Source organism: Lottia gigantea (genome assembly GCF_000327385.1).
Source record: "Lottia gigantea unplaced genomic scaffold LOTGIsca_3, whole genome shotgun sequence".
Classification (NCBI taxonomy): domain Eukaryota; kingdom Metazoa; phylum Mollusca; class Gastropoda; family Lottiidae; genus Lottia; species Lottia gigantea.
The window spans coordinates 1,524,338-1,668,516 of NW_008708986.1; the positions used below are offsets into that span (position 1 = coordinate 1,524,338).

At 32.4% G+C, this 144,179-nt stretch overlaps 12 protein-coding genes across 12 annotated transcripts; 6 read left to right on the forward strand and 6 right to left on the reverse strand.

Annotated features, from left to right (window-relative positions):
* Positions 1 to 8,030: 8,030 nt before the first annotated feature.
* On the forward strand, positions 8,031 to 10,674 carry LOTGIDRAFT_153194 (hypothetical protein; the record flags this gene model as incomplete). Its single annotated transcript, XM_009057116.1, has 2 exons — positions 8,031 to 8,630; positions 10,594 to 10,674. 2 exons carry the CDS (start codon positions 8,031 to 8,033, stop codon positions 10,672 to 10,674), a joined length of 681 nt encoding a protein of 226 aa, XP_009055364.1.
* A 12,231-nt stretch (positions 10,675 to 22,905) lies between these two features.
* LOTGIDRAFT_57277 (hypothetical protein) lies at positions 22,906 to 24,072 on the forward strand (the record flags this gene model as incomplete). Its single annotated transcript, XM_009057012.1, has 3 exons — positions 22,906 to 23,035; positions 23,368 to 23,493; positions 23,999 to 24,072. Coding segments are annotated over 3 exons (330 nt in total), but the record flags the coding sequence as incomplete, so codon positions are not given.
* A 4,160-nt stretch (positions 24,073 to 28,232) lies between these two features.
* On the forward strand, positions 28,233 to 29,027 carry LOTGIDRAFT_104577 (hypothetical protein; the record flags this gene model as incomplete). The annotated part of the gene is made up of 3 exons (XM_009057117.1): positions 28,233 to 28,342; positions 28,550 to 28,658; positions 28,944 to 29,027. The coding sequence occupies 3 exons, from the start codon at positions 28,233 to 28,235 to the stop codon at positions 29,025 to 29,027; spliced, it is 303 nt and encodes a 100-aa protein (XP_009055365.1).
* Positions 29,028 to 30,914: 1,887 nt separating this feature from the next.
* On the reverse strand, positions 30,915 to 34,269 carry LOTGIDRAFT_203077 (hypothetical protein). The gene is made up of 9 exons (XM_009057118.1): positions 34,184 to 34,269; positions 33,831 to 33,968; positions 33,207 to 33,353; positions 32,861 to 32,964; positions 32,569 to 32,620; positions 32,169 to 32,306; positions 31,686 to 31,798; positions 31,462 to 31,561; positions 30,915 to 31,310 (listed from the first exon to the last, which is right to left on the reverse strand). The coding sequence occupies exons 1-9, from the start codon at positions 34,241 to 34,243 to the stop codon at positions 31,251 to 31,253; spliced, it is 912 nt and encodes a 303-aa protein (XP_009055366.1). The 5' UTR covers positions 34,244 to 34,269; the 3' UTR covers positions 30,915 to 31,250.
* A 9,568-nt stretch (positions 34,270 to 43,837) lies between these two features.
* Positions 43,838 to 46,963, forward strand: LOTGIDRAFT_209276 (hypothetical protein; the record flags this gene model as incomplete). The annotated part of the gene is made up of 2 exons (XM_009057119.1): positions 43,838 to 45,044; positions 45,233 to 46,963. 2 exons carry the CDS (start codon positions 43,838 to 43,840, stop codon positions 45,658 to 45,660), a joined length of 1,635 nt encoding a protein of 544 aa, XP_009055367.1. The 3' UTR covers positions 45,661 to 46,963.
* A 2,262-nt stretch (positions 46,964 to 49,225) lies between these two features.
* LOTGIDRAFT_104920 (hypothetical protein) lies at positions 49,226 to 56,211 on the reverse strand (the record flags this gene model as incomplete). Its single annotated transcript, XM_009057120.1, has 9 exons — positions 49,226 to 49,777; positions 50,186 to 50,292; positions 50,684 to 50,797; positions 53,546 to 53,699; positions 54,358 to 54,483; positions 54,781 to 54,929; positions 55,089 to 55,244; positions 55,456 to 55,563; positions 56,025 to 56,211. The coding sequence occupies 9 exons, from the start codon at positions 56,209 to 56,211 to the stop codon at positions 49,226 to 49,228; spliced, it is 1,653 nt and encodes a 550-aa protein (XP_009055368.1).
* Positions 56,212 to 67,048: 10,837 nt separating this feature from the next.
* LOTGIDRAFT_104627 (hypothetical protein) lies at positions 67,049 to 71,513 on the reverse strand (the record flags this gene model as incomplete). Its single annotated transcript, XM_009057121.1, has 9 exons — positions 67,049 to 67,567; positions 67,802 to 67,908; positions 68,289 to 68,396; positions 68,862 to 69,015; positions 69,273 to 69,398; positions 69,675 to 69,823; positions 70,116 to 70,271; positions 70,618 to 70,725; positions 71,336 to 71,513. The coding sequence occupies 9 exons, from the start codon at positions 71,511 to 71,513 to the stop codon at positions 67,049 to 67,051; spliced, it is 1,605 nt and encodes a 534-aa protein (XP_009055369.1).
* Positions 71,514 to 77,335: 5,822 nt separating this feature from the next.
* On the reverse strand, positions 77,336 to 82,337 carry LOTGIDRAFT_228523 (hypothetical protein). Its single transcript, XM_009057122.1, has 12 exons — positions 82,222 to 82,337; positions 81,636 to 81,774; positions 81,337 to 81,405; positions 80,884 to 80,960; positions 80,687 to 80,737; positions 80,427 to 80,485; positions 80,186 to 80,305; positions 79,947 to 80,027; positions 79,615 to 79,753; positions 78,850 to 78,932; positions 78,025 to 78,121; positions 77,336 to 77,525 (listed from the first exon to the last, which is right to left on the reverse strand). The coding sequence occupies exons 1-12, from the start codon at positions 82,312 to 82,314 to the stop codon at positions 77,343 to 77,345; spliced, it is 1,191 nt and encodes a 396-aa protein (XP_009055370.1). The 5' UTR covers positions 82,315 to 82,337; the 3' UTR covers positions 77,336 to 77,342.
* A 339-nt stretch (positions 82,338 to 82,676) lies between these two features.
* Positions 82,677 to 88,312, forward strand: LOTGIDRAFT_205637 (hypothetical protein). Its single transcript, XM_009057123.1, has 9 exons — positions 82,677 to 82,833; positions 83,053 to 83,212; positions 83,511 to 83,620; positions 83,952 to 84,013; positions 84,231 to 84,318; positions 84,692 to 84,764; positions 85,097 to 85,205; positions 85,617 to 87,294; positions 87,351 to 88,312. The coding sequence occupies exons 1-8, from the start codon at positions 82,715 to 82,717 to the stop codon at positions 85,691 to 85,693; spliced, it is 798 nt and encodes a 265-aa protein (XP_009055371.1). The 5' UTR covers positions 82,677 to 82,714; the 3' UTR covers positions 85,694 to 87,294; positions 87,351 to 88,312.
* Positions 88,313 to 102,529: 14,217 nt separating this feature from the next.
* On the reverse strand, positions 102,530 to 103,498 carry LOTGIDRAFT_94766 (hypothetical protein; the record flags this gene model as incomplete). The annotated part of the gene is made up of 1 exon (XM_009057124.1): positions 102,530 to 103,498. A coding segment is annotated over one exon (969 nt), but the record flags the coding sequence as incomplete, so codon positions are not given.
* Positions 103,499 to 115,701: 12,203 nt separating this feature from the next.
* LOTGIDRAFT_153204 (hypothetical protein) lies at positions 115,702 to 120,406 on the reverse strand (the record flags this gene model as incomplete). The annotated part of the gene is made up of 3 exons (XM_009057125.1): positions 115,702 to 115,882; positions 116,182 to 116,326; positions 120,295 to 120,406. 3 exons carry the CDS (start codon positions 120,404 to 120,406, stop codon positions 115,702 to 115,704), a joined length of 438 nt encoding a protein of 145 aa, XP_009055373.1.
* Positions 120,407 to 138,026: 17,620 nt separating this feature from the next.
* LOTGIDRAFT_153205 (hypothetical protein) lies at positions 138,027 to 138,575 on the forward strand (the record flags this gene model as incomplete). The annotated part of the gene is made up of 1 exon (XM_009057126.1): positions 138,027 to 138,575. The coding sequence occupies one exon, from the start codon at positions 138,027 to 138,029 to the stop codon at positions 138,573 to 138,575; it is 549 nt and encodes a 182-aa protein (XP_009055374.1).
* Positions 138,576 to 144,179: the final 5,604 nt, after the last annotated feature.

Here is a 144,179-nt window from a genome sequence, read left to right on the forward strand (position 1 = left end):
TTACTAGGTGGTAAACGTCCTACACCACTGTTACTGTTGATACTACTGGGTTGAAACGCTGAATGAGTCAGACTGGCTTGGTTGTTAGATACATTACTGTTATTGTTGTTGTTGGAGGGAGGTTGTTTGTCTCCTGAACCTGGTCAAAATAAACAAATAAACATTAGGTACAGGAATATTGTAATCTAAATGTTTGATATACCAGATTATAAATTACAGTTAATTGAAAAACTTTTCAGAAGTCAAATTCAACTGTATTTCAATATTTCTTATAATCAACCTAGATCTTATAAGCTGACCTATGCTGCAAACCTATAAACTTCAATATTGCTCTTTTGATGGACAAATATCTGTTTTCTACTAGCACTGGTGTACCATATATCTTTTCTGAACTCATTTCAGTATTAATAACAGATGACAATATAATGAGGGTATAGAGAGGAGAGTACCTGTACCTGTATTGCTAGTAGAACTAGTAGAGACTGTAGTGGTGGTGTATCTAGCAGTATTATTAGTATTACTACTACCAGGAGTTTTATTTTCATCATCTTTATCTTTATCATCTTCATGACTACCTTTAGGTTGTTCTTTTAATGTTATGAAGGAGGCTGTAGCTACCTTGGCATAGCACGGATTTAAACAACGACGATGACTGAAAGTGTAATGAACATTAAAGATTTCCATGATCTACACAATTAAGTTATCATAATCAAAATTCAAAAAAAATAAATTATGTTATTTCAAAAATTATTATTAAAAATAGACTTATGTCTAAATGGGTTGTCAAAATAAAGTTATTATTATAAAGTTAATATTATTACCAAATTGAGATTGGTTATCATAGTTTAATGTTGGTAAGTTATGTGCTGAAGGAAATTGAAGAGGTCAAAGAGATTAATTGGAGAAAATTTAACTTTAACATTTAATCTTTAATGAAAATTGATAATCGATAATCAAAATAATAAATTCCTAGCGAAGATAATCAATTATTTCAATTATTTTACCACCTATAGTGCATATATTTCTTTTCATTTGATCTAGATTCTAAATAAATTATGCTTGTTTTTACAGGAGTTATACCAAGAATGAAATATCATAGTTGATTAAGTTTTTAACTGTAAAATATTTGATATAGGAGAATTGTATCAGTTGCCATGACTACTCAGACGTGGTAACCTTCTTGTTCTCCAAACTGAAGTGACAATTAAGGATAACTACAAAATCTGTTGGGCAACTTCACTACCAAGGTCCACAGAAGTTTAACTTATCCTTCATACCTGTATTAGAGATAACAACTTGGGATTGTTATGCTTAATCTGAATCTATTAAATAATATTTATATAGTTTTAGTAAAGACAAACATGAAGCAAATGACTATAAATTTCTAGGCATGTTACTCACATACAAGCCTGTTTCATTTTACAACTTCCTCCAAACTTTGGTTTGTCCCTGAAACAGTAACATAAATATATATCACTATCACTCAAAGTTTAAAAACAATATATATATATACAACACAGTGAAGTTTTAAGTCTAATTAAATTATTGAAAGACTAATACATCATCTACTTACATATATAGTTATTAAATATTCATATTCATACTTCTAATTAATCACTGAAATCCTCATTCTTGTTAAACAGAGTTAAATCTTCCAGAAGTATCCTTTGATACCTCAACTGAAAGCTATACACACACACAAAGACTAGGAAACCCTTTCAAATCACTAGAAATGATTACTTACAGACAATAGGTACATTTACCACAATCATCAGCTATACATCCAGTACAAACTTTACATCTTATTTTACGTCTTTTACCAACTTGACCAGAATTCCGAACTAGTTTAGCTGTTTCTATTCTCTTGGCCAACATTCTAGAAAACAATATTTTTCAACATTAATCTATAATGTATACCACTAATATACAAATACTATAAGTGTAGTTGGTCAGCTAATTAGGGTGCTCAGACTTTTGATATCATTAGCTTACCTTCTGTGGAAAAGTGATGCTGAACCACGAAAAAAATCTAAAAATATGCAAATCTAAGTTTATAAGGTCGTTTGATGCTCAGGAAAACTTTACCATGAATATGAGATAACAACCTCAAGTACTCAATCTTTTTAAGTATTAAGTTAGGAAAGTGGTACCATGACAATAAAATGTCATTACTCACTTATCAATTGGTTTCTTTTTAAAAACAGTCAATTCACTTGGTTGTTCTTCTTCAGATGGTAATACTGGAATTTCTTCATCTGATAACTCTAGTGGTAGAATTACAATAGACATAGTTGAATTATGAAGAACAATACAGTGGACTTTAATGAAGGGCAGAATTGGAACAGACAGAACCTGTTCAAACTCTCCAATTGACACCCATGACTCAGCTGTGGTAATAGAAAATTTGTTAAGTCTTTTCTGCAGTATTTGATTAAATGTTTGTATGATTGTATGAGCAAGTAGTTTTTGTATGCTTGTTTGCATAGACACATGCTGCGCCTTTTCATTGTCAAACACATGGTATAATATCATATTGGCTTTTATTTTGGTCAAAGATCATTTATGCTACAAGTCTGATGGTATAGGAGGGTTACCTTTAGCTTTCTTTTCTTCTTCTTTATATATTTTCTGTTTCTCAGTATTTGGTAAAGCACTAAGACTTGGACCTTCAGCTTTCTCTGGGAATCGAGCAATATCTTTTCTAACAACCATAGCAGCTCTACGACAGACATGTTTAATTCTAGGACCATGACCAAGTACTGCTTTATCTATTGGTGGAGAATCCTCTTCTGCTTTAGCTTCAGGTGAAACTTCTCCTTAAATACAAAAATAGACATATAGCATCTTATCTCTTACACCTGATTAGGTTAATGTAGACGGACAAAGCCATCCAGTGTTGAATAAGGGAAATTTCGTCAAGACAGCAGCATTAACCTACTATCTTTTCAAGTTACATGTGTCAAGGGATCTTTAATATGTAGAGCTTTTAGCACTGGGGATTTAATTGTCTCATATGAAAGACTGGACACTATTTCCATGTCAGCATCTCTGAAAATATTTTAACAAAATCTTATAGGCATTTTTTGTCAGCCTGCAGGAAAATGCAAGCCTTTAAAAGGAGGTCACATGTTTTTATTGCTTTCTCCAGAAACCTGTCTTGTCCTTTTGAAAAACATATGGTTCAACTGGACATTCAAGGACATCATACTTTCACAACACAATGAGTTCAATCATCACAACCACAATACTTCCTTCAAAACTGTTCATATGACATCCCAAGTGTCCTCCTCATTGCAACTATCTGTAGTCTTTCAGTCATTCTTCTAGTACTTACCAGGAAGGTTCTCTTTAGACTTGCTAGCTGATTTGGGGTTTTTTTCAGGGCTTTTAGTTTTAGGTGATTTAAGTCCTTTGTCAGGTGATATACTAGATGTCTCTGTGGATGGATTTAAAAATATTGTTGATGGTGATGTCACGGTGAAGCCAGGTGATTTTGGTGTTGATTTGATCTTTTCATTTATATCTTTAATATCCATACATTTCATCAATCGGCATGATTTACAAAATCTCTTCTTTTCAAAATTTATCTTACATTTACCTACACAAAAGAAAAAAAAACCAACATGATCATATTTAAATTCTCTCTCTTTCTATTAGATCAAGGAATTAGGAATATCATGTAGAGATGTTTCATCAAACTTGCATCTCAGAACTAGTATCTTCCTTTTGATTTTTTCAAACTATGTTTGATAGGCATAAACATTGAACATGATACCAAAATGTCATATTTGGCTTATTTTTTAATTCACAAATTCCTGGGAATGGTTCCAAGAGATTTAATATAATTGTCCCTAGGAACACAGCAAGCTTTAGTCACTGCTTTGCAGTACTGTGAAAAGATAAAATTAAATTTTCAAGATTAACAAGAAAATTAAAATAGCAAAATATAAAGAAAGACTAAAAAGCTTGATATACCTTTAAATTTACAGATATAATCATCAGGCTTGACATGTTGACGTTTAATATGAATACGTAGAAATTTATCACAAAATTGACAGAATGGTACACCTAGCTTATCACTGGGTAGAACTTGTTTATCACCACATACAGCACACTGACCCTTACGAAACTTTCTCTTCTTTATACTAACAGTCATCTTCTCACCACTTCCCATACCTTTAATAATATAAGCATAGAAAATGAAAATATCTAAAAGCAGACTGGAAAAAAACAACAGCAAAGACTAATTTTAAGACTAATAATGCTAAAAAGGCTACAGATAGCGGAAATTCAAAGCAAATATTTTGACAAGTTTGACATTTTAAAATCTAACAATGGAAATACATGTATCTGCAATTTACACAATTTTTGGTTCCAAAAAGTTATACTTACCAAAACTGGTACCTCCAGGTGACAGGGTTCCTCTTTGTGGACTGATTGGAGAATCAAATGGATGTCTCATACCAGCTAAGGGAGATAACTGTAGTCTGGGTGAGATCTGAGACATTTCTGAAGACTCATCATGTTTAGTGTGTTTTGCTTCACGTTTCATTTTGGCTTTCAGTGACCTTGCCAGAGCTGCCTTTGATTGATTTAAAGCTTGCCTGTTTAGCTGTAGTTTGGCTTTCTGAAGAATAATGTTACTGGTTTTAGCTGACAAATCCTGTCCTTTTCCATCAGGTCGTATTCGATTCAGCTTCATTGGTCCAGCTCGATTAAACACACCTAGTTTGGCAGGAGCTAAAGGATTTTTCGTGGAGGAAAACAAAGAGTGTGATGAAGCTCCTGTTGAGGAGGAGGCAGTTGAAGAACTATCAGTACCTTCTTCATCTGGTGTCAACAAACTAGAAGCATTGAATTGCTTCAATCTCAGTTTTATGCTAGGTTTCCGATGTCTCTTTCCTTCTATGACTAATGGCATGTCTAAAAGACCCTTATGTGGGAGTAAATTTGCTCCTTCTAATGCTTTGAGACCACCTTCAGTGCTATTGGAGGGAGGTGGACTAAAATTAGAAATGGCTGCAGCTGTGTCATGATCAACAATAGAGGTAAAATCAGCTGGGAGACTTCTACGCTGTCTAAAAGCATTGATAGACTGCCAGTCATCTGAATCATCTTCTACAAAACGTTTGTTTGGTTTTATCACCCTGGATGAACGTGAACTTTTAGACGGTAAAACAAACCTGGGTTTCGGTTTCGGAGAATTATCAGTGTCCACGGATAGTAAACATAACTTGGATTGAGGAATAAGACCTTTCTTTGCTTTCGCCAAAAGTTTTTTAGCTCTATCTTTTTCACTTTGTTTAGAAGAAAGTTTATTTGTGACAAGAGTTTGTCTAAGTGCACTTGGAGGACTTTGGACGTCATATTTTTTGGGTCTACCTCTACCACGCCCTGGAACTGGGTCAGTATTTGCCCTATACACTAATGAATTGGGAGGTCGCCCAGGTCCTCTCTTTCTTTCAGCACTTTGTGAATCTCTCGATAATGTTAGTTTAAGTTTAATCGGTGTGGTTGGTGATTTCACTCTCACTGGGGATTTTATAGAATGTTTAAGTTTTTTGGGACTAACTTGTAATCTTTTCAAATCTTTCACTTTGGTAATAGTTGAGGCTAAGGATCCCTTTCCTAAACCCTTTTTAATCACATCTGCATAAGACTTATGTACCACTGTCTTTTTACGGCCTCTAGTCCTTTCTGATGTAGGCAGATCATCCAATGAATGTTTGGTTGATGTTAGCCTTGTATTAATGGATGCATTATGACTACCACTGTATCTACTGACAGGGCTAGTTGCTGGTTCTAAGCTTTGTTGACGTTTTAACTCTTCTTTAATAGCTCTTGATAGCTTCTGATTTGATTTCAAAACATCCCGATGTGTAAACCCTTCAAATTCTTCATCCTGGAATAAAAAAAGGATCAAGTAATGACTGTCAATTTTTCCACATTAAACGTTAGTTTTAAGTTGTTCATGAACTAAATGGGGCAAAATCAGCATCAAAGCTTAGTTTATGAAAATTAGATGCCTAAGAAAATGTTTTAAAACCTAATTATCACCATTTAATATTCTTAACATGAAAACAAAATTTTGTTTGAAATTTTATTTGGTAGAAAATTCAGTGATTTGAATTTTTTTGCGATTTCAATTGGAGAAAATAGTCTTTGCAATTAGAATGTGAGAAGATCAAACAGAATTCTGCAAAGAACAAGTTCATGCAACATTGGGTTGATTACAAGGATTTCCAAATGACCAGAGGAAGAAGCGACGATAATCTTGGCTAAATTCATTAGATATGTAAATTATTTAGATTAAAATGAAATGAACAGAGTTTTACGGTTTTCTCTTCCGCACCTAATTGGGCTAACAAAGGGCAACGCCATGCAGTGTGCAATGAAGGTAATTTTGACAGGACATGAGTTTAAACCTACTCATTTTAGATTTCCAACTATCAAGGATCTTTAAATCATTATGAGTAATCCTAGAATCAAAGAATACTGGTATGATAGATATTATGATTTAATATAAAGTTCAAATTGGAATGTTCATGTTACTGGCCTTCAGTCTAATTTTCAAAATATATCATTAAGGATGTAATTTTTTTTTTAAGGTCAATGCTTAACACTTATATCTTTTTGAATACAAAACATATGCTTATACAGGTATTTCAAAGCTAAATAGTTTTGTTGATTTTAATCTATGTCCAGGTTTTTAAAGTAAGGACTACAAAGCATCACATTTAACAAGCAACTTCAAATCTATGTTTTCATCATACTTGAATTTGATCCAATTTCAAAGAAGAAAATGTTATTTAATTATGACATCTTTACAATTTTTGAAGTTTTACGACATTTCAGTGGCAGAGAGATAGTGACAACACAAGGAATGTGAATCAGTGTACCCGAGGAACTAAGAGAAGAGATAAATAATGAAAAACGTAGAGCAGTTACAGAGAATTTTGCTAAAATATGAATTGTACAAATTGCGATGTCGGCCATTTTGTTTCGATACAGAGTCAGTGGACAATTTACCTCATCAGATTCGCCACAGAGCTCTCTAAAATAGCGTAAACCTCTGTGGATATTGGCTACAAGAGCTAAGGTTGGATCTGTGGCATTTCTGGCATCGTCTAAGCCATATCTGATTCCTAAACGATCAAATCTGTATCCTGGACGGCCTGGAAAGCGAAGCCGCGCCATGTTGCTGTTACCGATTCAACCAAAATGGCCACCAGCGCGTGATGTCAACCATAAAATCGTCTGTTTAGTCGTATATTCATACCCAGTTTTTAGTTTTTAAGATGTCTGCTCATAGTTCATAAGCAATATTCAAAATGAATGTATGATTTGGGAAATATCATTCTAAAATAAAGCTGAAATTGGCAAAATTATGACAGATGACCTTATTATGCTCGATTGGGGCCAAAATAGAGCCAATAGGCGTGCTATTAATACCCGCCAAATATAATGACAGTTGCTTGTCAATCATGTTTTCTGAATTAAACATAATTAATATTTAATGATTCGTCACAAATATTATTTCAAATGAACAATGGATTAATTTTGTGGCTATCTGCAACGCAAGAGCAAGAAATTTTACGATTTTTTAATTGTTTATATTGTTTTTCGAATCGTTGTGGCTTTGTTTTGATTTTTCGTTCCCACAATGCCGTATTTGTATTAACCCTCGTGCTTCTGTTATGATAGGTTTAGTTGAGTTGTGACAGTGGACAGTGATGATGGGTTAAGATGGCCAAAAGGGGATTACCAAAACCCCATAATAGTAAATTTATTGAGTTTTTCGAGGATTATAAAATATGGAAACCGGTTAAATTTTAACAAGGAGTTTGTTGTTAAATTGTTCTACCTAATTGCTTTGCCCGTAGTCTAGGCTACGTACTATAGCCATAGGCTTTAAATTAAGGAAATCTTGGAATAACAGAAGTTCCTTAAATTGTGTTTAATTCTAGAAATGTATTAAATATACTGATATGATTTACGAGGAATGACAGTGACCGATATATTGGATAAATATGAATTCAGTATTACAAATGGATCTTGACAAAACATTCGGATCGTCTCCTTCAAATGTAACTCTTCCTATATCGGCCCGACCAGAGTGTGAGGGGCAGGCTACAAAACCTAAACTTTACTTGTACACAAATTTTGGAAAAATGCAATCACCTAAAAGTGCAAATAGTACAAGTCACTCATTAAACGACGTGTCGAAATCGACAATCTGTAGGTCATTAGGAAGTAGTGGAGTATTGAATTCACCCTATTCTATGACAAACAATACCTTAAATATCTCGGCCGTCACACCTGATCCTAGCCGACTTTCTAGTCAACTGGATAATCTATTGTCAGATAGTGAAGTGAAAAGCTGTACCCCCGGGCCAGATGAAGGATTAGAGGATACCAGTGATCCCCGTCTCTGCCCTAGGGTACTTGTTGATGTTAATCTGCCCATTCAAAGACCCAAAGGATCAAACTGTTTGACGGCGGCAAGTGCAGTGAATAATTATTTGAGCACTCGGACTTCGACACCATTACATTCAAATTCAGGGATTAACTGTGAGAGAAGTGGTAAAAAGACCAGATTTAAAGAAGGGAGATGGAGAAATGCTAAGGAGGTAATTTCAATCAATTTATTTCCATTATTTATAAACGTCCGATGTTATGAAAGGGATTTATATTTGACCCGATGTCCCTTTAAATTGGCCTTTTCAACCGTCTTAACTAAGTGGAACTAGCAATTGCTAGTAATAGATTTTAAGAATTTTACACGAGAAATGCATATAGAATATTGGAATATTAGAATATTAAGGTGTCACAAATAATAATAACTTCATACAAGCTCTAATAGGCTATATGGCCGAAATCGAAGAAGAAAGCACTCTATAGTCGTGGAAAATAGTACTTCTTTAAAGAAGTTTAGCCTACGATGTGCATTTGGGACACATAGGTAAATCACACCACAAGTTTGTACCCTGGGTAACGTCTACTGTCTATCGTGTTCAATCAGCATGATAGCTTATCATGTATCACCACCCTTCACATTCATGCAACACATATTTCACCCAGCTTGACCACTGTCCAGTTCATTCTCTTTTGTCCGAAGAAGTCGGTAATTATTGTTTCGAAGTTGGACAATGTCATCGTGACTGTACAGTAATGGTTTCTTTTAATCTGACAATTCAGAACTCTAACGAATCTTGTAAGGTTGATAACAACAAGCTGTTTTTTTTTTTGCTCATCTATATGGCTACCTCGTAAACGAGTGCTCTACTTTATAAATACGTTTCAATTGAAAGGTTTGAGTTTTGAAGAAAACGTTTTTTGGTCAGCTAGGATTTCATGTAGATAACCCCAAGACAGATCTTGTAAATTAACCCTTTTGTACGTTCTAAAATGATTAAGGCATTAATAGTCTTGAAATTCCAGAAGACCTGAACAACAACATGCACATTCAGAAAATTTGCTTAAAAATGACTTAGTAACGCTTTTTTGCTCTGGTCTTTCTCATTCTCTTAAACTATGAACGGAGTTTTCGGATTATTCCAGCCCCGTGTATCAAATACTGTCAGAAGCAGAAGGAAGTTCTGAATAATTCATCATGTATCAGTTGAGATAATAAATTCTAGGGTTAAATTACAAACTTGATATCTAGAAAACAACAGACGATACTAAAGTTTCAGCAGGATGCAGACGTCTTGTATAATTTACAGGATATCGTATGGTCAAGCAAACTGGTTAAGCCCACGTGTGTGTGGTCAGTATAACCTCATCCATTCTGACCACAAAAACGATCAAAATATCGAGTACAAGATTGGTACAACAATAGTTCATTATGTACAGAAATCTGCTTTAATAATTCCCATTTCGACCAGGGGGTTATTGTGCAGCTTACTGCTTGCTTGGTAGCTGGACGTGATTATATAAATCAGCGAGGTTTGTTAAGTTTGAAATTGCAAGAATATGCTATTGTTAAGCCAACCACTGAGGAACAATTGGACGTTGATTTATGATATGTATTTTCATGCACACAAAATTTGAAGAATATTAATACACTGCTTTACTCTATTCTTAAAATATTGCAGATAGAAGACCATATTGCACAAACATAATGATATCATCGAAAGGCCACGTGATATTGTTGAGATCAAATACATTTAATAATTTTTTTGAAGTTTATAACAATCATTATGAAAACGTATGATGTATAATTGTATTATGTATTTCACCTTTACTCAAAGCAAAGTAACATGTGTTAAACGTGTTCTACGATGCATCAACTTTTCTTTATAAAATTATATTTACAATGACACGCCAAATGGGTCAGGTCACATCGATATACTTTCAAAATTATTTCCTTGTTTTGTCAATAACACTGATAGTTTCCTTAGCATTAACAAAGTCACTGTTTCTGCCAGAGATCATGCCACTTCGTTTTTCCTGCACCACAACCATCATCAAAATTAATAACCGAACGTAAAACAAGGTTCTTTTAACTTATAATCAATGGTTTTTGAGGTAGCAATAAAATTTAAATCTCTCCTAAACACAGGAATTAGTATAAATAAACTCATTTTACAGGAAACCTATAAAAGTTTAATTTGGGTTCAAATTGGTACGTTCGAGTGCACCTTAAATGAAATAGGAGAATTTCCTTATTGATAAATATTGGTCATAAACTACGCTTCAACGACATGGTACATCATCTGATTATTTTTCTGTACCATGTACACATTTTGTACCCTTTTTAACGGCCCTGTATTTTTAATATAGAATTTTCAATGAAGGAAGTTTAAAGGGTTAAAACATCAAACACAATCTGCAGAATTCATCTTTATAGAAAAATATGATTAATATGATTGATATCTCGAATGATTGAATGGTCAAGCGAACGCTCTGCATGGCCCCATTGTTTCTTCAGATCGCATTGATGATCTCGTCGTGATATAGATATTTTCCTTTTGGTTTTTAATAATTTCTGTTTTGCCGATGTAAAATGAAAACAAATAGAATTGATATCCTTATTGTTCACTTTGGATAAACGTGCAGTTATACTATTATTCAAAACCCAGCTGTTGAGATTTTAATGTTACCAGCCTGCCTGTGTCAGAAATAAAAGCTAAGTTTAAGCATTTCAGTCAAATTCAGAGGCCGTTATATTGACTTTACAGCGACCTGCGACCAAAACTTATTGAAATGGTCTATGGTTATCAGATAAAGAACAAAGGCTAATAAAAGACCATCAAAAGGTGTACTCGAGTACATAAATCTTACTAAGTCAATTTGATAAGCCGGGCTAAATTAATTAAATTGTAAGTAAATACAGACACATGTAAGGTCTCGAAGTGGCTGACCAATTTAACATGACGTGGAACATATGTCGGCTCTTTGGTAGATCAAAGGCAGAGTGTTATCGGGAGGGAATTAACTAATAACATCCCCCAGACTTATGTTACTGTGCATGTTATCATTCTGTCAGGCGTTATCTATCGGGGGATGTTTTTCACTAAACAGCGTTGAGGACCTACAGCATAGTACACGGAGTGAAAGTGATCCCTCGAGAAAAACCTTGTCATCTGTCAAATTCAACTACATATTTCAAATAATTCACCCTACACCTACAAGGCAATAACTCTTGTATTTTCAATGATAAATCGAATCTTTAAAGGAATGACCAATTGTAATTGCGTGTTTTCGTTGCCAGTCCGACACCTCTGATGCAATTCTGATAACAAGTTGTCTGTTATAGGACATCGGCTACAACAGAAAACTGTGTTAGTTGGACGTAACGAAGGTTTAAAATTGATGTTGTCTTAAGTCAGAGCACATATTCGCTTTAATTGAGTCGATATTTATGAGTACAATATTTACCAATTATCAAGTTGGTGTAAAAGAATGTTACCTATCTTCATCAATACAAGCCGTCAATTATCAAACCTGGACTATAATTAACATGGTTTGTCTGAATTAGATAAGGTTCATTACCAGGTTAATATGGGCTGTAAAGTACAGGTACATTACCAATTAAGTTTCAATACGAGCACATCTTACTCTGTGCAGAAACCTGTAAATTGATCATTAGGGTTTTTATGAGAACGTCCCAAGGCGTTTAAATTGCTTATTTTACTCTCATAGTTTGAGAGTTATTGCCCTTGTAAATGATAAACATGGTACATGGTTTTTGTAGTTAGGTCTTTGTGACTGAAATTTTACAACTCATAAATGATCTTCCGGAACATTTTTTAATGCTGTATTAAGTAACGCCTATTTAATGTAGCTCTTCTTTTGTCTTTAGCTGGGAAACTTTTTGACCATTTATGGCGTAAAACTCAACTTCTTTTATCATGTGGGTCAAGTTGCTTCCAAATAACCGAAAATCTTCCATAGCATCTTCTCAAAGAGTATATTTGCTGTTGTCGCCTGAGGGAAAACGTAACCATATTCTTATATCCTGTCCTTGATCATTTCGTACATTCCAAATATTAAAACAGGTTCTCGTCGCCAAAATTTAGGTGAAAACACTTCTATTTGTGAAGGATAAGGAAAGACATTTATCATTTGGTATTTTGAAGATCTGGTTCAAAACAACCATTGTGTTTTATAACAATGAACAATTAGGTCTTTATTACCTCAAGTACCATTGTTTCAAGATGGCTAAAATGTTTACTAGGAGTTTACTCTTTATTTACACATAAACAAACACATACTTCATCGCCTCATCAAGTGCTGGAAAGATGTGGAAATCCCAGATTTACCCTCTTGATAAAACAAATCTTAACATGTTTTCGCTCAAGTCTTGGTGGTTAGTTTGTACCCTGGGGGAAATGCGTAACACGTAGTCAAAACGTGTTTACATCGCATGCCTTATTTGGAATTGCTATTTGTGGATTTTCAAACTGGGAGACAGACGTCACTTGAGTTCTGTGATTATCATAGATAATGTGTCTACTTGAGGTGTCGGTTGATTATTTGCTTTCCCTCTAATAACTTGAATGGTCATTTGATATGTAGTTATTAATGATGATGGCCCAGTTTCCAATGACCACTTCGGACTTTTTAGATCAGATAAGTAAGCTAAACAAATTAAATTTCCTTTCTTCGTTATCAATGAAATATATACGCCTGAAACTACAGTTTGGAATTTCAGAAGGTTTCATCTTCAGAACAAATAGTAGCAAACATAATAAATACTTTAATTGCTTCACTTCACACAATGAGATACCGGTTCGTTCTTAATGAATATTTTAGTTTCACCTATATACCATAATGTCCCGATGACAATATCGCAGAAAAAAAAAAATAATTCGTTTTTTTTTTAACATGAATTCATGATGCCAAGATGCCAATCTGCTAGCTAGCTGGATACCATAACAGCTATCCTTAAGATAGTTATTCAGTACTGTTTGGTATAGATACATCAATAATTAACCACGTATTAACTATTTCGGTGGTAACCTTTTAGCTGCCAACAATTTTCTATGAACGATGTATATTTTATGTAAATCACATCAATTTTGACCACTATTAAATATAATGTTCTCATTGTTTGGTCAGTACTGGAATATCAACTGTGAAACAGTATACTCCGTACCCCGGGGGTCAACAGCTGTAGCCGGCCTCAAGTTATTTTTAATATCAAGGTTTTGACTGCAAGATATTTATAAAGATAAATTCCCCCTAATAAAAATATTGATTTATTCCTTTCTGTTTCTTATAGATAAAATCTTGTTAAAATAAGGAACTCTGTGGAGGCGTTACAGTCTCAAGCCTCTCATAAAAAGTATAAAAGGGTTTATCCAAGAAAATTTTCGAAAAATTGAATTTCTTTGATGCGTTCTGACGCATAAATTTTGGCTAAAACGTACAAAAATCATAGTTTTCAATGTGTTAAAAAAAAATTGGAGTAGAATTTGGGGGTGCAAAACATTTTTAGGGGGCAAATCCTGTACCTCCATTGGTGCTGCCACTGTCTGGCCAACAGAAAAGAGGCAAAATTTTTTTTTAGCTATGTTACTGATCCAAGTTGTGTTGAGTTGAAAAACTCTATCGCATAGTGATATTAATTGTGAAGGATGAGCACAAAAATCATTTTACTTACGATTTAACAACCCACGTTATAATTGTCTAGGGTGTGATTTTGATATTAAAGTGTTACCTTGATGAAATGAAGTAATTGTGTAGGTATATAAACCAACTCGAACAGTATCAATTATAACCTTGCTGTGAAATTCACCACCTTTCTCTCTGGTCTCAACTTAATAATGAAGTTTACTGTGACTTTTTAGAAATCACGTTCAGTATTAACCTCTAACCTCAATCTGTAGCCTTCCACAGTTCAATAAGCATTCAGATAACTGGTGTGTCCACTTGATAATTCCTATTACCAGTTTGCACAATTATGCTTTCAGATGAACAAGGAGTCCAATTATGAAATTAGATTAGCCTACCAATGAATATAAATATCATCTGATCCTATTTTAGTGATAAATATTTTGACAACAAGGGCAAAAGGGGTACAAAATCGGTACTTCTATCGACATTTTATTAATGAATTCAAGGATGATGCCACATATTTCTTTTGTATCGATTAAATCTCTAACAGATGAATTGCAATGACATAGATGCAAATCAAACTTCATTAAAACACCAAGACCCTTGATCCCTAGCGTAACAGGTCTTCATCTGATCTTGTAATTTGAACATCTCGATTTCTCGCTTTACTGAACATGAGCATATAAATGTTCATTATTTCTGATTGTCAATTGAAATCGGATTAAATGTGGCTGTCTAGGATGAAAATCTCACTTGATTTATGTTTTATCGTGTGAAAGGATCTTTTCAAATTAGACATCCTGTAGCTTAATAGTCATGTCCCGTCTACAACCGTGAGATATAGCCCTGTATACCGGACATCACTTGACCATAGTGACCAGTCATCTCACGCTGGGCAATTTCTTCTCTCCAAACCACAATTAATCATTAATTGACACCCGAACCCCAGTCAATCGAGAAAGATAAGCTCAGTTTACTAGGTTTTGTTGTCAGAGAAAATTAATTGTAGCTTACATGGTGAAGTTTGTCGTATCAAGTTTACCGGGTAGCTATATGTACAGTATTTTATCTTAATATCTATTTGGTGTGATTTGGGGGATCATTTTCCTTTAGATCTTGTATATGAATTATTTTTCAAACAATAATTTTTTTTGCAAATATTACCCCCGTTATGAATGAACTGCAGATAAGAGATGGCGAAAGCATATGGTGAAACCCCCCATATTGGACTGTAATCCATTATGACCACAGACTATATAGTTAGAGTAAGATAATGGCAGTTTCTATGTTTTCTTGAATGTTTTACTAAAAGGATCAACACAAGCAAATCCCATGTCTCTAGGAAGCAATGATTTTTTTGCTATGGCATTCCATCTTCAACGTCACAAAGTGGCAAATCGGGACAAAAAAATGTCCCATACCTTTCTTCTACCATGATACACCCTGAATGTAATTTTCCTTCTACAAAAAAATGCATAGATCTGACTATCAAAGAATTCCTTCTTCAAATCGTGAGAATTGCTTAAATTTCTAATAATCAAGAGATGAAAACAATATAATTCTATAGTCACCCACGGTGGTCCTAGCGATATCCTATATCACTCACAGAACTTCAATCAAAGACTTTCGTCCACAACATTAAAGAGAAACGGTTGGATAAACTTTATAGCTATATTTTAAATTAAACAAAACTGGACACAATATGCTCAAACGATTTTCACAGTTTACAATTGGTGGGAAAAAGTTTTGATTGTCAAAACGAATTTCATTTGATGTAGTTCACTGTATTTTTTAACGTTGTTCGGCCAAATCTCACAGGTAATAAGGACTCGTTTATTATTGTCCGGATTAACCAAACAGGTCTATATACTTTGATATACTTCATAGTATACTGATACCAATGACGAATTCCCACCACTAACTATAAAGGGATCCTGTAATTCGTAGAGTTGATGAATCTATTATTTCCAACTTTGTAGTTTAAATAAAATATGACGCAGTGGTTCGATTGAACACCAATATCAAACTTGCTGGAATCCTTGAAGAATTTTGTCTCAATTTGAAATTGGGAAGTGACATTAACGATGAGACAGCGATTCACGATCGCTTCCTTCGTGCTTCTCACCTTTAAAACACGGATCTTCTCTCCGTGTACAGGTTCAGTCTTTACCTACGAGTGATTGTTTCTACCAATGCCTTCGTGACACAATCTGCTGAAGAAGGACAAAAACGTCGTTAGCTATTTGATTATCCCGGTCGTTTAAAACGTTGTCTGCTCCAATAAATTCATTTTGATGAAATTTAAAAGTTTACTTTAAAGTTACAATGATGATACATTATTTTGATTTATTGGTTACTAGATCTAAATTAAGGGTAATAAGTATTAAACTATTTGATATTTGTTAAAGCCTCGGGAAACTAAATAATATATCATAATTATATTTTAAAACTTGTCTTCAATCACATTTAATTTCATTTTAGAATGCCACCTCTTTGTTGCATTTTACATATCGTCAGCCTGCTGGGATAATTACCTATCTCCTTATTTTTTTTTTTTTTTTGCCCAAATCAGAGAATCTGAGAGCATCGGGATTATCCACGACAAATAATATATGGTGAAGAGAATGAGAACAACTTCTGGTTTGAGTTCACTTGAGCTCACCGGCGACTGGAAAATCACAAATGTTATTTTATACAGTTGCTCATGTTCTGTCTTTTTAGCAAAACCTGTGGTCATAGACCTGAACGGTCTGAAAAAGCGACCATGTTATAGTTGTAGGTTTTCAACCTAAACGCCTCAATACATTCTCAAGAGTGACACACATTCTTGTTAATTCAATTGATCGTTTTACTTGAATATTACGCATCTATATGTTATAATGTAATCAATAATAACAACTTTATATAGGATATCCGTATGTTCTGAAGTGTACAACCAGTAGTTTACTCACTGTAATAATATGATATTTGTCTGGTATATTGTGTTGACATGGATATATCTTCACCAGAATTTGTAGCATTTAATTTCAGTCTGCATTCTTTATTGGAATCGTCAGTTCCAGCTCACACAGTAGGTGTATAAATCACTTTTTGTGGCAATAGTATGTCATATAATTTTAGTACGCCCGATAAGGATAATAAAATCATATTAGTCTGATTAAAACGCAACTTAAAAAACTGCATTTTCATTCCATTCGATTGTAGTAATGACCTTCCAGAAAAAAGCAGAAATTGCAACCCGATTGTTTTAGAAATTTAAATTTGAAAACACATTCTTCGACTGACAGATTGCATGACCAACGCTTTGTGGTTTTTGGTCTTTTGAGTGGCTCATTGTGAAACCACAGGTAGTCAAGTCCATGTAAATTACCTAAGAAATGTCACCTTTATTCGCTGGACAATGTCTGATATTGACCACTTGGTAGAGAAGACGTGATGTTACCATGCCTCTCACAGATCAAACTTGAAGCGTGGTTTTGTTGATAAATCATGATTGAAAATAACTTCTAACAAAACTTGTGGTTTCAGGTTTCTATTTTCTCACGAGGGGAGGTGAAGAGATCCCTTTATCGTCAATTTGTTATGTAGATGGTGTGATGCTATTAATTATCCATTAAAATATGGAAACCCTTTCTGTGTCGTTGACATTCACCGCGATTCCTGTTCAACAGTCTGTCGTAAATCTACGACTAATTAAATATCCCATTAATGGATCAACCAACATGTTATTTCCAGGTTACCAATTGCTGTGGTCCTTAAATTACAGTTCCGCAAAAACTACTTCCGGTGGTTCTGACTGGTCTTCATATTCGAAAAACAGGACATAGCCTAAAACAGAATAATTGGAACATTAGTGATTATGTTCAGCACTGATAATTTTCTTCCACTTTGTAGTTGTCTCTTCTCTATTTGTTGTTTATTGACACATTTTAGCGTTGCAATAAATTGATACATTGACCACTGTGACATGCAGTAAACATCCGTGGATTTCGTTTAATGTGTAAACCTTGCAGTGTTTGGTTGTTGTGCCCAACAGACTTGTATTAGGCTCACACTTTGTTAGCTTTGGTCGTAGTTTGTTGATGCAAGCCAGATTTGAGTGGACACGTTATCTCTCTCAATGGAATTCCTTGGGGTATGATCGTTTGTCCACTCTAACCAATTTTACCGATGCCTGTCAAACGTATGCATTCGAAATCGCTAAGAACCAAAGTACTTGGTAATCAATTTAATATTATTCCACTAGTTATAATGAAAAAGTTAACCTGAGGGTTCCAATGTTGACTGAGCTATACTTAAATAGTTACGAGATATTAACGGTTGGCAAATCTGGCTCACCAAACTATGACGGCCTGTTCAAGTATTGACAAACTCAGATTGGTCAGAGGAATGTGGTTATTGTTAAATGATTACATTGTGTAGCATATTTACTGATTTTTATATCTGGCTCTGTGTTTTATGGATTTAAACAGATTATATTGACTATTACAGCTGCAACTATGGATATTATGTATTTGGTTTGTATGCTGATTTCATCGATTGTAGTATATTCATTACCCAGTAAAAAATCAAGAAACGTGGTCTTCTATAGATATAACACATTGTCATTGGTTCTCATATTATCTACAAATTCCAGATAGCCTACTTTATGTCATATTCATGTATTGTGTTGCAGCTTTGTGTTATATATAGCTTAATGAAATTAAAATTTCGATTTGTTGTAAACAAATTGCCAGGTGTAGCTCCATATTTGAAAGTGGTACACGTGTCTAGAATCATAGGTTAATGAAACGTTTTCAACCAGCTGGCTTATAAAAGGTATAAGGTTTACTAAGCCAGGCATGTTTCTATATTTTTATCTTCATTCGAGCACGTTTCTGTTTTTATTTTTTGTCTCAATTTGCGAGTTGTGATCAATTATGATAAAGATCACCACAGTCTAGCTATAAACTCAGCAGGTAAAAAGATCTGATCTAGTTATCAGGTAGTATAAACAATATACTGACAGTCATGACACCGACAGCTGACACTGGTCTTTAATATTAGATAGACCCTATAGCATGATAATCACCATTTACTTAAAGCGGCATTTTTCGTCAAAAGAGAGAAATCAATTTTCAATCTTATCTCATGGAATCGTACATTGTTCAACTGACAACTAACTGTGAGTTAAATGAAAAATATCAGAACAATTGGTTACAGAAGAATCAATGAAAAAGATGGAAGATATGGGCTGTTTTTCAGTAACTAAGACCTAACATGTCAAGGAACCAGTGGCGTAAATATTTCAGGCAGACTCAATTTTCTGTGGTCAGAATTAATCTTTATCATTAATCACTGTCAGTCACTATTCAAATTCCTACCCAGGGGAATCTCTTTAATGGTCCTGTACCTACGTGATCTAAACAGTGGCTCTCTATCAGTCATCATCACCCCTATCTCTAATAATATCACACTGTTTTAACACTGGTCAACTGGTCACTTACAGTTCTATTTGATCTATTGTCCAGCTTCAAAGTTGTGAGAAGAAACGATTCAGACACACTGGTGCTTTTGTTTCTTTGTACTGTCCAGTTTCACCTGGGAAAAGTGTCAGACTCTAACAAAAGCGTCTGATATCCTAACGTGGTGTATTCTAGTCTTGCATTTAAGGTACCACTGAGCTACATTTTAATTCTGATAAACTAAAGTAATCCAGGATTTAAAACTCCCTTTTATTGCACATTTTTGCATATGACTTGCAACTAGTGACTATGAAAATAGAGGACATCAGTAACAAAAATTGAAATCACCATCAACGCAGTCATCTGATTTCGATTTTCTTTTGATTGAAAATTAAATTGCATAAACAGGATTCTTTTCAAATTTTACTTGTTCAACTTGTAATAGCAAATTGGCACAGTGGGATATCAGTGCAACAATGTCATGTCGTATCTCAACCTGACCGAGAGAAATTTAAAGGTATACCTTCAGGTTTTTCTAATTTTCTCAAACAATAAATTAGCAGCATTTAAATTCAAGTTATGCGTTTGCTATCGTTTGCCCAGAGCCTTATTTGGTAGGATAACTTCAAAAAGCTGGTAACTTGTGGATGGAATTAAACTTCAATCCTATACGTACGCCTTGCAATGACTGGTTATATTTCGGACACGCATTCTGACCATCAATAAGATTTAGTAAGACAGTTATAACAATAGGCTTTTCTATTGTTAATACATGAATAACTTTCTGAGTCTAATTTGTATGATCATTAACTAGAGTTGTCCAGGTTTAGTGACGTCACGAAAGGACAGGTGTTAGCCATGTACACGATAAACAAATTTGAATTGCTTTTGTAATAGTGTGTTCCATTGAACAATATCACGGATAAGAATTGTCTGGCGGTTTCTGACCGGCCTATCTAAATATAAAATTGTTTCATTTCCTGCCTTGAAGCATCCTGACTCAAAGTTTCAAAACGTCTTTTAATTTCTTTCTCAGCAGTGGGTAAAATGTGAGCTCACCTTGTTTTTTGAACAAAGTAGATTATGATATTGAAAAAAAAAATCGACTTTTAGGATAGATGAACTATTGGCTACTTGGCAAGGTATTTAGCAATAGAAAAAGTTATGGAAACCTTTAATTTCATATAACTGTCGCATGTATAAGTTTTGAATGGCATAAAAACATAAAAGTATAACAGATGTGAATCGAGAGATATTCAAATATCAACGTGAATAAAACAATAAAATATTTTCTAAACAAACGTGAACTAAGTTCATTGATGTTCTTCCATTTACAAGCTGTGACATGTTGGTAAGTTTGGACGATCTGACATTCAAATTCTGAACCGGATATTATTTTCCAACGACCTATCGATTGATTTGACAAATGGATGACTCTATTTGTACCTGCCTGTCATAACGATATAACAATATTTAAATGTACTGGAATATTTGTGTTTCGTTGAATTGTGAAAAATAATGTGTTTGCTGATAGTTATTGATTTTGTATTTTTATTGCAGACAAGATAGGAAGATATTGGAATTCGCCATTTTGGATAATAAATTTACACTCGGGTGTAAGTTTTGACTGTGTTGGTAAATTTTTCCCAATTGATCTTAAAAAATTCAAAAGAATTTTGTTGTTGAAACGTGGTGAGAATGTTTAAGTGTCTCAAATATTTCAATCGATACCATGAATAAGGATGTTTGTATTCAAATTGATTATGAATTCACCATGATTTCATCACGATGACGTTCTGAATGTGTCGTCTGCTAGTAAAATTGTGAAAGCGATTCATGTAACAGTTGTTGTTTGAACAATGGGTACATTATTTGCCTTTTTTGCCATCAAGCGCTGATTTTGTTTCAAAGGACTGGATATTTATTGACTTTGTCAACAATATAATACGCTCGGCTTATCCTTGACAAATAAACAAATCTTAACTGAGACAATATGCTGTAGATTGCTACTGTTATCTTCAAGTCATCCTCTTCAGTTTTCTTCTGTCTGATCAAAGACACCCAGCTGTGCAGGGAAATTATGTAATCTATAATTAGATTTTGGACACATTTGGTTTAAATTTCAAGCTAACCAGAAACTGCTATTTTTCATCTGGTCTTGATATTTGCTATGGAATTTAGGTCAGTGCTCAAGTTGACCTATATTTGGACCAATTCAACCAGATCTGATATTGTGTCCATTGTCATTTTTAGATAGGACTAAATTGAAACATTTTGGTTGACTTGATCATGGCCTAATATTGTATTAAGGTTCAATATAGCTGGCGTGACTGTAGCTTTAAAGTATATAAATATGCCTAAACTGTATACTGTTGATATAAGCCTATTATGATCTAATATTATACAGTAGCCATATAAATGGTTGGTTATATTGACAGATATATTACTATGTAAACATTGTAAACTTTATAATATTCACATACTTACCCTTGGGGATATATCATATTAATAAGTGGTTATTGATAATAAAGTGTAAATAAGTATTGTTATAGAATTAAATACATAGTATATATTTGTGCACACTATGCATCTGTGATATTGTAGACATTGTAAATTGTATTATTTTCATTTGTTCTCTAGAAAATTTTGTGTTTATTATTCCTATTTATAATAACAATACAGGACACTAATTATTCTCAAGGATATATCATAAAAAGAACATTACACAATATCCTTTAAACAAAACTGACAAAATCAGGAAATTATGTGTGAACAGCTTTCCTGGACATTTCAAGATCTTATCATGGATTACTCTTATTAGTTATGTGGATAATGTAAGACCAGTGGAAAAATAGTTTCCAAGTTTCCAATGATATTAGTCTATGCACTAGTCAAAAAAAAATAATACATCACGATATCCCAACTTAAAATCTAAGGGCTGCTCATTTATAAATTGTGTTCAAGTATTCTGAAAGGATGAATGTGTCTGGATCGTCAGCCAGTTCTATCAAAAGTCCTGAACCAACTGAAGGTTCTCCTGCTTGGATAGAGTGGCAAGTAAGTAGTAGAAAATGAGTAATGTTGTATTGTCTATCTGTAATAGTGTGGTTATGCATATTTGGAGGTCTGACACATTTCTCTTGGTATTCATATGTAAATTTTCAAAATAATCCAAGCTAGGATTTGACCCTTGCCTTTCGATTGCTGGCACATATTCTTGCCCTATAATATGTTATAGAGTAACAGACTTAAGAAAAATGTTGATATTGATGATTATTTTTTTTTTTTAGCTAATCTGTAAGAATTTCTTAAATTGAAAAAAAACATAATTTTCATCGTAAATAAGTCCTGTTTTGCTATCCATAGATTACTGAATTATAATTTTGTTTAATTTCAGCAACAATTAGATGCATATAAAGCTTGGGTAAACTCTCAGTTGCGGAAAAGACCAGACAGTACACCTATAAATGATTTGAGAACAGATCTTCGAGATGGACAGATCCTGGCTACACTTATTGAGATTGTGGGTATGTACATATTATTATCTCTAATTCCTTATTGTCTTCATAACATAGAGGAAGGAGCAATTTTTCCTGATATATCACAAAATACACATACCACACAGTCTGTTCCAATGACAAAAGATGCAAAACCTTTGGCTGAATTGTTGTAAATGTGTCAGCAATATTTCTTCTTTCTTCTAATGTTCAGCTGAGTTAGATCAACAAGATACTGACAAGACAATTGACTGCAGAGGAGAACAGTGATTCCTTGCCTTCTGTCATTGGTATCTGGCCGTTCATCAAATTTGTTTTTTGAATAACAAATTAGGACTGATGTAGCCTATATCTATTTATAGGCAATGAAAAGCTGTGTAATATTTCAACCAATCCTGATACCAGAGAAGACATGATACATAATATAGATACAGTTCTACAGTTTGTAGAGAAAAATAAAATCAGAGTGCATGAAATGACAGCTCAAGGTAGGGCTTTATGTAACTTCATAAAGAAGAGCCACCAAAGTTTTGAATCTGAAAGAAGAGTAGTGTTACACAATACTGCTTAAAACAGCTAGCAAAAGCTATACATAAGTTGAGACCTAGATTCACAAATTGAGCTTTGCTTTTTAAATGAGATCTTTGGAGATTTTTTTTTCTTGGATGCAATTATGATGAACTGCAGAATTTTACAGAGCATAGGGCCTACAAGTACTAAGATACTCCTTTGGAAAGTTGAAAACTGAGGTAGCAATGGCTGAATTGCAGTCAAATATGGAGGTCAATAAATCTCTGAATTCAAGTATATTAAGATTTGAAGCAAGTAATACTGTTTGATTGGCATTAAAAACTAGATAGGACTCCATATTTGATAATACAATCTGTGTGGTTAAGGGGAGGTAATATTGCATCAAGGGAGGTAATTAGTATTTTCATGCCCACATTTTTGATAATATTGATAGGCTACTAAACTGATTATTAATTTTTTCAGATATTATTGATGGTAATTTAAAATGTATAATGAGATTAATACTGGCTCTAGCAGCCCATTATAAACCTTCTAGTGTTAAACATTCTTCATATCACCATATAAGATCACCATCCTGTATAGCCCAGGTAGGTTTATATTACCATATAAGATCACCATCCTTTATAGCCTAGGTAGGTTCATATCACCATCCTTTATAGCCCAGTTAGTCTCATATCACCATATAAGATCACCATCCTTTATAGCCTAGGTAGGTTCATATCACCATCCTTTATAGCCCAGTTAGTCTCATATCACCATATAAGATCACCATCCTTTATAGCCTAGGTAGGTTCATATCACCATATACGATCACCATCCTTTACAGCCCGGGTAGGTTCATATCACATTATCAGATCACCATCCTGTATAGCCCAGGTAGGTTCCAATCACCATATAAGATCACCATTCTGTACAGCCCGGGTAGGTTCATATCACCACATAAGATCACGATATTGGATCACCATCCTGTATAGCCCAGGTAGGTTTATATCACCATATTAGATCACCATCCTGTATAGCCCAAGTAGGTTTATATCATCATATTAGATCACCATCCTGTACAGCCCAGGTAGGTTCATATCACAATATTAGATCACCATCCTGTATAGCCCAGGTAGGTTTATATCACCATATTAGATCACCATCCTGTATAGCCCAGGTAGGTTTATATCATCATATTAGATCACCATCCTGTACAGCCCAGGTAGGTTCATATCACAATATTAGATCACCATCCTGTATAGCCCAGGTAGGTTTATATCACCATATAAGATCACCATCGTGTACAGCCCAGGTAAGTTCATATCACCATATTACATAACCACCCTATATAGCTCAGGTAATCCATAATTTTCAGTAGATTAACTTTTTTTCTTGGCAAAAAAAGTTTATGATTCATCCTCTGGCATGGTATGGTTCTTGAGGAACAGCAAGATTTTTCAATAAATTTAACTTGTGTATTATATTGTATTATAGGATGCTGCTGTAGCTTTATCAGAAGCTAGAAGAAATGCAGCTAGAGCTGGTCATAGACACAGACGTACCAGAGAGTCCGCTGTAGCTGACAGACGACATGGTCACAGGTACAGTTAATATTCACGATGAACATGATCAGAAAATCTGCATTCAGATAAAGATGCAAGGAGATGTTTTGAAGCATTTCACTAACTAAACACAGTGTAGGTCCTTGGAGAGACCTTGCAGCATTCTGAATTTTTTTTTGTTATTAAAGGGAAGTAATATTGTGTCAAGGGAGATAATTTCAGTTTCTTTTTTCCCTAGTTAAAATAATCTTACACTAGTGAATTAATATTTTTTTCAATGATTTGCATTACAGGTATCAAGACAGTAGTTCTGAACAGTTTTCTGATTCTGATCATAGTGAAAGAAGTCATCCTGGAAGACCAAGAAGAGATTTAAGACATTATGATGCCAGTGGTAGTCGAGGGTATAACAATAGACTCAGTCCGAGATGTTATAATACACCAGTAAGAGAGGGCAGTTATACTGACCATTTACCACGCAGTAAATCATTATCTATAGATCATATACATGGTGAGTTATTGCCCTTGTTTTGAATGAATGCAAAACTTTAAAGTAATTGAGGGAAATTTTTGGTAGAAATTTTGATTGGGTAATCTGAAATTTAATAGTGTTTTCAAAATGTAACTGCACTTTTTCTTCTTCTAACAGCTAAAGATAGTGGTGCAGAATTAGAAGATGCTGCCAGTGTTGTTGATAAAACACAGTATGATGAGTTGTTGCAGGAATATACAGAACTAGGTCATTCCATGCAGGAAACAAAAACCGAGTTAATCATGCTACAAGAATTGGTGAGTTAGTCGTTGTTGGCTTTTATGCTTCTTTTTCTTTATTCAGTATCAGTGTGTTTTTCTTCAGACATCACCAGCAGACCATTTCAAATCTCCTTTTGAGCAAGATTGTTGGACATCAAGTTTAGTTTGCACAAAGACTTTTAGTAAAATAAAATTTACATTGTAAGTGATGATTTTGGAGGAGGGCTGACATTGAGAAAAGCTACACTATTGCATAAACTTATTGAAATAGCATATGATTTTTATCTGCATCGATTTATTACAGTTATTAAGAGGTGAAGATCCTGAAGGTTCAGAAGATGCAACAGTAAGTTTAACATTTTTTCATGATTTAAAACTTTTCATTTATTTAAAGAATTGATTGATATTGATTATAAATTGATTATGTTATTGTAGAACAGTAGTCAATGACATCAAGATAATAAAATATGAAAACTAGTCTCTGGAATGTTATTCACAGAGTCTACCAGATTAAAGGTTTTTATTATTTATTTTCAGGCTGGTTTAATAAGACAGTTACATCTTAAAGATAAATGTATAACATCTTTAAAGGTAGATACTAATCTTTTACTTATTCTTAAGTTGTAAGTTGGAGCTATGCTGATTGTCTTAGCAAGATTCTGCATGACAATACTCATTTACCCATCCATTTCTGGCATGAAAAAACTTGAGCACTATGCTGGTAACCAGAAAAAAATTTTCTCTTATTGCATACTGAATATTATTAAGTTTAAAGCACTAGAAAATTGTAGTCTACCATCTTATAGTTGCCTAAGACACAAGACTTCTCTGATGGAGTACTTTTTTCTTATTGATATAGCTCATGACATTATACCTGAATATAACATAAAGTAATATTTACTTTTCATAGCATGATATAGTGAAACTACAAGATGAGATAACACAACAAATACATGAAAAAGAGAAGATAACATCAGCTTTAAAATCTGAAATAAGAGATTTACATGATCAGATGCAAATAGTTGGTGCAACAGGGGTGAGTTCTTGTAATTAATCAGTGGTTGATATGACAAAATCATGGTTTTCTCAATGCTTTATCTCGTACTTTGAATTTTGTTCTTTTTGTTGCATATTTCATAATTAATTATTTATTTATCTATTAAATTCTTAAAGCCGAAAATAGAGCTGGATGTATAGATTCCTACTTGAAGAAATATAGTGTCCGTCTTGAATTGTAGAAAGACTGTGTCTATGATCTTGTATGATTGTTTTATCATTATATTTTACATTATAGGCCAGTTTATCAGCAAGGGTAGCCTCCCAAGATAAAAGAATGGCTAGATTAGAAGGTAAAATATTTCAAGCTAATCCTGAAGATGGTTCTCATAGTATTAAACCAGAATATCAGGTTTGTGGATTCTTTTTTTTTCAAGATCCTAGTCCTCAGAAACAGAAGAAGTTTGAACATTTATAGACTGTATAATTGCAAATATAATGCACATTTATAAAGGTAACCATTCTCTTCTCTGTATTAGAATTATATCCAAGCTGACACAAGTGAGCTTACGCAATAGTCAAGTATATTTCATGGCAACTTATAAATTTTTTACAGAGTTCAGCAAGTGAACTACACATAGTGAGGGATTCGTTACAGAGTTTACGCCACCATTTTGAGCAGACGTCACCTCACAATCACACTATAGATACTCTAGAACAGAGTATAGCATTATTAATAGAAAAACTACATACTACCGAATCATCATCACCTTATAGTAGTAGTCATACACTTCTTTCTTCCCGGGTATGTTCTTTTTTTTTTCTTTTTATAAAAACTTGATAAGACTGTTTTGGAACTATTCGACTAGTACATCTGTGTCAATTTGAATATTAAGGATAGATGTCTTATTCCGAATCACAATGTAACTGGACATTACCATGACAAACATCACAAAACATCAAGAACAGTATGATTCCCTCTTTTGCAGTCTTTCACAGAATCATCTCCTAAAAAGTTGAATTATGATTCTGCTCCTGAACGCCAGTTATCTTCCAGTGTTACACCTACAGGTAATATTTATTTTTTCTTCAGGTGTCAGGCTTGGTCTTTTTCTGTCAGTCAAGTCTGAATTTAGCTCCAATATGTTTCACTGAATAAATACTTGTTGATTAGGTTGTTCAACATTTTGGAACCAGCAGAGGACCAAAAGATTTAAATTTGCTTGGCTAGATAGAACAATTAATGGTGGTCAGGAACAAATGGTGAATGGCAGTGAATTTTGGTGACTTGATAATCTATCCTCATTATTCATATTTATTGTTAAAAGTTGTATTCCTTGTAAGAAGAATTGTTGTTTCCTACTTCGAAGGCACATGTTCCTTTTTATTATACAGGTTATAGAATGAATAAACCTAATAAAATCAACAATACACAACCACCAGAACCATCAACTAATGTTTTATATTTTACTGATACATCAGTTACACCTAAAATGTGTAAAATATCTAAAATGTAAGTAATATCTGAAAAATTGTGCCTTAAAATAATGGGCCATAAGATCTGAGTATAACCATACATTGTTCTCAATGATTCATTTGAAATACAGGCTTCAGTCATGATATGGTATTTAGGATGGGCAACTGTAAAAACCCAGCCCTTTATAAAGATGCAGAACATCACTTCAACCCTTGTTATTAATTGTCTTCCTTTGTATATTAGGCTAGGTGAAATTAAATTACGTGATTTTAAGAAATTATTTGATAGACCATCAATGTATAGATATCATTTTAAAGCTTTAGATCCAGAATATGGTACTGTTAAAGAAGAGGTAAGGGTGATATTTAAATAGAACGTCTAACATAACCATGGTTACACTCCCTGCAGATAGTTTGAGATAACGATTCCTGGTTTTAAAACTTATTTTCGCTGGTCTGTCTAGAAAATTAGGATGTAAAACTCCACTTCACATTTGTCAAAGCAGCTCTATGGAACAGTTAGTAATAATTTCTTGTATGTCTTTTTTGCCTTTTGCTACATACCTTATAGCTCCATAGATGTGAAAGTCATTCCCAGATGCCCTTTTTGTTTACCATATTTTTTTCTATAATTGCAGATGGCTAATGATGATGATATTGTACCAGGCTGGGAAGGTAAAATAGTGGCATGGGTAGAGGCTGATTTACAAACAGAATGTTAAACCTATACATTGTGTGCTACAGGGTTCAAAACTTTATGCATTTACTTTAAGACTATTGTGTTAAATCTCTTTGTTTGAACAAAGTTGTATGTTCAGATATTTGTTCAAATGTGATTGTGAATGTGCAAAAATTGACAACTGATCTATTGCTGCTGAAGGCATCAACTGTGTGTATACAATTTATTATGTATCTGAAAACCTTGTGATATAAACAAATAATAGTGAAAGAGACACTAAAAAGAGAAAACTCCTAAAAACCTTTGGCTAGCGAAAAGGCTAGATGTGTTAGTGAAATACTGTAGTTATGTTTTTATGCTTTTCAAATAAGTGTATTGCTACTAAATTCTGGGATATTTGAAAACATTCTTGACAGTCATGGAAGGAATAAATGGTCACTTAGTCATAATATTTGTATCTGTATACTCAATACATGTATTTAGTCAATGTCTTTGATTTAAAATTAATATTTATACTGGATACCCTGTGAAAAATGATTAGATACAAGATATAATAATTTTGATGCTTACAGCCATGTATTTACATCATTCTGTCATTTCTGGCTTACATTTTTTTAATTGTTATTATTTTGCCACTTACAAACTGAATATATCCAGAAACACAAAGTCAATCTATTATCACTGTTTTAAAGCTGATATTGCGATTCACATTAATCACCCATAGCTAGTAGCATGTTACCCATCACATTTACTGTTACATAATTCATTTGAATATGCCCATTTTCCTATTAATAATCAAATCTATTTGGCTCTATAAAATGGTTTATTTTAGTCTATCTTATATGTTATGTGGCCTTATATCATTCAGTATTATTCAATTTATAGCATTTATGCATTTATATCGATAGCTCACTGCTGTTAACTTGTCTTGTGTATACAATATGGTAACCTTACTGTATATCTATACTTATTACTTCTGTTACTGTATTTTCTTAATCTTAAAAGAATATTATAAATTTTTGTGCGCTGGTGGGTACACTCAAAAATGAAAAAGAGCAGTCTTTTCTGTATAAAGTGGGCAGATTACACAGTGTAATTCAATCATTAAAAGTCCACTTTGATATGCACTAAACTTTACAATAGTCAATTTGAAAAATTCCATTTTAATATCATTCCACATATCTACCTCCTTTACTCTTCAGCTTAAATATGCACTGCTTATAACTTGTAATTCTGAATATATTTCAACACGCTTTTTTGATGTTTCAGAGATCTCAATAAGGTTATTTGCTATAAGTGTGAAACCATTTGATATTACAATCTAAGTACTGAGCAAGATATATATGTGCTTATTTTAAAATATTATATGTCATTAATATATACATATAATATTAAAATAGGAAACCAACTGTCTCTGTTATTATGTATTTTGTGAGATCTGATATTCAGTTTTTGTTATGAATATTATTTATTTTACTGTATTGCTTACCAAAATAAAATTTTATTTTGAAATCACCATTCTACATTTGCTAGGTTTACTTAGATTTTTTCACTTAGCTTTTTTAATATAAGATCTATGATATTTATGGACTGCAGACTTATGAGAATATAACCCACAACCACCATTGATATCAAAAATAGCTAAAAAAAACAGACACCTTAAAAATTGATACACCAGGTCATTTAATGGAATTGGGCTCTGTTAGGTGATAGGGGTTGAAGGTATCAGTATTTTTCTTACCTTGAGGAGGATTCAAACCCCTAGCAGACGACAATCTAACTTGCAATCCAACCCTCTATTCATCTTCCTCTGTCATGATATAACCCTGCCATGATTTAAATTGCATGGTCAGGTATCTTTAACTAGTGTTTATGTAAAGTTCAATATATGTCATTAGTGAAATTGTCTACCAAAAGTCAAACTCATATTAAATACATAAATAAATTTTTTATCAAGTGCAAAATCAACAAGTGTGAGATATAATAAATTATATACAATAAATTTGTACAAGTAAAATCATAACAAGCTTAAAGTAACAAACACTGCAGAAAACACTAAAAATATGCACAATAACATAGTAAGCAAGTGTCTCAAGCAGATATAAATTCTTTTGATGCTGTAAATGCATAGTCATATGTTTATTTTTAACAGCCTTATAGCCATCTGTATCACTTTTTAGCATTAAAATCCAATGTTCTTTTATTATTAAACACAATATTTAGATAAATATATTGTTTTTAAATTAGTATATCGTAAAAATCGATATTACTCAGTCCATTTGGGATCAAACACAATAGGATACAAGTTTCCATCCATTTTCTCACCCTACAAATTTTAAAGAATATTTCAATATTTATGGGCAACAATTTCCAAATATGGTGTAAAAGGGAAATACTTTGAAATATAAAATTCTGCATGTAACTATTTAAGTTAAAACTCTTTCAGTCAATACAAATATGACAAGAAATAGCTTTACCTTGGGTATAAGACTTCCTTTCAATAGTTCTTCATCAGTATTAGATACAACACCATCCGCAAAATAATTCAACACTGCAGCTCTTCTAGGCCTTTCTGATCTGAAATATTTGGGTTATTTCATGACTTAAAATTTTAAACTTTGGAAAATGCAAACAAATTTGCTTACGCATTTTTTTCTAACAAGAATATATTACTGAAAACTTTTTGTAATTCAATATGTACCTGTTACCATAGGAACCATGAACAGCCAATGGGTGATGAAAACTGGCTTCTCCTTTTCTTAAACGACCACAAACTGGTTTAAAAGCAACTTTTTCTTCTTCTGTTAAAATTGTCTATAAAATATATTCATGTACCTCATTTATACAGATCTAATACATTTTAAAAATATAGGTACTATAATCAATATAGTAATATAGTTTCTGTTAAAAATTCAGAATTAATGCGACACTATTGCTATATGCCTTAAACTTGTAAGTTATCTTCATATTTGAAATAGAATTGTGTTTTTCATGTCATCAAATACACAATGGATATTCATGGTTCATGTACTTCTAACTTTGTATTCAAATTCACAGTTCTTTAAGATCAGATATTGTTAATATTGTTTAAGTATATTATGGCATGTATACCTATGCTTGTTACAGTTTATGGTCAGTCTATATAGTCCAAAGAAATGATGAAATTGTGTTATTGAACTATTACCTGAATGGATTCCATATCTTTAAAATTAAAATCTGTAACAGGAAGTGGTTTACCACCATCTCTTGTCCAATGATGAGAACCAGGGATATAATGTAGAGCTCCATTCTCTTCTGATTGATCATCTAATGCTATATGAACCTAAAATAGAAAGTGCTTTGACTTCACTATTTATTTTTAGTATTAGCTAACAAATTTTGGTCTTAAGATGGTATTGTTTTCAAAAGGAGATAGAATTCTCATAAGCTTACCACTAAAACTTGGCAACAAGATGTATTTTATTGAATATTCAATATTTTGTCAAGTGAACGTAAGAAAACTATCTCCCTAGACACATTAAAGGGAGATAATTCAAGATACACTAAGAACTAATAAAGGTTTTAAAAGATATAAGTCAACTCACCGTTAAATGTTTCATTGGTTTAGTTCTGGTCCAGTAGGAATAATCTTGATGCCTGGTAAAAAAGCACGATCTAAATTTGCATATCCTTTTAAGTACAAAATGTTTTTCACAAGTAAAGTTGCGACAAAAATAGATTTCATACAATACAGATTGGAGGGCCATTCATATTTCTGACAAATAAGTGCAGTGGCTGAAGCTCTTCATCATTAAAGATTAGATCAGGATTCTGATATTGTACAAATTTTTCCATCCAACAAGGCCAATTAAAAAAAATCCAACAAGATCTACTTACCAAGCCACGCCACCACCAATCTTAGGAGGCTTAGCAAACAGTTGATCATGCCAAAATCTTACTGGAATTAAATGTCCTTGTTCTAAAAGCTGAGAAGCTGGCACCTATCATCAGGAGAGACAAAAATGTATTTATTTGCTGTTTTCTATAGTGCAGGAATTGAGCTTTTATGATAGTGACTTAAATGCAGTTAAGCATTTCTATATTTACAGGAACTAGACTTTTTACAGAAAATTTGAAAGACTCAAACAGAATCCATGCTATACAAAAAGATTGGCAAGATCGGCAATCCTTGTAAATCATGAACAAAATGACTGATGCTATAAAGATAATCTACAATACCTACCACTACACTAGGCATAAAAACAATATCATGAAAGTTTTCAGTGATTCTCCAGTGACCTAAACAATGCATTAATACATTGTCAGGATCACCACTCTGATTACTGTGAAATTCATACAATAAATCTTTCTTAGGTGGTTCTTTATTAGTCTACAAATAACAATATATCAAGTTAAATTACAATTTAAATCTTAATACCCGTTAGATAGAAAGAAAGTTATGTAGTAGTCTAGAACACAGTCTAGATTAATCTTGTATGGAACAAGAAAGATGCTCACAGGATTGATGTCAGAAAGCTGTTGCCAGACCACAGTTTGATTATATTCACCAATTTTGTCTGAATGGAACTTCAAAATGTCAGTCAGTGACAAATAAGTCAAATTTTGAGGATTCTATCCATACAACACATATTGTCTCTTTAAAAACATCAAAAATGTCTCAAATTTCAATGGGGATCGACTGTGGCCAGTTTATTTTGTAAACTGTAAGCATCCAAAGCTTTAAGATTCACTATGCATCATCAATGAGCAGAGTATGCTTCTGACCAAGCTACAATTGAGACTGTCAACTCTGCATATCACGTTCTTTCCAAGGGACTTATATCAGAAAAGGTTAAAAGTCTCCTACCAGAAAGGTGCGATAATCTTCTAGTATTTGATCACATTGTTTTTCTGTTAAAACTTGTTTATTTAATAAATAACCATCTCTCCAAAACTCTTCTATTTCTTTCTCTGATAGTTTAAACTTATTCCATTCTGATTTATCCTGTTTTTAAATTCAACTTTAAATTACAACATTTACTTTTCATGTGTACTGATGAAAAATGAACTACAGAATATAACCACTGATTTACTTAGCTAAAAAATTTCAGTTTCTGAGACTATTTGACTATTGGTCAAAAATAATGGTGCATCTGTCCCTTTAAAGAAATAACAGAAAACCTAAACTGCATAACAAAACATGGCAATAGTGAAATTTACCTTAATAGGTTCAAACAAATTTCCTATTGGTTTGTGGATGGTGCTTAAATCCTCACTCATATTATATAGTGTTAACCCTATTAAACTCACATCTGAACAAGAGATAATAAAAAAGACCTAGATCTAATAAGAGTGATTTGTTATCTTTTCAAGGTTGATATGGTTAGGGGCCTGTACTGTATCTTATCTTGCTGGAAAAAAGATAAAATATGCATGTGGACTCGTGAATCATCAAGTTTTAATTTCAAATACTATGCATTCTGATTAAAGTGCAAATCAGATTGTTTGTTTGTATTTTTTCTGCATGTTAAATACTCACTCAAGCCTCAAGCTATGTGATTTCGTTACAATTGCCTTAAAATATGTGTGAGAATGCACAAATTCAAATTAATTTTTCAAAATTTGTCCTGGAAATCCCTCAATTGAAACTTGCACCCATGGCACTTCTACACTTGAAATCTCAACCCTTGAATGGCAAAAATACAAAAAGCAGTTATAGACAGTTATAATTGCCTATAATATTAACAATATTCAACTGTCTATAAGCTGGTGTAGGCTATAGGGATGGAGACCATTTTGGAAAAATCCCTTTTAAATTCCATGAAAGTGTGGGTTGTCTCAAATAGACTATTGTGGCAAATGACATAACATTGTCATACTTGAAATTTGAAATCTGATGCATTTTTGTAACCAATAAGGATTAAAGGGATTTCAGTGTCACGTGGTGACAAAGTGTCACGTGACCTAAAGTTAGTTGTTTTAGTACAGTAGCCAAGTCGACTTGTGATGCTATTCTTGTTTCATAAAATTTAAATTATCCGCCTTTAAAATTTAAACTAAACGAACATGCACCCAGGGTTTACTTTTGCAGTATGCTAAGTTACAGAGGATAAAACTACTTTGATTTCGGAAATAATCACTAATGGCGACTTCCTGTGGCTGTTCTGTTGTCCTCCCATCCTAAAGCTAATCAATCAATTGGCAATTAACCAATACGTAGAAAATGTTCCAAATTATGAAAAGTTGGAAATACTAAAAGTAAACGTTTAACTTGATATTCTTGGATTATACGAAATAATGGATCATTTCCGAAGTATTTAGTAATTGAATGTTTTAGTGGGGAGGAGAAGGGAAGAGCCAGACGGTGGAGATTGTTTGAAAAATGGGGGATTACACACACGTTAGAATGAAAGATCTGAAAAGCCTGTAGGTATTGTTTTTATGGCTTATCATGCTATTGATTGGTTTTCGTAAGCATCCAAATTGATTTTAGACTGATTAGATCGTAGAGTTTTATTATCGCCTGCTCAGTCTGTAAAATTTTGTGAGGTGTTGTCAAATTGAGAGGCGATCACGCAGGAAAGTTCAATCTGTTTTGTTGAAGTGGACAGCCGAAGGGATACACAGCTTTGTTAAGATATTTTACCGCCAAAGCATACTTCCATCTGTTGGAATATATCAAACGGTATCATTAATTTTTAAAATATGTTTTGTATGTTGAAATGATTTCAAATTTAAAGGCTGTTTTTAGGTATTGTTGATATTCTTTACTTTAGCAATAATAGCAGGCCAATTTCACTCAAATCACTGCTACCCTTTGGTTCAGGATAAAAAGAACAGTAAAAAGTAGCTTCTTGACCAAGTTGATAAGTGATGTTTTTATTAAAATAGATTTTTTGTCAAATATATTGTGTTAAGACTGTATATAGGTATGCTAAATAATTTTGGATTTAAGGAGCCCCCCACCCCCCCATCAGTTTTATATTTACCTTAATAAAGAACAATACTTTTTAATGGTCTAATGGTTTTAGGGATTTTGAAGACTATTAGATACTCTAGCCTGATGGCTTGGCAAGGTTTTGAAAGACATTAATTGTTTATCTAACATATAATTATTTTTAAAAATTCAACAAGACATCACCTTCTTGTTCTACTTATGATTTTAAGTAGGTTTTCTTAACTATTTATGTGTATCGGGAACACTGATAGGCCTATCATCTATTTGCACCATATCAATTTTCAGCCTATGGCTCTTGCAATTTCAGTTTTTTACTTCACTATCACGAAATCTGCTATTGATATATATATATGATTAAGGACCTTTTCAATAGTGACATCATAAATTGCATAGTTTAAGTGGAATTGAAAGAATCACAGACATCTTACAATCCCTTTAAGAAATATCACTATATATATACTTACAACATGATACATTAAAGGGATTGTAAAGCGGTTTTCAGAATTACATATTTGTATTTTATTTTTCAATAAAGTTAAAAAGGATAAAGGTGATTAGTGTATAAATCAAAGTGTTAAAGTTTGTTTTCCATGATATGCTTTGTTGGCAATTGATTTTGCATGACTTGGAGATTTTTGATCCGAATTGAAAAAACAAAATGGTGTTCAAATGCTGACAATGTGAGCAAATTACATTCCAGAACACTGACTATTAATTTAGCCATCCTAGAAGTTGTAATAATTCAATTAGGGAGTAGAAAACAAGTTAATAGCAGGTTGATATTCTGTAATAATTAGATTCCAACACTTCTGGAATTCTTGATGACTTCTCCTCTTCCTATTTCTTCTCATGGTTATAATCTAAAATCCAGTAATTGTTATTGATGATGTTAAAGGGATTGGTTCTCTTAATGATAAAAGCTCACAGAATTAGAGTTTGAAAATAATATTTCTTTTTATCTTCTCTATGATAAAAAGCGGGACAAATCAAGTCAAATGTCTGCTTTTCCTTTAATTCTACTAGAACTAGGCATTTTATGATGTCACTATTGAATCACAAAGCTCATTTTAATTGTGCAATCAGTTTCCGAAGTACGCATAAGAAAACCTCTTTACATTCCCTTCCCTTCTCAAATGCATGTTACAAAGCTGAAAATAATTTGTATGCTTTGCTTTCAGCTTTAATTAGGTATACGCATGGTTTAAACTATATTACAATTCTTGAACCTAGTTTTTTAAAATTAAAAATACATTAAATGAAATAAACTGTTGACTATTTGTAATGATTAATGTTGGAATAATTATTGAGTGTTTTCTGCTTCACTTATTTACAATAGTTATAAACATAGTGGGGGTCTCAAGTTATCTTTATAATTTGTTCCTAGATCAGTATTCCCCTTAACTTTTAACTTTCAAATATTTCTGTAGTTGAGAAAGAGTTGTACAATAATTTGCCTCAGGTGTACTAACATAAAGCAGCTGTTGTTGAATTTTAAACATGTTTTTTAAAGAAAATCATCATCTTTCTTTACAATGTACATAATGACTCCAATATCATTGAAAAAAAGTTTAAGATGTTTGTATAGATTATGATTTCTTTTCTTAGCCTACTATATCATTCATGAAATATACTGAGTTATAAATGGAAATTTATTACAGTCGAGTAACCTAATTTCGTGGAAACCTATTATTCGTGGATTTCCGGGAAAGGATTAATAATTTACATGAGCGACCTTGCGCGACCTCCGCTCCGCATTAGTTTGTTTTAATAAACATGGGTTTTCTCTACAATATCAGCTAGTAGAATGAATCCAGTAGTTTCAAGCAAGGAAAAATGTATTAATGTATACTTTGACAAATACAAAATGGCAGATTTCACTTATTACCAAACGTCCCCATTTTTTATCGGCCGAATTTCCTTATAATCCCAAGCGGTAATCTGAATTCCAAGTGTCGTCTGCTAGAATGTAGTCCAACTAATGAAGTCACGTGATCAACTAGCGGATTCCGTGTCAGCAGAAAATTTCTATGGAATAAAAGTGGACCATATTCTTATGTTGTTTCAGTGACTTTTAGCAATAAATCACTCTACGTATCATATTTTGTCAGTCACTATTTTTTTTTTAAATCGTGGTTCTTTGAAGGAATTGTAACTAGTTATAATGAATTGATATTAAAGATAAATACTTAGAGAAGTTAATTATACCACCCGGTATTCATACAACATGTTTTTCTTTTCAAACATTGTACACGAAAATAGGTGATGCATTCTGCCCCTGTTGACCAGTTGGTTGCTCATGAAATATGGGTCAAAGTGAAGGATTCATAAAGAAAATCGAAATAAACCAATTTTAATTATTTTGTAGAATATCTGAGGAAATATCTAAAATTTTTTAACTTTGACAAAATTCGGTGTTGAATCCTTATATCCAAGAAAATAGGTTACATCACTGTATATGTTTATTTTCATGAGGGACACACATTACTTCTAAATCATCATTCTGACAATTTCTTGTGTCATTTCAACAATGGATTTGGTCAATAATCTCAAGCTCTGTTTGCTGCTCTAAAGGAAATTTAAGTAACATGAATAGTAGGCCTAATGGTAAAGAAAAAATATCATAGATAACAATTTGTAGCATATTGTTGCAGTCATCTGAAGAGATAACTGATATTTATATTATAAAAAAAATGAAAGAATCGTTGAAAAATGTAGGCAATGCCACTATCCCAGCAAGAACTGGACTGGTAGAAAACAAATAAAACGCAAATAAAAATATCAGAATAATTGAATAAAAGAAACAAATAATAATAGTTTTAATTAGATTGTAATATGATATGACATTGTGAAAATAATAAAAAAATTCATATGCTGTACCCAAGTTTCATTCTCTCTTTAGATTAAATGGATTTTCTACTCCTTTGAGCATCTTCTTCAAAACTGTTTTTTCATGTTTTCATTGTCTCTTTCTTGTTCAGTTTTTGATCGAAATTTTGTTGTAAATTTCAGTTAGAAAATAGAAGGTTGAGATGATTAAAGATATTGGAAGTAATAACTGTATGAATAGAAAAGGATAGATAGTTCAATGAAAAGGTATGTCTTGTGTTTATGTTGAGCTTAATGATTCTTACTGAGTTAATTTACAGTGTAAAAAGATATGGAAAACCAGCATTAAGGTGTACATACAACTTAGAGGAATATAGCCATGTAAATATTTCTTTACTGTATAGTGCTCCATTTCAGGTACCCTTATCACTTCTCAGAATTAAATGAATGGTTGGTTCCCATAGTATAATACTAGGATGAACAATGCAAACAATTATCTTGCTTCTAGGGAATTATTTTCATTTAGTAATAATAATGTAGTAATAACAATTTCACTTAGCATTTATTTCTATCAGCTAATAGTGATGATAGTTTGAATTGTCCAAGGTATAGTATATTCAACTAGAACTGAATATCAGATTAGATTTAAAATCTGGAAAGTGATAAGGATAGCTATATTTAGATTATGATTCCTACCATTTTATACTAGACAGTTTTTTGTCTTGTAAGTATGATTTATATTATAAGTGGTTTTGATATAGTATATGTACAGTAATAAAGTTATAGTATTATTTATACAGTCCAGTGAATAGGTCAGTCAATGGCACACTAACTTCAATAAGACTATTGTACTCAGCGATTGCATACTTAGTCAAGTCAATTGTTTGTGTTTTATGAACTACTACTAACAAAGGATTAATTTCTCTTATAAATTGTATAGTATTTTTATGAAGCTATAGGGTTATGGTTGTGAAATGTTTTAATTTGGTTTATATATCGTTACTTGCCAGCTGATCCTAGGTATAAAAGATGGTAGCATTGAATGCTTTCTTGACACTTATGTCTCAAAGTAGTTGTAAGTTACCCCATGGCCCAAATGATTTATCACAATATTTGAATATCTATACCAAATAGACAAACCCATAAGGAGTCAAACCAAAAAACTTAATTTTTCCAGTAATTATCGGAGTGAAAGCTTATCAAAAAGGCTGTGTTGTGCGCATGTTTCACTATTGCTATCATGCTGTATATTTGAATACCATGATTTATTGACTCAGTAAAGACTATTATAGATTGATTGAGTATAGTCAATGCCAATATTTATCATTCAGTAAAAACATACTGTTATTCTTCTCCTGACACACTGTGTGCACAATGTGACTTGTCGTTTATTTGTGACGGAGAAGACAGGCTTAATATCGACTAGCTCAGACTTTATTTTGGTGTTTGTTTTTAGAACAAATAAACCACTTCAAACTGTCGGCTTAAATCAAGGGAGTTGGCTGGGTCGATAAAGATTGAATTTAAACTATTTTCTTAATTTCCAAGTCTGAAAAGAATTTGTACAAATTCAAAATTTAAACATTATTTCATTGAAGCAAAATGGTTATAAGATTTTAACGAACTTTATTTTATTAATTATTCAAAAAAGTATGATAAAAAGCTAGTAAATACAAGCAAGGATAATTTCTTTTAGAAATCCTCTATAATTATTGTTTAGTCACAAGATTATTAAAATATTCACAAACCAAACATGTCCTTTAAAGCCTGAGATGTGATATTTATAGTACAGTAATATAAAGAGTCTTCCTGCTGGTGTAATCTATTAGCATAAAGTATAACAGCTCAGTATAGGAAATTATTTAGTTGAACAATAATTACCACTGAAGACTGTTACCAAAGAAAGTGCTTTTTTACCCGATATTTCACCAATCATGATGTATCATTAGTAAGGTCTTAATGTAGTCATCCATAGCAATCTATTGTAATCGGCAACTTAAAGGGATAGTGATGGGTTTTCTCCTGGATATTTTTATCCACAACAAATAAATACTTTTTTTAAATGGACATCAATGGATTGGACCACTTGAATAATTCACAAATGCAGGATACCATGAAATGAAATGTGGTCATTCATTTTCTGACACTTTACAATGATGCACAGTGTGCAATGATCATTACTCCTGTCTATTTTATTTACAACTCTTAATGGTATAAAAAGGATTTTTATTTTTTTTTTTATCAGTTATAGTGTTTACAACTCACCATCTAAATTTGAGCCTTTAAAACCATGTGTTGCAAGAATTATTCATGATTGAATGTTAACAAGACGACTCATCAATGTAAAATACTCTGTGATATATAGACAAGACAAATATAGGCAAAAAGAGTAAAATTCCAAATTTGAAGTATGTTAAAAGGAATTTTGCTATTTCGTGCATTTCTAGTATTTCTGAGAAGACTATTTACATTTATTCAAGATTAAAATCAACCCCCCAAAATGGCACATCTGTTCCTTCAGGGATGTCATGCCTATCCTGTAGTGCCTTGGGTCTCATCTGTCAGAATTACTAGATAAAATCTTAGGGAATTTCTGTCTTTAATAATTTGCATTAAATATGGGGAACCTTGGTGGAAAAATCTAAAGCTAACCCTTTTCAGATTGAACCATAAACCTACATGAAGATGATTCTCAGTGAGATATTTTGAATATACTAGTAGCTAGTTGTCTCTTTAATCTGATGTCATATGTCCTTATTTCCATTGGGATTAAAACCTACTCTAGTAATTTTACCTGTCACCTGCTGATAGTGGGAAAACAAGAAAGATAACTCTAATGGATGATGAGTCATGCCAGAAATCAATATTTTAACAAGCTTCTTTTCTTACTTGAACTTAATCAATATAGACTACATGTGGTACAATTAACTCTTCAATGTATTATAATTCTTCTACTGTCACATTAGTCATCAAACATCATAGGTTTTAAGCCATGTTTGTCATAATGAAGTAAATAATTGATCTTGTAGACTATGTTAATCAATCTTGTTTCTAGAGATGTGAAAATATGAATTGAGTATGAAATATGTCAAATATATTTTTTCTTGTGCTCTATTGGTTATAGCTTGTTATTTTGTGGATATGGTTATATGAATAGTAATTTTGAGATTAATGCCTTTATATTTGTTATTCAATTTCCAACGATTAGAATCTATGTTGGCAGTCTGTGAATATTGGAATATATTTGATATCATCATTAAATAATGTGATCTAAAATAAACATATTCCAACTTGTTGCTTCCTTTGAGCTTGACTACTTTGTTCATGATCCAGAAATTTTAAAAACATAACTTAAATGAAACAGATGTTAAACACAGTAAACAGTTAAAAGATCATTTTGTAAATCGGCCATAAAGAAATGATTTCTAACTGAAGATATTTATGTCTTGTAAACCTCTTCACAGTATGTACAAATGTGTGTATTTAGTCCAAGTTTTCAAACAAACTGAATTATAAATTCTTATTTAATCAGTGTTAATGGGGTACGAAGGAGTTGTGTTATCTATTATAACCCACTGTGTTTTACATTTGATAAGACAGTGAGGCCTGACTTTGATGAAATGACTCAGTTTCTTCCCAGACACAAACTTCACATACCTTTTCTACCTCCACACCTGTATCATGGTTGAAGAGTTTTAACTTAGCTTGAAATTTGAATTTAAAGTGGCATTAAACAATACTGATGTAATTTCCTGTTAAAGTCTTTAAACTCTTGTTATGCATTTAAAGTGGCATGAAACAGAAATAATTTTTTGCCAATTTGAAAAAACATTTGACCTGAAAACAAAGCTTTTCTTAAATTACTGTGAAAGGGACAGTTGAGTCATGCTTTTGACTAATGACACCTTATTTATCAGAACAGGAATTTTTTTAGCTCCATGTGTGTCCAGAATTATTCGCGTTTGAAAGTTAAAAAGGCGAATATAGGAAATAGGAAGACTATTTACATAGATTAAAGACGAAAGTCAGCCCCCAAAAATAACACATCCGTACCTTTAACTCCAGCTTAATACTTTGAACTTTAATGTTTGAGGTAGCTATTTGTAAAATTGCTTTAATCATAGTCTTACTGGATATTTGATAGGTTTGAATTACAATGACATATTTAAAGAGACTAGTGTAGGTATATTATGAAAATTTTAGTAAATGTAGATTACATTTGTCAAAAGCTTTATTATTTTTTATCTATTATAAGCTCTATTTCATAAAATTTCTGTAAATTTCATTTCCTAATGAACTGTATATATTAGATATAGTTATGGACAGTCTAACTGTCAATTGTAAAAAATGAACATACCACATGTTGAGTACCTTTAAGTGACCAGTAATGTCTTACTAACTGAAATTGATATTTTGGGCGACATGTTGGTGACTTATTGAAGTTATAGTGAAGTTGATTTGCTGTGAAATGGTGCCCTTACATGTTACTTGAATGTTGTCAAGTAATACTTTTCTACCCTTACATAAATCTTGATTGAAGAGTAGTAAGCTAAAGACATGACTTTTGTTATTTGACCTAACGTCATTAGTCAGTCGAGAATATAGATAGAGGTTGAACTACAAGATGTTTGAGTATTTTTATCAAACTTAAATTACTGTTTTCTTTAAACTTGAATTTCTCTGACAACTTAATGAGCTCCAACATTATTTATTTCAACCTACATTTTTTCTTCTTTGAAAATAAATTATGTTGTAAAAAGAAAAAAACACCTTTTTGTTTTAAATAAATGTATGTGTGTGGTTTTAAGGTTTTAAAGATGATGTTGGCATGGAATAATGTAAATATTGGCATGTATTTGAGCCTATTATTTAATTGAATCATTCCAAAATCGGTTGTCAAGTTGCTTTTTTAGTCTGAATTGGGTATGAAAATCAAGAATTCTGTAGGTTTGTAGATTTTACTATTTTTGACAGTTTACATCTGATTGGAATTCTTCAATGCCTGGCTGATTTTTTTCTGATTTGGAAATGTAATTTTAAATTTCATATATATTTCTGTATTTTCAGATAGTAAAGTTTATTAAATAAAAATGGATGGAGGAGAGTCAGTAAGGTCAGGTCGAAGTGAAAGGTCAGAGAGATCACATCGTAGTCATGGCAGTGCGCATCCACGACATCATCGTCAATCGTCTGGACGATCAAGTGGTCATCAAAGTAGACGAGATCGAGAAAGAGATTATAGAGATGATCGTTCAGTAACTATTCAAGCACCAGGACATGGATCAGAGGTGGAAGGTGAGGAGAGAATCCAAGTTCAAGTTATACCACAAGATGATAATTGGGGTGACAATACCACTGCCATTACTGGTAATACAAGCGAGACTGGGTTCTCTATGGAAGATATGCGGAAGTTTGCCAAGGAGATGGATGATGGATATAGTGTAGGATTTGATTGTGCTAGATATGTTGGTACTGCCCTGGCAGCAGTATTAAGTATTTTTGGATTTTTATCACCAATAGCTATGATTGTGTTGCCTAAATTGGGTATTTTTGACTGGAAGAGTGACAATAATAAAGGTGAAGATTCTTTGCAATGTAAACCTGAATGTGAAGGACTTCTTATAAGCTTTGCCTTTAAACTACTTATACTGCTTATAGGAACTTTTGCTCTGTTTTTCCGACAACCTAAGGCAACTATGCCAAGGGTATTTGTATTCCGTGCTGTTGTTTTATTCCTTGTGTTTGTGCTAACTTTTGCCTTCTGGCTGTTTTATGGTGTACGCATTCTAAAAGAAAGACAAACTGAATACTATGCTATCGTACAGTTTGCTGTTTATCTTGTAGATAGCTTACTGTTTATACACTATCTTGCTATAGCATTGTTAGAAATTCGACAGCTACAACCACAGTTTGTTGTCAAGGTAGTTCGTTCACCAGACGGTAAATCACAATGTTACAATCTAGGATTACTCAGTATTCAACGAGCAGCTGTTTGGATTCTAGAACAGTATTACAAAGATTTTGAAGTGTATAATCCATATTTAGAAAATGCGACCAAGAAACCTGCTAAGCTTACTGGCTTTAAAGTTTATGATGTAGATGGACCCAATCAAGCTAATCAACAAGGACGATCCCGAGCTGTATTTGCTGCAGCTGCAAGAAGAAGAGATGCTAGTCATAATGATAGGTTCTATGAAGAGGTTGAGTATGATAGAAGAATCAGAAAGCGGAAAGCCAGATTGATAGTTGCTGCAGAAGAGGCTTTCTCTCATATAAAAAGAATGCAGGAAGAACAAGGTTTGTATATGTTGATAATATTCAAGATATGGTCCTTGAAAAAGATGCAGCAGTCTTATGATTTGATTTGCTTTTCTATAAAGCTTTAAGGTTTAAATTAAGGTTTGGAATATTAAAAAGCTGAAAATGAAATGTTTCCTTAAACTATTCTATTTTAAATATCATATGATTACTTTTGTGTTTTTTAGGACCAGCTATTCCAATGGATCCACAAGAAGCTGCTCAAGCTGTTTTCCCATCAATGGCTAGAGCATTACAAAAATATCTTCGTATCACCCGTCAACAACCCCGATATACCTTTGAATCAGTGTTAAACCATTTGGCTGTATGTATCGGACATGATATTAGTCCTCGTAGTTTTGTAGAGAAATATTTATCACAGGGAGCTGTCATAATGAATGATAAAGACTATAAATCTATACAGAGATGGGTGCTAGTTTGTGATCAGTTGCTGACTCGAGAATGTGAACACGGCACTATTTTTCAACTTCGTCAGGGAGAGGTGTCTTTATTATGTTCCATACGTAAAATACCACATTTCAGTCTTACAGAGGAGGTGATTGATCCTAAAAGTAACAAATTTGTGTTACGTCTGAATTCTGAAACCTCTGTGTAAAATTTTAAGATGTTTTACAACTTTCTACAACTCTGTGTAATACTGTATGTATGTATATAAATGTGCAATTTTTGTTTGCGGTTGTGATTATATGTGATGCAACGATTTAGTCTTTACAGCTGATGGTGTTTTTCTGCTGGAAAATAAGTACAAGACTATTTTATACTGTAGTGCTTATATTTAGGAATATTCTGATAACTTGAATGGTCTCTTTCTGTACAGATATAAGCTAGAGTTCACTGTTCATTAGGTCCACTCATTGAAATATATAAATGAACTCTTCCACTTACACATATTTTGCATGCAATAGTTTGGCATGGTTTGTAGAAGAAGAGATCATTAACCAAAGTCATATTAAGACTGATATGGGCCTCTGCCTCTTTCTGACTCTAAATGTCATCAGAATTTATTCAATATTGGAAATAAGGTGAAAATTTTGTACTAAATATATGTGGTTGTTTATATCTGTGCATTATGTAGCTTTTGTAGCTCCAAGTATATATGATAAAAAAAATTTTGATGTGTATTTTTTTTTCCTAAAGAAGGATGTTTGTTTTAAAAGAATATGATGACTGAGTGTAGATATTGATGTTTTATCATTTTATCAGTGCAAGGGATTAATTTGCAATGACCTCTTGAAGAATATGCATATACAAACTTAATTTGCAATTACAAACTTACTCAATCAAAATGGTATATAGCATTATTTATCAACCAAATTATAATCAAGACCTCAATTTTTCTTTATAATCATTTTCACGTAATACATAGCAGTAGACTAATTCACTTTTATATTCATCCAACTTTTTTAGTCTCATATTCATTTTTCATAATTTGTAAATTTTTGATCAAAATGATGTTTCCAAATATATTTTGTATTCATTTGCACATTTTGAGACCTCAAGACTCAAGTTATGCTGGCTAAAGTCAAACAAATTTAGAGCAACTTGTGGCATAGTTATAATGTTTGCGTCTTAGTATTGTTTGATTTTACAGTCTGATCTGTCTCAAAATTAGTGTCAAATAGTCATATTTGGAGTAATATTGTGTCCTTTTACAAACTGTGTCATCACTGCAATCTGATCAAAATCTAGATAACAATTTCTTCGGGAGTGGTTTAACCTTGGGTTAAAAGCATGAAATCTTTAAATTGCTCTATCTACTATTGAATCAGATTGTCAGAGCTGCTCATTTGTAAAATCACCCTTATATTAACGAGACTGCAAATTGAAAGTGTCATAAATTTTAGTGCTTTAATTTTGTTTTCAACAATTGATGATATTTTTAACTTTTTATTTGATATATTTTCTTATTTCTTGTATATTTCGTACATTATTCCTGAGTGCAGAATGTCAAATTGGGTCAATGTGAACCTTTTATTGCAAGCGTAGTATTAGCTTTACAACTCTTTCTTTAAATATTTTATTTTTGAAATCTTGGATTATGATCTCTTTTAGTGTGGCATAATATTTTTTTTCCTTTCAATTAAGTTCCTGTTTAGTTGAATTTATGAATTGAAATTATGTTTCTTTCATCTTTAAAAAGGGTTGTTTATTCTCTTAAAAATCAGAAGATGTTATTTTATACAGCTGACCAGTGTATAAATCTCAATCAAATTATGTTATAGGTTTTTCTTCATAATTCATAATTATCAGCAGATTTTGAAAAGGTTCAAAACCGTATATATATTTTCATTTCATTTATATGTCTATTCCTGTATTTTTATTTCATTAATATTGATGATCCACTTAAATCTTTTAATGATATAAGAACATATTATGCAAGCCTCAAGTACATACACACAGTCATACCTACAATGTCAAGCTATTCGAACTTTGAACTTATACCTTGACTGCAATGGCCACTATTCTTCTATCATGGAATGCAGCTATTTGATTGGATTGTAGGCTAGCAAGGCCTTAACAGAAAGTCTGAGCTGAATGTTTACAGAATTTTTATCCAGGCTCTTATTGGCTGTATTTTCATTTATAAAATTCCATGATACAAGAAAGGTGACTAATACAGTCAAGGTATAAGTAGGAAGTTACATTGTATAGATGGCATGAAGTATGATTGTGTATGTTTGTGTATCTCTTAATCAACTTCTTTTTTAGAAAAACAACAATTGTTAAGACGAGAAATCAGAATGGTGCAAAAGAGAAACACCCTAAATAAATATAGACTCTTGTACACAATAAATCAACTTTCTTTGAATTCCCAGAATTTTTTTATCTCAAAATACATCATTCAGATGTCATCCTTCTTCATTGTCTCTTGTATATTGAATCTTTTATAATGCATATATGTATATCATTTTGTTAAAAATGATTTCTTATATTGGGCTTTGGATTATTTTAGTTTAATTTTTTATGATTTGTAATAAAGCCAATATTAGAAAGTTATAAATTTGTTATTTTTCTTTATTTTTTAGATTTCTAATCTGACATCTTAAATAAGTTAACAAACATTAGATTTCTGGAAAACTACAGTCAGTTGAAAATTTCAGAAAAGTGTGTATAGTTGGTATAGCAAACATGATAACCATTTTGTTGAATTGCTAGGTTTTAAGTGGGTACAGTACTGGATCTGCAAAGTCTATTTTTATTGTTGAGGTTTTTGATGGGATTTCTATATTTGTTGATAGGAACTCTGAATGAAGACATGCCATATCTGTTTTGAATGCTATAAGTGGATGGCTTCACCTACATAATAATTGCCTGTGCAATCCTTATTTCTCTTACGTGTTTATCCTGTGGGCTCTCTGTGACATGAAAAGATCAAATGATAGTGAAGTATAAAAATTTAAAAAAAAAGCTTTGCTTGCAAGCAGTATAAAAAACACAACAATACATATACAGATAATGCTTATGAATATTATTAAGTAAAATAATTATTAATGCAAAATTATATCATTAGGTTTTGTGTTATTAGCACTCTATTCAAATTAGGCAATCTTATATACTCTATTATGACAAATTATTACATCATGTTAATGAAATTTTGTAACCATTAGGGCCTTAAAACTTATCTGAGAGGGATAATACTATAAATTATGAACTTATATCCATCTTGTCTTGATGGACAATATTATCAGTTATGTCTATTTCAAGAAATTTTGAAAGTTTTATATCCATGATAGACAAATTAACATGTAAATAGACAATGTTATATCCATGAAAGACACCTACTTCGTGTTAACACAATAGATGTTTTATCCATGGACAAAAGTCTATCCATATACCATAATAACTCACAGTTTATTTTCAAGCTCAGGCTCATGTTTCGGGTTCTAATTAACTCATATATAGGAATGAATTTTGGTAATGGTATTTTCAGATTACTATGATTAATATATTTACTACCAATCCAAAAATCAGTACTCCAATTTCATTTTCAATTTTTCCACAGTTTTGTGATGCTTCTATACTTGTCTTATATTGATGAAATTCTTAAAGACGCAATTCATAACCAAATATTACAAATTCCAATTAGACATTAACTGTTAAATCAACCGACCTGTCTTTTCACATAGACACACATTACATAGATTATATCACAGTTAATATTAATATTTCAATTTATTATTCATTTCTATTGACGGTCGAGGTCTGTAGATGGAATCGGTAAAGGTTTCCATGTGGAACATTGGATTCTCCTTGCTCAAATCATATTTAACACTTCCATGTTCTAAAATATTGAATGGATCCATCCAGGTTGGTAAACATCCACATTTAAATATCAGTCTAAATAGATACGACACAAGCACTAAAGTCACGGTAGAGGCTACAAAAGCCAGCACACGGAATGGAAATCCTTGTTCTCCACGCTCGTAATCATACAAAGGATAGTATATAAATGGTGAAAGTCCGAGCGTAGATTCTCCAGCACCTATTCGAAGCACGACGCCTGCTATGAAGGCCATTACAGCACCATAGCCATTCAAGTCAGAGAAAAAAAGAGAACAAGTTAATTGTGGTAGAACTATAACAAATACTATATCAGCAGCTAGAACAAACAGTCCCCATATTGTATCAACATATAGAGATATGGCTGTAGCCCCAGCTCCTATTATAAATATAAATATTCTCTGTATCCATATTAACTCTGTATCACCAGCCTAAAATACAATAAATCATAATGTTTATCATCTGATTATCTTGTCTGTCTAATTTCTATTGGAGAGAGGCAATACAGTGTTTTAAGAAGGAAATCTTGCCAGGACAGTGGTATCAATGAAAAGACACCTTTCTTGTACCTACTGTGTCTTGAACTTTTCCCTGGAGAATGGGAAATGTCATTATTTGTAATTTTATATTTATACCCGTTACTACATCGTTAGTATCTACAGGCAATTAGACATTATCGTCTTGTCTTGTCTTGGCAAAATATCCCTTGTTGCACACTGCATAGCGTTTCTCTTCTACAGTAAACATTTCATCAATGCACAGTCTGCATCACACAGCTCCTTCACTTTTGATGATTTACAAATAAATCTGTTATTCATAAAAATTAAAAGAAATCTTACATTTTTGCGAAGAATAGGTTTATATACATGATGTGTAAACATAGAAGATGAGCCAAGTATAGAACTGTCCATTGATGACATCACAGCACCACATACAGCTCCCAGACCTACAAAAAACACCAATGATCTATAAACTAAATGAAAATGTTTGTTATCTCAACAAAAAAAAACATGTCATCATGTTTTTGCTGCAACTATGATTGAAAGCAGCATCCAAAGATCCTCTCTACCAGCTGATCCTAGATCTAACTTGACAATCAATCATCAATAACCACTAAGCAAGGGTCTGATGTAATACTGAAGGTATGAGTAATATTATCAGTAGAATAAACAATCTTCGACAGACAACAGAGGGGAATTCAATGGCAAAGACTAAGAGTCCCTGTTACACATAAAATATCTTTAATGAATCTCTTTCATTAGATTCAGAATGTTCTAAGTTTTCAAAAAGTCTAACCAAGCTACAGCCCACAACAAAATGTGACATAGAAAAATTACCTATAATAGCTACTGGTGCTGGTGTAAATTCATTAATAACTAATGGTAATATCATACTACTCTGGCTAGTATTGGCTGGATTAATTCCTGATGTTATACTAACATTTCTCCAATCTGAAATATAAAATATAACATAACTAAATAATCCTGATGTTATACTAACATTTCTCCAATCTGAAATATAAAATATAACATAACTAAAAAATCCTGATGTTATACTAACATTTCCCCAATCTGAAATATAAAATATAACATAACTAAATAATTCTGATTTTATACTAATATTTCTCCAATCTGAAATATAAAATATAACATAACTAAATAATCCTGATGTTATACTAACATTTCAACAATCTGAAATATAAAATATAACATAACTAAATAATCTTAATGATATACTAACATTTCTCAAATCTGAAATATAAAATATATCATAACTAAATAATCCTAATGATATACTAACATTTCTCAAATCTGAAATATAAAATATAACATAACTAAATAATCCTGATGTTATACTAACATTTCAACAATCTGAAATATAAAATATAACATAACTAAATAATTCTGATGTTATACTAACATTTCTCCAATCTGAAATATAAAATATAACATAAGTAAATAATCCTGATGTAATACTAACATTTCTCCAATCTGAAATATAAAATATAACATAACTAAATAATCCTGATGTTATACTAACATTTCTCCAATCTGAAATATAAAATATAATATAACTAAATAATCCTGATGTTATACGAACATTTCTCAAATCTGAAATATAAAATATAACATAACTAAATAATCCTGATGTTATACTAACATTTCTCCAATCTGAAATATAAAATATAACAGAACTAAATAATCCTAATGATATACTATCATTTCCTAAATCCAAAATATAATATATATCATAACTAAATAATTCTGATGTTATACTAACATTTCTCAAATCTAAAATATAAAATATAACATAACTAAATAATCCTAATGATATACTAACATTTCTCAAATCTGAAATATAAAATATAACATAACTAAATAATCCTGATGTTATACTAACATTTCTCAAATCTGAAATATAATACATATCATAACTAAATAATTCTGATGTTATACTAACATTTCTCAAATCTGAAATATAAAATATAACATAACTAAATAATTCTGATGTTATACTAACATTTCAACAATCTAAAATATAAAATATAACATAACTAAATAATTCTGATGTTATACTATCATTTCTCCAATCTGAAATATAAAATATAACAGAACTAAATAATCCTAATGATATACTAACATTTCTCAAATCTGAAGTATAAAATATAACATAACTAAATAATCTTCATGATATACTAACATTTCTCAAATCTGAAATATAAAATATATCATAACTAAATAATCCTAATGATATACTAACATTTCTCAAATCTGAAATATAAAATATAACATAACTAAATAATCCTGATTTTATACTAATATTTCTCAAATCCAAAATATAATACATATCATAACTAAATAATCCTAATGATATACTAACATTTCTCAAATCTAAAATATAAAATATAACATAACTAAATAATCTTAATGATATACTAACATTTCTCCAATCTGAAATATAAAATATAACATAACTAAATAATCTTCATGATATACTAACATTTCTCAAATCTGAAATATAAAATATATCATAACTAAATAATCCTAATGATATACTAACATTTCTCAAATCTAAAATATAAAATATAACATAACTAAATAATCCTGATTTTATACTAATATTTCTCAAATCTGAAATATAAAATATAACATAACTAAATAATCCTGATTTTATACTAATATTTCTCAAATCCAAAATATAATACATATCATAACTAAATAATCTTAATGATATACTAACATCACTCAAATCTGAAATATAAAATATATCATAACTAAATAATCCTAATGATATACTAACATTTCTCAAATCTGAAATATAAAATATAACATAACTAAATAATCTTAATGATATACTAACATTTCTCAAATCCAAAATATAATATATATCATAACTAAATAATCCTGATGTTATACTAACATTTCTCAAATCTGAAGTATAAAATATAACATAACTAAATAATCTTAATGATATACTAACATTTCTCAAATCCAAAATATAATACATATCATAACTAAATAATCCTGATGTTTAATACTAACATCACTCAAATCTAAAATCTAAAATATAACATAACTAAAAAATTCTTATGTTATACTAACATTTTCCCAATCTGAAATATAAAATATAACATAACTAAATAATCCTGATGTTATACTAACATTTCTCAAATCTGAAATATAAAATATAACATAACTACATAATCTTAATGATATACTAACATTTCTCAAATCTAAAATATAACATAACTAAATAATCCTGATGTTATACTAACATTACTCAAATCTAAAATATGATACATATCATAACTTAATCATTCTGATGTTTAATACTAACATCACTCAAATCTAAAATCTAAAATATAACATAACTAAAAAATTCTTATGTTATACTAACATTTCCCCAATCTGAAATATAAAATAACTAAATAATCCTGATGTTAAACTAATATTACTCCCATCTAAAACATATTAGATATCATAACTAAATAACATTTCTGAAACATAATATATATCATAACAAAATAACATTTCTGAAACATAATATTAGTTAGTTTGTAGGTTATAAGGAGACTTTGTACCAATTTATTCATGAATTTTGTCTCGTCAAAAGTGACATGTCGCTATGAACTATTGAGGTGCTAAAACCAAGTACATATTGTCAAAATCTTTCATGAAACTTTCCAATAGGATACCTACCAGCACTAGTACTGATGATACCAATTAGAAATGGTGGAACAGCAAACAATAAACTACCGAATCCAGCCAACACTGATAACACTTTAGCTTCCTTAACACTTCTTACAGCTAACACTCTCTGGAAATATGACTGCCAGGGTATGGTTCCCAGAATCTACAAATAGTTAATATAAACATTGAGGTTTATAGAATATTAAGATGAGGCTAGATTAACATAAAAACATATTTCCAGTTTCCTTGTAGTAAATTTTATGGCTGTAAAATGCTCTTTACAAATCTTTTTTGCTCTGTCTCTTACAAATATCTTATGCCACTGTCTACTATCAAATTGTAACTTGTTACTCTTCCATCACCTAAAAATTCTGTGACTGAAACAAAATAAATATTAAAGGGAATATTTTCGGGGGTTGATTTTGGCCTGGAATAATGTAAATAGTCTTAAGAAGTACTTTAAATGTTAGAAAATACCTCAAAATAGTAATTTCTCTATCTATTTCAATATATGTCTTTTCTCTAGTATAGCATAGTCTAAAACTGTTAACTTTTAAATGCAGACAATTTTAGACACATATGGATTAGAATGTTTAAGTTTTGACGGTAGCTGTTACTGATAAGTTTAGCTAAAAAATCCTGTATCTGAGACTTAGTTATAATTGGTCAAACAGATGGCAAACCTGTCCCTTTAAAATACAGCAATTAAAACTATGTACATGTATAAGCTCCTATTCTTCGGTTTCCCCCCGGCCAGTCACTGTGTGAATATGAAAATAAGATAGATGATGTGACCTATTAAGTTAGTAGTAGTAACTTACCATAGCTATAGCTAAATCTACCCAGGCTATAGAAGCCATAGGTTCAATAGATCCTAACCATTGTGATGATGTCTCACCTATATTACCAACTGCATCATTTAACATGGCAAATGGAATAGCTAATATCTACAAATATAAGATGGGACAAACTATCAACTGGTAGTATGCTTGTATGGACCATATATTGAAGAACAGTTATTACTTCTGTTAACAACAATTATATTTCCATTGCACATCTGTGACTGTTATAGTTCCAGAAAAACTTGACTTGGTTATGACACCGTTATTTCAAAAGCCCTTGTAAAGGGCACAGTATTTCAGGAATCACAGGAACCATAGATGCAAGAGACTTAAATGATGTACATAAACATAGGCTAGGAAATCTTTGAATCCCTATAAAAGCAATATCTAAACAATACCTACCAAACCAAGGGCAATAAAAAATAACTGTACTAAATCGGTATAAGCTACTGAGATCATTTGTCCTATCATAGTATATAGTACTGTAACACCAGCTGATACTAATATAGATGTTAATACATCTAACCCAATGATTACACTTATTGTTGTACCTTAAACATAACAAGAACATCTTTGTTTTATTTATTACTGGATAAGAAGAAAAGCCACAGCAAACACATTTTGACAAACAAAACAACAATACAATTCAAAATGGTCTGTTATCAATAATATAATTTTTTTTAGAATTTTAGAAACCAGTAAATAAGTACCTAAGGCATTTAAAATGGATGCTGTCCAAAATAAATCTCCAGTTAAGGTGGCTAAATAAACCAGAAAAGCTGGTAATCGACCAAAATTCTCTAGAATAGGTTGTAACATGGTTATATACTGCCTGTCTCTCATTCTACCAGCATAGATCAATCCTCCTGGAAAAAGATGAACATTTGGTAAGCATTACCGTTCTCTGCCTTCTGGGAGTGATTATTTTTGTGAAAAGTTCATTTTAATACTTTAGTTTCTTAATATTCTTCTAAAAACATTTTACAGTTCTAATCATTCATGTGTGGAAAATACAGTCAAATCAACAATCCTGCATTTTGATCTTGAAAAACCTGTTGATAGATAAGCTATACTGACCGAGTATCAAACCAATACAGATAGCAAATGGTGAGATAGTCCATGCTAAACCATCTTTAGCTATAGATTCACTTGTTCCATTTATAAAACCACCACCTACAGCAGTTGCTGAAATATACAGTATAAATAGGATAGAGTTGTGTACCAAATAAAAGAGATCAATACCAGTGGCTATTTGTGGTTTTAATCTTAGACTTAAATTTTCATACACGGCATCAAAAATATATGATGAAATTTAGACGATCGTCACTCTTAGGGCATGATTGACATTCTTGTGATATTGCCCTGTATATCATGACATCTGTAATGTCTACAGACAAGAATACTAGCACTATTGTTCAAGCTTTTGATTTGCAGGAGAATCATACCTTGGGCACTAATGCAATGGTTAGAAATCAAATCAAATTTTGATCTTATTTCACATTCCATGGCACCTTCCTTGGTAGAATAGCAGAATATGAAGCATTGGCAATGAAGTAATTATAGACATACAATGCAAGTGTATCCAAAATTATTCTCCAGCGATCATGGAAATCATTGATACTGCAACAAAATTTGAAAAAACTTACCTATCATAGTAAAAGTACCAACAATACCATGTAAACTACGACCAGCAACAACTGTCAATTCACTAGTAGTATTGTTTATATTGTCTTTATCTTTATATTTGACAAACCTTGCTGCTAATATACCCACTAATAATATAACTAGATAAAATACCCCAATAGATATTATTCCTGGTATATTTAAATCCATCTTCAGCTACCTTCTGAAATATATACAAAAATTGTCACATAGATAATCCATCTGATTTCTATTTAGCTCTATTATTCCTTATTTCTCCATGCAAATGATTTGAAAGGAATTTCAGATGTTCATACTAATTTGTTTTTGGAGTATGCAGTATTATTTTTTTGTTCGAAGTCTGTGGTTCCTGTATATCCAGATTAGATCAGTGCAAATAGAAGATTTCTGTTTACCAAAATTAGATTAGAAAACTCCATTTGAATACGTTAATTTCATATCAGAATATCATATTGACATACTAGCTAAAACTGTTAAAATATTCAGATAAATATTACTTATGTTTGTGATGATGAAGGATAAAATGAGAACAAGAAAGATATAAAAGGAAAAAATGTCAGGAGACTTTTAGTCTAGGTCAACTGACAACCTAGAAATTGGTGACAATAATTAATGATGACATGCTTATAAATGGGATTGACTAAATTATCCAAAGGAATGAAGGTTTCAACATTAATACTGATAATCCAATTTGATATTACAAAGAGAAGTTTCATTTCATCACGATAGTTACTGTTAGTATGTGGAAATGCATTGTGGCGGAACCACACCCCACTGGTCACCAAGTCCTTCAGAAACATGTAATGCAGTAAAACCTGTATTCAGATTTAATCGTGTATAAAGCACAAAAAGAATAAAAATTACACCCCCTCTCCCCTCAAAAATTTTAAATGCAAGTTACATGCTCCCTAACCTTAGTCAGTATTTTATTGAGATTGACATTTGTTCTTATGGAACATCACATAGTCCTGATAAACTTTTAACTCCATTATGTTTCAGTTTGAGAGTTTAAAAAATTCAATGAATTCTTCATTTATCTCATTACCAATAGTATATTTATACTGTATGTACACAAAATGATAAGAGACAAAATTACATAACTATAAATAATGAAAAATAGCATGTCTTTATGGTAGATTATATATCATTGTAAAAAACAAGTTTTATGCTTAGATTATTTTATTGAAATACATTCATAATGTTTTCAAGTTTTTTCAGTTGAATTGAAAGGAAAGAATAATAGATATTGCGGACCTAAAACTTGTTCAACTAGTTTATAGCCATTTTAAAACCATTATTTCTCCTCGCTTCAATACACAAATAATCAAAATATAGGTAAAAACTAACTTCAAAGTGTCCTTCTTTAAAATATACAAAAACTAGTAACTGATAGATTATTATATCAATTCAAATCATTCTCTATAATTGAAACATATGGTACACAAGGCCACAAACAGTCAGTATATTTCTATACTAGATACTATGCTAGGGTTGTATACAACAATTATAATCATAAAAATATAATTATGATAATAATATCTTCTTAGATTACAATATCATATTTATTATCTTGTTGAAATATATCAGTTACTAAAAAAATTGAATACTGATCAATACCTGATGTATATCACATTGTTTGTCCAATCAATTAATTTAAGATTTCAATATTAATCTCAAAATAGGCATACTTAAAGTCTTCAAAATCATTCAGATCCAACATCTGATTTAAAACAAATTGATTTCTTTAAGGTGCTAAAGATGACATATTCTTCATATCTTGCTGATATTACTGATATTGAAATGATACCATCAGTGATATCCTCATGAGAATGTCATGAAGCAGAAATCTTGCATAAGCCATTATCCTTTACGTTTGTATTCAATTATAGACAAACCATATATTATATTGTAGATATTTGAAATTGAGCTCTATAAGCTATTAGCAAATATTTAGCTGATATTTGTTAATGTGTATTTGAATGAATTAAAACCTATTGATTATGCTATTATAAAGAGGTGGTGTAATATCTAATGTAAGAATAAATACCATGGGTAATAGAATAACAGAGAAAATCAATAACAGAATAGCTATCAGTGTACAGAAAGTGCATATATTCAAATATGATCAAGTTTGAAACATTATGTATATGCTGTGTATTGAAAAGATTTGATACAGACTGATTTACATGACTTTAAATTGAATCATGGACTTGAGCCAACACACTACCCACTGACAGCAAATAAAAAATAGCTTCTTTCAGTGTAGTATACTTAAGAAGCATTATAACATCATGTACATTTAAATTTGACAATATAACATCTTCATGAAGAAATATAACACTCAACACAGCATCAATTTGACAATTTTATTTACATTAATGCAGTTATGGAACATAACATACCGGGTATTTAACCCTTTCAACCCTAAAGGCCACACACATATGCAGTATATTCCTCAGCAGCTGCTAAACCCGCTGTTACATCACACAATGTCATATGCTTTTACTTGGAGTTCATGATATTTGACGTTTTAATTTCATTACACTCAGGGTTCAACGATTTAAGTTTCAATTTGACACATTTTAAACACTCAAATTTATTTTCAATTGATATCATTTTTCACTTTCCATAAAAATTCAAATTTTTTTACAACTCAAAACACATCCAGATATTAGCTCTATATATGTTTTATATAAATACTTGTTAAAAAGATAGTGGACCACAGCCATATACGCCCTTCACGGCATTCGGATGGTAAAAACAAAACATCCATTCTAAGTTTCATTAAAATCGATTGAAAACTAAGAGATTAATAGCACATTCAAGATTTTGGGGCAAGGACAATAACTCTGCTTCTAACAGTCGAAAATAGCTCAAATTCGAACATGATCTTCGTTTTATAAGTATGTATACACATACCGAATTTCATTTGATTTCATCAAAAAATCTAGTTTTTAGAGCGTTTACAAGCAATTGATGTTGATAGAAGCACTTACTGTATAGAGGTTAAAGGGCGATAACTCCTCAAAACTGACGTAATAGGCCTAAATCTTGAAAAAGCCTTAAATTTAATCAGAAGTTTACTTAACTTTTTCAAACCTTTCGATTTAGGTCCAATAACATCCATTTTAAGTTTCATCAAAATCGGTTGAAAACTAAGAGAGTAATAGCATATTCAAGATTTTGGGGCAAGGGCAATAACTCTGCTTCTAACGGTCGAAAATAGCTCAAATTCGAACTTGATCTTCGTTTTATGAATATGTATACACATACCGAATTTCATTTGATTCCATCAAAAAATATACTTTTAAGAGCGTTTACAAGCAAACGAACCGACCCACCGATGGATGGACGGACCGGGGTGCCGACAAAGAGAGATGTGGGTGTATAAAAATCAATAACAAACATAAAATGTCATTTGATATCAATATCACAACAAGTCATCATTAAACATCAAAATCATAGCAAAATTCTCCATCCATCACAACAAGTCATCATTAAATATCAAAATGATGACAAAATTCTCCATCCATCACAACAAATCATCAATTATCATCAAAATCATTTTAAACAATTCTGAATTCCACATCAAAATTAAACTCATCCAATTCCAAATCACAACAAATCCAAAAAAAAGTTTTTATTTAATATCTGAAACTACTCATCATTTTAACAAACACAATTATTTAGTAACCAATTAATCACAAAAAAACAAACAAAACATAATAAAAAGCTAACTTACATGTTAAGTAAGTACCACAATATAGATTGTTAGTTACCTGTTGGCCAGGTCATTGATTGGTACATACAGTCAGAGATGTGTCATAATGAAACTAGAGTATTGAACCATTATAAATAATATATTCTACCTACTCATACAAAATAACTTACAACAATTCTATTCTGACAAATTCCAATATTCTACAGATAAATACACCTGATAGCTTTTACGAATGATTTTAAATGATAAGACCACATACAAGGTTTGATTTAAGTAGAATCACATTGATAGGTTACATGACTCAAGGGGAACAGTTGGCATTTTAGGAGATTGATTTGGGGCTTCTATAGTCTTGAGAAGTACTAAAACGCACAAAAATCACATAATCCCTTCAAATATACCTCAAACTAGAAATTTCACTTTCTATTCCTATATATGTCTTAAAAAACTTTCGAGTCAGATTTTTAACTTTCAAACGTGAATAATTATGGATATACATGGATTTGAAGGCTCAAAGTTTAACGATGAGCTGTGAACACTATTACTGATTATGTAAACCAAATAAATTCCTGTTTCTGGAACTAAGGTATGATTGGTCGAACACATAGTGAAGGTGCTCCTTTAATGTAGCTTTATGTCAGTATCAGGCTTCTTATGAGGGGCCTCATTCTAAAAAAAACTTGGTTTTGGGTTCCAGTCATTTCATTGGTCACTCACTTAAAATGGATTGAAATTTCATAATTATTTTATTTCTTAAAATCAGGATTTTATCATAGTTAAACTTTTTAAAATAAGGCCCTACGTCATTCATTTGCAAATGAATTGAAATAATAGTTCGAGATTTATTTCAGATTTTGATAAAAAAAATTGGTGATTCTTTTTTGCCATTTTTTTTTATCTTATTGCTTATAGGTCAAGAACTAAAATGATTACATATTACACAAAGGGAGGTAATGAGTCTCACATGAAAGACCTGAATCAACCAAAATTGAGCCCATTAATGGTATAAACATCTTCTATCACATGTCAAACATAAGTCAAGTCAAGTTACTTCCTAGTCTATCAAAAAAAAATTAGCATCCTAGTATGATAAGAATATCTAACATTATAAAAGAATGTTAAATAATCTATGAAAGCATCCTTTACCAACACTTCAACTTTATGTAGGCTGATTTGAGATACTTAAAATGTTTGCATACTGATTACAATCTCCTTTTTGAGCAAATACAGTCAGTGTTGTACCACATAAATACATAGGCATATAAATATGTATATTGAACAAGAGCTTTTAAGTAAAGTTTGAGAATGCCAAGAGGATACTAAGCGTGGGAGTAATTCAAGGTTACATGTAGCAGCTTACATGACACACTTTCAAAGGATAGGTCTTGTAGGAGATTGTAAAAATGTTTTAGCATATCAATGTATAAGAAGATATTGCTTCTATTTCCACAATTCTGATTTTTTTTGTCACATGAAGTATATCCAATACACTAACTAAATGGCTGGGAGACTGCTTTTTTCAAATTCATTTTTTTTTCTATTCATGCTAATCGTTAAATTTCAGAACAAAGAATTTTGCTCAACTGCAATTAATATCATTTTGAAGTAAGGTATAATGGACAACCTTGAAAAAGTCATTCAAGTCACAATGAAATAGGCTACTTTGTCAAAAGATATCCTAATTATAGTATAGGCCTATAATAAAACAGTAACTTGGAGTTATAATGTATATAAAACAAGAAGATAAATAAAACAATACAGACTATAGGTATTATCACAAGAATAGATGAAGGAAAACAGGAAAAAAAAATCATAATAAAGGACTGACATGTCAGTTGAATAATAGAACTTGAATAAACTAAAAATTCAAAAAGGCCAACGGGATAACCATAAATAAATGTGAATAAATGGACAAATAATGTAAATGAATATATACAAAAGACTATCAAAAGAAAAAACAGATTTCAAATATGACAGACAAAATGAATGAATGAATGAATAACAAAAGGGTCATAAGTATAGCAATAACAATTTTTATAAAAGAAGAGAATGAATGAATAATTGAAAGGCAATAAGCTGAAAATGTCTATGAGAATTAAAGATTGTTCAAAGAAATTGTTGAATGGTAGAATGAATGAATGAATGCTCAATGAATGAATAAAAATAACAATATACCTATACAAACTATATTTGGTAGATTTGTTTATCATTGAAGTGTGAAATAACAGGTGAATAAATCATAAAATAAATTCTCAAATTTGTTAAGATCATATCTCCAATAAATAAATATCTCTTACTATACTTTTCCAATAAAATAGATGAAAAATATTTTTACAAAATCATGGCAAATAGAGCATGACAATACCATCAATCTTTTTAGATGCATATAAGTTTTAAAAATTAAAAAAGGTCTCTATAAAAAAAGTTTTAATAAAAAAGTTTGGAAACTTTATCAAGTGTGAAAGCAAACTTTCAAACATAATTTCCAAAATTGTTAATAACAAGTATATTTTTACCTACAAATTACATGAGCTCATAAGAAGGTTCAATAACCTATTATTGAGCTCCTTAGCAGTCTCAAGTTTCAAATATGCAAATGTATGTTACATAGATTTTTGACCTAAAGAAATGATTGGAATAGGAAGATTCATTTTCTACATGTAATACAGTGTGCAATGAGAAAAATGTAGCATTAATAATAGCAATAGAATTCATGATAAACATTCAAATTTTCAAATCAGAAAACCGCTGTTGAATGACAAATGAACAAGAAGATAAAACGAAATGAACAAACGGTATTTTGAAGACTTAATTCAAGGGAGCGAAAGTATAAGAGTAAACTGTGAAACAAGTTGAAAAGATGTGTTTGGCTGTAAATGTAAATACTATGTAAACTAGACTAACCTTTGACTGCCAAGTAAATTTAAAGATGAAAGTTGGTGTAAGACAGGGTTCAGCTATTTATCTATAGTTTTTTTTATCATGGTTATGAATAAACTCACTAATAACTTTCTTCAGTTGAGTTCATGGCTATGAATTTTTTCTGAAATATTGAAATTAAAGTTTGACTTATTAATATTTTAGTAATGCATAAATTTTGTATTATCTTTTTGACTGAAATCTGTTGAATTACCTACTTGATCAACAAAAATTAATATTTATTTAAAGGTATATGATTTCAAACTTTAGCAATGAACAAGTATTACAATTATTAACACAGAAACCACCAATCTTTCAAAATTTGTAGGTTTGTTTAATTTCATCTTAAACCATTCAATTGGATACAAAAGCTTCTTACCATTCATATAAAGTACATCCTCTCCAATTTACACAACACTAAGTTTCACAGATTACAAGATGCACAAAAACCACGGTACGATGTCACTTCACGTTATTTTATCCTACAACTGTGCATAAATGACGAAAGAACAAACAAAACACTGTTTACTACTCCAAAGCTCACATATTAATGTCTGTCTAAAAGGGGCATGCCTGAATGATCACCAAGACGTATGTCAACAAATTGAAAAGGTGTAAAGTTGGGTTTTAGAATAATAATGATCCAGTTGTAAAAAGATTGAACTAAGGGCAATAATGTGGGTACTTGACATAGTTATATGTTTATCTTGTTGGAGTATAGTGACATTTCAAATGTTCATCGAAAAAGTGAACTTTCACTTCATTAAAAGTAACATATATCAATGTCACTTTAATGGTGAAAAGTAATTTAAATAAAGTCTAATTAATACTTGGTAAACTGCTGACTCTGTAATATTAATATATAAATTGATTAAAAACAAGAGAATGTTGAGTTTAATTCTATATTTTTACAGTTAAAGAACCTTTTTTAGTTCATTTGATCCTTACAATTTTTGTTCATTTTCATTTTCTTGATCAACTTCCATTAATTATTTCTAATGTTCCAGGGATTCAAACTTGAATTTCAGTATAAACACAACAGTAATTCCGGACAGTTTCAATTTGAAATATAGAGTCTTAAATATTGCACATCCTAATTGCACATATGCCATAGTATATTTGTGCCTTTTCATATTCATCCAATATCTTGCCCATATTCTTAGACATGATCAAAATAAAATCTAAATTATATGGTCTACTTACATGTTTACAAAGCAAATTTACAGAAGGGCATGTGAATTGAGGTGGGATGATAATATATATTGATATTAACATGTGGGAGTTTAAACTTGTTTAAAACAGGTTGCAAAACAGCCTTGATAACAAATGTAAATAGATAGCCAGACAGACATAGGCAGGTCTATCAACAGCATACTTTCATATGGAGTACATTCGTATGTAACAATAACTCAAACAAGCAAAAATATAGTTATATATTATATAATAAAAACCAACAAAATCAATTACATTGATAATTCACAATAAAAAAAAAAAGCTTTTTTGACTATGACACTATGGACTCTTGACTATTAAAGAATCAAGCTATTGATTCTGTTTCTACCTCAGAACTATTGCTGTCCTCTAAAATTAATTAAGATTTGAAGATCTATAGGCAAACAATCAGTGGCAGAGCCAGGTTTATGTCTGAGGGGGGGCGAAATACCTGAGGTTGCCTGAATTTCTAACCATGTTATGATATTTTTGCCCGAAAAACATGCCTTTGGGGCTGCGAGGGGGGCAGGGGACCCTTTTCTGCCACCCCTTTGGATCTGCCACTGCAAACAATCATTCCACATCAAGAGTTAAATATTAACACAAAATTTGTTGTTAAAAAAACTTATGACTAGACGACAACAACAAACAATCATAATCATATATCCTTTCTATCGGTCATTTCTTTAAATAACTAAAAAAAACAGTCTGATTATTGAAGAAACAGAAAAAAATTTGAAAATGCTTTAAAGATATAATTTGAAAGTGAACCTTAAATTTTCTGACTGACCTTTTACTATGTGGATAATTCAACCTTTATCAAAATGTCCAGAATATGGTCTACAGACTAAAGAGCTACACGTCAAATATCCATTAACAGTCCAAGAAAGTTTAAGATTATTTTTTCAGAATTCTTAACCAACATGAACATTAACATACATCTTTCAAACAATACAACAAACAATACAACAAACAATACAACAAACAATACAACAAACAATATAACAAACAATACAACAAACAATATAACATTTATTAAAATAAATACACAGAGATCATAATCAAACCAAAAAAACAAATTATATATACATATAGCACTACATCATAAATAGATGTGGAATTCCATTCAGATTCTTGAACAGTTATACAGTTACAGGGTTCATACAGCACTTTGCTTCAAAAATTCTAAGACTTTTCAAGGACTCTGGGCTTTGAAATCCAGGGACTTTTCAATGATATTAGTCTGACAGAATACACATGTACCTAACTTCTGAACTGTGAAATCAATAAAGATAGTTAATATTTTTCAATGGGGTTAATGATAAAAATGTACACAATTTGACTCAATTCAAGGACTTTTCAAGAGAAAATGGGTTTTTTTTTAAATCAAGGTTTTTCAAGGCAACAGACGGAATTCAAGGGTTTTTCAAGGCTGTGCGAACCCTGAGTTATACAGACCTCAAATTCTACCAAAAGAGACATCATAAAAATACTTCATATCAAAGAGCAGTAGCTATAAAATGCTCACAGTCACAAATTGTTTTGTTGCTAATTTTATGGTTTATATGAACAGATTCTCATAACTGGTTAATTAAAAGAAAGCAAATACAAGGAAACAGTTCAATTAAATGATTTATGTATTAGGAGGTGAGAGCAAACATTGGGCTGACACTGGCACGGGCACAGGCATCAGAATTTTTCTTAACTTGAGGAGAATTCAAACCCACGGCACCTAATCACCTAGCAGACGACACCTCAACTTACTACTGACTGAGCTATTGCACTTCCACAAAAAGAGTGTTCCAATCCAGCTGTAAAAGGAAGCATTGACATTTACACAGTTTGAAAGTTCAAGAAGGTATAGGGGTGTCACATACAAAATGTTTCCTTTTATTCTAGCATAGTTTTTGCAAATATTATTTCTTAAGCACAATCAATCAGTTGAAATATTGTAAAAACTTAAATATCACTTCTAAAAGAATTTAAAATATTCAAAATGTATAAATATATATAGCTTATATTTGTTCCTTTGGTCTATAGAGGTTATTAATTTGATATGTGGAGATTCATATTGCTACTTGATAATTTCATATGCAGATATTCTTAGTAATCTCATTCTAATGCGCATCTCGATTCTTTGTTTCATGCCCATGTCTTTGGTCAATTGGACCTGCCAACCATGATCTGGGGAAATGATTACAAACATCATTATGATCTAGATCATTATAATATTTTTCTGTTCTATTAAAAGTTTCATTTCCATAGGTGAGATTGTTCATCATTTAACACTGACCTGCATTGTCACTACTTTTAAAAGCTGTCTGAATAATGTGATAAAGATAGTGGACCAGTGGATCATATTCAGACAGCTTTTAAAAGTAGTGACAATGCAGGACGGACAGACGGACGGACGGACTGACCTTTGTTTCATGAATATGTATGAACATACCGAATTTCATTTGATTCCTTCAAACACTCTAGTTTTTAGATTTTTTGATGATTAATTGATGATGATAGAAGCACTTACTGTACAGAGGTTAAAGGGCGGTAACTCCTCAAAACTGACGTAAGAGGCCTAAATCTTGAAAAATCCTTAAATTTAATCAGAAGTAAACTAAACTTTCTCAAACCTTTCGATTTAGGTCCAATAACATCCATTTTAAGTTACATCAAAATCGGTTGAACTAAGAGAGTAATAGCATATTCAAGATTTTGGGGCAAGAGCAATAACTCTGCTTCTAACGGTCGAAAATAGCTCAAATTCGAACTTGATCTTCGTTTTATGAATATGTACACACATACCGAATTTCATTTGATTCCATCAAAAAATCTAGTTTTTAAAGCAATATACGTCCACATAGACAGATGTGGGCATATAAAAAAGAGAATATTCTTCAGAACATAAATGAAGAGTGAATTCACTAGAAGTGAAAAATCAATTTTCCTGCAAGGAGTGAACATAAGACTTAATAACTTACTTATAACACATGTTCATATATAAAAAATACTTTGCAAGCATGTATGGATCAATTTGTAAAAGTATACAAAATTTTGGCTTCAACTGTGAGTTTTTTCATTGAAAATACATTACTGGATTCCTTTTCACTTTCCTTCATTATCACATGCAGTAAAAAAACTAAAAATTTATAAATTTCCTTATAATATTGTAAGTTCCTCTTTATCAACTGATTTTCTTCTTGGTCGAGCTAAATGATTCGATTGCATTGATTGATCCACAATATCATAATCAAAAGATCCAAAAATATCACAAGATTGAGCAGACACAATTCGATTGAAAAATAAGTTTGTTAATTCAGATACAATAACAATTGTTATCATGGAACACACCATTGCAAAAGTCCGGAATGGGAAAAGTTGTCCTGCTTGAGTTTCATAATAAGGATAATATATAAAAGCTGAAAGATTAAACTCAGGTTCTCCTGCACCTAAACGTAGCACTAAGCCCACAATATATCCACAAATTGAGCCATAGTTGTTAGTCCTTCTAAGAAATATAGCACAAGTCAATTGAGGAAGAACAATAACAAACACAATATCTGCTGCTAATATAAATAGTCCATATAATATAGGTACTGATAATGATATTGCTGTGGCCATACATCCTAATATAAAGATGGCTATTCGTTGGACAATTTGTAACTCTAACAGACTGGCCTATAATAAATCATATTTCATTATAATAAATACATTTATATAATGTTGCTGTATTAAAGGGTGTTGGGTAGGTTGGCATAAAATTATATGAATTAAATCTAATCATCAGAAGATTCCTAACAACTACAGTCAACAGACAATAGAGAAAAAGATTATCTAGAGATGTATTTAAATAGATTGTTAGCTATATGTATTGGGGGAGTGGAAATCAACGATGCAGCAGAAACCACTTACCTTTTTTCTGAATATATTATTATAAATATTATGCGTAAACATTGATGATGAACCTAATATAGAACTATCCATTGATGACATCACAGCTGCGGAGATAGCTCCTAATCCTGAAAACAAACAATAAGCAATATAAATAAATGAAAAAGTTTCTTCTATCATTTTATAAGTTATAACACTGTTTTTCTAAATGCCAATTTTATCAAGTGCTAGTTCAGATCAATCAGATCATTGTATTTTCCGAATTTATTTACATTTGATGTGTACTCAACAAAGCAAGGAACAACACTCATTGTGTGGAAAGGGACATTATGTCAAGTTATCAGGAAAAACTTGACTAGTCTTTATTGTAGGACACACACAATTAATATGACCTGCATCACTGTCAAAAAGAATTTGGGAAAATCTATAGCTTTAACACCAAAACAAGCAAATGTTCAAAACGTTTCCCATTGCAAATCTTATGGAAATAAAACAAATCTATATTTACCTAATAGTGATATAATATAAGGAGTAAATTCTTGTAAAACATATGGAAGAACATCACTGGCCTGGCCTAATTTTACAGGGTTTTTACCTAATGTTGTACTGTTCCAATCTAAAAATAAATGTGATATGATGGACTTGTTATTTTCTCGTAAGGTAAGGCCTTGACTTTCTTTCACATTCCTTCACATAGAGAGATGTATTAAATGAAGTGATGCCAAGGTATCTGACAGGACAAACTTGCAGAAATGATTCTATAAGCCTGTAGACAGAACCAAGGGTACCAACTACCTAGAATTTGGGATACCCTGTTGTTGTAATTAACCCTTTGAACTCTCCTAATGTTACTTTCATCTTCTACCCAGTAGTGGCTTCTAAATCTTACCCATCTTAATCCGTGTAATACCTTTGATCATCCCTAATTAACTGCTCAATTACATGTCTTCTCTTTTGCCTTTGTTGTTGTTTCTATTGTTATTGTTACCTACTATACTTGTTACTTATTGTTTGTTAATATCTTTTAATTCAAGTATCTGGTTTCTTGTCAGAAAATAGCGATTAAAACATATTACTCTACCTGCTGAGGTAGCAACTGTACCAATTAAAACAGAAGGTATGACTAGAACCAAGGCACCAAATGCTCCTGCTACTGACAATATCTGGGCCTGTCTTCCACTCTTTACTGATAATACTCTTTGAAAATATGCCTGCCATGGAATGGTTCCAAAAGACTGAAACAAAATGATATCGTTACTACATTGGAAGACATATAACAAAAAAAACATTTTTAGATCTGTCATTTGATTTCAATCTGAACTGTGATTTAAGTAGCGAAAATTTAGTGTTAATAAACTGTAAAGCTTTTATGGTTATTTCCCTTCAAGTTATACAATTTTGGAAATAAATACTACGTAGAGTTTATGTATGTTATTTTGTCTTTGATGAATTCAAAACAAATTCAAATTCATTATAAATCAAAATTCCATACCATAGCAATGAGTAAATCAATCCAAACTCCTGTATATTTAACTTCAATATTTCCCAGCCAATCACATGTTGTGTTACTGATGTTACCTGTATTCTCATTGGTGAAAATATATGGTAGACTGACACCCTAAAATAACAGTATTTATATTGATTAATATCATTATCCAGTCTAGGTCTGCATGATCAGTCATGACCAATATGAACAGAGGTTTGGCTCTGAGTTTAGTGTTAAGTTACATAAAATGAGTCAAATGAATTTGATGCTTTTGATAGGTTTTAAAATGACTTTGTTTGGCAAGACCTTGAGTCCACTGTAAATTGTCAAGGTATCATACATACTTAGATCACATTCTGAAGACTTGACTTGTGCATTTATTTTAGTCAAAGTAGATGATGTACTTACCAAGCCAATAATAATGAGTATTAACTGAACTATGTCTGTATAAGCTACTGCAATCATTTGCCCAATCATAGTATAGATAACAGTGATAGCTGATGATACACAGACTGCGATCGGTCGATTTATACCAGTCATTACAGCCAGACTAGATCCTGAAATAGTAAAATTAGACAGTCAGAAACTGAATAATCAACAATCTTTTAATATTATAGTGTATGTAAAAAAAAACATTGTTCAATAGTAGACAGTAAACTAATGACAAGGTACTCCATTTGTTATCATAATTTGCTAGAAATATTGTTGCAATGGGACCTAATCTTGCTTGGAGGATGAATAATTAATAGCCTTTCAATGTCAATAACATTACTTTTCCAGGTTCCCCAGAAACATGTAAGGTTCATATTGGACAGACTATTGTATTTAAGTATCTTTAATTTATCTTACCTAAAGCTGATAAAATAGAAGCTGTCCAGAAGACATCTCCACATAAACTAGCTATATATATCAATATTACTACCACTGATCCATAACGTAGTTGAAACGGATCTAACATTGTTAAATATTTCTCATCTCTCATTCTTCTAGCATAGATTATACCACCTACAAAAACAAACACTTACATTTACACCCATAAGAATGCTTCCAAATAAATACATATATGTATTATGTCCATTCTTTGGACAATTATCATATTTCCTCTTCAGTCTACAACTAGTTAATCTATCCTAATAATAGGTCAATGATTTGAGTACTTAGTGTTCAGCAACATGATAATGAACAATATACAATGTATTTCCATAATAATTTTGTAACAAGCTTTGACTGCATAGATTAGAATATCAAACCAAGAAAACCACAAACACCAACTAATCAAGAATTCATATACATGTAGTTATAAATCAAAATGTTTTGATGTAAATGATATTGTGATGTGTGTTTACTGTACCTAAAATCAAACCAATAAATATACCAAGTGGAGCTAAAGTCCATAACAATCCACTAGTGGCTACTGATTCAGCTACACCATTAATATATCCACCTCCTACTGTAGTAGCTAAAATATATAAAAACTTTGCTTCCTTATCTTCTCTGTAATATTGTGATAGTGGAGATGCCCAGATGGAATCAAGTTTAATGTACATCAGTCTCAATACCTCTCCAGATTTCCATACTGTTTGACATCTTTATCCTCTTCAATTTATGGTAAACACACAAATAAGTTTCATATTTAGGAGGCTAATGTTAAACAGTTATTTAACTTATTTCAGCCCAGTCACTAATCAAAAGTTTAAAGTTTTGGTTAAAGTTTTATGCAAGATTAGACGGAGGAAACACGTCAAAAAGTTGCATAAAACTTTAACCAGTGATTGTTGTTCCATAAAGCTGTGTCTATCATACTCACAATTGCTAAATGCCATTCAAAGACTTTATCATGTCTCATATTTGAAATAGGAAATTCTAGCAGGTATTCAGGATCAAGGGGTGAAAATGGGGAATCAAATTGTCACCGAGGTCATTCTTCAACCATCTGGTCCAAAGACTTATTGAGCTCTGCATCAGGTGCCAATCTTCTATTTGCTTTGTCCATTCTGCATCCAATTCAGAGTCCATATACTGGTATTTTTATTTTTAAAAGTAAAGTCAATTATAATCTTTAATCTTACCCATCATTGTGAAAATACCAACACACATATTGAGGTCTCTACCAGCCACCATATTGGCTTCCATTGTTCCCTTTTCATACCCATGGATTTTCACTTTCCGCCCAGCAAGAATTCCAACCCCCATAATTAATATATAAAATACACCTAGAACTATCAGTGCTACTATATTTAGTGCCATTTTTCACTGTAAATACATAAATCAAAACTGATTATCAAAAACTAGCTCTTTACTGCTCTGTGTGTTGTCATTTACTTCTGACTTATCATCCCCAGTTAACATCAACATACTGTGAATAACCTTGACCAATTAGACATGTTATTATTCTATAACCCACTTTTAAAATCTACTTTGCAGAAATATGGCTGCATTATTAGATAACAATATGTAATAAGTGTTTAAATAGAAGTGCTGAATATCAAAAAAATTTTTTTTTTTTTGCAGTGGTCTTACTTTTTCAATTTTTTTGAGACTCATTTGATAAAAGATATTTTCATTTCAATAAATCTGTCTTTTAAAGGTTACCATCAAGTTGATTTAAAGGACTCTTTCAAGGGCAACCCCTATTCATGGGGTCTTTTAACGGCAACCCCTAATTTTAAGGTCTTTCGAGGCCAACTTGTTTCAAGGATCTATGTAATGACCCCAGAATGACACTATAGTACTAACACATTCTAGAGATAATATGTGATACAAACAAAGTAAAGATAAATAAATCTACTGTCCTCACTAAGTGTTGATGAACTATTATCTATCTGTCCAAGACAGTAAACAAATGTAACAATTGAATTTGCATTCTTTATTTTTTTTTTTTACTTTTTTAAATTCTTAAACGCTAATATTTTTATATTCTCAATGGCAAGAGCCTATCTATTATTAATTTGGTTTTGTATCTTTGGAGCATTGATTGATCTAGATTCCCTAAAAATTGGACATGGAAAATTTTTGTGTATTTGACAGGCAGCACTAAACATTCATCTCCTGTAAAAAAGCTCATCTGATATCTTGATTTAAAGGGATTGTAAAGAGGTTTAATCTAAATTCTTTATGTGTATCAGGCCTCAGGGTCTCTTATATCATCAATTTGGACCATTCCATTTTTCAGCCAGACATGTTCACTAAAAGTAAGCATTTTATGACTTCTTGACTTCACTACCACACTTCCACAAAAGCAGATACAGTTGTAGGACCTTTGCGATAGTGATGACATAATAGAAGAGTATGATCCAATGGAATGTTGAATGAATAGGCTATATTATCACCATTCACCTATCAGGTAACTTTGAGCAGAATTAGAAAGAAGAAACACAGAATTTGAATTTGATAGAAACAATAAAGACAAGGACTTATCAAAGCAATTTATGACATTGAATCAATCTATAAAATCATAGATTAAATAATCACATGCAGATAGAGATGTGTAAATTCAACACAGCAGCTGGCTGGTGTGAATGTAAATGGCAAGTTGAATTTACCACAAAATACCTTCAAATAGCACCAGAGGCTCTATACGGTGTCGAAAGAAAATCACGGAGTATACATATATTGAGAGATCACTGCTCACAATCGTTATTATGATTATTTATTCTTAAATATTTCCTCTTATTACACGTGCTTCCGGTGAAATGTAAACAATCTTTTAACTACCGACAAATCACAATACTACCGAATACATTTCAGTGGCCTATTATGTAGGAGGGACAACGAAAAACAATACTTATGTACTTTCGCATACATTATTGTGAAAGCAAAAGTAATTGATGGATTTTATTTTTATTTTTTTTATTTTATAGAGTTTCGTATAAAAGATGCATCTGCAGATAAGACGCACCGAATAGAGAAAAGATCAGCTTTTCATTTTCTGGTCTAAACAAATTTAAAACGTCTTTTTGCTTATTACAGTCATTCAATATTTATTTCAGCCTGCACTAATACATAAGTTGCCAATTTGGCATGATCTTTTATTTCGAATTTCCTTTCCTAATATATTCACAGGGATTGAACTATGTCTTTCCTTTTTGTTGTATGAAGATGTAAGCCTGAATTATTAATGTTTATCTAGGACTTATTACCACATGTCTGGATTCAAGATTGATATTTTGGCATTCATTTTCACCTTGAATGATTCAGAATGGCTCTAAGGCTTATTTTGATTTAATAAATGTCATATTTCTCATTGTCATTTTTTTTCAGGGCCGAGGATATTCGCCACCCGGGTGGCAAACAATTATTCGCCACCCTCATTTTTTATTTGCCACCCCTTTTTAAAACTTTAATTTCTCTGAAGACTGACATTATTAGCTGTGAAGGCTATAGCGTTACATGCATTATAATATTTTTTTATGTTCATTAGAATCACTTATTTGCAATTCCTTTCAGAAAAATGTACGAAAGTAACACCTACTAATAATTGATAATCGCTGTCCCATTGGATGGCTATTTATAGTCAACCGGTGTTAAGTCAATTTGGCAACCACTTTTTTTTGAATCACTTCTATGAAATTTAGTCTCGATATTCATGTCACCTACAAACCTCACGTGGCTCTTCAGTTTTTTTTAGGCCCGGAAGCGTTTTTTCTTGACATTTTCCGGCGGATTTAAGGATTTTTTATATAGTGTGTTGGAGATCCCACCCTTTGAAGATTTTTAGAATCGGATTCCCAAAAACGCGAATTCCTGACATTCCCTATTAGTTTAAGAAAGCTGGAACAAAAGCTGAGGGTGGTAAAAAAGACCTTAGGGTGGTTAACAAGAATTTTCGGTGGTACACAAGAATTGTGAGTGGTAAACAAGTATTGGGGGTGGTAAACAAGATGGGAGGGTGGTGAACAAGAGCTGGAAGTGGTAAACAAAAACTGTGGGTGGTGAACAGGAACGGAGTGGTAAACTAGACCTACAAGTGGTAAACAAAGACCGAGGGTGGTAAACAAAGACCGAGGGTGGTAAACAAGAGCTGAGGGCAGTAAACAAGATTTTTGGGTAGTAAATGGGAGCTGGGTTAATGAATAACAACTAGGGTGGTAAACAGAGCCGAGGGTGGTTAACAAGGGCCGAGAGTGGTTAACAACAACAAGAGCTTTGGCTGGTGAACAAGAGCTTAAGGTGGTTAACAAAAGTTGAGGTTGGCAAACAAGAATTGTGAGTGGTAAACTAGACCTACGGGTGGTAAACAACAGCTAGGGTGGTAAAAATAACCCAGGGTGGTGAACAATAGCTGAGGGTGGTAAACAAGAGCTGAGGATGGTGAACAACAACTAAGTAGGTGAACAAGAGCTTAGGGTGGCAAACAAGAATTGTGGGTGTTACACAAGTATTGTGGATGGCAAACAAGACCTGGGGGTGGTGAACAACAGCTATGTTAATGAAACAAGAGCTGAGTGTGGTAAACAAGAATTGTGGGTGGTACACAAGTATTAAGGGTGGTAAACAAGTATTGAGGGTGGTAAACAATAGCTAGGTTAATGAAACAAGAGCTGAGAGTGGTAAACAAGTATTGAGTGTGGTAAACAACGGCTAGATTAATGAAAAACAACTAGGGTGGTAACAAAGAGTTGGGGTGGTAAACAAGAACCGAGGGTGGTAAACAAGAACTGTGGGTGGTATACAAGAACTGATGGTGTTGAACGACAGTTAGGGTGGTAAACAAGAGCTGAGGGTGTTAAACAAGAACTTAGGGTGGTAAACATCAACTGAACATCAGGTGAACAAGAGCTGTGGGTGGTGAACAGGAGCTGAGGTTGGTGAACATGAATTGAGGGTGGTAACCAAGAGCTGAGGTTGGTGAACAACAGCTAGGGTGTTGAACAAGAGTTGAGGGTGGTAAACAACAACTAGGTGGGTGAACAAGAGCTTAAGGTGGTTAACAAGAGTTGAGGGTGGCAAACAAGAATTGTAGGTGTTACACCCGTCAATATTGTGTATTATCGTACGCCTTATTACCACCCGTACACATTACTTACCACCCGTCAGTATGGTTTATTACCGTACGCCTTATAACCACCCGTACACATTACTTACCACCCGTTAGTATGGTTTATTACCGTACGCCTTATTACCACCCGTATACATTACTTACCACCCGTCAGTTAGGTTTATTACCGTACGCCTTATTACCATCCTTACACATTACTTACCACCCGTCAGTATGGTTTATTATCGTACGCCTTATTACCATCCGTAAGCATTACTTACCACCCGTCAGTATTGTGTATTATCGTACGCCTTATTACCACCCTTACACATATCTACCACCCGTCAGTATTGTGTATTATCGTACGCCTTATTATACCTTAAACCATATTACTTCAAATACATATTTCCTCCCACCCCAATGCAATGTATTTACCGCCCACATACATGACTTACACATTCGCGATGGCTCCAACCATGGATTGATATTCTTTGGATTTTTCTTCTCTATTTCCCCTTTTCGGTGTTTGGGATCGGAGGGGCTTACTTGGAAAATGCGTCTAGGATAAATGTGACACAATTTGGACACGCGCCTCCTATGTCCTATTTTTTACCATTCACACATCTTCATCAACCTTTTTTTTACCCACGTAAAGATCCCTCGACAGTTGGAAATCGAAAATAAGAGTAGGCTAATGTCGCTGTCCTGACAAAATTTCCCTCATTGCACACTGCATGGCGTTTGCCTACCCTCAGTAGCCCATAGAGGTGCAGAAAAGTTGGACGTAACGTTATTTTATTTCATTTTTTTTCTACGGATTTCTTATACAAACGAATGAATATGATGCTAAATTTCATAGCAAAACTAACAGGACCTTTTGGGATGTATGCTAATTTGGTGTAAACAAATGGCGAAATTTCTACTTTCGTTTCATTGTAAGAAATTCAATTTATATTAACACGGTCTTGTCTGAACCTGACAAAATCCATTACAAATTACTCAGAGTCGACTAATATGTAATTGAAAGAAACAATTATATCAAAAAGGCTGATATTTCATGAATTTTTAGAGATTTTTTCTGCCACCTGGATGGCGAATAGTCAAATAAATGGAGGTGGACTATTCGCCACCCGGGTGGCGAATATCCACGGCCTTTTCAGAATGGTGTGTTACATTTAATCACAATATACATTCTAGAAGGCCGATATTGTTCTTCCCTTTTGGTGACACAAACACAAGTAATAATTGTTTTTCAAATATATTTGTGGACTCCAAAGATTAATCATGTAGCCTAATGCATCAGAACTATCATTGGATAGTCTAGAATAGGTTCCTGAAATTATGAGTTGTGTGGCATTGTGAAAGATAGCTTGCCAGGCAAGGTAACATACGCCCACTACCAGCTGTCAGACATGGTAACAAAATCTTTTGTGGCTTAATAATGAAGTTTCAAATAATCTTAATATCATCTAGAAGTCAAAGCAAAAACCTGAAACAGTTCATCAAGTTATCATCAAATTCAAACATGAATAATGTCTCATTGTCTCATGCATATCTAGTTTCATCAAGATCAGATAAAAACTGTAGTCTATATCGTGCCTACAAGCCAAATTTGACACGTTTTTACTAAGTCAAGGGCAATAACTCTGAAACCTGTGATCCAATTATTACGAATTTCAAACTTGACTGAGGTCTGATCAATATATACATACATACCAAGTTTCATCAAGATCAGATAAAAACTGTAGTCTTTATTGTGCCTCCATCCAAATTTGACACGTTTTTACTAAGTCAAAGCCAATAACTCTAAAAAAGTTCATTCGATTATTACCAATTACGAACTTGACTTAGATCTCATCAATATATACATGCATATTAAGTTTCATCAAGATCGGATAAAAACTGTAGCGTGTATCACGCCTACAAGCCAAATTTGATGCATTTTCACTAAGTCAAGGGCAATAACTCTGAAAGCATTTTTCTGATTATTACCAATTTTGAACATGTCTGAGATCTCATCAATATATACATGCATTTAATTACTTCCCCTGAAAGTTGGAATTTACACTTGAAGAAAACAAGAAATGATTATATTTATATCAATATTTTTTATTTTGTGAACTTTTGACATGACTTTTATATTGTTTAATCATTTTGATTATAACTTGGCTGACATCCTCTGGTTGTTTATATATCATATGATGGTCAGCTCCATTCACCACCAGATGTTGAGCGTTTGGAAAATGTTTTGAGATCAACTGCTGCTCAGTTTTTGCCCATGCCTACAAAGAATAAACATAATACTATGAAATAATACATGATACAAATTAATACATACAAATCAAAGTTGTTCTGATCTCACTGATGCTCAATTTTTTTTGTCTTGTGAAATCAAAGCATATATTAGTTAGTTTTAGGTAAACAATATTAAATCCTCTATTCTTTCATTGAATAATGTTTTGTTTGTGTCTTAATGGTAAGGTAATGTCATAGTATGACTCATACCTTATTAGACAATCTACATAACAAAAAATAAATTAAAGGTTTGCATCCTATTTTTCTAAAGCTTTTGGTGCTAATAGAAAGCGGGAACATCCGACATAGTAGAATTCTGAATGAGTCAATTGGACTTTTCTTTTTCAATTCTCTAAGGTCAAGGCATCTTGAACTTCCACAACAACTTTGGTCAATAGACTGTTTAATCTCCTGCTACTGTTTTGTTAACCTCAAGGTTAATGAATAATCGGCCACAATAAATGGGAGCTAATAAATGATAAATACCTTATTTAATGAGCTTGGCATTTGTTCATCATAATAATTACCAGTTACAATGCTAACTGATATTTCACTTGATATACTTTTTAATAATCTTACTGTTCTGTAATAATAATATAATCCATTAAATTTTACATGTACAATGATGATAAACTGCCCACAGCTTTCAGAAAGTAGAAAGTAGCTTTTTATAACTTCTGGTTTGAAGAAAGGAGGAATCGTAAGATATCCGAACCATGCAATAAGAAGCTTTGAAGGGACATTCAGCTTTTTTGTGGGTCAAACAAATTTTTTGCTCAAATTTGTGAAACTATACACCAAATTATAGTGAAATGTGTCCTTTAAGTATCAGAAAGTTTTAACTTAAAAAAGACAAACGTCAATTTTTTAATGCCAAAAATATTAAGTTCATTATGCTTTTTAAAAGCTGTCAGAAAACTACTGTACAGATTTGACTAAAATAAATGGATTATTGTCTCCAACATATTCTAAAGGTTTCAACAACTAATATCGAGCCAATAGAAAGCCAAACACAATAACTAGGTCAAACTGCTTAATTAACAATTAGTACACTCCATTTTTAATTATTTCTGTTTAAACAATTTTAGTTTGATCAAAAAGATACATATAAATAAATAGCATACTTTTCAGGTAAAATTTTTTTGATGGTGATAACTTTTTACAAAAAAGCAGAATACCCCTCTAACTGGCCCGAACATGAATAAAAAGACCAGGAGAAGTTTTTATAAATCTTTCTTAGTATTCTCTATGACCAAACATTTTCATTTCACATTTCAAAACAACAATTCCAAAGTTAATAAGGTAACTTACTTTATTTGTGAAAATGAATCATTTATAAAATGATGTTCGTCTACAACTGTACTCAGGTGACGAGGATGACATAATAGATGTTTCTGAAACAGTGAAAAGTATAACTATACTCATGTTAATGATTAGAAATGAAGTTTCACATACTCTTTTCTTGCTCCAGATGTGTTAATGCTGACAGACAGTGCAATGTATAATGTAGGATTGTCAACTACTTTCTTTCTTCTCCTTAACTAGTTAGTTAAGATTCAAATATACATACCAGGTGTAAGATGGAAATTAACTGTAACTGTGGAACTCTATTATTCCACTATTTATACTCATTTGAGAAAATCAATTAATATTTTTAATGAAACAAGTGTTGAATTATCTTGGTGGTCAATCATATATATAAAATATTGAATGACCACAATCAAAAGGAATTAATTCACTCCAATATGGTACAAACATTAAATTTACTTTTTTAAAAGTTTTTTATCAGCATATTGAACTCTTGAACTTGGTCTAAATGAGTTCACACATGATAACAATTAATTTGTATTATTTCAATTTTGATCATAATTTCACTTGTATCGATTCTCTCACTCTCAAGGCAGTTTACAAGGACCAAGAATCATATGCTTTTGTTGGACATTTTTGCCTATTGAGTCTTCATCAATGATGAATCAAAGGATCATGATAGGGTAATCATTAGGTGTTTTCTGCACTATGTTATTATTTGATAATTTCATGTAGTGTACAAAAAACATCATGTAAAATATCTCTTACTTGTCTATATTCTATATCTGTATCTATATTGGTATTAACTAAAGGATGTTTTAAAACACCTAATAATAAAGCTAATCTAGTTAAACCTAATGCTGCCCCTAACTGTAAGGTTTGATATGTTGGTATCAATTGACCAAACCTAGAAAAACAAGAAATGCAACACTGTTACTGCTCCAATTGTAATGAGATGGAATTTTGCAAACTTCTGTTGTGCACATTATGGAGCTGATAAAAATCAAATTGCTAGAAATTGGTTACACAAAAAAAATAAAGGACCAATATCGGTGTTCAGTGATGTCAGAACAGATATGTTTAAATTTAATAAACTTTACCAATACTGGCTCCAGACTCCCTGATCTTGTTCAAATAATGTTTCTGTTAATGGGTTGATTAATATCAGACCAACAATATCACTGAAATGATGATAAATAGAGACTTAAATTAAGTTTTATCAAACACCTTTTCAAGAATCACACAATTATTTTTCACCAAAGAATTATTTCTCAGACTAGAATTTGAATATCAGATAAAGACTCTCTCGAGAGATCTGAAAATAACATAAATTCTATACCTTTCATACATCTGTGTATAAAACTGTGCTACTGTAGCTCCTAGTTCAGCACCTACTATAATAAATGGTTTTGGTTGTTGACTACTACTGGTTATTAATCTATGAAGGTCAGCAGCCATTCTGAAATAAAAGTTACAAAAAAAAAATGAGATCCCATTTAACATGGACAAGTAGTATCTCTATAAATTAATTTTGAATTTATTCTAATTGTCGTGCAAAGAAATACAGACAAAAAAGTTACCTTTCAACTGTAAATGGTTGCCATTCTCTGGAGTTTGTTTCATTTGTTTTTGAACTGTTCTGAAACAAGAATGTGATATATTATCAAAAAGATTCAAGTAAAAAATACTTATTAAAGGCACCCCATATAATGAAATAACCATATAATGAAATGCTCAAGAAAACACTTCCAAGAACAAATCTATTGAAATACAATTATACTAAAGTACCTCTCAATATGTTGATCTACCTCTATTTACTGATGATCTAACAATAACTTACTAGTGAAGGTCTGTCACTGAAACCTAACCCAGCTCTATCATATACACACACCTAGAACAAAGGCAAAATAATCATAGAAATTAATCAAAATGGGATAATCATAAGCACATTCAAGAAAATAAAATTTCAAAAGACCACTAAAATCCACATGACAAATTTCTCATTGGGTTGCTGAAATATATTGTTAATCAACTTACTTTAGCATGTTTTGATACTTCTGGCCATACCTTTGACCACACATCAGAAGTCATGCCAGTTGGACTGTCTAAAAGAACTGTAGAAAACAAAAATGAATCAAATTAGGATCATTTGGATGACAATTGTGAATATACTATAATAACAATAATAAAATATTTTCACCGCCAATAGTGCTCAAGACATCAATTGTAGAGTGATATCTGAAAATAGGTCAGTTGTTTGTAGATCACATAGTTTGAAATTCTGAGTAACAACATGATTCAACTCATTGAAGTTCTGTTTAAATATTTCTATAATCATAAATACCATGTCCTGTGAGTCGACTCTTGTTGAAATATCAACTCCATAAAATACTGGCGTCAAAATATAAAGTGATATATATGAAGGCTTTTGTGAAGGCTTAGACTATTATCAAGTCTTATTCCAAAATCAATACATTACTTTCAATTTACCTGTTGGTGGACCAACTCCATGACATTTCATAAATAGATTCTGTCCCCAACCAATATCATATAGCTCTCCTGAAAATAAAAAGTCATTCAATCTCAAAACTTTTTTTTTAGATCTCATGATAAATTGCAAAATCAAAGACTGACTCCTTCATTTTAATTCAATTTGTTCAATGAATTTCTAGCAAAACTGAACAAAGCAAAAAAAAAAAAGTGCAATAATGGAATATAATGTTTTTGTGTAAAATGCCTTCAGAAGTCCATACACTGATTTTATCGCACTGAGACAGGCTACTACTTACCATCTGGCTTTAATTCTGTCTTTTCTTTCTGAAGTGAAGCATAATTTAAAAAAGGTGGAACAATGACAAGGAGAAGAAGGTATTTCAAAGTACCACAACACCTTCTTAATAAGGTTGTTCCAGATTTACTGTCTTGGTTCTGAAATAAAAAATGTCTACACGTTATTATTGCCTGCGAATGACATGTAAATTGAGGGCTGTATGGCCTACATATATGCTACATGTAGGCTATGCTTCTTTGGTACTTGGAAGCTAATTTAATTGTAGTTATTTTAAATATCACTAGCTAACAATTTCTGTGTATAAATTTATAGATAAGCCTATTTAGCAATTTATTACAGGAATAGACAGGAAACACAGCTGACTGCGCAGTACGTCTTGATTGACAATGTGGTAGTCGTATTTAATTATATAAAATTTATCATGTTTCTGTTATTTATTTCTGAAGTATTGCTTTAAGTTTCCCGACCCAGAGTTTCCTTGTATCTTCAAATAAACCTGTTACAACAACAAGCAAGAAGGGTCTCCGAAGATTTCTCGGACTAACCAATGCAGTTCCAGTGCTCTGCATATATTATAAGCATACCTTTTTTTGCTTTGAAGGTTTGGGTACCGCATTAGAACCTATGGCACTTGATTCATCTGACGACCCGTTAATTTTCCTGTGTCTCGGTGCCATCGTTATCGCAAAATTTATTATTTCTCAAAAATTATTGTCTGTTTACAAATTTCTAACCGGAAGCACGCTGGCATGAAGGGCCTTTCAAACCTTCAACAGTAAAGATTTCCTGAAATAGTCCGAATAATGGTCAGAATAATTAGAATAATTATACTTGGTGAGGTGACGTAGTTTGGTATATCCATATAAAAATATTTAAGGACTTGACTATATGGCCATTAATTATCATAAATAAAGAACGGATACGTAACTATAAAATGTGCAAACTACAGAAGACTCTTCTCTCTCCTATGAAATTCTACATCAATAAGGACAACAAAATCATCGACACCGCCAACAAGGGGGATAACCGTAATGCCCTTGTAAAAACTATGGTGGAAAATAATTTTTCTATTTCGAAATGGTTGTATTTCGAGGTGATCCGTGTGGTGTAATATGTATTATGATAACGTACATTGCTGTGTTTTATGCAGATTATGTAGTTGTAAGACATTTGGTACTCCCCACCATGGCTGAGAGGTAACATAATGAATTTTAAGTGTGAAGAAATTGCATTATTTATTATAAACAATGTTTGTCATTCTACTCGCCTAACTTGGCCAATGTCACCTGAATCACAAAGAGTAAATACACATCGTTGTCTTATTATAGCTGGGCACAATTGTCATTTATAACAAGAATTTGATAGAAGACAAACTAAATCTTATTAACAAATGATATGATATACTTGTATTCCAGTCTGTGGGGAGCTGTGAATGTGGTTTTATTTAATATTATTGTATTTTTATTGACTGTATCACATCTAAGAGCTGTTTTATCTGATCCTGGTATTGTACCATTACCTACAACCAGCATAGACTTCTCTGATCATCATGCTGGGCAACCTCTAGTTAAAAATGTAAGTTTTATGCAGGTGACAGAGCTGTTGATTGTGCTGTAAGATTCTATGCCAGGCATGCCAAATAGGCAGATCTAAAACTAATGACTATGTAATCTAAATGAGCTTATAATAAGTTTCAGTTCATATTTCGTGATTATTTTTGCCAGATTATTAAGTTAAGCCATAAAAATTTTATTATGAGATGAGATATCATCAAACCAAGCTTTTATAATGAAAATACATCCAATTATGGCAGTAAATGTTACTAAAATTTGGCAGTAACTTAGAGGAATCAATTTTTAATCTTGTATTATAGAAAGATGGATGGACAGTGTGTATAAAATGTGAAACATATCGACCACCTAGAGCTCATCACTGTAGAGTTTGTCGTCAGTGTATTAGAAGGATGGATCACCATTGTCCGTGGTAAATATAATTTAATGTGTATAAGACTTTCTCGAAAAATTATATAAAGAAGATTTTGTGGTAGTTTATATACCTCCATAATATATGACACACATACTTACACACATGTGTTTTTGGACCTATAGCACTGTGATACAGTGATTCACTCTTTCAGAGTTTTGGTTTCCAATGTCTTAGTTTGATACAGACAAAGTGACTACTGATTGTTATTCTTTTCGAAAAGAATTTTGAACAAAATGTTATCCTACATAACATGTAAACCATCTTTTATAGCGATAGTAAAACTGGGCTTAGTCACTACTTCTTAACTGAAACATGTTTTCCATTGTAGGATTAATAATTGTGTTGGTGAATTTAATCAGAAGTTTTTCATCCAGTTTCTCTTTTATGTTGGTCAGTATTTTCTTTTTGAATTTTTTTCATTCATTCCATTTGTTTATTAGGTATAATATAACATCTGTGTTTGTACCCACAGGCACATTTAGTAAACTAGAACATGAAAAAGTGGTACTGGGAATTCAGTGTTGGAAGAGGTTGTATACGTTGCGATGTTAAAAACCAAACACTTTGCAATGAATTTATTTACAATAATTTTCTATTTATTTTGTAGGTTTATTAAGTTTGTATGCTTTTGGACTGGTAATAACATCTTGGGTTATAGACCCTGAAACTAGTAAACACATTAAACATACAAAACTGTAAGTACCGGTATTATTTATATCTCATTATGATTTTTTATGAGTCTGTGTGATCCAGGGCTATTGAATTTAGAAGTTGCCAACTGAAATATTAACACATATTATGTTAAGAATGCAGAAATTCTATCAAACATGCATAGAAAATGTCCTAAGGATCAAAATAGCAGTCAGTAATTTTGGGGCTTCAATCAAACATGATTTTCAACTCAAAATGATTATTTGTTCAAGTTAATGCCATTTTTGAATCTGAGCCCAATTGACATTGGTCATGTGGCAGGTTTCACTCTAATAAAAAAACACCTGCAACAGTGTTGGAGAGACTTGCAGTCTACAGTATTCAACTTTGATTAACTGATATTGACTATATTTTCAGTATTCATTCAGTAATATTAGTGATAGAATGTATATTATTTGGGTTGTTTGTGATAGCTATAGGCTGTGATCAGGTAAGGTAGTAATAAATATTTTATATTGTCAGAGTAATAATCAAGCACATTCAGGGATGTCTCAAACTTGGTCAACAAGTGTGTATATTCATCAGTTTTACTACATGAGTCTGATAGTGTCAGTTACCACTTCTTATGCTACAGTGAAATGATCAAATTGTACCTTTTTAATGTTTCCAAAGTAATGTGCTTCAATAACTTTTTCCACCTGTATATAAAGTACTGAATTGTAGATAAAGATATATACTTGTCATAACATACTTGTACTGTACTGATATTGCAAGATCATCTGTAAAGGCTCATATTTCATAGTTATTTCTTGACTATTTTAGGTGTCATCAATATTAAATGATGAAACATTAGTCGAACAAGTTAAAAGAGATGGACCAAAAAGACAGAAAAAGTCCAAAATGGCATTATTCCAGGAAGTCTTTGGAAGAGGTTGGTGTTTATTTTATTAAAGCTGATGATTGTTAATAATTATGATTGACAGCCATGAAAATAAAGCATTGATATACATGTACAACATTAATTTAATCAGAAAGTATTTGATGCCCTTTCATAATCACCTGACTTGGGTTAAATTCTGCAGGGTTGTTTCCTATCACAAGCATGATGTTTACAGGGAGATGTATAGTGGAGCCAAGATATTTTTGCATTTCTTGATCCCTCTCAAAATATAATCATGACCACTTTCATTTTTGAGTGGTAGTATAAATAGAAATTGCTACTAAACAAGCTAGACTTATTGTGTTCATTACTACCTACACTACTTAAAAATAAAGTGACCTTCTTGTGTCAATTTTCTAAATTGGATCTAGATTTGATAATGGTAGATTAATTCTGTTGCAGGTCAACCAATGTATTGGTTATGTCCCTTACAGTTTAATCCAAACAACCGATCTTATCCAGCTCAATATGAAGTGTAACAGTGTCATCTAATCATAATAAGTGTTATAAATTGATATTGTGCTGTCAACCAGTCATAATCAGCTTTACAAAATGACTTAATGTGATTTCAGCCAATGATTATCGATGTACTGTTTTTTAATTCAACCAATCAGTGAATTGAAATCATGCAAATTAACCCATCAAAATGCTTGTATAGGTTGAACATAAATGGTTAGTCTTGGTGCCATTCTGCAATTGTGTTTGTGAACATGCAGTTGTAGATATATAAGGCAGTTGATATTACATTGATATTTTTATAACTTTCATTGTCAGTGAAGAGTGCTGGACTTTTGGTTGCCATAGAAATATTTTTAATAAATAGTATATGCCTACATGGAAATGTGGATTGATTTTGATTAATCTATTTTATTCCATCTGATTGATCATAGGACTTGGTATGTTTTTTTAAGACCTTGGACATGTCAAAATTGTCCAATGCTCTTTAACATTTGCACTATATTTGAGGTTATTATTTTGTCTAATTCACTTGAATGGAAATGAATATCTCTTACAAGTTTATATTTGTAATAAGTTTTAATATGCCACACTAAAGCTATATATTTTTATGATTTTAGATGTGTTTCATTATTTTGTCATAATAGTGTGATAGCTTTAATTTTTCATTATCAAAATTATTTTTCTCCACAGTTTTGACTTGATATGGTTTATTTATTTTAAGAATACTTGATCTTTTTAAGGGAATTAAAGGTATTGTAAAGAGGTTTCCATTCTGTTAACACTAAGCAATATAAGATCTAGTAAAGAGTTTTATAAGCCAGCGGTGAAGCAAAATGTGAATGAGTCAGCAATTTTTAGTTAGAAATCTTGTAATGGGAGATAACATATTCTATTATGTTATTGTGGTCTGGTGTTAGATTGGTTAAACATTCTCTTGTGGTAGCTACACCGTTTCTGGTTAAGTCTTTCTGGAATTGCAGGAACCACAGGCATCGGACGAAGAATTGGAATGTCTGAAATGGAAGTCAAACATGTCCTCAATACACATAAAAAGGCTAGAAAACTCCTTTACAATCCCTTTAACATATGCATATGGCAGTTAATCATGAATTGACTAAGTATAGAGAATTGGCAAACTGGTTGTACTCCAAGTTTAAGTTGTTTTTGTGGTATATGGATACTCAGTGCTGATTTTCATTCATTGTAAAGTATCTCAAGAAACACTCTTTTCAGGTATGCATTTATTTTATCACCTAACTGTTCAATACTAAATAATATGACTATCATAAGTTATGATTTAAAAAAAAAACAGTCATTTCATTTTTCTAAATTTGAAATAACATTATCATGATGTATGTAGATAATTTTGTGTGGAGAGATATCAGTGAAGGATTATATCTGTTCCCATGCCCAGTGGTATACCATTACTAACTCCTACAATGGCCAGACAAGAACTGTTATCCTACTGTCTTTAAAATAAAGAAGCTATTTTGGTAAAACTTGATTTAATATATTTATTTTTATTATTATTTATTTAGTCAAATTTTATTTATTAGCTTTTGTTACTCTCAAATATTTGGAAAATTCTGTGTTTGTCAAGTTTCACATAACTTTAATATTATCTAACATTGTTTTCTTCTGAAAATCAAATGAGAATTTTATACCCTATAGATCATCATATTAATAAGATCAAGAAACATTCAAAATCTATATGATTTTATTTTGCTAAGGAGAGCAAATATTGAGCTCTGTCTTAGAAGATAGTGTAAATCATCAGTTGAAATGTTGTTGTTCAAAAGGTCAACTGGAAAATCAAGATGTAAGCTGTTAGGCTGAAACACAACTCTACAACATAACTGTTTTATATTAAAGATTCATCCTACATTCTGAAAGGCAAAAGAAACGTCATGTAGATATATCATATTATATATATTTTTTTTTTTCAAAGACTTGTGTGTGTAAGTATAGACATCAGAAAGTCAGTGTTAAATGGATTGTAAAGATTATTTTATTTGTGTAGGGGACACTGATAGAATCATTTTGCATCATTCCAATTTGTAATCAGATGTAATCAGATTAGTTCTGTCAATTTCACTAAAATTAAGGAAGGTTTTATGTGATAGAAGCATGTACACAATAAAGATCATCAAACATTTTTTTTTGCAGAATTGCAGGAACCACAGTCTGATTGAAAATTGGAATGGTGCAAATTGATGTTATCAGTGTCCATGATACACATATAAGTTTTAGAAAACCTCTTTACAATCCCTTTCAATGGTTTTAAGGCAACAAAAACAATCAGTAGTTTTGATCCACATTCTTATGCTTTAAATTTAGTGTAATAGAAAAGACAATATTAGTCTATTTATGCTTATTCTTAATATTCAAAATTGAGTTTTATTCAAAAGCTGCAAAGTCAGATATTTATAACTTCTTCAATGCAGCCGAACATGGGAACATTCTATTTTGTTTCAGGGTAGATAAGTAGCAAGTTTATGCCACATGACCTACCTCAAACTAGAGTGGACTTGTTGTTTTATGTTGAAAAAATGTTCTTATATATTTTTGGTAATTGCCTAGAACTGAAATCTTTTGGTAGAATGGGCTCAATGAATTTATGTTTAAATCTTTTGGACTTGAAAAAATTGTTTTTATTATGTGCACTCAACCCTAGTCTAGTAACAAGTACATCATTCTTGCCACAAGAACCACACATGCTATTATTTATAACCTAGGTTATGTATATCTTTTGATGCCAAATAAAGCCTTGATGTCTACTGAAAGTCTACCTGAATTAACATAACATGCTGCTGAGTGCAAGGTGCCTTGTCGTGACATTTTTCATTATTTATTGATATCAAATATTCTGCACCTCAAACCTCAATGTTATACACTTTTAATATTCATCATTAAGTGCACAATCAAGACTTAAACAACTTCTATAAGAGTTACCAATTGTCTTAAAGTGCTTTTTGGATGATGAAGCCCTGAGTCCTTGACCAGTTAAACCTCAATTGAATAATTATTTAAAGGTACAGATGTGCCATTTTGGGAGGCTGATTTTAGTCTTTGATATGTGTAAATAGTCTTTCTATATGTCTTTCCATATATCACAGAGTATCCTAAATTGATTAGTTGTCATTTCAACATTAAAAGGAGGGTACTTATGGACATACATGGATTTGAAGACTCAAATTTAGATGGTGAGCTGTGAACACTATTATTGATTAGCTTAGCTAAAATAAACTCGTTTCTGAGACTAAAGTATGGTTGGTCAAGATAAATGGCGCACTCATCCCTTTAAATTCTATTATTTGTTATGCACTGCAGATATTATTGTGATTTTCACCAAGTTTATGTATAACTTTCTCTAAAACTGTAAAAGCCTTTTTATATATCCTGTGAAAAAACTCAATTAAATTCCTAAACATGATATTACTAAATTATTCTTTTAGTTTCTATAGCCTTGTTGTCATTAGTTAATTAGCTTAATGAATATGTTAATTTTAATTAGTAGCTGTGTATATATTGTTTTATTTTTCTTTTCATATTTCATTTTATAATTAAATCAAATTTAATATACTATTGGAGTCTAGCTTTACTATATGCAAACTGTCCTTTAATATTGACTGGAACTAATTGACAAATGTAATCTCTACATTAATTTTTTCACATTCGATACATGGATCAGAGATTTTCGCCCAGTGACTTAAGTTCTTGCTCGCTGATCTGTTCATGCAGTACTTTTTCAGCTAGCCCGACAAATCTACACCTAACCGTGCCTCGTTATCACAATACAGTCGAGGGGTAGGCTTATCTTATGGGGTTGTAGGAAGAATGGATTAACCTACCCCTCGATTGTATTGTGGTATCGGGTGAGGCACAAGGGCTGTATTACCCATAAATGTAATACCCACTATAAATGTAATACCCACCATAAATACAAGGGCATTGTGGAATATCCGGAAATTTCTTGATGGATTATTGAATGTTTCAGCTTTGTATTTATACCAAAAGTTCTGCCAAAGTTGACTTATGTTGTGGTGAAACTTTTCAAAAACTAGCGAACGTAACTGTGACGAAATCATGTTGAAGGAACTGATAGGGCAAGATTTATCGGACTATTTCTTATCTTGGTTTCCCGGTGATGCAGATAGAAAGTCTTAAAACCATCCACCTACTAGGTTAACATATCACAGCCCATGCACAGCAGACAGAGAGGCGAGACATTCTGTGACAATTGAGCGCAAATATCAAGAAAGAAACAAGAAATTAAAATACTGCGTATTAGATTAGACCAATGAAGAAAAGTGGCATTTTTTTTATCTTGTAGAGATTTTTCCCTTTCGATACATGGATCAGAGATCAGAAAAGTTGCATTAAATCTCTTAATTTCAGAGATGTTTTCTAAATTAGTGACACCATAGAAATATTTGACTGAATTTGTAACGCTGTTCCCTTTAAACATCTGCCACCCTCTTGTTAAAATTTGTGCCGAAACCTACATGAACTATGCTTACCTACAATATTACATACCTTTAAAAATATATTTGTTAGATAGGCAGTGAAACTCGACATCTTAACCGACAACTGCCATAATAGTGATTTAAGACTAAGTAGGAGTCGATCTATTTCGCCACACAAAGAGACAAAACAAAACAATTATGCTTTATTTTACTAGATTTTATCCAGTTAATCATATCTTACTAATGTACTCTTTTGCACCTTTTAAATTTCACGCTTTTCGTTTAAAATAATTATCGCAGTCGATTTATCGATCATCTTTCAGATAACAGTATTCATTGTCTTCGTGTGTCAAAATTATCATACTATTACAGTTTAAATATTTAAGGTGCAAAACGTGTCAAAATCAATTTAATCGATGACATTGGGTATAAAAGCAACAAAAATCCCACAGAGGAGTTAAAAACACAGGATGAGGTGTGAGTTTTTAGTAATGGTTGTTATTGCAAGGTGTGCAATGTGTTGGTTGGAGCCTAATACAGATCAGGGTCCTGGGAATGGAAATAAACATAAACAACCATCACCAACTATAATCCTTACCGAAACATTCAAACTTCTGGGTGGAAATTGCAACGAATTTCAAGCCGCGACCAGGCAAGTTTGTTTGGATGATGGTAGTCAATGTTGTGTATTTTTCTTATTCGCAGATTTTTGTGCTGGGTCATGTACTTCTAATTTATCAGGGGAACCAACTGCCGCAGATCTGTCAAGGTTAAACTCACTACTCAACATTCAGTCGTGCTTGGTTCTACTAAAAAAAGTGAATTCGTGCAACGATCAACTGAATCTGATGTGTCAACTTGCTAGGTTACTGGTTAATGAATGCAATGACAAATTCGGTGGTCTACCATCTCTGCCAACATCCCCTAACACATCTCCAAAAACATCGCCCACTACCAGTCCGACAACATCATCTATTACCAGTCCAATAACCAGTGCCACAACATCACCAACTACAAGTCCGACAATATCACCTAAAACAAGTCCGATAACATCACCTAATACCAGTCCAACTACAAGTCCGATAACATCACCCACTACCAGTCCAATTACTAGTCCGATAACATCACCAGCTACTAGTCCAGCAACCTCACCTATTACCAGTCCGACAACATCACCAACTGCAATTCCGACAACATCACCTAATACAAGTCCGATAACATCACCTACTACTAGTCCAACTACCAGTCCGATAACATCAGCAGCTACTAGTCCGGTAACCTCACCAACTACCAGTCCGACAACATCACCTAATACAAGTCCGACAACATCACCTACTACTAGTCCAACTACCAGTCCGACAACATCACCTACTACTAGTCCAACTACCAGTCCGACAACATCACCAACTACAAGTCCGACAACATCACCTACTACTAGTCCGATAACCTCACCTACTACTAGTCCGACAACATCACCTAATACAAGTCCGACAACATCACCTACTACCAGTCCGACAACATCACCTACTACCAGTCCGATAACATCACCTACTACTAGTCCAATTATCAGTCCGATAATATCAGCAACTACCAGCCCCACTACCAATCCAATAAGCAGCCCGACAACATCACCAACTACCAGTCCAATTACCAGTCCGATAACATCAGCAACTAGTAGTCCGACAACATCTCCTACTACAAGCCCAACAACGTCACCTACGACGAGTGGCCATGCTGCTTGCGGAAAATAAATCGATTTTTCACAACATGAAATTTAAGTATTAGTAGTTATGATTATAAATTTTATATTGTCTTGTTTTTTGAAAAATGTTCAAAGTTCTTAATCAACTATGATTATTAGTTTATTTTATATTTATTTAATCGCTTTCTTCTTGTATATATTTTTAGTCTCATTCATTTTATTATTTTTGTATGAAATCTGATTTTGTATAAACTTTTGGGCATAAAATAATAAAAAATAAATTGAAGATATCTCAAAGTTCAATGTATCTGAGCGGAATGATTTAACATCTATTCTAAACTTAAAATATCAACCATTTTCATCCTACTTGAATCTGCGTCTGGAACATGAAAAAGAAACAGACAAAATCATATACAAGGTTCCGTTTATGTTCAGCAAGATTCCGCACTTGGTACGCTAAAGCCTGCTCTTTCTACGCTGATTTTTAAAGTCTTCATCATAACCTTATCGAAAGATTTATTAACTGTAACTACAAATACTTAGTGTCATCACAATAGTATGTCGAGTTGCCACCTGATGTTTCCATTATTTTATATACCACTAATTGTTGGTTTTCATCATTTTTTGTTACATGAAATACTTCCTCATCTGAGAATTGATATATATGTTTTTAATGACAATACATTGCTAATAACTATTTAACTAATGTATTTGCAAACTGTTATCTTTTATCATTCGGGTTTGGATATTAGTAGCTGTGTTGTTATTTTTATCAAAATTGATTACCTCCCTTAGATCAAGTACAACATCGATTAACTTTTCAACTATCATTTTGATATTATCTTTTATCTCAGAGGCAAGGAAAGGGCTAGCATATTTGGTCAAATATTAAATGTTGCTGAGACAAACTGTTTCTGTTTTCTTACCTGAGCACACTGAAGACTAAAATACTGCAGTTGCGATAACTTGCCTGTTTTTTTTCTCTTGCAACGGTTGGCTTTTGTCGTCGAATCGACCGATCACGATCTTCGACCATATCGTTTTTTTTGTTTGATTTTTTTTTGTTACAATTTATTGAAATTTTGTATTTAGTCATGTATTATTGCCGTGATTTGTTTCAAAATATCGTTTATATTTCGTGCTGTGACTAAAAATAATTTGATTCTTGTATGACGTTGGCTGACGTACAGATGTGTGACAGAGAAACAATAGCATTTGGCAATCCTCTGAATCTGATTGGGTAGCAATAAATATAGTCCTTAAATTCAGAGACTTTGGGAGATAATTCTGACACCTACATTTGCATTAATGTTTGTAGACAGACACCTGTAATCCTGAACGACCAACCTCTAATATTTCAATTTCCAGATTCACTTGATCATGGACAATGTTGACAAAAAATGGCCATTCATTACCGTGATATTGCAGAGCGCTAGCGTAACTTTCACTGAGGCCGTTTGAAACAATACGAAAATATGTGTACAAGAAAGTTATCTGGAATGATTTTATTGGTCAAGATTTGAATTCCCCATTACGTCATCAAGTTTCAGGAAATTGTCAACTAGACCATTTATCATTTGTCAACATCGTCGACTCTCGAAATTTGTCATTATAGCCTCTCGTCTGCAGATCCCTAGATAATTGCTGGCGTGAGATTGGAACGTGAAGGCTTTCTGCTCACGAAAATAACAATACGCGGCAAAATAGCACGCTTTATTTCATATAATCACTTCGTCATATTATATATCACGACCTCATCACTACAATACACGAGGGACTGTTGACAATAGATATCCATCCGCCGACGTTAATCAGACGACTAATTTTAACGTAATGCACTGATTGAAATTTCTAACATCAAGCTTTGGGTAATCTATCAACTCAGGGATAGATTTCGTGCCTAATTTCCTATACTAAGGCACATAATGTGGAATTATGATAGAATTATCATTGGCATGGTGAATACAGCCAATGTGATTGTTCTACAGGGATGTCTATTATAGTCATATTGGGGTAGTTCGATGACAGTTACTCTAGGGAACGTCTGTGAATAAGATGATTTCTATACACAGAAAATATATTGCATCCGATAAACACTTTCATTACCAAAGACATTAAAGTCAACTGTTCCTATTCTGTGGATGATTATAGTGTTTTCCAATTGCTGTATGTACCAATGATGCGATGCATATGATATATAGCACCAAATGATGCCACAGAAAGCATTCACCCATTAATGCTACATACAATATTTACCATTAAATGATCATGTTTTAGAAAACATTTACCACCGAATTCCACAGAAAATTGTTGCCACCGGATGAAGCCACAAATAAAACTAACTAGTCTAACAAATAGACCTTGTGTTACTGGATGACATTCGCTTTGAAAGTTCATGACCTTGACCATGACAACTTAACAGCCAATCAAATAGCTGGTAGCTTTTTAGAAAATGGCGGAGAAAATGTTCATAATTTTCACTTTTAACTATATTTGCCACCAAATGTAATTCTTCACCCAGTGATGCTACAGACGATACTTATCACCAATAAATACACCAAGTATTAACGATCCACCCGAGATCCATAAAAACATTTTGGCGAAACATTGGTAGCAGCTAATGAATTCACATGAGGAAGTATATCAATCATATCAATCATAAGTGTGTAAGTATTTCATAATGAAAAGCGTATATCAGGCGTCTAGAAGAGTAACCATACCCTGCCCGGCGCCACACCCGTCATAGCTTTAACATACACTACAAAGAGGAACGTGCACACAAATAGTGACTGGACTGATAAATTTAAAATGTTCAAGAGATGTAGGCCTAACTGATGAAAATATGTTTATTTAATTTCAATAGTTAATAGCCAAATGATGCCACACACAATATTAGTAATCTAATTTACTGATCGACTCTGTGGTAGAGCATTATCCAACTCCATAAAATGCTGTTGATGATGATGATCTAGAGATGGGATAGAATTATTATTGGTAAATCTCTTGTGGTGGAATGGGTGATTTTTAATTGAAAGCAATCAATTATTTAGAATAATAAGTGATATAAAATATGAGATAAAACTATTATTATAAATACGTGGTGAAAATCATTGCCGTGTTGAAAGTATTTTTCAAACGAGATTGGACATAAGTTAGTCCGAAGTTCAAATTAAACTTGTATGAAATTTAGAGGTATGCTCCCTAGTCATAGACTTGAATAATTTAGTTTTACACATGTGGCGAATTTGTCCCTTCGAGTACTAATTAATGACCTTTGACGTCAATGACCTTTGACCCCTTATAAAGAAAGTTCCCCAGCCTCGCTCCCTCCTTCCTTTTTTGGTAGTTAGCCTACATTTATAATATAGTTCCTGTTTATCACCATTAAATGTTACATTATGTTAAACTATCAAATACCACCGACCGACAAATCCGAAAGGTAATATTGTTCAGACATCATATGATATTATCGAATTTGGAGGAATAATCGATGTCATCAGCAGTAGGGAAATTCGGACCGATTTGTATCTCACACCCAAAAATACCGAAAACTGTCAGAACCCAATTGGGCAGATTATGGAATTGGGTTTTACCGGACCAAGATTAAGGTCGAAAGACATGTTGTTTTTGTGGTTATATTAAGATGACTTAATCTCTTGATGAAGAATGTATCTCATATTGTTATTGTTGTAATTAATATGATACTGGCCATTGAATAATATCAATAATTAATACTTTCACCAATAGACAAATGTTCACTACATTAGTAATTAAATGATATGAGATGAGTATTAAACAGCTTGATATACCATTTCACTCCCGATATTAAAATATGGGGAATAAAAGAAAATGCAGGGCCATAAATATGTAATAATAATAGAATCCAAGATTATTCCTCGTTTTACACAAATTTTTCATAATTTCACAGGGCGTCTAAATACCCAAATAAAATTATTTTTTAGTTTTTTAATTTCAGGAGATTTGAACTCTGTGATGAGCCACGTTGCTATTAATTGGTGTTGCATTAGTTTTTTTTTATTAGAAAAGTATCAATAATTACAATACCTTCACCCTGTGAGATTCAGTTTGATGCAGTTTTAATATCAAATCGTCTTTATTAACCCTCATCATCAAAGACCTCGGGTTTAATGTTGAACTACCACTATGGTTACAGAACAGATTGAAAAAAAATATTGACTCTAAAAAAACATCTTAATATTAACTAGTTAATCCATTAGTCGAATAATGTTGAGAGAAAATCGGAAACCGTCAGTGTTAAATACATTACAGCAATTCTCGTCAATTTAACTGACGCCTTTGTGGCCTGTTTTCATGGTAATATCCTTTGAACTGGCACTTAACTATCTGCTTTTGTTCTTTTTGATCTTCACCCAAAACAACATAGGGTGCAAAGTTCCGTAACTCTTCATTCAATTAAGTTTCCAATTTTGAAATTTTTATTTGTAAGTTATTGAGCTTTTTGCATCAAAGTCAATGATTTCGTACGAAATTAAAAAAAAAAGTAACAGTAAATTGTCAATATGGCATATTGTTTTAGAACAAATAATGGCTAAACGTAAACCGTTATTTCAATAAAAGGAACAGAATTTGTCACATTTTCAATAAACTCTCGATTTCAATTTTTTTTAATACTGAAATGAATAGTTCAATGAGAAAGTCATTCTGATCACAAAAATCTTCCACAGTTCTCTGTTGTTCTGGGGTGTGACTAGGAGCTTGAACGAACGAATTTCCAAAAAGAAATATGCAGTAAGCAAGCTTTCTCGACAGTGTCTTTTCTGTAATTGTCAGTGACGTGTATGCGGTTTGTGATGCCCTAGATCATATCTCTTTAAATGGGAGACCCGGATCTGCCTTCATGAAATCTCGACTTACATGGCGAAGCTATTTGAGGATTTTGAAAGACGAAATATGTCTTTTTACTACATTTATTACTATAATGGTTGCTCAGTGCTAACGTGTCACAATTTCCTAGCTCGTTAGACTCGTACATTTTGAGACGTGCGAACAAGTATACAGAGATTAGGCATTCTCTGCAATTATAAAACATAGTCACGACAGGGCAAACTTCGAGATTGGACGTAATTGTAAAAGACACAAATCTATCAAATATCTTGTTTATTTCAACAAAACAACATTTAAATTCCCGATAGTTCAGAAAAAGCAGAAAGGCAAGGACACGGGATTTGATAGTATATATATACAATGTTATATAATTCATCAATCCAGCATTTGTAATCTTTAAATATTGCACACTTGAGCTCAATCCGAATCTTCCGACCTATTCAGATTAAAATAAACCCACTAGTCAGAGTATTCGGATTATGAAATAAAACATATTGCACGAAAAATAACCTTAAATACATTTGCATGAAACCAATCTAAGCAAACAAATCCATTAACGAATAATAACAATAATATAATAATGAAAACCAGAATATAATAAACAAATAATAATAAATATTTTGCAATCATAAACAATTACAAATTATAGTTTGCCTGATTATCATACAAAAATATGTTCAAAATATAATATATGCTCGACAGTAAGACGTATTGCCATCGTGAGCAACGAATTGGTCATAACTCCTTGACTAGAACATACAAAATGTTCCCAATCTTGATATTTGCACGACCATGATAAACAATCATGACAATGTCGACTTACAACAGTGATCATAAATCCACAAGGTTAACAAACTCATCATGATTGTAAATCATAATTCATTCAAAAATTATGACGTAGTTGACGTCATGCACGGACGTCACCTACAATAACAGACACATCATGATAATGTAAGTTAATAAATGTTGGTGATTATTATTAAATCATGACTATTATTTTCACTAAAAATACATCATGATTTATCATTAACAAGAAACTATGAAATAACAACAATTTAAGATCAAACACTAGATGACCATAATAGTAATAAATCAATCATGATTCCATCTATGATATTTCATGATTTTCCACATCATGTGATTTTCACCAAACACCAAAAACAACATTTATTATGTAAATCAATATTGTAAGCGATATATCATGATCAAAATCCCTCTTGAGACATGATCGCAGAAAAAAAAATTAAACTTATCACGATTATTGTAAAATGTTGACAAATTACAAATCCATATAAGAAAAATCATGATTGAAATCATATTAATATAAAATGTATAATTTCATCACGATAACACATAAACACAGCGGATCATGATCAATAAGTTATGATAATGAGCTTTATCATTACACTTATGAAAATATTACCACGTGCAAAAAATATCGTGATAAAAATCCCGAAAAAAGTTCATGATCACATGTAATATAATAAACTACAGACTTTATGTGACCATGAGCACAACGATTAAATCATGATTAATAATCATAAAATGAAATCACGTGTGATCCCATAATCTAGAAATAAGAAACAAAATATACGTCCTTTTGAATAATAACCATTCAATATGTTGAGGGACATATCTAGTGTTTTGACTTTTGATCGAAAGAATCATACAGTTCAGATAAGAACAAATGATTTTTGATGTCACATACTCCGAAACAGCATCTAAGTAATGATATTTTAGGGGTTTCTTAGATCGAACGTTGAGATTCCCAAAAGACAAAACAATCTATTTTGTTCTTAGAAAGATGGACGGTAGTCCGTTCGTTTATAACAATAACACTTAGACTCTGTTTGAAATCAATTAATAAATTGATATAAACCATGAAGTAAATTTTTCATCAGAAATTAATTTTTCTACATTATTCAATGAATTGTATTAACCCCATTCAGATTTCATAATTTTACATGTGTATCAGAATAGATATTAATATCATAATGGTACCACTTTACAACATTCATGACCACATCTGACCAATATCTTTCTATTGTCAGATACAAATAAATAAAATAATATTCATAAATCAAATAACACAATTTCATAAAATAAGTCGAATTAAACAAGAAATATAAAGATCTTCACTTCATGAATTTGTACAGAGCAAAATCAATATCATGTATATAATAATAAGATAAAAATAATAATAATAATAATAATATGTGAAATGAAATTACTGAATTATAATAAAATTCTTCAAAAAAATTCTTGAAATGGGTGACAAAATAATTAGACAAATAAATAAATAAATAATATAAAAAGAGAATTAATGTGGAAATAAATATCCCCTTCTCTTTGTTCCCTACAAGAATATAGATTAATGAATCAACATCTTAATTCTTGAAAGAAAAAATGTAAGGTTTCGATATTTCATCAACTAATGACGTCGACATCATTTCAAGTGCTACTGTATCAAGAAAAAATGATTGAAGCGAAGTAAAATAATCAGCCAGTATTGTAGTTAATATTAGAATAGGCATGAACTTGCATCAGCTTCCATCAACTTTACAGGATTCCTTTATTTTCAGGAATGTTTCATCGTCATCATTGTTCAACAAGTGCACGAAATACGTCAAGTGACTGAAAAACACATCAATTGAATAATGACGATTATATTTTTCTAACTTGTCATTCATTTGTAAGATTTATTTCTTATGAGTTTTTATTTTTAATATCGTTCCCTTTTACTTTCAACATAACTAACTTAATTCAACATCAAAGGCTAAGAACAGTTTCAATATATAATGTATGAATATACATGTATTTAAAATTGAGACATTTGCAAATCTGATGCAAAAATATCAATCACCAAATTGTGATCTTTACTGCATGATTTGTATTTTCACTTTTAAAAACAGGCTGTTCAACTACATATAATAAGAATAAGTCACCTCAAAGGAACGAAAACTCGCCTGATTTTGATATAATAGCTCGTTCAATTTTACAAAATATCGCAGATCGGGCGTGTTTCCGTTCCGTTTCGAAGCTAAGTCACTTGTTCCAAATATCAAAATACACAAAACCATAAAATGTTGAACAGAACACGAGTTGTGGCCCATTTTATAAAATGGCAGTTTAAAACCATCTAAAGAAAAACATTCTGAAGAAAAATCACATCAATCTGACGCAATGCTTGACGGATTAAATTACAACAGTTAACATAAAAAAACAACATCAAATCTAATATTCAAACAACAAAATATCAAATTGATTGTGTTTCTAAGATCCACAATATAAACTGTAAGTTATTAACCTCACTATGAGCTTAAGCCTTTTGAGCTTCAGTCATATTGAGAGTCATTCATATAAATTACTTTCACGAGTACAATCACTGTGAGTGAAGAATCAGTTCGAGAAGTTCTGATAACAACCGTGGGCAAGAGAGATCATGCACAGGATGGCGCAACAAACAAAGAGACCACGTTTCAATTAGTTCGTATATTCAACTAACAAAATGTATGTTTACCATATTTGTAATGTTCAATCCGATTAGTGCTCAAATATCTACGCATATTTTAACACATGCGAAAAATAGTAATGAGAATAAATCATAATGGTGCCCTCACGATTCTTCATTGATGCTCTGTCATGATCTGAAATTAAGGCGGTCATAATTTATGCTCTTCATCTGTGTAACACTGTCACGTTAACCGCGCGAACACAAAGGGCAAATAAATATCATTTACGATCATCATGTACATGAATCTTTAATGACATGAAAAACAGAATGAATTTTCCAGATCAGATGATAAGACAGATATTTGTTCAGGGAGAAGGGAGTCGCTTTAGGATAGTTTATCATAGTCTATTCACCTCCCACAAATCTGGAATCTCTTGACCTCATGTTTACAGCGACTACGTTCCCGACCCTATGGACACTATAAAGATGTGTTAATCTATGTTAAATAGTATGTTCCTATTATTTCCAACGACTCTTCCAGAAGAGTACTAACAAGGTTCATACAGTTAACGAGCTATTTTGCCTGCAAGTCAACTATGAACGATATAATGGAACAAAGTTACCATAACAAATCCGATTCATTCGCATTAATTTGGAATATCTGATAAGGTAAATGATGCCACATTATTTTCGCACGCTGCAATGTCTCGACATTCCTTAGTAAATATAATACTGTTATGCAAACTGTTCCAGACACTGTTGAGATGAAATGCTGATGAGCTTTACTTTAACAGGATGCACATCTCCGTCTGATCTTATGTCTGGCTACAGATTTTCTTGCCTTTCCGTGTGTGCTTTTAAACTTAACTAGGCTTTTCACATTATACATCTATCACTTCAAACAAATGTTATAGGTTGCATCAATCTTCGCATGCTCACCATTTCATTTCAAAATATTGAATTAAAATACTTTTTATCGTAACACGAATCAAACTGGTTATTGCTCGTCCACAGATAATGTTCAGCAATAATGTCACTCTTGGAATGACAATTTTCAAACAAATACACCCAAATCATTAATATATTGATGGTGAGCTTCAGCGACAAAAGGTAGCAATGTCTCATTTCCTTTAATCTAGATCTTGCTCAGCCAAAATCTCATCCCTAAGATATATGGCAACCTATACGTGTACAGAATCACTGTTATATACACCTTTTTTCACAGAAAATTTTGAATCTCCCTATAGTTGAAAAGTTTTGCCTGAAACTGAATTCCCTAACAGAGCACATAGACGTTTCACGTGTTTCTAGTTATCTCGAAATTTCTTAATAACACATGCAGAACAATCATTTGTTATGCCTTGATATCATCCATTGGACAGCAAAGTTGGACGTCCAATCGTCCTCTGAGCGCGCACGATCAAAACCATCGAGCGGTATGTCCTCACAATATACGATTCAATGTAAGCAATATTGCGATTTCATCGGTCAATTTCCCTCAACTCTTGCACAAAGATCAGCTGTAAACCGAGTTTTATAAATGTCGAAGTGCTCAAACAGACACAAAACGTCAAACACACTAGGATTTCATACTAAGGACAAAGTGTCAACACGCCATATATCATCAACAAACAGTGTTCACAATTAACGCAGATGTACAAACTCCACAAAATTGTCCACTGAGCGTCCAAGAAATATAAAGTCACTAGCGAACCCTGTCCTCATTAACAAGTTAGGTGCACCCTCATGTCATAAAGTGGGTCATTTAAACGTCACAATCAATACTTAACGTTCGTTACATTTATTCTTCTTCCCTTCGTGACCTTTGAGATTGTCGATTAAACTTCAAGAAGAGGCCCTCGCCCTAATAATTTGGTTACCAGCCTAAATGAATTTGAGGTATAAGCCATACTCCATATTAATGCAATTATTGTCCCAAAATCCGATGTATAAGGAAAACGATTCAAACGGTTTAACCAAATGTTTTGTTCACGTAGATTTTAATTTCAACCGCTAAACACCTCCTCAACATAGTTATCAACACTACCATCGGAACCACGATTTCTCAATACACATTGCTTCCACCACCTGAAGCTTACTTATTTCTTTTACAACGGTCACAAAACACACGTGTCCGACACCTCAAAACAAAATAGTAAACTGTTCATTTGCAAAACATTGACTATACACTGAAACAGTGACGTATTCAGATGGCCAACCGGAAGAAGCATCATGACCTATCACAGGAAAATAACATGATTTACAAGGCGGTTTCATTTCCATGAGTTGTTATAGCGGTCTTCCCGTTTTCCGTTCCAGTAGGTAAAGTCATATAGGCAGAATATTCGCGGTCCATTGGCGCTTGACCACCAACAAACAGCCGCTTAAAAGTTTCTCTGAATTGTTTGCTCATACCACAATAAATGAAGAAATTGAACGGATAACTTAATAAAATGAAGAGATTTGAAAATATAGATAATATTTGGAAAGTTTCTTTGCTTATTATATGTACTTCAAAAGTATTTGAAACAATGAGCAAGATCATTATAATACCGAGTGGAAACTCAACCAATAGAAATAAACCTACAACAGCAACCAGCATTAACGTGGTGCAGTTACTGTCTTTCAGTTTTTTGGATTCACTCTTTTTATTCTGGCGTAATAACTGCATGCGACGTACTTGAGCTACACGCATGGCGTAGATTAAAAGTGCGTTCATAACTACTAAAAATATACACGGGATTAAATGAATAAATAAAACACGAAACCAGTAATATATACTCATATATAAAATATTCGCCATGGCCCAGTCTTCATGTTCTTCTATACACCCGATTACAGTCCGATTTTCATACACGGCAGATTCTAGCACTACGGGCACGAAATACGAATCGAAAAATCTAGTACATTGACTTAAAATGGCTACAACATAAATAGCTATAGTTCCTTTAATAGCGTTCGGTATGGTACACCACGTACGTGCCTTAAACGAATGACATACGTAGATGTAACGTTGTATCGCTAACGCCATCGTCAACCATATTGACGCAGTATGAAATATAGTCGGTAACAATTCCGCAAGATATTTGTAAGCATTACACCAACTATAAGGCGTAAACTCCTTCAAACGATCCGTTGCGAAAAATTCTAAGAAAATGGGCAAAGGGAAAACACCGGTCAACATATCTGATATTGCCATTCCAACCAATAGGGTGTTGGTCGGAGATCTCATATTTCGTTTTAGCAGAACAATACACACCATGGAATTGTTTATGATGGTAAGAAACACTAAAATGGGCGAAATATACCCATTTATAATCACAGAGTAATTCTCAGGGAATTTATCAAGGATATGGATTGGTGTCAATGGCACCATAGCCATGGTGGAATTATTTGAAGGAAACATTGGTCAATTTATTGTCATTTCCGCTCGCAAAACAATCATTATACCATTTTATAAAAAGATTTAGAAAAGTTTCCTAACCTAAATTCTTTTCTTGCACAGTCACAAATCCTAAGAAGTCGCTAAGATTTCAATCTAATCTGGAAGAAGTCAACGTACCGTTACAATCCGATTGTATTTGAAATCCAGTACAGATTTTAAGTCACACATTCTAACACGAAACACACAATATGTTGCCTCTTTTATAATTTCAGGCAAAACCTGGTCAAAGGCCTTTGTAAAATCCCAAATCACGACGATATTTTGGTGTCACAGTAGCTGAACTGTTACTACGTTTGCAGAATGTTATCAATTTCTGTAGTCATACGGATATGGTCTGTGTTGATGAACAAGCTTGGTGCTTGCGATGCGACTTAAGAAAACAACACCGTATATCCATGATTTATATTCTAAACTATTATATACCTAGCATATATACTATAATTATCACATTCAACTGTAGTCTGTACTATTATCATCGGCAATAAACATTTTCGGCATATGTTTATAAATAAATGTAATTCTAAAATATATAAAAAATTGAGTTGCAAAAAATTGTTTTAAAAATTACAGTTCAAAGTCAAATGATATCATCTTATTATGATTGATTATAACGTCAACTTCACACAGACAAATAGACGTTAGCATAAAATAACGGCGCTTTCTCCAACTTGTTATGAAGTCTTGGACAATAGGGCACCCAGGAGTTAAAAAAAAGTCGCAACAGGTAATAGTTGCACGTTTTCCCGATATTTCCAGACACAAATTACATAAAGTAGTTTTTTAAAACGCAGTCATGTCGAAACGGCACGCTATAAATCTTTATCACACGTCAACCTCCTCTATTCTGGTTGAACGACCAAATTCTTTCTAAAAATAGGTAATTGGCAGTAATGGGCTTTTGTCTAGGAAAATATAATCCAAAAGTTAGAATTACTGCTCCCATAAAGTTGTCTTAAAACGTTCTGTTTCTTCTTGACAGGTTTCGATCGGTAAAAGATTCACTTTTTGTCTTAACCACCATGTAGGATGCGTTAGTAAAAGAACATCACGAAAATCAGACATCCAAGGATTTTTTTTTGTTCAGAATTTATCTCTAGAGTTCCAAAATACACAGTCCGCTAACAGTGACGACAACTAATTCCACGAGTAATTTCATGAAAATGTCCAAGTAGATGAGAATGGGATTTAAGTCAACTTGATAACGTCATAATGTCTACTTCTGTTGAAATGGTGACTACAGATTAGACCTATTATCAGCCAAGTAGAATGTAAGTTAGTTTCACAATGTCTACCTAGCTAATAGACAGTTATAAACTTTAAACTATTAGTTCGACCACACTTCCTAATTATCTTCTATCTATCAACTTTCTATCTTATTTGTTCCAATGACCTGCTATCACCATTTCTCAATCTTTGCTTTTATTAATGGACAACCACCGACTTCATCTAGTAATCTAACAATCCGTTAGAGACATTGTATACCATTCCTTGAAAAATGATGTTTCGATCCAACAGTTTTTAGAATTATCTTTTTGTTCCGGTTCAACAGTATACTATTTAAATTGTGAAAGTTGTTTTTCAGAAAAACAACACAGTTCTATAAACAGTCTTTTCACAGAATCTCCCTTTTTATGCTTTCACACAAAACAAATGTATCTGTTAATATATTTATGAGTGCATCTAAACCAAAAGTAATTTTCTCTTAGCTGACCAATTAAATGAGTTTTTCTCAGTAAGCTAGCACAATAGTTTCAGTCAATTAACTGATAACAGCACAATCGAGTTTTTCAAATATAAAGTCACTGTCGTTGATGTTAAATGTTACAGGTTGAATTAAGGCTAATGAACACTGCACAGTTGAGAGCAATCTAATGATGTAGGGTAAATAATCCAGTAAAATATTTATGTTGTTTTTTACCTGTATTTATATTCATTTAATATAATGAAAGTATGAATCTTTCTAATCAGCAAAACTTACACAATATTAAGTTTACCAAGAAAACATTCTTTTAAAGCACAAAATCAATGTGCAGGTGAAATAATCAGTATTTGCCGACTTCTTTTTCAATCACTTTATCATTAATTAACAGATTAGATTTCTTTTTAGCGTAGGTTTCTTAATACAGACACAATTGAAGAAATAGGTAATTTGGGAAAACATTGTCATCTGCCACGTCCCACTTTTAATGAAGCTTTTCCAGTATCTAAAAGATTTTCCGTAGAGGAGTTGATTTATGAAATCTAAGTCTAAAATCTTGCCACATTCAAGTTAATTTCCACTGTAGAAGACAGGTACTCCAGTTCAATGTATCAACCTGATTTATTAAATCAATGCCTTCGATCTAAATTACACTGAATATTGAACGCACTCACTTGTCACAATCCATTCTTTAAATGTTACAAATCCCAATGAAACGATAAAATATTACCTTTCAGTATCTTATTTAACGATTTAAGTCTTCAGTTTTCAAAACTTATAAATATAACAACAACTAATATATCGTATAAATGTTCTTAATTTTGGGAAAGATATGTTGGTACACCAGAATCTCACAAAAAGAGTTAACCGGAAGTTAGATATCAACTCTGCATTTGTTTCAAAATGCGCGCGAAAATAATCAAAATGTTGTCAGGCGATTTCCGTTAGAGCAACTTTTAAAAATTATTTTGCAATGTTCCTCGGCATTTTCCTGTGGAATCCACTTGCGAGATAATTAATGCAGTCCCATTTCCGTCCAACTAGTCTAGTTGTCACTATCGTTTTTTTTTCACCACAAATCACGCGAGATTAATTATTCTTAAATTACTGTAGGCTCGATGATGTAGAAAATTTAAATTGTCTCTTCTTCAAATCTCGATCTAAAGTAGGTAAATTATCTTCTTGTCTTCCACTCTCCAATGTCTGAAGGTATGATAGTTAATGATGTAATATCACATATGGAATTCACCTGAAAAGAGAAGAGAGAGAATAATCAGACGAGGATATGAGACTGTTATAAAAAGATGGAAGCAATAAAGAACAGCTGATCCAGGTTTCTCTCACATCCTACCCTATAATTGGACGACAATCTGGGACGTTTTACGACTTAATCAATGACCTACTTGACGTTACAGACTAGTTCCACAACAATGAAACCAATGAGTCTAATGGAAATAATGTACTGTGGTGTATATTTTAGGTTTGGATGTCAACTTGTTAATTTGGAGGCGAAGCCGATAATGATGTTTTTTTGGTATTTATTCCTTGTCATGTATAAAAGTGAGTTGGGGAAAACTGTGATACGCCGTTTTGATAATTTGTACCGATAATATGGAAAATAGGTAATTTGTACAGCAGAGCTTTCATGTTCAGATTTAAGGTGTGAGGTGGCGTTGATAATTGATCTGGTTGCTATATATCTTCCTTTTTTACGTTAATTACAAGATAGGCAAAACTCGAATGTTGTTATTGTGATAAATGAAATGTTATTACATTTTTATCCAAATATACCAAGTGAACAAACAAAAACCTTGGAGGATATGATATCATCTTTCATTTAGGATAGAGATCAGCTGTTCATTAGAACTGTATAGAGTTAATTATAAATCTAATTTAATACTGAAGCGACAGTTATGAACAAGTAAATGAGAATATGAAATTATGATAAAGGATACATGGTTTTCGTTAATGAACCATCTGAATATATAAAGCTAAGCACGTAATAATATCAGAACCTAGGAAACGGAGCATCGGTTTCATTGTTGACACACAGATACAAAGACGTGGTGACTTTCTAACAAGTAGTATTACGTCTCATATACTATCACTGCCATATTTGACATACCCGGATACCATTTCAGAAAAGCACCAGCTTTATTGAGACGAACATTGGACTAAATCCCTTCTCCAATTCAATTAAGGGCAATGGAGAACTTCATTTGGTTGTAAAAAATTTGAAAATATCCCAGATGTCAAATGGTTTCATCATTTTAGCTTATCCATACCTCTTCATTACGAATAAATTATATTTCAAATTTGTCGTTAACGTTTGTGCACAGTGCAATTTAAGCAGCGAAAATCTCATATAACCTTTGTTTTTTTTCTCTCCTCTAATTTCGGGCCTACACGTGGAAATGTTAATAAGACTCTGAGAACTTTGCTCTATTGAATAGTAAAAAAAAATAGACGACTGCCTTTAACTGATGAGGCGACCTGTAATTACATTGAAACATTATACTGTTGCTGTAGTAACCTTATTTATCACAAATTCTCTTTTAGATTTAGAACATAAACAGGAGAGTATTCTTCTTTACGATACACGATAAGTAAATAAATTAATTAACTAATAAAATCTAATGATAATGAACTAAAATGAGCCATAAATCGACGATGCCAGAACATAAATTGGTAAGATACATTTTTCCTATTTACGTATCAAGATATAATTTTAGATAAACACAGTCTTGAATTCTTGACATTTCGGTGGTTATTGGTAAAATATTTGTCCGTCATTTCAGAGTTCTCTTATACCTAAACCAATTTCATATGGGAATCGAGACAATGAAATATGAATACTAAGCTATAATCGTTTTGTCACAATCAGCAAATCTTACAGTTTAAAAGAACATGTAGCATTATAAAATTACCTGATTATAAACATGATCATAAACAATACGGGCAATGCTGTGAAGGCAGTGTTTATTAATTTCGTTCTTCTATGCTCTTGAACCCTCAAGGATAGCCAGTATTATACCCCTTTATTTCCGTTTAAAAACCAATTGTGCTACCTGCGTCAATAGCTTCGTCGATTGCGTTTTAATTTCAGAGGATTGCTGTCTCGCGTCCAATAAGAGCTCTTGATGCCCATTTACAAGTATTTCTCCCTAAATAATAATAAGGCGTGGGAAATACAAGGCTAATTGAACTGTTACCATTCAAGTTTATTTTGACCTTGCAAAATTATACAGGCTATACAGATATTTAATCGGTTATTATACAGATACATAGACGGCTATAATTCCCTATCCAATCCAATATCATATAGCTAGAAGGTGCTTCATGTAATTTTAAGACAATTTTATAAGTTGCGAACTAAGCTTTCTCTCTTCCATCAAACATGATAGTTGGGTTAACTTATGCTAGTGTACGTGATAAAATGTCACAAACGGTAATGGTGAAGGCTAATGTTGACATTTTAACACAAATATGAATACGCCATATGGTCACAATAGAAAAGTGATTTCACTTGTCACTATTCAATGTACTTTATACTATATTCACATATTCTATGATACATTATATTTTGATCAATGGCTGAATTTTGAAATGTAACTCCGTAAATCAATGATGATGGAAAGAAGTGTAATTGAAATTTTTGTACCTTAAGTTAAGGTTTATATCCAAATTAATATTGAATACGCTGTGGGGCAAGTTGTATAGTAACATGGTAATATATAAAATCATTGGTATAAAGCAATTTTAAATAAATGGTAAACGATAACTACAATTTAATGCGTAGGAGTATTTGATAAAATATTTCAACCAGTACATCACTAATAAAGTTTAAATCTCTCATAATCTGTCTCAAAACGGGATAATCTGATTCAGGAGTCTGTGTATGTGGAAATACCTTTATGTCTGATGGAGTTAGCACTTTTTATTGTGATGAAATGAAAGTGTAAACATCAGTGACTTGTTATACCCAAAAGCCCATGGTGATATTTTAACACTAATAACAGTATTGGGAACCAGATATCATGTTAGAATGATCACATTATAGAACATCGCAAATTTTGTGTCACCAAATTAACCAACAATTTTAGCACAGTAGCAATGTTTAAATGATATGAAATGGATACGTTCCGCACTTTTGCACCTTATTGGTCTTAACATGTCCATTTGCCATTGTAGAATTTGATTGTTGAGTTACGATTGGCATTGGAACGAATGTGTAAATGTATAAAGTTTCGTTGTGGATCATATCTTAATGCAGTTTGAGAACGTTATGGACGTGTTCCACACACGTATGAACATTAATTGACCAAATACATATAGGATTGAAACCGAAAGTTAGAGGTAAATATTTCATAACTTGTCTGAAAATATATCCTTTTTTATGCTGTAGCAATGTGTTGAATGTTGAACGAATTAAACTAAGCCAACATCAAAGACAAACAAGTACAACAAATTAAACAAATAAATACTTTATGGCAGATTAAGAACATTTGGCAGTAATGAAAACCTTGTAATCTATATCAACAACAGCGGCGCCAATACCTAATCATGTCATTCATGCTCAGTATAGTTCTTTCATGGTTTTTTTAGCTGTAAAATGGATCGTGTAGGTCAAGGTTACGGCCATATTTATTTCTGTATTGCATTAAATGTATTTTGAAAAACTTTGAGGCCGCATTAATTACAGACTTAGCGCACTGAGCCTCGATGTGTGCTTTGATAATGTTAGCTTTTTCGACTCGCCTCACTAACATGCGGACCCATGATGCCTTTCGAGACTGCTTTCGGAGGAATAAGCAACGGAACGTTTTGTCATCTCATTTGTAATTTTGAATTAGTATAGTTACTTTGTATATAAATACTTTTAATGAAATAACATATTATGTGCCTGGGGCCAATATTTTCATACCAAATATATAATATTTAAAATAGTGTCTGTTATATTTATTTACTATTATATATGTCAATACCATTAATTTATGACGTAATATAAGATAGTATGACTTGGATTAATACCTTAATAGAACAGCGACATACTCCTACCCAAGAATACATGCACATTCGGTCTGGTGTTTCCAGAAATTATGAAAGGAGAACCTACATGTCTGACGCTACACATGTAGATAGACGTCCATATTATCTGGTTGCTAAAAAATGCAATTGAAAACAAAGCAGTTTCTATTCTTGAACTTCCTCTAGGTAGTGGTCATTTCACAGCTGGTCAATATGCTCTGTTACATTGATGAAGAATACTTTTTAGGACGTTAGCATTGTATTGATAACTTATAGGCTACATTGCCTCAGGTAAGTAATTTACGTAGGTCATAAATCGCTTATGGTAAGATATTATAATGTTGCTTGTTTTAAGTTAATCAAGGTAGTTATAGTTAAATTAAGATCTGGTAAGCTATAAGTTGCTCCGATTAAGCTTCATGTTTCCGTTGGTAAAAGTTGGGTTCATTTTGCTAAAAAGTAGACCTGGAGTTAGTTATGGCAAATGGGTCTTTTCAAATGTTGGTGCGCCCAAATCGACATAATCCAACAATTGGTCAAATTCTGCAATGCGACGTCAGTTAGTAGTTAGTAATAAACCACTCCTGGTAAGGTATACCTTGATTAAGGTACCTATTGTAGTTTCTCTATCAGTTGAGTTTGATTGATATTGTTTATTTACTATAATGAATAGGATGTTTGTATTAATTGGCTACATATTCTACAATTGTACATCTGGTTTATATCATATCAGTGTAGTTATCATAGATTACCCTCAGATACCCTCTAGTATCATTTTATAGTATTGAATAGAGCAGATTTCTTATCAATCTAATTAGAAAGTACCTCTAACTGTTTTATACATAGGCCTATGCTAAACCTACCAAAATCACCAATATGGATCATTTTGTGTATGCAAGGCTTGTAGCAACTCTTAACCCCCTGGAAATTCCCCAAGCTCCGTTTGTAACCATATCAGTTAATGAAAAGATTAATAAAACGGTCATTATACATATGACATCATCTTTCTGACAAATTGTTTTAAAATAGAATATCAACGAATTAAAAGTTTTATTTCGAATCAAGAAGTATCAGATCGCCACGCCAGTCAGGAACTGAACATCCCCAGAGCTATCTTTATGTTCTTTACTTCTAAAAATAACATTAAAAAGTCGTATTATTTCATATCCTGTAGCTCAATTTTCTACTGTATTTAAGCTGATTGTTAAAATTTGCTATTTGAATTAGAGCAATGGAATATCATTTGATGTTTCCATGGTAACAGTTAATATAGATATGATTTTATTTCTGATCTTAATACGACAACAAATTGCTCCTGTAATTCCCCTTCTAGTGTAATTGTTCACCAATTGTCTATATTTAACCTTATTTCTAGATTCTGTTAACATCTAATTCATATTGTACATTGTATCTGAATCTAGCCTATATTAATGAATGCGGATTTCTAATTCGAATTGTTTTTTTTATCTAATTTTGTTTGATCTCTTATAAACTGTCAATCAACAGAATGTGTTTGAACGTTTCTAATTATTATTTTCTTCCTAAAACTCGGTTACAAAATGTATAAAAGGAGCATATAACCATCTGTTTAGCAACGAAATATTGTATTGGTTAGGTTTTTTTTATCGAGTTAATTTCTGTAAACTCGCAAAGTTGCTATGTCCTTGTACGCAGTTAAAAATATGAACTGGATAGACATTAAATTATTGTTGAAAATGTACGTACCCTAATCTTGTTTATACGAAAAATAAGACTCTGACCTTGGTGCTTTTAAAATATTCTTTTCGTGAGATTTTTGCATTAGTCAGTAATCCAAAGATACAACAGAATATTCAACTGACAGATGGTGCAAGCAATTAGTGGATATTGGTCCTTAATACTTGTTAGTTTTACATGCCAATATAAAGAAATACTTGGAGCTCTTTTAGAGAGAGCCAAATGAATTACGTTTGGTGAGTCAAATCATAACATACTTTTCTACTTATGGTTCACATTAATCTACTATATATTGTCCGAGATTGGTCATAAATAATGTTCGCTTATTGAAAACTCATAAACTTTGTATACGTACTCATACATTAGTTATATGAAAATATAAAACATATAACAGGAAAAGAGCAAAAGAAGAATTATAAAGAAAATGACAATTCCTTCGTTTGTTAACTTGTTGAATATTATTGACGTATTCCACTATGTTTTCGTCATCGTTAAATCATTCCATTTCATTTCATTCACTTCTGATTTGTTGAAGGATTATATGAAGAATATTGAGTGAGGTTTGGGGGATTTGTTGGTCACTATATTAAATTAATGCTGAATTAAGTTGGTTTACTGACCTGATTGTCTGGTCCGAGTCAGAAAATAGATACATATCAAATCTCTGAAGACGGATTCCGCCAAATTAATTATTATGCCAAACCCAATATGAACAAGATGTCAAACCGAAATGTTATGATGGGTTCCGCAAATGTAATGATGTTAAGACGATTTCAGGAATTTATTGATAATATCAAACCGAATCTGTAAAGACGGGTTCCCCAAATTCAATGACGAGTTCCGTAAATTTAATGATGAAAATAAGCAAATTTGTAGATACGGTTTCTTTAAAATCTTAAATTATAAAGACGTATCGTGAAATTTTTTTAGGGATTTGGAGCAAAATATATATGACAGCGCGAATAGCATAGCAGCAACACTCCAGTGAAGCTGTAACTTGAAAACGTAGTAGATGTTAATTGTATATTCAATATGTCAGATTATTTCGTCATCAACTCCTAATCTATTACTGACTTAAAATAACAATTAATAATTATATTCCCGGTAGTCAATAATTTCAATAGGATACGGTCCACAGACATGACGACAATACTAAAATCCATATGACGGGGGTACAATAGATCTGATACTAAATAAATGATACTAAATCACGCAAATTATCAAATGCACTCAATTCAACAAGCAGAAAAAAACTAAACCGAAAAAAAAAGTTTACTGCTGGTTATTGTCGATACAGAGAACTGAATCAAGAGATTTGTCTTGGAATTCGCTTGTTTCTTTGCAAAGCTCTGACCTCAGAATTGAATTACTGATATAAGTCTAAAGCTTCGAATATACGATGTACGGTTTACATCGTCCATTCGCACCTTTAGTAAGATCTCCAACTAAGCACTGACATATATTTGACCGCATTTGAATAAATATTGAGTAATGTACACAAGAATTGTAAATGATGCGGAATTATGAATTAAGCTGGCATAAGACTGTTAAGAAAGACTGTAGAACTTGCCCCATCCGAGTCATATGACCTGTATCACTGGTAAACGGATTGAAGAGTATCTTGTACTATAATATGCCGGTCGAACAAGCATTGAGGATAGTTCATGGTGAAGCCAGGTTCCAGATGTTCCTCTGTAACTTTACCCTTGTCAGTTCAAGAACCTCCCATCTTAAAGAAATACAGTGTACTACCTCTTAGGGTGACCAAAAAAATAATTTTTTTTAAACTTGGCGAATATAATTTTTGTTCGTCCTATAAATCCATAAAACTAAGTAATAATCCATTCAACGAAATAAGTTTGAAACATGCTTAGAAGCTTGTTCCAATAATTATTTAGTTTAATGGATATGTCGTCTTATACAGAGATTCTGTTCTTTAGTGGCACCCGGTAAGTCCAACTGATAAATATACACACTTGTTAACCAATTTTGAGGTTTCAAATTTTATGTCAATTTTAGTATTCCTTAGAAAAAAATGATTACTGGTGTTGATATGTTGCACATAAAAATCATTCAAACATTCTGGCATTAACTAGAAAACTATTTTCTATGTATTTTGAATATGATGTGTTAAACTTAATTGTTAACTTCTGACATTTCCATGTTTTAAGTCTAAAAAAGATTTGCATAATTGAAAGTGCAGGAAAACAATAAATATGATTTCCATTTAACAAATTGGTTTTAAGCAATAAAATACTAGTAGAGAGTTCTATTCAAACATTGACTATTGTTTTATTATACAGTTAATACAATTATAAAGTTATTAACACTAAGTTCACAACATACATCACCTCTTTAAAATAGTATTTGATGTAGAGCTATTAAAAATACTCATAAAGGAAAATATCTGAATGGGAAGTGAAATAAAAAGATACTTTCATAAACTGATCATTCAAAAAACATTTGGCGAAAAAGTACAAACACATTATAAGATAACCTAAAGAGATATTAAATACTTTTGTTGATTTAGCTGCATTTTGCTTTAGGTATTATATCTGTTGCTTCTTCTTTACTCATTAAATGAACTACATGGAATGTTTTTGATTGAAAATGGATCTGTTAGATGTTTTAACTTGACTTATTGATGATGTGGCCCGTCAAACAGCATCCTCTTGTGGTAGAGTTGGTTGGTAGAGTAACGATCTATAGCAACTGTGTGACTGGCTGAACAAGTTGAAATACTGCTTTCACAAACAGTGAGAGGCTTTTACAAATTGTACAGATGCACGATCTTTAAATGAATTTCACAATATGGGCTGGGATGTACAACCTCAGCGATATCTCTGATACTGAATTATCTTTTTAATATTCTACAATTTATAGGCGATATAAACTGTGTTGAACTATGCAGCCGTTTGTATCTCTATTGTGATAAGTTATCCATTGATTCACTAAACACTAATGCTGAAATGGAAATAATTATATTTTGTATATTGTTCTAAACCGCGCTGGTGCTATATCATCACAGAATATTCTGTCAAGTCAATGTTTTATCCCAACCTTTGTTTTCGTAACGCGTTGAATAAAAAAACACAGTAGAATGGTGTTAATATGAAGGTGTAGGATTTTATCTGAACTTTTAATTAACGCAAAGCAAAAGAAAATACATTAAATTAGACATTTTTCATTTCCTGTTAAGTGTGTTTTTATATAACAACTATTATATTATATATTAGTATGGTGATAGTGAAATTCAGATCCTGAATCCATTACTGATATTATTCTTCTGAACACAAGTAATATTTTTTTAATAATATATGATTTTTTTTTACACTAATGATGGTACAAGATAAGTATGTTTTATAAAGAATTTAGGCGAGAAAGAAGCGTGAAGCCGTAGTGAGAGTCATTTAATTAAATAGTGGTTACTAATAAATACATTTTCTTCTCAAAATGGGAAAGTTGCCGCTAAAAATCTGTGCATTATTTTCTGCACTGTCATTATAGACGTTTAGAATGAACGAGCGTCGAGCGGCATAGTGTTATCTTCCATTAATGCTCTGTAAGGTCCTATATGAAGGAGAAGGTAAGTTACTCATAGTGATATCTGACATTGTTCCTCTGTAACATCCTAAATGATGAAGGTGGTAAGTTACTCGTTGATGTCTGACGTTGATATCTGACTCGGTAACGCCCTAAATGAAGAAGGAGGCCAGTTACACATAGAGATATCTGAGTTATTCATAGTGATATCTGCCATTGTTCCTCCTCCGTAGGAAGGAAGAAGGTGGTTAGTTACTCGTTGATATCTGACGTTGTTACTCTGTAACGCGCTAAATGAAGAAGGTCAGTTACTCATAGTGATATCTGACATTGTTTCTCTCACTGTAACGTCCTAAATGAAGGAAGGTAATCAGTTAACCATAGTGATATATGACATTGTTCCCATGTATAGCCCCAATTGAAGAATGTGGTCAGTTACATTTGGTGATATCTGATCGTGTAACCACAGTGATGTTTCTATGAATCATTAGGTGGAGAGGCCACATAGTCGCCACATGACACTTACAAGATACTTGAGGAGGCAAAGCCCCTGCCCCCCGCAACTTGAACATTCGTGTTGAGGAATTACCGCATTGGTGATAGTTTTGAGATGGTATGTTTAGTATGATCAGAACATCCCAATTTCAAAACATAGAGATACTTAGAGGACTGTATATCTTCAAAGTCGACATTCACATTAATCGAACAGCCGACAGAACTATTCGTGGGACAAACTACAAGACAATATAAATACAGCTCACATCCGATATCAGTAATATCTAACAACTTCAATAGCCACTTATTACAGTAATAACATTTATGGCAAATGAATTGGTAACACAAGGTCAAGCTCTTAAGTTATATAAGGTGTTACAATAATATTAGATATTATATAGTGTTATTAGCATACTTTACGCATACTGTAACAAAATGGTCGTTGAATTGAGTGGGTTTTTAATATTATCAACATATCTGAACCTAAATATTCCAGGAAGTTTGAATTCTAAAATAAACAGATATAGATGGTGAGGGAAATTATTATCTGAAAGCGAATGAATATTTGATTTGATTCAATTGAGTAGCGGGCTTAAGTTATGGGCATAAATAAAAAAAATCAATTATATGAAATAAAAAGAATATGCTTAACAAAAGTTGCACATAATTTGACTAACAAAGAAACAGTGGACAATCAAATACAGATATGATAGCGGTGTCAAACTAGGTTCATCTCCAACATGTAAAGTACCTAACTCGGCTATCAGTTATGAAGTAAAGGGTCCTTAAGTAAAGAACCATAATTGAATTAATAAAATTTGGCACTTGCTGTGATTTTCCATTAACATGTGCATTTACCTGCCTTAATTTGAAATCGGTATGAAATGTGTTAAGTTGTTATTAAGAGGTTTATTACACCAACAAATTAAGCGAGTTACAAAAACATTTCAAAGAAGATCAACATTAAATTTATTTAAAATCACTATGTTCTGATTTTCTGACTATGCGTGAAATCTTTTAATTAATTAGTAACACGTTGTGCAGCCTGTGTTTTTACGTGCAAAATAACTAAAGCTGAACGAGGCGCATTAACAGCTGTCAACCGAACAAAGATATCACAGTCACTAATAAAATAATTATACAACACATTAAAGAATACAGAAGGGACAAATTTAGATATACTTTCTCGTGTCAGATGGACTTCGTAGAAGAATTGCAAAATGAAAGCCAGCATTCAATCATGAGACTAATCATAGGTAGAAAAATATACATCAACCAAGTGGTTTGCAAGGCAAAAATACGAGATCAGTCATCATAATATTCCCAAAACCAAATTTAAAACTAGAACTCTTTAATGTGTAGTGGAAAATATAAATATGTTTTGAAATGTCTGGGCGATATTTAATACTCTAAATTGGTTTATAGATTATATTCAGTCATATAGCTTCCAGTCGTATCAAGCCGGGACTTAACAAATAGACCAATTTCCTACACCAAGTCAGTATTAAAACAAGTAAATGGTGCGAACATGTACACGATGTACCGAGTTAAATAAGTAAACTAACTAGGGTTAAAGAACGTCTACTTGTTTCTGAACCATGAGGATTTAAGCTCAAAACAACAGTGTTTAAAGACTTATTTCTGATATGATTCATCAGATTTTGCGAGGATTGAAGCAAACTGAAACATCATCCACCATCAGCCTTGTCAGGATTCACATCATTCACAAATAGTGAAATCTTTATCACAAAGATTCACCACAACAACCGGCGTTCTTGAAACATTATTGGTGGGTACCAGTAACAGTAACTTATATCCATTGGTAGAATGGTTTGTGCCCTTTTCAGATCCACCCAGTTTCCACCTTTCTGTGCTTCATCGTTCAGGTGGGACAGTAAACAAAAACCAGACTAAAGATCTCTCGACAGTTGGAATCAAGAAGGAAGAATATGATATTATATTGCTATCCCATTCAGAGCGGTGATGACAAAAACATCTTTGGTTATGTCTAACCAGTGATAAACAATACGTTAGAGAATTTTTCTATCATCAACTTGTTGTGCTTAAAAACCAAAGAACGTCAATGTAAAAACAACAAATCAAACGAGAAGCCATTATTGTGATAGTAGAGTGTTTTCTAATAAATTAAACAATTGATACTGATAGAGAATTCCTTTAGGAGTTCTTTAATATCACAAAACGTCTAAAAACGTAAACAACATTGAAATAGGTTAATCCATTCTGTTATCAAGATGTTTTGAATGCGTCAGATCCGTGTTGGATATCTGTAAATCTACCATGTTGCACAGCTATATTACGTCAGAGGTAAACCACAAATACGGTTACATCTTCAATTACAAAAACAAGAGGTGGCAAAACCAATTCATTTGATGGGCGTTCAGAACTCACGCATTGTCAATGTGCTGAATGATAAAATCCATTACAAGGACTTGATAAACTGTTCCCATTTACTACAGACATCACGTTTATTCGACCCAGAGCCAACATACTTCAAGAGAAGAACCACCTACTGGTATGCCGGTTTGTTTTTAATCATTCACCCTATCAAAGCTAGACGTACTAAGCCAAGATCGTTGAATATTCCTGCAGTTGGAATAACTCAGGTTGACATTGGGATAATTAAAAAGTAGCTATACTACAAAAACGATTCTGTATAGATTGTCTTGTACCCAGTCTAATGCCTCATGTACGTCTTTAACAGGTTTATCTAAGGATTCCGCCAATTTCAAGCAACATATTATAGATTCGATTTCAATTGAAAAGTAATGTTAGACTATTTCAAGTCGTTTTAACATTGAACCAAGAACATGAGAAATTCGGATTTCGCAATTACAGACCAACTACGAGCATGCGACGTCTTATGGAATGAAGGCTACAAACCGAGAAAACGAACCCTGGACTCGTTAAATATATATAATAGCCATTTTCGGATACTAAATTGCAAAGTTTAATTTAGAAATCACTGAACATAAAAACACACATACAAACCTCTGCCGCTGCATTGATTTTCCCAAACCCTTCCCCGCCTTTTACGCCTTTCTTCATCAAGCTTCCCAGAAAATGTTATAAATCTAATCCGAGATTCGGTAAGTCAAGTATGATTTGACACATTTGGTTAGCAATAGAATCAGTCTAAATATAAACAAATCGGTCAAAGACGTTTCTCTGGAGAAATCATGAAAATATAAATTTAGATCTCAAATTGATACAAATGTAACATTTTAAATTGAAATGTCGCGAAAGTCTTCTTCCGGTATTATAGGAGCAATTTGCGTGCCTGTGTAATCCCTGGTTCCTGAAACCAGTCGTAGAGTAAAACGGCGTATTCATGAGAAGTATCTTTTAAAGAAAACAACAAAATGTATTTGAACTGGTTTCTCGCAAAATTAACAATGACAGCTTGAACAGTATGTGGCAGTAAGTAATATTTCAGTAGTCGAAAATTTAATCAAAAAATAAAGTAAGGAACAACTATGATTTTACAAGGGTCTCAGGTTCACAACAAATCCTTTCTATCAACAGGTCGTTGGCAAAACCTCTTTGCATAGATCTTTCGCAGATTGTCCGAAACCATTTACAGCTATGAGTGACTATCCAAGGTCAGCGAACTTCCACACACCGCCCGAGATTAGAACCCACGACTATCATCTGTTCCTATCAAGCAAATGAAGTCTTGTAAAGAATGAATGCTACAGAACCACAAACTGAAACTAAAACATCAACTGTAACATCAACCTGCGTAAATGAATGCATATAAAATAAGCATACTGACATGTGAACCCCAGACTCTTAGATGTGGCTAAATATAAGAGGCTGTCATATAAAATTAGATAATAATACAGTCTATTATAGATTGGGATATTTCATGGCTTTTATAAGCTTTCTTATCATTTCTCTTACTCCCCAGAATATAATAGCTTCTATAGATTCATCAACTCTTACATTTCACTCGTAGGATTTCCTTAATAAATTGGAAATTATTCCACGCGGCCATATACATCAGTGGATACCCGCGGCTATCTTCATCTTAACGCTATTATCCTCATGCTATTCGTACATTCTCGACTCTCTTAACATACACTTCATAACAACTTCCAAAATTTCTGTCACAACAACATTATTGACAATGTTTGATATTGTAAATGTCAGCAGAAAGTTTGTTAAACTTGTATTCCATGCCTCTTACCTTTACGTTTATGAGCATGGAATTGTTGAAACACAAACAACATGGAAGCACGCCGTCTGTCTTTAGTCCGGAGCGGAGACTCTAGATGATGATCTTTCACACCAAACCACATCTCGGTGGTGAAATGCGACTTCTCAAGGACTTAGATCTAGAAATATACTTTATTAGGGTTTTGAAACGAAGAACAAAAAACGACGACATAAGTACTAATTCTGCCACATATTGTCTAAAGCAAATTCAGATTCTTAACAGTCGGCTTTGGCGAAAGTTTACAGATAGCAACCATAATCAACTGATTGGTAGCAGATTCTAACCATAATGGTAACTGGTAATAACAGCAATCTTCTGGTCAGTTTCATCCACGTGCTTCCAACTTCAAGGTTGTTGAAAATTCAGTTGCTCCAATATTCAACCAGGATGGACAACTTAAACCACACGTTTAGGGTAATGTGAAGTGAACATTTTCCTTCAATACGATTTGGATTTTCGGTAATATCTGATGTTATAACCCTCAATTCTCTAAGAAGTAGTAGCCTTACTCGTGGTTAGTCCAATAAAAGAAAGTACTTCCTTATAGAAACGTTCATTAACTGACATTCCACCCCATTCTTCGTAACAATTTATATCCATCATAAGCTTATTAGCTGGAAATTATATTAATTGGAAGGCCAGTCTCAAATTTGATGTGATGCAATATAGGTGGTCTAATTCATCATCTATATCTAGAAGCGATTAATCTACATAAAAGATTTTTATTACCAGACATTCCATTCTAATAAGTCCAAGTTGCAAACAAATCAAGTGAAAATCGACTATTTCTATACAACAGATGTCAAAATTCTGCTTCCTTTGAACACATAATCGATTTTATCTATATTCAAACGCATGTCAAAAATTTGTTGAATAATTCTGCATGCGTATAAAGATGGTAAAAAAGACCATAACCAGTTGACAGTTGGTGTTCTTGCCACGATCAAACTTTATGTAGTCAGCAGAAGCTTTTTTTCTTTTGAATGAATATATTCTTTTCTGTCAAAGGGCTTAATCTTAAAAAACACTAAAGGACATACTTGTGTGCATGTACTTGAAACTGTCCAATTTTAAGTGGACAATTGAAATAAGTTAGTCTTGCAACAGAAATTTATCAAGAATATCACATATCTATACATAAAAAACTATACATGTGTACATATATTTAAACAGTGAGGACTAAGATATCGAGTCCTCGTTTAATCTGCAATTATAAAGCTATTTCTTTAGTTTGGGGTCAAATATTCCAATCTGAAAAGAGTCTTTTTACCATAGCAAAACTACCCAGACCTATCAAACTTGTATAGAATCAGAAATGTTATTGCCTTTAAGAGCAGGAAGAGGCTTAATGGTATCTTTCCGCGATATATTACTTTTGACCGATATACTTTGTAAATACACTAATTTACTAGTTTATGCGGCTGAGAGAAAATTGCCGCCATCCCTTTGTAGATAGGGTTACCATGTCACGTGACAATCATCCAGATTCTACAATTATTTTTGGAATATCACTCAATATGAATATTTATACATAGCTTATACAAATACATCACGATATATGGTTTGACATCTGACCTCGCCTGTCTAGATTTCCAACAGAATGTTTGAAAAAGCCCGGGGTAGAATATGCCAATCTTGCAAATTCAATCAATCTGTGCTCTAATTTACCAAATATTAAGATTGAAGAATTTCGAAAGAGGAGGTAAAAGTTAAAGGTTTGTGTAATAATACCACTTCCATTACAATTGATAGCATTGGGTTAAGCTGGTAGGTAATTGGTGTATCAGACACACCGGAAATGCTTTGATAGTAAAATCGTAATATTGATCAATAGTCCTATAAATTTCTATTTGATATTAAATAGTACAAATAGATCCAGTTAAACAATAGTGAGGCCTTCCGAGCTTTCAGTTGTTATATTTTTTCAACATAAAAGCAGTCACAAGACTGCATAATGACCGATACATAGATAGACTATATATACTATTAGCAATTAGACTATTAGACGATACAAAATTCATGGTTTTCAACAAAGAAGTAGATCCCACTAAGGTACCACGAATACTTCAGATTTAACGCACGTTAGACATTTTGGTATTTTAAACACTTTTTTGCTGAAGTTGTTCCATGTCTGATGCCGACTACAAGTCATGATTTCCAAAAAGTGTTTAATCGGAGGTGTTAATTGCAGGCGAAAGAGCGTGCGTATGTGGAAAGGCCTTCACTGCATTTTACGATTAAGAATCAAATGCAAAAAAAAAAGCATTACAAAAAGTTTTGACAAGTCTGTGCTTAAAGAAAAAAGCCGACCAGACTTGACTGCTTTTTATTTAAGTCGAAGGTTATGAAATCATAAACAATGGATTCAAAATATTCACATATTTCACTTAGAATAGTAGTAAGTGGAAATTGAATTAAAAATGCCAAAATACATAACAAGTCACTTCCATCTGTTACGAAAAGCAATACGTCAATTATGTCAAACTTTTTTTTTATAGTACTTACATTCTAAAAATCTAGCATCAGTGATATTCATAATAAGTTCCTTTACATTCGAAATAAATCGCATGTATAAATTACGAAGACATTGTATATTTGCATCAAATACCGAAGTCCCTGTACATTTTAGGAGCTCCAAGGAAAAATGCTATGAATACTACAGTTTTTATACGAGTTTGATCGAATATGGTATTTTAATACATACATCTAAAATGAAGAATTTTAATTTGAGTGAATATCACCCCCTGTGATTGTTCATTGTTTGAATTTTAACCCCCTTGTTATTTCCTTTGATCTCGAAAAATGGATCTACAATAGTTCCTTTAGTTTTCAGCCAATTGTAATGTAGGTATATTAAAATTCGACTTTTCACAAACCGCAATTGAACGATATCTCACTATTTAAATTCATCGAACAATCAATTCAGAATCATTGCATCATGTGTGCATGTCGGACATTGAACTCTTGACATTGATGTATGGTATAGAGTAAATACAAATATTCATATCTTTGGACGGATAGTAAATATTTGTCAACAGATTGCTTCCCTTTAAAACACTCCATTAAAAAATAATGTATGGACATAGCAGTAACAGGTGTTGCGGAAAGAATAAGTATATATTTCCGTCTTAAACTACGGATTCGGAACAGGACAGGTAAAATATTTTTCTTATCTTGGTCAAATCTGATCATATCCTACCACAAAGTTCCGTATATAGCTGATAAGGGCAGGTGTGCCGGATTGATTTATCTAATCTATCCATCAACACAGGTATTTCTCTTATCAGTCCTTATTCCATGAATTCCAACTCTTACACTGTTCATCATCTCGTTTTGATAAATTTACAAAGGAGTTGATAATCCCCATTAAAGCGATCTATTCTGCTAGTGAAAACCATGCGAATGGTAAAAGTGAATTTGCAATAGTTTATAGGTGACATTTCTACACCTATGTGTGGATATTACGTCTATTCCGAAAATAATCAACAGTTTGTGTTTCTTTATCGTAAACCATAAAACATTTTGTTGACATTTCTTATTGACAATGTTCTGATATATTTCATATTTTCTTAACAATGTTCCGCATTTCATTTTCAGAACTTACGAAGGCAAAATATTGATAGGTAATTGTGCGGTCTACTTACGTGTAGATTAAACACTTCGCATATAAAAGACAAAAGATGAGAGGTGAAAACGTGAAAAAGTTCACAAAATTTTACTTCGTACGCATTTTGAATAATGTTAAAGACCTATGTTTCAACTTGAAAAACAATTTGATAAAAGTGAAAAAAGAAACATTGCTTTTCTAAAAGAATCACATCAAACGTCATAAAGTTATAAAAAAATTTTCAAATATTGCACAGATGCAAAGTTCAAAAATCGAAAATAGACAACTTACCGCATTAACAATAAAGTTATCCTTGTGCTTTAGAAAGTAATTCCAGAATGAATACGCTACAGATACTGTGATATCCACTATATTGAGCCCGAGATAAAAGTATTGGACAGTGAGTGTGATGAACATTACTAGCAATACTGATACATCATTTACTAACCTAGCCACCGCAGTATTAATACCTTATCACCACGCGCAATGTGCAGTCAAATGTCACCTCATTTCACCAAGGAACATAAGAGGTGTAATCTCTGACGTCAGTAAGGGTCTCTAGAAGCAAGTGCAGGCCCTTGATAGTTACACGTCACTAACACACAATAAAAGACTTCAATGAATTAATATTTGAAAAAATATTACCATAAAAAGTCAATATTCAGTGATAAGAAACTAATGCTCTGATTACGATACCGTCTTTATTGTAAATGACGTGAATAACTGTAAAACGTGATACATATCTTTTTTTTTTGAAAATCCAAAAGAGAGTCAATATCCCGCACACATAATATGGTTAAATGCATAAAATGTTTCGTATTTTTCCCACAAATTTAACCTGCATTTTTTTTTTATTTCCGGGTTGTTGCCCGATATTTTCGGCGGAGTTTCTTTCAGAACTTAATTATTTTTAGAGCAATACCCGAAAACACTACTTGTCTGCCCAAGATTTAGTTCGGTTGCTGCTCGCTCGAAAAAAGAATATTTTGGCTGCCCCCTGCATTCCCCAAAACAAGAAAGGTGGCTATTGCAGTCCACGGTATAAGAGGAAGATCTTATTAGCTTGACATTGTGGAGATGCACCAATACATAAATATTAGCGGTAAAAAATCATTCTCTTAAATTCAAATACACGATGCTTTGCCTCATTTCAGTTGTACCCCATAGATCAGAACGACTGACACATAGTTGCCTTTGAATCCTTTATTGTACGTGGGACATGCTACTATTTTCTTTGTGCCTTTACCGCACCATTCGCTTTAACATAATGTTAGTGATCGACAAAACATTTATCCCTGAACGAACACAATTCTTTGTTGACATTAGTTAACACCCCTTTTAATATAATAATTAATGCAGAAAGTAATATCATAATGATAATCATCATTCATTGCTATCAATTCTATCTATATGGCACTGTGAATGAAACGGTCGCCAAGAGATTCAAGAGTATAGTCCCTATTGACCAGTATCCAAGCTTTTTGGAAGATTATATATCAAACAATCGTTGATAACGATAATTTCTTTCAAGCTTGTATTATACGCCCACTGGCAGTACAGTAACAATCACCAGTATGAAATATTCAACCTTCAGTCATACACTTCATTTGAACTTTTTGGGGCGATACTGAATAATATTACCAACTTTTGCCAAATTGGGCCTGGAGTGTTTACGGGCTAAAACTTCAACGTGTTTTCGAGAACAAAGGCAATAACTCATACTAAGAATTTTTCGATTTTTCTGATTTTCAATAGGGTTCATCCTTGAGTAATAACAAACACTAACACCAGGTTTCGTCAAAATCTGTTAAGAATTGTCCCTTCTTTTTTTTTCGAGCTAAAAATTGAACGCGTTTTAAGAACAATGGCAATAATTCATTCTCAATATTTTTCGTTTCTTCTGATTTTCAATAGGGTCCATTCTTGCGTGATAACAAACACTCACGCCAAGTTTCGTCAAAATCCTTCAAGAATTGTGCCCCCTAGAGTGTTTACATGCTAAAAATTTATGAAATTTTCAAGAACAAACGCAATTACTCATACTATTTAAATATTTTTCGATTCTTCTGATATTTTAAGGTTCAACCTTTGGTGATAACAAATACTCTCACCAAGTTTCATCAAAATCCATCCGAATTTTGCCTTCTAGATCAATTGTGGACGGATGTACGGACGGACATGTAGGCGTATAAAATAAGGTTAAAATATTGAAACACCAGAGATTTGAAGTCAATATCAAGTAAACGCTGCAGTGATGTTGCTTTCTGCTAGGATAAGTACTTAATTGATCTAAGTATATTACTTCATACTTGTCCAAAGCAATACTTTCATAGTGCCTTTCAATGCCAATTTTTATGCAAATGCTGAAAACATGTAGCCATGTTTGTTTGATTCAATACATTTCTTCGTACTTAGACTATTATTTCCGATTTATATAGTATGACGTCTCTTTATTTATCTTGTGATTATAATCCAATACGATGGAAGTAAGCGCTGATTTACTTGGTATGTTTGAAATATATAAAGACTAGATTAATCAATGTTAAATCTGAACGTGAAGGAAAAATATAACCATTTTTCAAAAGTTCCTAGCATATGGATTTTAAAAAACAATGACAACTTCCTCTTCCTGACATAAATGAAAAAAAAAAGATGATTTTAAATTTTAAAAAAATTGATAAATGGGAAAAAAATCCTTGTGATTTTGAAACCGGCATATACTTCCTCTTAAAGATCCAAGGCAAAACGTGCGTTGTGTCTTCCCAGGGCATTTCAAATTTGGACTTTAACTTGTTGCTGAGATCCAAGGATTACTTTTCCAGATAGGCCACTGGAAAAAAAATCCAATTATATTTTAAATCGGATAACTTCTGCTTAAAAAGCATGGTTCACCATCAGAAACGGGAGGAATTGTTGAGCTAAGGTAATCAGTTAAAGTGTTTACAACTTACAAAGTTTAGCTTTCTTGGTACCACCCATAATCATCCGTTTTTATACGCCCACATTATAATGTGGACGTATGTTGTCGTCACCCATGTCCGTCCGTCCGTCCGTCCGGCCGTCCGTCTGTCCACAATTGGCTTGTGAACGCGAGAGAGACGACAGTTTTCATCTGATTCGAATGAAATTTGGTGTGGTCATTTATATTGATGAGATCTTGGACAAGTTCGATATTCACGATTTTTCGATGAACGGTTTTTGAGTTATTGGCTTTGACTAAGCCAAAACGCGTCATGCTTGTGAACGCGATAGACACTACAGTTTTCCTCTGATTTGAATGGAATTTGGTGTGATCATTTATATTAATGAGATCTTGACTTATAAAAAACGCGTCAAAATTTGGTTGTGAACACAATAGAGACTACAGTTTTTATCCAATTTCAATGAAATTTGGTGTGAATATTTATAATGATGAGATCTTGGAAAAGTTCGAATTTGGCTATCTTTCGATGAACGGTTTTTGAGTTATTGCCCTTGATTTATGAAAAACGCGTCAAAATTGTTTGTGAACACAATAGAGAGTACAGTTTTCATCCGAGTTAAATGAAATTTGGTATGATCATTTATAATGATGAGATATTAGTCAAGATTAAATTAAACAATTTTTCGATCAACGGAATGTGAGTTATTGCCCATGACTTAGTAAAAACGCATCAAAATTTCTTAGCGATAGAGGTGACAGTTTATGTCAGAACTTTATTAAATAATGTGTGTTTGTTTAAATCAACAATATCTTGCACAAATTAAATTTTTGGTATGATTTGACACAGATGGGTGACTGCCCTTGATATACTGAAAATGTATCAGGAAAGTGGGCGTATCTTGGTAGGCAACCACTTGTTTAAAATTGCATTGACGAGCCACACAAATTCAGCCATGATGAGAGAACCGTAAATAAAAGGACTGGACAATCTTATCCTTGGTCTCAGAAACGGGATGAATTGTTGAGCTAAACTTACTAATCAGTAAAAGTGTTTAAAAATTTAGCTTTCTTTGTATCACTCATAATCATTCGTTTTCTTAAAACTTACACTGACGAGTCGTCTAAATTCAGCCATGATGTAGAACCGTTAAGGACTGGGTCTCAGAAACGGGAGGAATTGTTGAGCTAAGCTAATCATTAAAAGTGTTTACATCTTAGTGTTTAGCTTTCTTAGTAAGCCTACTATCAATAATCATCCGTTTTTGAAAGTTTAAAGTTCTCTAAATTCAGCCATGATGAAGAACCGTAAAGGTATTTTCTATTATAGTCCTTAATAACAAAACGTATTTTCAGGCAGTTTAAATACATTTGAAATTATAGTGAACAGCTTAATTCCTATAGTTTGAAGTATTTGTGAAGGAATTATTGGATTTTATACAGTGATGGTACTGTTGAAAACTATTTGCACATATTCAAGGTCCAAAATTAACCTCCCAAAATGATGAACTATGACCTTTAATGGAAATATAATAGGATGCCTATGGAGATAAGGGATAATCAACTGCGGTACAATCGCAAAAATGTATCACTTTCAGAATGATTAAAAATCTGTAGAGCTGTAATTTTGTGATTGCAATCGCCTGCATAAGAGCCATTTTGTATTACCATTAATCAACCTGCAACTTTAAAAAGGGCATCGATATGGGATTCGAGGTGAAATAAAAATGCCATCATGGTTCATGACAACCTAACCAAGCAGACGAAATGTCTGTGAATTTGGCTATGGGAATAAACAATTCTATAAAAAGGCCATTTTGAAATTGTTATTAAACTTTTAACTTGAAACACGATCAGCATTTGGAAAATGAAATGGTTTAATATATCATAAAACTTGCTCTCTTTCTCTGGACACCCGAGACTTCGGTACATCCTGACACGACGAAAGCTATACACACGATCGTCAAGTACATAAGTTCTGGATCTCTCGAGATTTCTAAATGTTTGTATAAGAAACTAAATCTGTGTCTGAGTTTTTGTGTTAATTCTTAGAAATTCGTTGATCTAGTAATATTAAGCCCTCAACAGATTTAAAAGACATCTTGACAAGTATGTAAATCAAATGGGACACATTATTCTTAACAAAGCTGTAATTGTTCTAGTCTTGAATCGTGCTTAGAATACTTTCACTTGTAATTAGTCTTAGGAGACTTGTTATAACCTTATTCACAATGACTAAAACATACCCTCAGTAATTCACTTCCCTTTCAAACCTCTTAATAACATTTTAATCTGTATAGAAAGTAATTTCACCCTAATAGAAAAGTGGACACGTGGGATTTAGATGGACTGGCTATAGAATCTGACTTAGTCATTTTGTGATAAATCTCTAAAAACTCAATGTTCAGAACATTTGCTTATTATTTTAGAAATTAATTATGTAAGCCTATAATTATATTAGCTTATTGTTTAGTAACTGACAGAAAGTCGGTGTTTCCCAGTATTTTTATTATATTACGTCATGTCTGACGTCGTTAGTTATAAATAGTGACAGTGTAAAATTTAGCCAATCAATTCATTCTGAAACATGTGACTTGGGGAATTCCGGAAACAGAAAAAAGTTGCAATGGTGTGCGTGAACAAACGTGCATGATTCCGATAAACCTTTAAAATAAGGCGACCAAGCTAATTATTAGCCCATTTAAAGTTCCCACTATTAGAGTGAGTAGATTTGCTAATATTCTAGTCTATTATGTATGTATGTAAATTTAATTAATTTGCTTTGTAAACCTAGGCCTAAGCCTAAACTCAATTGTTAACGAAGATTTTCATTTATATTTTCAGTTGACTATATTAAACTACTAAATTACTAATTTCTGCAATACGAAAATCCATATTTGAAAATAAATATTGAAGATTTGAAGCTTGTAGTTTATTGGTGTAGTACAATCCCAGGAACTAGGGCACCCTTCACTTCGTCTCTGATAAAATTCAGAACACTCAAATCGATTGCGACCTCATACCTCAGTTTAAAGAAAGGATACACACAAAACTCAAAAATCAAAAGATACATTTAAAACCAGTAGTTTTGAGTGTTGTGGATTCTGTCTGACTTTAATTGAAATTGAAACTATCTGTACTGCCTACATTATAAGATTTGAATGGATGCAGCAGGCATAAACACCTTTTCTTTCCTTTGTCCAGTCAAACACCATGAGCTATTGTTTTGCGGCAACTGCTGCGGCTTTCAGACCCGTTTGCTGGGATTGTGAAGCGACTGGTATTTTTGGACATTTGAAACGCTTTAGAGACAATTTGAGACACATTTGGATTGAGCAAGACATAGATTTGAATGAATTTGGCCCATTGAGCACAATACTTAGACAAGATTTATAAAGAGTGAACAATTTGGGATCAATTTGTCTGGCTAGTGACTATTATAAGGTGAGTGATATCATAATGGATGAATTGACTTATATACAGCGTATAAGAGCATCAAATAGTACTTCAGAGGGAAGAGTGAACTTGAGCTGCTAGAAAACTATTCACAGATTGAAATTTACAGGACGTTAGAGATTAACACAGACGAAACATTCAAGCACTAAATACAATTTTTTTAACAAATAAAATAAAACGTTCTTGCTGTGAGTGTTCTAGTTTGCTAAATTACTATTCTGTCTTTCGAAATAAAAGATTGCTCAGGAAGGCGAGGTGTACTTATTGCCACTATAGTTCATGAGAACCAGAACGTTGTGCTTTGATGAGGTTGCTATTCATTTGCTTGAGACATGGCTTACCGTCTTATTTTCAGCAATACTATACAACCACCAATTCTTAGCACTATCCAGAAAACACTGCTAATTACATTAAACATACGAAATTGTTATGATCCATGGAATATACGCCTCATAATTATTATTATTTAAATTTTCAAACAATAATATTAACATTTGTTTCGGAGATATACTAAAGTTGTTATGATTGAATGTTCATTATCGTTAAACTTAATACGTTAATATCTTTCGTGTGACCAATCTTTAACATACTAAATACGAATTACTCCGCTGCGGCCATATAGTATCAAGGAGATTAATTGTAACGCTAAAGTATGATTACGAGTAAGTGTTGTATTATAGGTAAAGAGTTGTTAAGGGAATCGTCGATGTTAATGGTAATTTTATCAGTTCCCAGACATCACGCAACCCAACTTCCCTCCACAATACACTTAACATGATAGTTGTTGATTCTTACAAATTAAGGCTTTCAATTGTAGAAGTACAAATTGCATGGATAAATTGATTGTCTAGTTCGTTGTCCTATTAAGACATTAATGCATGGATTTTATTTGAATCGCTCCCTTAATCTGTCTATTAGAGCATTTGAGTTCAGCGAACAGATAAATTTGTGCATCCAAGTCCACAAAGAGTATGTGTTCTTTCCATTGAGCTATTATAACAAGTGTCATTCGGATCATGGTAAATTCAAACTTTTCCGGAACTCCAGACATCCTTCCTTGACTTAAAAAGTCAGCTATGTTCTATTTTTCATAGTCTTAAGAGAAATCTAGAATGATTCGAATTTCTAAGCTCATTTCATATCTAAATTTATTATTATTGACGAAATAAAAGTGCAACCGAGATACTATAGAGAAGCGTAAAGATACTGAGAGCCGATATCGGACAGAACCTAGAAAGGGCAGATATGGGAATTCGAAACGACGGAACCAAATCGTCGATCAGACTTATGAAGTTAACTGTGATTTTCGTTTATTTCGATAAAAATACAGTTTAGATATCATAAAGCGAAATATGAAAGGCAGATGATCTCACAGTTGCTGTTAGTCATCTATGGACTTCAAAGAAAATTGTTTCCACTAATTTGTTTAAGTTGAGTGCAAATCAACCTGAAGTGTCAGATGATGTGAAGAGTGAAATAATCATGGGAAAACTCTAAATATCTGAACAATTATAAACCTCTCACACACACATACTCCAACTACTATACCTATGTACATATTAAAAGACCCTCTCAGAGCTGTCAAATGGTACTTATTCACGACACAAAGTCAACTTTCATCGCATTAAGTTCATAAACATGTTGCCATTGGGAAATCATACAGTAACACGTGTAGTATTGTTAGTCGTTTGTTACTGATGCTGTGATGACCATTGAATTGGTTAGAAAGGGTTTATCGGTTAGAACTTCTAACATTAGTTCTTTGACAGAAAACACTCTTCATTATCTGTTAAACCTTTTGCAACCATGTATATTTGTTGCTAGCATGTAAATATCAATCTTATTCTGAAGTTCTATTCTGTTGATTACGGTAGTACGGTAAGGTAGGGATGAAGACTACAACGCCTACCATACCCTGGGTAAACTTATCCTATTTACCGAATATATATGACACTTTATTCCCTATTTGCTTCACTTATTGTTATAGGTTTCTTCTGAATGGATTGGGCAAGGAAAGATATAGGGCTGATATTCCCAGCAATCTCAAACGCAATATGATGATGAATTCCTAGGATGGATCAAGCTAGTACTAAACTGATCATATACTGTTATTAAAAATCGGTTACTTGCGTGAGATTATCAGTTAACATAGCGAGCTTTGAACACTTCCGGTCGGTCCTAATGTGCCGTTAGTTATGAACTAGTACACTTGTTCCTAATCATCGCACAAATTTGATCGGAGAAACATGATGAAGTCACGCGATACTAACTCTTTCACGTGATAATGTTCATTGTCCTGAGAGTTGCTTTTATTACCAGGTCAAACTTCCCTTATATCAGATGAGTGTCCGGTTTCATAAACAGTGACCTTTGTATGATTCCCAATTTGCAATGATATTGTGTCATACATCGTATTGTCCGGAAAGAATTTTATCTTATAAATAATAACTCCTGCTTAATGCCTATCAGGAGGAATAGTTTTATTCCTACCTCCTCAGTTTGAAATGGTGATCAAAATGCAAAACTGACACCGAAAATGACAGTATAATCAGACCAGTTCAATCCTCATTCTGGAATCAATACAATGATATTCAAAGCAGTAGATTCAAAATTCTCGTGTAGAAACAGTCTTATTGAACATGCAACTTCATTGGTTGTATTATAATTTAAAGGTAGACCCAGCCATAACATAATATTATTTAATAAAAAACCAACTTGGCGGTTACAATCGTAAAATACAATGATAATAAATTGAAACGACGTATAATCCATAATTTAATCTGTATATGGTCGTAACGTTTTCTAACCTTCCTTCTTTAAATGTAGCCTCACTTTGCACCAAGTCAATATCTTTTTCAACGCCTGAAATTCCTTTAATCGTTAGAACCATAATATAGACTAGTCACATTGCGCTCTGGTTACTTTCTATGGTGCAATTGTTCCAACATCTAAATATTTAAAAGAGAATAGGGGTGTTAAATACTCCGTAGACGCCTTGTTTTCTATAAACATACTCAAACCTGTACTAGCTGATAAGAAGAATTTGAAGAAAGAATATGTAAGGAATAAAAAATATGCTATTCATGAAATATGTAGAAGTGTAAATAAGAGGCATCTGTTTTCTATCTTACAGCACACACTTACTTTACTTAAGTATATCTACATTCATTTAAATAAATAGGTTTATTTAAAAAAACAAATAAATTAATTAATAGTTTAAACTGTCAATTAATGCAGTTTGTTTGTATTTTGGTTAAATAATTTCGAAAAAATAACATTCACTCAATGAAATGCATAATTCAGTGTTGATATAAATAATGAAAAGATTCTTATTCCTTTAACGAGGCACTAGATAAATCCACAAATTAAATGAAATGATAAATTTCACGTTTTTGTTAATTTATCATGTAGCTGTTTGTTATCTCTTATGTCATCTGTTTTTTCACGTGTCAGAATATATTGCACGTGATTCAACGATAATGTTATAATGATGTCACATTATTGATGTCAACTGACATTATTATGCCAATTATTACAAATTAGTAATATTAGCCAAGATAAAATTCAGAAATTGAGCTACTAAACAGAAGAAGATTATAAAGTGCGAGAGAACAAATATTTTCTAGGGACGTTGTATTTTCATTAACAAATGTCACTGGCTATCCAAAAGGCCATGGATATTCTTTATTGGTGTATTCTACTGTCATGTGTTTCTGTGAACTTTGCTGAACGCGTCGTTTAAGATATATAATAATCAACATTTTCTCGACACATTTTGTAAACCAGAATAAAAACTTTCGATGATTTATATCATATCTTGAATTAAGAAATTAATAGAAGAAACAAAAACCTCAAGATAAATACGATCTGTAATACCAGTCTTTGCTTCTTATTTTTAAAACATTTTTTAAATAGAAACTCTTAAAGATTGTTAATGTTATCCAATTTTCTCGCTTTTTTACAGCTCTAAAGTTCAGCTTATCCGATTATGCAAAGAAAATTTCCACAGTTTATGAGATTACGGATCAATAAAAATGCATGATTTACTTTCTAGCCTTTTAATAAAACAGATTTGCCTATCATGTTGTATAAATTTACGACTTGAAACTTTGACAAGGGAATTAAGAAGAAGAAAAAGATAAAAGTAAACTGGAGAAATATCATCAATGAGATAGTTTACAAGACTTGTCCAAAATAAACTAAGTTCGAAAACATTGTTTATTTGAAATACGGCGTTTAAATCACATATCGCCTTTATTATCGTATTTTATACCAGCTATCTGCTTTATTTCTCCATCTTAAATATCTTCAGTGGCCGCCCGACTCCAATTACATTGCCTTTGAACATCTCTATACTAGTTATGTGAAACATGGAATAGATATAGACACAATGTAATGGAACAATGGTAACTGGTAAAGTTTTATGCAACGTTGTTTATGCACAATATTGTGCCTGAGGACGGCGAAAGAAATACGCCGAAAGGTTGCATAAAATTTTATCCAGTGATTGTAGTTCCACGAATCTGTCCTGTTAATTGCCATTTAACGACATTATTAGAAAATTTTATTGACTTCGTCAAAAGTTTTTATTCTGCTATTCAATGTGAAATCAAAGGCTTATGAGCTACGTATTAAAAACCATGTTGAGTTTTAAAATTCCAGTTTTCCAGTACTATAGGTAACTGGTTGGTTTCTGATTGTAATCGTCATATCAAAAGCCTTTATAGAGTCTTATCACCTATTACGCCGTAATATCAATGACATCTGTTATACGAAGATATTGATATCGTCCGTTCTGAAACACCTAATAATAATAAATCAAGCAAAACGTAATCAAAAAAAAGTATATACAAGTAACCAAAAATCTTGTCCATACCATGACAAATCGGGAGATCCAGAATAGTATAGTAGTTAGACTTGTTGCAGCTACCAATGCCTTCCAAATCAGAAGGAAACGAGACAGTAGTCTTTGGGCCAAAACATTGTTATGGTGTTGAAAGCCTAATGCCGCGTAGATTGGACCGTGTTGATAAGTGTCACCAGGATATTGCTGTGGATTGATCTAGGATTTTTTAAGTATTGGAAGTATATCATTTTATAGCATAACATAAAGTGCGATAGCTTATCCAAATCTGCTTTCAATTACATACCGAACTCTTGCGCGGATTGGTCTTTTATGGCTTTCATCCCACCAGAATCATTTCAGCATTTGATCAATTGGGTCAATTAATTTATTATGCTACAGGAAACGCTGAAGCAGACCAGAACAGTATTTACAACAATAAATCAATGATAATGTCCTTAAAATATGTTTCAATCTCTGAAACCAACCAGGTTAAAACATATCCGGAAATTGGCAACAACTGGGTCAATATTAATAGGTGTGGTTTAAATTATACGGGAGAGTACGGTATTAATATCTATAGTGGGATAATTATATAGAACGGATACCAGACCACTCTTGATATTGAAAACCTATAATTACTTAGTAAACATTGAAAAGGTAAAATCTTTCAGACCAGTTAAGGGAATTGGAAATCAGAGTTTACTTGACGACTTGACGCTTTTTCAGATCAGTTTTTTTTTGTCTAATCGTCATCTCAAATAAAAAATCTGAAGTTATCGAAACTGGTTAATCAGATTAATTTGTAAAATTACTAATTCGCATTTCTTTTTTTATGGTTTTAACTGATATAATTCTAAATTTCAACACAAAAGAATGACTAAATTCACCAAATGGTTTGTAAGGTTTCACTGGAATCTGATCTCGAAGCCTTTGAAAAAAAAGTAGATAGAGAACTAAATATAGGATTTAAACGAAATCTGGGGCTTCAATTGACGTTCTGTATGACTGCAAGTTAACTGTAAATGATGACTATTTTATCAGCGAAAAATTTCTTATCCTAATTGACCATCTTCCCGCGTTGAGTTTTATGCGTTAAATAAAATGAGTTTGTGTGGTTCTATTGCATCTTGAGACGGATTAAGACGACTTTTACAGCGGCAAATGGATCTCGTTTCGCATTAATTGTCATGCCTTAAGTCAATACGATTTTGATCATGGTCGTTACAAAAGTGATGCTTCAAAATTAAAACTAGCACCTTACAATATTTTATACAGTTACAAAAGAGTCCTTTAGAGGGTGATGCTCTGATAAAAAAAACTAACGAAGAGTTGTTGCTACAAGAATATTTATAACATAATCAGTCAAGAATAAAATAGCACCTAACAATGTGTTAGTTACAAAATCATATGTTCCGTTTAGAAATGTTTTCAGGTCTTGAAGAGGACTTTACGTTTTGGGAATAAGGGACAATTCAACTTATTAAGCTTACCTTTTTAAACGTGATTTTTAGATTTTTCCAATGATGGGAGCTGCACGCCGTAATAAGCTTGCAATGAGTGATGTAATTTGTCATTTTAGCAAGCATACCACTGCTAATAACGCTTGATGTATTGAGTTATTTGTTGGTATTTATAGAAAATTACAAATAACTTACCAATTTATACACAATAATCTTTTCAATCATTGAATCACGAACTGAAAAGTTTAAAAAAAAGTAAATTTTAATGATACATTCAATTAACTTAGGAAAAAAGTTAATGGTCCTTTTAATAAAATATGAAGTAAAACACTGATACTTATAAACTTATCCCAATCAATATTTGTTGAACTTAAAACGGAAACGAACAGTTTTGTTTATTAAATGGGTACTACTTGGTGCTTGTGTACGCCCACTAATCATTCCTTTTAACTAATTTTGTTTTTCATTCAGTGTAAGTCCTAAAATGAAAATATTATAATTTCTTCCAATCGCACTTCTACAACCAAGGATGTGACCTCAATGAAATTTGATTCCAAACATCAGATAATAAACTTAAGCTATTAATTCTGAAAATACGTCAGGTAGATAAAATAAGTTCTAGAATAAAAGAAAGAGAATAATGAAAGGTTTATTTCTCTTATAAACACCATTTCAATCACTGATTAGATTTACATGAAATAGATTCTGTGTATAGAATCTGAATATAAAGTGAAAATTAACATGGAAATAATAAATGTGTTGTCTATATGATTTATGAAAACTTATTGTTTTAATAATTATTATTGTAATTACTACCAGCTGGCCACAATAATCTCCAATATCTTTTAATACTAAGGCCATACCAAAATAATATTCTGTTCGTCGGGAATTCCGTACCCGATTTTCCGTTATCGAAATTTTATTTTTAAAATTAAAAATAATATTCCGTATGTATCAAAAGAGCTCCCGTATGTAAAATTTTGAAAAAAGAATTTTTAATTTTAAAAAAAAAATTATATTGCCCGTATGTCCGTACCTCTAAATTGATAAGATAACATGATTGTTTAGCTCTCATTTTTAATTTCATTTTTATTTCTCTAAGCCTAAAATTTGGTAGCGGGAGTAACAAATTGCGCCCTCTATTTCCGTTTGTCAGTTTGTGGACATCGTGCGACAATTATAGTAGAACATGTTCCAGCTGTTGAAAGAGTGAGTTCGTACAGTAGTTTAGGCTCTTCGCTGAAGCAAGAACGTTTTCTCGACGACCGAACGCATCGAAATTCCGGAAGTTGATAATTATCAGAAATAGGCATGGCCGATGCAGTGCTAGAGTTAATATTTGTATTTGTCTTTTTTACCAAAATGATTTTAGTAATCAAAATTAGGTCACACCAGGAACTTATTTTGCCATACATGGCGTTTGATGTTGAGCCTGAAAACAATTTTAAAGATGTTTATGATCTGGCATCTGCAGGAATTCAATCGTGCATATCACAGATCCCAGAAAAAGTGTACATCAAGGACAATATGGAAAAATCATGCGGTGTCTTGGTTACACTTTCGTTGAAAATTTCTCTGTGTGATGAACTGAAATCCAAGTTTGTGGACTTTTTAATTAACTTGCCTTCTCATTCTTCGTCTGAAGAACCTGTTTGTAATACTTGCAAAAGTGATAAAAATGTGTTCGATTTTATGATGGCATCAAGAAAGACATTAATGTTTCCTGAAAAACCTACACCACCAGTCTTTGACAAAACCTTAACTGGACCTCAAAAACTATATTGTGATGTGCTAGATTGGTGCAAAACAATTGATGATGGCTGGTCAAAAGACCAGTTAATCTGTGCAAAAGGAATTTTGTGGAAGATTACAAATTTTTTGTGGTATGTCGATACTCACCATGACAAATTTAAAACAGCTAGTTGTGCCATACCAAAATGTTTTGAAGCCTTTACACCATAAATAAATACTATTAATTGTTATTTTATCTGAATACATTCAAAATCATCCATGCTGGAAAATTCTAATGGTACGAAGGGACTTTTTTTTAAAATTAAAAAATATTATATCGCACCAACCAAATCAATGATTACTAACTTTTAGACATTTTTTTTTTAAAATTAAAAAAAAAATTTCGTTCGCTCGTACCTTTTTTTTTCAAGAAATCCCGAAGAACAGAAAATTATTTTGGTATGGCCTAATATTTGTCCAATTTTTCTGTTATCCTTTTAGATACTTATTGGACCGCATACAGTCACAATATATTGTTTTTGGGGAACGATGGGATTGTTTCTCCTAATGTACAGGCTTGGGAAGGAACACATACTTCATTTAGCAATGGAAACAGGCGGTCTGGAGTTTCTTCTAATATTATGATCTGATAACTCGCCCAATGGTTTGTTATACACTTATTTGCTTTCGTTTGCTATGAACAAGGTTCTGGAAATTTGAATACACGACAATCATATTTTGTTTACAGACATGAGTGATTTTTCTAGCAGACTCTCATAAAGGGCATGGGCTATCTTACTTGCTCGATTGCTAGTGGTAGATAAGACAACAAAGAGTGCTTTGCCTGTACTTTAGAACAACAGTAGATCGTCTACGGGAATGCACCCAAGTATGGTGTTCAAAAAAGAGCAACAAGGGAGCGAATGTGGTTTGTGTCGTAACTTTGCGAACTATTGCCCAAATATATTTTCACTCAATGCTATCAACATACAAAATGAAAAGTGTATGTATCTAATATAGTAGACTATAAAATGATAGCAGTCGTCAATGGTGTGCTAATGTCAATGTCCTTTTTGTATAAAAATTATAAATTACAAGTCTTGGTCAAGTAACGCGACACCTGTACATTTTGGCGACCATTTAAAAATCAAGTAAGTCATGTAGTAGCAGTATTAGATTTGGACTAACTTGATTTACCAAAGGTTCACCTCACTGTATTCAAAACCGACCAGTTTTATGGGTATAAAATGTAAAAATGTAAAATGTTTGTGCAAATATAAGTACTGACCGACTTTTTTGAATCATCAGCATAGTTGACCGTAAAAATTCGATGTCGATATAACGTTACGTTATTTATGATGTTCTGTTTTATGATGTTCAAACTTGGATTCTACGACAAATTATCAGTAATCAATTGTAAATCTATTCCGTGTATAATTTTATCATTATTTATATTTATTTAAAGAATTTAAACATCATAATTAAATCATTAATCTGTCAACTACATCTGTCTAGAGAAATACATCATCCAACATTCATCCATTTATTTACATCACTTGCTGATTTCCGTCTAAATATTACTTTCGCTAAATATTCCTCTGTCAAATATATAAGTGATTGGCTGGCAAATTTAACCCTGATTTTACTCAATTTTGTAGGTGATCAGCAAAAGTGTTGTAGTTCTAATAAAGACGATATATATATTCAGATGCTACTACTACATGTTGCTCTATATTAACGGTGATGTTAACTAAATATTCGCTAAAGATATTGGTGGTTCGAAGATTAAATGTTCAAATTAATAAAATGTTAGTGATCGGTTCAGACTTTGCTGAATGATGATGATGATGATGATGATTATAACGATGACAATTTTAATCTGTTCATTGATATCAATGGTTAGGGTATCATAATGAATTATAAATGCCTTTACCTTTACAATTACTGATCAAAACGAATAACACAACTGTTGTTCCACTAAAATAGCGGCACAAGTAACCTGCGATAACAGCAAAATAAATATGATATTTCAATGTCTGAAGATTAGGAAAAACTACTAACTTTCCTTCAGTAGGGTGACAATTACAAATTATTAGTTGTATCTGCTCTTTTACCTCGCAAGTAACGTATAATTTTCCACTATAAACTTATATTATGGCTTGGTTTGTTGACCTTCTGATAGTCTAGACCTACAAATTAAGTATTCGATCGTGGGCAGCATACAGTTTCAGTTACGTAACCCTTTTATGGCTCATACAGCTACAAAAGTATAATATTGTTTTGACAACAACAGTTACACACTTACAAAAGTATGGTACCGTTTAAGCACATGTAGATCAAATTACGAAAGCACATCGTTGTTTTAACGCAGTTAAAGTAAAAGGTTTTGTCACACACATTCCAAGGTTTGGCACACATACATGAAGTTACAAAAGAACGATACATACGGTGTGTCAAATTATTAGGCCCACGTAAGTTAGGCTCACACAGATTCAGCGTTGCCAGTTTTTAGCGGCGGTGCCAGCCTCTCAATACAGGGGGTACAAATACACAGCTTCTAATTTGCCGTTACCAAAGAACACTTTGTTACGGCTCAAACAGATTCAGTTTTACATTACTAACAAACATTTTCTTTTGTTAAGGGCCCACACAGATTCAGTTTTACATTACTAACTTCAGTTTTCTTAAGGCTCAAACAGATTCGGTCGTACATTACCAACAAACACGTTTAGGCTCAGACAGATTCAGTTTTACATTACTAACTACAATTTTGTTAAGGCTCAAACAGTTTCAGTTTTACGTTACCTACGAACTCTTTTAAGGCTAAACTAGATTTAATTTTACGTTACTAACAAACACTTTCTTTTGTTAAGGCCCACACAGATTCAGTTTTACGTTATCAAGTACAGTTTTGTTAGGATCCACACAGATTCAGTTTTACATTAATAACTACAGTTTCGTTATGGCTCAGATTCAGTTTTACATTACCAACTACAGTTTTGTTATTGTTCACACAGATTCGGTTTTACATTACCAACTACAGTTCCGTTATTTATGTAAATCTCACAAGTAACGAAGAAGCTACGACATTTTTGTACCTCCATAAAGAAATGCAACATATCCTTGGGGATTTTTATAAAAAATACATACTCTTGCCATTGTATTACAAAACTAATACCTTAACAATCTGATAATTTATTTTCATATCCTTGGAGGCCTGCTTAACTGCAACAAAAGTATGCACTGTTTTTTTTTTGAGTGACATAAGAGTTTAAACGTTTATATGTTAAATCACAAAAATACCCCACACATATTTTTCATAATCATCCTTTTAAGGTCACAGCTCCCAATAGATTTTGAGGTTGGTGATTTCTGGTTTTCAAACATGTGTTTATATATCAGGAGTATTATAAAATGAAAAATATTTTAAATATATACATTCCATGGTACGGATCTATGGAAGGCGGAATGGCTTTTTATTCAATGTTCTTCATTGCTATTTCTTTATTGACATTTTGCATTTGAAAATATTTTGAGCTAGATTTGTATTTGTAGATTTGTATTTGAGGATATTTTTGGCAAGAATTCTATTAATTCAATAATCAGAAAACCGAATGTTCATCGAAGAATGTTCATTTTCAGTCCAAATTATGATTTTTGTATACAAATGTCAATTTTCAATGATAAATGTTGAAATAAGCGTGCAAATTAAGAGATAAAAATTTAGAATTAATAATTAAGAAATACTAGCAATGAAGAACATCGAATAAAAAGCCATTCCGCCTTCCATAGATCTGTAGCTTGGGTATTGGAAGTATTGCCTTTTTGTACGCTGTTACAAAAATGGTAATCGCAATTCTCACGCGAAAAATAGGCAGTTGTTGTTATTCATTTCGAAGGTCAGTAACCCTATCTGCAAATGTTGAGCTCAGCGAGCGAAAAGACGTCAGACCCGTAATTTCGTGTATTTGAATTGACGAAACATTATACAAGACGTGGGTGTCTCATAATAAGTATTTAAAATTTGATGAGATAGAATTATTAATAAATCAATTATTTGTTATCGCAGGTGTTCTCTTGGGTTTTATTAATCAACCCCTGCTTTAGATTACACTATTTATGGTCGACAAAATTAATGACGCAGAATCATATTCATATTGAAATTCTACATAGCTGATTAAAATCATCAACAATATGTTTCAAAGATAAGCCAGGTGTAAAGCCGAGCAATTAAGTTATCATGATCATTATCAAGACAAAAGTGGAGCACCATAAAGGTCTATGACATTTCATGATCAGGGCAGGTGTTTCTAGGAAGGCAGGGATTTCCCACTGAAATACCAATCAGTGTGAATTTTTTTACCCGGCCCGCTCACCCGGTGTTTCTTAGAAACGTCACTGTTGCGATAGAGGTGATAACATCCTATGCAGAATAATATATAACATAAGACAATATTTCGGTCAAAAGTCAAGCAGTGATTTCGTGTTTGTATTCAGCACATATCAGTAGCGTATCGCGAATATTTAGCGAACAAGAATGAAAATAAATGAAAGTTTGATGAGATAGGGTAAAATACAATAGCACCTTAATAAATATATAATGAAGAAGAAAATGTCTTGTGAAGTAGGATGAAAAGAGTCTTAAGAGTCGACGTTGTTGGTAATTATAGACGGTGATTTTAGGTCATCAACTTTGGCCAGTACTTAATTAGAACACCTCCTTAATGTCATCTTACTTCCAGACCAAATCGTACCATCATCATCATTCTTACAATCTGCTTTTTATTACTAGTCGTAAGTGGATGTCGATAGGATGGAACGATTATTGGGAAATATTTGGTGATTTCAACGATTAATTGACTATTTCTGCAGTCTCTGGGTCTTATTTTACTATCTGACTGCTAACTACTTATTGAGACGGATCCGTAGTTCTAAACTCAGGAGGATATTAGTTATGTGCGATCGGTGTTAAAACTGCGATGGACGATTGTTCCAAATCTTGGCCTATTTTTTTCTATTTTGAAGTATAAAACCAACATGGTTTATCATATAAACATCAAATCAAAAACATCAAAATTTCACAGTTCTAGGCTAATCTCATTTTTTCTTTTTTTTCTGGTAAAAAATATCCGTGGGGAATATATTCTTCAGTTAGAAGACTCTTTGTTGCCCACATATTACTCTCTGTTGAGACAGAATTATTCTTTGAAGCATTTTCGCGTAGACATAACACAGAATGGATAATGAGTATCGATCTGTCTTACAAACAAGGGCAATGTTTTAATCTGAAAAAGGACGATGTTCTTATCTGAAAACAAGGGCGTGCGTAGTTGGACGCCTCGAAGAGTCAAAAGAATTTTAAAAAAAAACTAGAAGCCAGGAAAGAGCACTTTTGATGAATCTGTGGTGTCAAAATCTCAATCTTTTGGATTTTTGAGAACGATAGTTACTGACAAAATTCACCTTTGAAAATGATCTTCTGTAGTTGCGATCCCGCAGCAAGTGATTGCAAACGCTTTTGATATGCAATTTAATTCCCAATTAAGAAATTGCATAGGATTGGTCAATTCAGTGTTTCAATCATGAGAAGAAAACTGTCATATATCATTCATAGAGGTAAACACAAGGTTGGTTACCATATATAATGATAAGTTATGTCACAAATCTGCGTGTCAGCTAGCACCAAGGACGGGTTCTATACCATTATTCTATTCTTCTATACATCCACCCGAACTGTTGAAAAATGTAACTTTCGTGCCTACTTATCGTGTTTCACTTCGATTGCACTATAAGTCAAATAGCATTACTGAATGACACTTTCTACATCGTTTTACA

Bases quoted from the DNA above. Each gene is read 5' to 3' on its own strand.
- LOTGIDRAFT_203077 (XM_009057118.1), bottom strand. From the start codon at position 34,243: ATGAGTGAGGATTTAAGCACCATCCACAAACCAATAGGAAATTTGTTT. The intron at 32,621-32,860 runs GTAAGTAGATCT...CTTTTTTACCAG, and splicing joins ATTGGTGGTGGCGTGGCTTG to GCATCAAGATTATTCCTACT. The intron at 32,307-32,568 runs GTGAGTTGACTT...TTTCTATTTTAG, and splicing joins AACCAATGAAACATTTAACG to GTTCATATAGCATTAGATGA.
- LOTGIDRAFT_228523 (XM_009057122.1), bottom strand. From the start codon at position 82,314: ATGGCACCGAGACACAGGAAAATTAACGGGTCGTCAGATGAATCAAGT. The intron at 81,775-82,221 runs GTATGCTTATAA...TTTTTATTTCAG, and splicing joins AACCTTCAAAGCAAAAAAAG to AACCAAGACAGTAAATCTGG. The intron at 79,754-79,946 runs GTAAAGTTTATT...TTGTTTTTCTAG, and splicing joins GGAGTCTGGAGCCAGTATTG to GTTTGGTCAATTGATACCAA.
- LOTGIDRAFT_205637 (XM_009057123.1), top strand. From the start codon at position 82,715: ATGGTTGTATTTCGAGGTGATCCGTGTGGTGTAATATGTATTATGATA. The intron at 83,213-83,510 runs GTAAGTTTTATG...CTTGTATTATAG, and splicing joins GGCAACCTCTAGTTAAAAAT to AAAGATGGATGGACAGTGTG. The intron at 84,765-85,096 runs GTAAGGTAGTAA...TGACTATTTTAG, and splicing joins TAGCTATAGGCTGTGATCAG to GTGTCATCAATATTAAATGA.